We start from the raw sequence: 128,614 nt of genomic DNA on the forward strand, positions 1-128,614 counted from the left end.
CAGGAGCCCCATTACTGTACTTCTTTCTTTCCCTTGAAAGGCAGCAAGCACAATACACATTATAAAACGCCAATGCTTTTTATATTAGCCAGCAGAGAGCCCGTCTGGCAAGTCAATGATTGGCAGCATGCAACTGTTCCTCTCTTACATAATTTCATAACTGTATACCTTACATAAAGGAAAAAGGTATTGAAGAAGTGAAGATTAAGAAAACATATAAGTGCCAGTGGGGGGAGTTTGAGATAGCATGGGCATTCTTCCCCAAGTATTGGTTAGCGAAAGACTTGGAGGAAAGATTGTTTCTTTTCTTTTTATGCATGTGTGTTATGTCCCTTGGCTCACTCACTTGAACCACCTGGAAGACATTGCTTTCTTTTCTACAAAGTTTATGTGGGGCACTGTAATCTTCAATGTGTAGATTCAAGTTGTTGTTGTTGTGTGCATTTATATCCTGCCTTTCTTCCAAAATTGGGACTCAAGGTGGCTTCTAATTTCAAAACAATACAGCTAAAAGCATCAGAAACAGTGAACATTAAAATGGAATTAAACTATTGGCAGTATTGAAATGATTTTCAGTGACACTTGAAAAGATACAGTACCATCGAAAGATACAAAGCAATTAAAAGGAGTTCTGTTTAAAACAGTCCAGTGCCCTCACCCCATCTGTAGCAACATTCTGTTTCAGATGTCTATTGGAATAAAAAGGAAAAGCAGTAGTGAGATGGTTATTCTGTCTCTCCAGGAAGACAGTTCAAGATTCTTGGTCAGGTTAACATAGACTCATAGAAACATAGAGTTGGAAGAGACCATCCAGTCCAACCCCCGTTAAGAAGCAGGAAAATCGCATTAAAAGCACCCCCGACAGATGGCCATCCATCCTCTGTTTAAAAGCCTCTGAAGAAGGATCCTCCACCACACTCCAGGGCAGAGAGTTCCACCGCTGAACAGCTCTCATAACTTAGGAAGTTCTTCCTCATATTCAGCTGGAATCTCCTTTCTTGTAATTTGAAGCCATTGTTCCACGTCCTAGTTTCTAGGGGAGCAGAAAACAAGCTTACTCCCTCCTCCCTATGACTTTCCCTCACATACTTATACATGGCCTCATCATGTCTCCTCTCAGCCTTCTCTTCTGCAGGCTAAACATGCACAGCTCTTTAAGCCACTCGTCATAGGGTTTGTTGTCAAGAGCCTTGATCATTTTCGTTGCCCTTCTCTGGACATCTTCCAGCTTGTCAACATCTCCCTTCAATTGCAGTGCCCAGAATTGGGCACAGTATTCTAGATATGGTCTTAGCAAGGCAGAATAGAGGGATAGCATGACTTCCCTGGATCTAGACACTATCCTCCTATTTATGCAGGCCAAAATCCCATTGGCATTTTTTTTTGCCTCCGCATGACATTGTTGGCTCATGTTTAACGTGCTGTCCACGAGGATTCCAAAATCTTTTTCACACTTACTACTGTCGAGTCAGGCATCCCCCATTCTGTAACTTTGTATTTCATTTTTTTTCCTGCCTCAGTGGAGCATCTTGCATTTGTCACTGTTGAACTTCATTTTGTTAATTTTGGCCCATTTCTCTAATCTGTTAAGATCATTTTGAATTCTGCTCTTGTCTTCTGGGGTATTGGCTATCCTGGCCAATTTGCAAACTTGATGATCATGCCTTCTAACCCTTCATCTAAGTCACTGATAAAGATATTGAACAGGACTGGGCCCAGGACATAACCAAGAATTTAAAATCCAGCCTATCTTTCACAGAAATAGTTCAAAAGGATAAACTCAGACCAGGTCTTGGAAGGGTAGCTGAGAAGGAACAAGACAAGATTTTAAAGTGTAAAGATATATCACTGAATGCTGAAGTTAGGACAACACATGTCATTGTATTCTTCAGTTTCAAGTATGTTTATGAAATCTGGAGAGTGAAAAAACTAACAGAAAGAAGATCAACGCTTGCCTGAAATGTGGTTCTGGAAAACAGTCTGCAGATACCATGGACAGATAAAAAGACAAATAAATAGACCCTAGGAAAAAAAATGGGTCTAAATCTCTACCTAGGAACCTAGGCTGTTGTATTTAAGACTTATCATGAGAAGAGATGATTCACTTGTAAAGACAATATGCTTGGTAAAGGGGAAGGCAGTAAGAAAAGGGGAAAACTGCATTCTGGGTAGACCAATGTTTCACAAACTTTGGTCCTCCAGTTGTTTTGGACTTCAAGTCTCAGAAATCCCAGCCAGTTTACCAGCTGCTAGGAAATGTGGGAGACGAAGTCCAAAACAGCTGGAGGACCAAAGGTCATTGTGGTAGATAGACCCAATCAAGAAAACCAAGCCACAATTGAACCTGCAAGACTGAGTGAGATTATTGAGGACAGAGTGACGTGAAGGTCTCTTATTCACAGGGTCCCCATAAGTTGATTTGAAGGCTGTTGACAACTAATGTTAAAATCTAAGCTATAAGATATCACAGCAATGGTTTGTGATTATCATTGCAGCCTACCTCCAAATCAACATGTCCTTACACTCTGCATCATTACAGCAATTTGCTCTTGCCAGATCTTCCTTGGAGGAAAGAGCCAGCTGCGAACTTGGAGGAGAGAGGAATGAGACTGGCAGGGATACACAGCTCATCTGCCCAAAAGTGTTATTTAAGCAGGACTACTGTGTTATTTAAACAGGACTGTTGTGTAACTTCTCAGAATGCAGCAAGATTAGTGTGAGCAGAGGGGAATAGCTTTGCTTTTTAATTGTTTAATGGCCATGTTCATCATGCTTCTTAACTCCATTAATCATCTCCCACAAATATTACAATCTGGCCTGTTTGCTTTGCCCTTTGAATTTTTTTGATATGTTTTGCAAAATTATACTATTCGATACATTTTTTAAATTATGCTGTTGATCATGGTCCACATGGAAAATCAGCATATAATTTACTATAAGCCCACTATTCTATAATTAACAATACCATATTTATCAACTGAGTAAATAAACAAACCTGGACACTCCATATACCGTGTTTCCATTACTTTCTGTAATGGATTACTTTGGATAGCAACATGTAACACAGCTGAAGTCTTGTTTAAATCAATAAAGTAAAAGAATTCTGAATGAGTAAAGGTTAAGTTGGCATGATATGAAAGTCCTTAATTCAGAGATGGGGAACATTAAGTCTCGGTACATCTAAGCTGCAAATTTCTTCGGATTCTCAACTCACTGTAAAGAAAAGGCAAGAAGCTATTTAAGAGCTGATAAGCTGACACACAGACTTGAGATCTGCATCGTTGCTGGGAAGTCATTCTGTGAAAGGGAGGTTTGACTCAAGAAGCTTAACTGTAGTGTGTTGGGTATAAAATAGACCTACCTACTTCACCAGATATAAACTATAGAAGGCCAGGCTAAACTTGGACAACCATGTCTGTAGGGTTTCAAAACTAGGGATCTAATTTTTGTATTATAGGAATTGTGGCAATTATTAATATATTGGGTTGCTGTGAGTTTTCTGGGTGGTGATTTTTTGGGGCTGACATATTAGACTACACAGAGAAGCCACTGAAATCTACAAGCATGTGGACAATTTCAACAGAAAGGAGGAAACCATGAAAATGAACAAAATCTGGCTGCCACTATATAAAAATACTCTAAAATCAGGACTGTAAATAAAGAGCAACACTCAGAAAACAGGGAAATTCTAGACAAGAATCAATCAAGGCCAGCTAAAAGCTCCCAACAAACGATCATCCAGGCAGCAAGCAGCCAGGCTCTGAAGCTGCAAGGCCATTAAATGCTAATCAAGATGATCAATTGCAACATTCACACATGCCTCAAACAGATAAGAGTTCTTTCTCCCACCCTGGACATTCCACAGATATATAAACTCCACTAGTTTATATATCTGTTTCCAATAGACCTCACAACCTTTGAGGATGCTTGCCACAGATGTGGATGAAACATCAGGAGAGAATGCTTCTGGAACATGACCATACAGCCAGGAAAAGTCACAGCAACCCAGCAATTCCTGCCATGAAAGCCATCGAACACATATTAATATATTATTTTGCATAGTAATTAACCAAAGTCAGCACACCAATAGTTGCATTTTTCTATTGCTATGTTCTATTCTTCATAGCATTCTTTAAAATAACCACAGTATACATACAGCCCTCTGTATCCAAGATTTCTGCACCCATAGATTCCATCATCCATGACTTGAAAGTATTCTTTCATTTAAAAAAAGCAAACCTTAATTTTGACATTTTATGTAAGGGAACTATTTTACTATGCCACTGTTTATAACAGTACATGTTTTGGTATCTATGGGGGGGGGGGGGGGGCGGGGTCCTATAGACAAACCCCAGCAGGTACCAAAGGCCCACTGTAGTATAATGTACCACTTTAGTGGAATGCTACATGCAGCACCATGGAGAGTTCTCTTGTTGCTTCCTTTCCCCCAGATCAAACCAAAGTGGAATTGATCTCTACAAGGGAAAGATTCTTTACGGACCTCTTCACATGGGGCATTTTAGCCCTGTTTTGCCATTTTGTTTCATGGCTTGGGCGGGGTCTGCCATGCGTCATCACCTTTCCCTGTATGATGGGGAAAAGGGTGGGAGGGGCAACAAATGTTGCTGCATGTTGCCATCCTTTCTCCCGTCTAATGGGAACAGGGTGCCAATGCACCCTCTTCCATCCCCACCATATGATGGGGGAAGAAGGGAGGGCACGTAGGATGCTATGAGCCACTCAATGCACTTTCCCTTTTGCTGGCAACTATCAGCAAAATGGCATGGACCAAAAAAGTCAGGTGAAGAAGTAATCTTTAATCTGAATCAAACTCTAGCCATATTTGTTAAAACTCAGCCACAGTCTTCCAGTCCACCTTTAGAGAAAGAGAAAAAACTGTTGATTTTAGTGGTGATGTTAGCTATAGTCATTTTGGGTGATTTGGTTATCTCTTTTTAGTAACTGTCTCAGGACAGTATGAAGTCTCCATTATTCAAGTAGCTGTAACCTTCATGATCATACCATTGCTGATGATTAGCTCAAATAACTTTTATTTACAACTTTTCACAAAATGATCATCATGGGGAAAGATAGATTTTAAATGCATGCACTCTAACCCCTATTGCAGTGGTTCTCAACCTGTGGGTCCCCAGGTGTTTTGGCCTACAACTCCCAGAAATCCCAGCCAGTTTACCAGCTGTTCGGTGTTCTGGGAGTTGAAGTCCAAAACATCTGAAGACCCACTGCTCTATTGGATCGTTGCAATATGAACTTATATATTCTCTATTTATACTTGCATCTTTCCTCCCTCATTCTTGCAGACCACATCTTGCCTGGGGAGAGGCAGTAAGTCTAAAGTTTCATATCCTGTCCTTCCAGGATCCACTATAATATTTACATTTTGTCCAGCAATTGCACTGTCCGGAAAAGTAGGCCCATGTACCTGGTCTCAACAGTCCTGCAATTTAAGTTTTGCAGTTAAAGGTTTGACTATGTAACCCCTTTGGCTTATACCCAGTTCTAATAATGACATTGCACATTGTTGTGCTCCATTCTACTTCCTGGTTATATAACCAATTTAGGTGAAGTCAGTGTTTCCATGATTCATTGTTCAAATATATTTCTATTCTGGACTATTCTGCATCCAAACTGAGGATGCATAGCTGTTGGTTGAGGAAACTGTTTCTTTTTCTTAGTTTATGTGGTGAGGCCAAGACAAATTTTCTGCCATTTTGGAAAGAAAGAGGTTTAGAAAGGTACATAAACAATCCATTGTCTTCAAACCAAATATGCATCTGGATGATCTATCTGTGGGAGCAGTACCTGTCAAGTGTGCCTTTATCTTGATCCCATTAATTCTTTGTGAGGTTTTTTTTACAATCTGTATAAGATCAAGGGTGATTATGTCATGTGATTGCAGGCTTTTGAAATCCACAATAAAGAGCAGCAGAAAAACAGCTTATGAAACTTCCAATGTGGATACAGCTGCACACAAGAAATGTAGGTATAATAATGTATTTGCTTTGCCTTGGGAGTTATAATGGAGCATTATATAACATCGAAGCTACTTGATAGTCACCAAAGCTAGTTCCCAGTTGGAGAGGATGCATTCTTCTAGGCCAGACCCATATGTCTTCTTGTGCAAGGCTAAGCTATGTTACAGGTTTCTGCTTCTGTAAATCCAATACAGCTATACCATGCCAAAGACTGACAATGCCCTTTGTGAGTAGCAAAGCACAAGGGCAGATGTCTTCACTGTGTCTGGTTGTGATCCCCAGGCTGTGCCAGTCAGCTTTCACACGATAGTATTTCTAGCACATAGTTTTCACTTGATATTCAAGCAGTTCATCTTATAAGTTAGAGCATGGTCCAGCGTGACGCCAAGGTATTTTGGTGTGTTGCAGTGCTCCAGGGGGCATAAGAGAAGCCTCCCTATAGGATCATAACACATACCAGTGTCCCCTGGGCAATGTTTTTGTAGACAGATGATTCTCTCACACCAGCAGCGACTTGCAGCATGCAACCAACCAACCAAACAAGCCAACGGGCCTTTTCAGGACCAGCCAAGACAATAATCTCTTACAGAGAGAGGTCAACCCTCCTATTCAAGGAGCTCCACTGGCTGCCATTTATTTTCCGAGCCCAATTCAAGGTGCAGGTGCTTACCTACAAAGCCCTGAACAGTTTGGGACCAGCCTACCTGCGTGATCACATTTCCATCTACAAACCCATGCGTTCTCTTCGGTCATCTGGAGAGGCCCTGCTCGTGATCCCACCGGCGTCGCAAGTGCGCTTGGTGGGGACGCAGGACAGGGCCTTTTCCGTGGTGGCCCCCGACTCTGGAACACCCTCCCCAAAGACCTTAGACAGGCCCCTACATTGGCTGTCTTCAGAAAGAACTTGAAGACCTGGCTTTTCCGATGCGCCTTCCCAGATTAGGAAATCTCCACTACCAAGTCCCATAAGCACTTTATCAGAACCAATGATTGCTGCACATCGCACATCGCACTTGCCCTGGAAGCCCTATATACACCTCCTGTCACATCAGCACTTTTAATCTTGTACCCATTGCTCTGGCCCGGCCCAGTTTTATTGTGTTTAGTGTATTGTGCCTGTTGTTTATTTTGCTTTATTCTGTTTTTAATTGTTTGATTTGCTTAGATTGTATTGTTGTGTTGTTTGTTGAGGCCTCGGCCTGTGTAAGCCGCATTGAATCCTTCGGGAGATGCTAGCAGGGTACAAATAAAGAATAATAATAATAATAATAATAATAATAATAATAATAATCTCAATCAACATCGAAGGCATGTCAGCTGTCAAAGAACAATTAAAGTGGTATGGGATTAATACATCTACAATATGCAGCTATACTTTGAATCTCTTGTTATGCCACTTCTGCACCCTACTGATATTGTCTTACCTTCATAAATCAACAGCACTCCCACTTATACATTAAAAACCAAGGGAATATGCACTTAAAGTGCTCTGATACCAATTGAACTTCTTTGATGATTCCGATGCGTGTAGTTTTTTAATAGTCTCTGCCGCAAAGCTCTAACATTGTAGTTTAAATGGAGTATAATAGAGGATTCAAAGTACCTCTCTAAGCTACAGGACACACAATTCCATAAAATTATGCTATAGCAATTAATGTTGTATTGGTGCCATGAATGTATATATGGATATGATGGCAAATTCATGTACTGATAACAATACCTACATCTTAACAAGAGAGGTGAAATAATATATTATATCCTTCTAACATTTCACAGATGGAAAATGGCATTCAGGTTGCCACACAGCATTAGAATCCAGTCAAGATGGCAAAAGCTATTCATGAGGATGCACATACAAAGAGACTTCAGCAATTTGCTTTTGCATCAATATTTCTGTGATTGCATAGATGACGATGAATGATGGACAACGAATTCACTATGACAACTGACCATTGTTATTATGTGATTGCATTTTGCTGTTATAACGTTTTAATTGAATATGTTATATTATGTTTTTAATTATTGTTTTGTGATTTTATTGTTGGAAACCGGCCCGAGTCCCCCGATAGAGGGGAGAGGACCGGTATACAAAATTGCTAAATAAATAAATAAATAAATTTGTCTGAATCGACAGGGAAAGGAACAATTCTGGCCCCACCTCTCCTCCCTGCTAAGTTGATTGTGTCACTTTTGCACTTTCAACTCAGTTTGTAATATTTAATGTAAGCTAATCATAATAACAACATAAAAACTGACAGTTTTGGAGCACAATACTCCTGATCTCACAATCATGTTAAAAAATCAAGTATGGATCATTGATGTTGCAATCCCAGGTGACAGCAGGATTGAAGAGAAACAATTGGAAAAGCTGACATGATACAAGGATTTAAAGATCTTACTACAAAGACTCTGGCACAAGCCAGTAAAGGTGGTCCTAGTGGTAATTAGCACACTGGGTGCAGTGCCTAAAGACCTTGGCCTGCACTTAAACACGATCGGTGCTGAAAAAAATTACCATCTGTCAGCTGCAAGAGGCCACTGTACTGGGATCTGCACACATTATTCGCCGATACATCACACAGTCCTAGACACGTGGGAAGTGTCCGACGTGTGATCCAATACAACAGCCAGCATAGTGATTTTGTTTGCTGTGGACTCATCTTTTTGTGTTTCATATAATAATAACAACACTTCATTTATAACCCATCCAAGGGGACTAATGGCCATTGGAGAAGAGGAAAGAAACTATGACATTTTAAAGCAGCCGAAAAAGTAAGATGGCAAAGAATACAAAGTGATAAGTCCCTGCCAGATCAGGACATGACATGTCCAGATGAGAGGATTAAATTTTGTAAAAAGTCCCCAATATAAAACTCTGTATAGAAAAAAAATACATAAGAATACTGTCGCTCCATTTAAATCTCTGTACACTCGGTAATCGTTTAGAGAGAAGTGGGAAAAATAAAATTTAGTTTGAGTGCAAAATATCCTAGTTGTAGATATGTCTGGCTGAAAACAAGCCTACAAACACAAACACTTTCTTTAGAAGTTCTGCTTTATAATTTCATGATTTCTCAACTAGCTGCCCATCCTGAAGTGTTAGAGAAGAAGGTTTGTTGCCCTCCAAGGAGCCATCATCCTGAATCTGCTGCATGGAAAGAGTAATAGAGAGAGAGAGTCTAGCAGTCATAAATTGCCATTTACACTTTGCTCTTCCAGTCTGTAATGGAGATTCTCTCCTAAAAGTGCCAGAAACAGATGGAAGAAGGCAACTTAAAGGCTGCAAAGGGACTTGAGCAATGGTGGAAACAACAAGGGAATAAAATGTAACAAAATCAAAATGAGGTGGGATGGCATTTTTAAAAGGTGTTTTGAAAATTGATTAGCCTGGCGGTATTCAGTACCAATCACTGCTGAAGCTGGCTGTATTAACAGCATTTTAGCCATGAGATAGAAAAATAAGCAGTAATAAATGATGGATGCACACACTGGAAATAACAAATGAGCAATTAATGCAAGTGCAAGCTCTTATTGCTTCTTACATAATTTATAGAGTCCATCCATTTTTTTAAAAGCAGGCCAACTCTATAACTCTTTAGTAAAGCTGAAATATCCGCTCTGCAGTATCCTCCCACAAAGCTGAGCCCTGAAACGAACAGGAAGGCAAACAGGCAATAAATAATAACTTTGGCCAAAGTTATTTAGCCTCGGTAGTACTTTCAGTTCAATCTACTCATTTATTTATTTATTATTTCCTGTTCTTATACCCTGCCCTTCTCACCCCCGACGGGTGACCCAGGGCAGCTTACAAACTATGGCAATAATTCAATGCCAGATTCAAACAATAACAATATCAGTAAAACATAATATTATAAAACTGTAAAAAACATATAAATATCAATTGGAATAGTATTTCAAACGATTAAAACATATCAAACATATCGAAAGTCTAGCACCAGAGGCGAACCTAGGCAATTTTCAACGGTAAGCAAACAGTATTTTGGTGCCCCCCCCCCCCAAACCAATCACTGATATATATTTTCTGTTTGTTGTGGGAGTTCTGTGTGCCATATTTGGTTCAATTCCATCATTGGTGGAGTTCAGAATGCTCTTTGATTGTAGGTGAACTATACATCCCAGTAACTACAACTCGCGTATGTCAATGTCTATTTTCCCCCATGAGTGCCTCAAGAGCGCCCCTGGGCAAAATCAACTACACTGCAAATGCTTACTTTGCATAATGGGTTGAGCTGCCCCTGTCTAGCACCAACTGAGCTTTGTAAACATTGAACCAATGGCTTTGCCTTTCTTTATAATGGATATTGATGAAAACAAGAGGCAAATCTGCATTTGCACAAAAAGTTACATAACTAAACACACATGAACTTTAAAAAAGGACAATAAACATTTTTGAAAACTGAGTCAATTTTGCACACCTTGAAAACAGTAAGGAGAGAGCCATGTATAAATATGTGAGAGGAAGCCACAGGGAGGAGGGAGCAAGCTTGTTTTCTGCTTCCTTGGAGACTAGGACGAAGAACTTCCTGACTGTGAGAGCCATTCAGCAGTGGAACTCTCTGCCCCAGAGTGTGGTGGAGGCTCCTTCTTTGGAAGCTTTTAAACAGAGGCTGGATGGTCATCTGTCAAGGGTGATTTGAATGCAATATTCCTGCTTTTTGGCAGGGGGTTGGACTGGATGGCCCATGAGGTCTCTTCCAACTCTTTGATTCTATGATTCTTTGGTGAGCCAAGAGATTGACTAAATTGGAGGAAGTAGTTGGTGATAGATTCCACATAGCACTGGGTGAGACAGATAACGTGTCAGTATTTTCTAGAACAAAACTATGCAGATAAGGATAAAGTGCACTCAATTTTATATACATGTGCATAGAAATCCTTATCCAGCCAGTTTATTGTTTATGGGGATATTCTCAGATTCTCGCACTGTGTGTATCCGTAACTTCTGTTTGTTGGTCCTGGACACATAATATTGCAGTTACAGCTTTTCTAGCAGTGTACAAATAGCACAGCTCAGCAAACAATATAGGCCAAAATGTCAGCTATTGTTAAAATGGAGTTGTTCATGCTCACTAAAATAGATGAGCATACAGAATCTCTCTTATTTTTGCCAAAATAACTAGGGTAGAATCTACACAACAGCATATCCTTAAGCTTCAGTTCAGTCTTGATCTAGGTTAGCCCTTAGTATCCCATGCTAGCATTATTTTCCAATTCTCAACTAGTTTTGCAAGGCACATTGCAAGCATAAAACCGGAACAAGGAGGCTTGCCAGCACTCTGCTTATGGTTCTCTCATTAGCATGAAATCCAGTATTCCCTCAGCCGCAGAGCTCTGAATGAACTGCTGCCCTTGGGAATTCAGTTAAAACACACACACACACATACACCCATGGGTGTACATGTGTGCTTTTCAAAGAGGTATTTGTATTTATACTTACAGATGTACAGATACCTCCCAAATATCCTAACTGCACTAGATCCTACCTGCTTTGGGAAGTAAACCCGGGTCAGCTCTGGTTATTGTTTGGATGGGAGAACATCAACAAAGTCTAGGTGCTGTGGGCTATATTTCAGAGGAAGGAACTGGCAAAATCATCTGTGAGTTGTTGTGAGTTTTCGGGGCTGTATGGCCATGTTCCAGAATACACAGTGATTCCGGCCATGAAAGCCTTCGACAATACATTGACCACCTCTGTCCTTGCCTAAGAAAACCCTATGATGAAGCTGCTATAAATCAACAGGCAAGAGTAAATATAGTCTTTTAAATCCTTACTTCAATCCTAAATGAGGTGAAATGGGAAGAAACTTGTCTTCTTTGGCCTTGTGCTTGTTTGCCTGTCATGTTAGTTTCTTTTTTTAAGAGCTAAATATTCTGAAGGTTACTGGCATTTAAAGAAAGTAATGAAAAATTGCCACAGTAAATGACACGACCTTTCAATAATCAGTTTTCAGAATTTCACCTCTATGGCTTCATACTTCAGTGAGACATTTTGAGTATTTCCTTGAAGGATTATGTCTGGATAGTAGATTTCAATGGGAGATGATGTCTGACCTTATAAAATATTGCAGATATTTGCTAAATACCTTTCTTTATACATGCATATGTTGAAGGAGGAAGAGATTTAAATACAGATATATCCATATTCAAGAAGATTCGGTACTAAGAAGAGATGCTTAAAGATTTATTTAAAGGTTATAGAGTAGTTTTGAATTCATACAGGATCAAGGCAGTCTTTAAATGTAATCAAGTGCCTCAAACGGTCAAATTCTGATATTGAGTTAAGTAACATTTTTGGGAAAAGTTATGTTTTGGGACTATAAGATCCCAAAATCCATCAATCAACTTGGGGGGTGGGAATTGTAGTCTCCAAAGTAACTTTTCAAAGTTCTTCAGGTGTGTTGAGATCCAGGTTTTCCTCATATAGCATCAGAACTTGGAATCTGAAATGTAATGCACAATTTGAAAGTTGAAAAGCAAGAGTAAAAAAGCAAGACTGGTCTATCCATGAGCATGAATCATGGTCATAGAACCTCCATTTTCAGAAGCAGCAGATTCTGAAAACAAGATATCGAGGGCCAACCCCCTACAGAGGTATAATGTCCCATCCCCCCAGTAATCAAAGAAGTACAGAGATTAGTGCAAGCTAGGCCATGTTAACTCAGGATGGTGGGAGTTGTACTCTATTACATCAGGAGGTCACCAAATTGAGGAAGGCCAGTTTACAATTTCCTAAATTGGTTAATTAAGCCTATTACATACTCCTTTATATACTGTTGTGCTTTGTTCTCTGATTATAGAGAAATTTTACTACTATTTTATTTTATTATAGATTTTATTATAGATTTTTAGCATGTGTCTCCGCTTCCATCTATTTTAGTTAATGAATACTACCTTTGTACTAATGGTGTAGGACATAAAGTTTCTGAAGGGTGTTTGTATCATGTTGTCTTCCTTGACCCCATTTCATAAAATCAGCAATGTTATTTGCTACTTTAAAGACCAAGGGGTTTTGTTAAGTCCTATTGAGTTGTGTGAACCTTAGTCCTTAGTACATGTGTTTAAAACCGGCACCTTCGAGACTGGAATGAATCTCTCTTTTTCTCCCTCTCTATGATCACCAAATTGCAAGGTAGATCTTGGTCTATACATTTATACTTGGCATTACTAAACGTTTCCTCAACAATTCATACATACATTTAATATTGTGCTGTACCAATGCATATGTATGAAAAAGTGTACAATTTCTATATATCTAAGCCCTAATGGCATTTTTAGAGCCCCCAAGGACCGCCAGCTCCCTCCATAGAAAAATCCTCCCCACGCTGAAAAAGAAACAAATCAGGGTTGGGTACAATGTGATTAGCACAGTCTTCTAAGATCCCCTGAAGGTTAATGTAGTACCCCAACTTATAAGAATTGTCCTCCACTGACCTAGAGAATCCCCAATTGTCCTAGCATCTCTGGAGACTGAAATGTGGAGACAGAGTTCTTCAGCCCCAAGTGATTAAGGCTTTTATAGGTCATCATTGGAACACAGAACTGTGTCTGAAAATGGACAGATAACAAATGAAGCTATCTTCACAAGGTATTTGGATATACAGTTGTCTCTCCCCATTTGGAGGATTGACCTTTGAAGATTTTATTATTCATGGATTTGATTGAAATGTTCTCACCAGGAATCTCTATGTACACCAATGTATTTCTAGGTCTTCCAGTGTGACTCTGCCAAATTTATTTATTTATCGTGTCATCAGCAACCATTGTATTACAATTCCAACAGAGCAAAACAAACATAGAGATTAAAAAGAAAAAGAAGAAAAAAAGAAAGAAAAAAAAACCACACAGATTTTGTAAATTTGGTATTTGGTTAAATGTCCTTTGACCAGTATCTGGCCACTTGGAGTGCCTCTGGGGTTGCCGCAAGAAGGTCCTCCATCGTGCATGTGGCAGGGCTCAGGGTGCATTGCAGCAGGTGGTCAGTGGTTTGTTCTTCTCCGCACTCGCATGCCGAGGATTCCACCCTGTAGCCCCATTTCTTAAGATTGGCTCTGCATCTCGTGGTGCCAGAGCGCAATCTGTTCAGCGCCTTCCAAGTCGCCCAGTCTTCTGAGTGCCCAGGGGGGAGTCTCTCATCTGGTATCACCCATGAATTGAGGTGCTGGGTTTGGGCCTGCCACTTTTGGACTCTCTCTTGCTGGGGTGTTCCAGCGAGTGTCTCTGTAGTTCTAAGAAAACTATGTCTTGATTTAAGTCGTTGACGTGCTGGCTGATACCCAAACAGGGGATGAGCTGGAGATGTCTCTGCCTTGGTCCTTTCACTATTGGCTGCTACTTCCCGGCGGATGTCAGGTGGTGCAATACCGGCTAAGCAGTGTAATTTCTCCAGTGGTGTGGGTCGCAGACACCCCGTGATAATGCGGCATGTCTCATTAAGAGCCACATCCACTGTTTTAGTGTGATGAGATGTGTTCCACACTGGGCATGCGTACTCAGCAGCAGAGTAGCATAGCGCAAGGGCAGATGTCTTCACTGTGTCTGGTTGTGATCCCCAGGTTGTGCCAGTCAGCTTTCGTATGATGTTGTTTCTAGCGCCCACTTTTTGTTTGATGTTCAGGCAGTGCTTCTTGTAGGTCAGAGCACGGTCCAAAGTGACTCCCAGGTATTTGGGTGCGCTGCAATGCTCCAGTGGGATTCCTTCCCAGGTAATCCTCAGAGCTCGGGACGCTTGTCTGTTCTTAAGGTGAAAGGCGCATGTCTGTGTTTTAGATGGATTAGGGATCAGGTGGTTTTCCCTGTAATAGGCAGTAAGAGCACCTAGAGCTTCGGAGAGCTTCTGTTCTACCATCTCAAAGCTCCCTGCTTGAGCAGTAATGGCACGATCGTCAGCATAGATGAAACTCTCTGTCCCTTCTGGCAGTGGCTGGTCATTTGTGTAGATGTTGAACATGGATGGAGCAAGCACGCTCCCCTGAGGCAGGCCGTTCTTCTGTTTCCGCCATCTGCTTCTCTGGCCCTGGAACTCAACAAAAAAGCTCCTGTTTTGTAGCAGGTTTCCTATGAGGCGGGTGAGGTGGTAGTCCTTTGTGATATTATACATTTTTCTCAGGAGGAGGCGGTGGTTCACAGTATCATAGGCTGCTGACAGGTCTATGAAGACAGCTCCTGTGATCTGCTGCCTTTCAAAGCCATCTTCTATGTGCTGGGTCAGGTTCAGCACTTGCGATGTGCAGCTTTTGCCTTTTCTGAAGCCAGCTTGCTGTGGGATCAGACAGGGGTCTATATTTTCCATAATTCTATGCAGAATAAGTCTCTCCAGAACTTTGTAGAGGTGGCACAACAGGGAGATTGGTCTGTAGCTTTTTGGGTCATTACGGTCTTTGCCTGGCTTCAAGATGGCGATGACTCTTGCTTTCCTCCAGATTTTGGGGATCTGACAGGATGCAGTGCAGTTGTTCATCAGCTCCAGCAGCCAGCGCCTTGCTTTTGGGCCAAAGTTCTTGATTTGTTCCATCCGTAGATCATCCAAGCCAGCTGCTTTGCCATTCTTGCATTTGTTGAGAGCCATGTCCAATTCAGTAGATGTAAAGGGTTCATGGAGGTTGTTGTTCTCAATCTCTGGTTGTCTGGCTATTGGTTTCTTTCCTACTTTGGTGGCAAGGTTGGGTTTCCCATTCTTCAAGAGTTGGTGTGCTATCTGATCTGCCTTTATGTTGGCATGGGTATTAGTTTGTGAGGGATCGTTGCTCAGCCGTCTCAGCAGCCTCCACGCCTTCTGGCTGCTCCTGCCCATGTCGACCTCTGTGATCAACTTGATCCACTGTTCTTTCTTGGCTTCAGAGATGGAGGACACAATGCTCTGCGCTGCCTGAAGAGTCTGCTCACTGAAACACACAGGGATGAACGACAGAAACGACCCAAAGTTCCAGGAATGATCCTAGTAGCGGAAAGACCACATGCGCAGTATGGAAGTGCTGTCTTTGTCAAACCAGGCCTCCAAGTCAGCAGTGCCCACAACACTGAAGAAAACAATATCGAGGTTATAACAGTAGAGCTTAATAACATCACCATCACCTCTGTGTACAAGCCCCCAAATGAAGATTTCTGCTTCTCCTCCCCCGAGAACTTTGACAGGCACCAAAGGGCGGTAGTAATTGGTGACTTCAACAGCCATAGCCATGTATGGGGCTATGCCCAAGAGGACAGAAATGGAGAGGCTGTCCTGTCCTGGTCTGAACTGCACAAACTATCACTCATCCATGATAGCAAGCTCCCACCATCCTACAACAGCGGGAGATGGCACCGAGGTTATAACCCAGACCTCTTATTTGTGAGCGACAGCATCGTACAGCAATGCACCAAATCAGTGGGACCACCAATCCCAAACACACAGCACCGACCAATAATATGCCAACTGTTCCCAACAATAAGGCCTCAGGAAGTTCGATTTAAACGAAGATACAACTTCAGAAAGGCAGATTGGACTAAATTCTCAGACATGTTAGACGACATGATCACATCGGTTGCGCCAGTCCCTGAGGAATACTCTGCCAAATGTTGACCATCAACTCATGCTGGAGGACCTAGATATTCCCAAAAAGAACAGCATTCTAAGAACCTCTATGTTCTCCAGCGCAATTCTTCCAGATGTTTTTTTAGAAGCATTTTTTTTAATTTATGGCATTTCACTTCCATGGTTTTTTTTTTTTTTGGTTTTTTTTGTGTTCCTAACCCCAGACATGTGCTTTTCACCTTAAGAACAGACAAGCATCCTGAGCTCTGAGGATTCCCTGGGAAGGAATCCCACTGGAGCATTGCAGCACACCCAAATACCTGGGAGTCACTCGGGACCGTTCTCTGACCTACAAGAAGCACTGCCTGAACATCAAGCAAAAAGTGGGTGCTAGAAACAATATCATACGAAAGCTGGCTGGCACAACCTGGGGATCACAACCAGACACAGTGAAGACATCTGCCCTTGCGCTATGCTACTCTGCTGCTGAGTATGCATGCCCAATGGGGAACACATCTCACCATGCTAAAACAGTGAATGTGGCTCTTAATGAGACATGCCACATTATCACGGGGTGTCTGCGCCCTACACCACTGGAAAAATTACACTGCTTAGCCAGTATTGCAGCACCCGACATCCGTCGGGAAGTAGCAACCAATAGTGAAAGGACCAAGGCAGTGACATCTCCAGCTCATCCCCTGTTTGGGTATCAGCCAGCACGTCAATGACTTAAATCAATAAATAGTTTTCTAAGATCTACAGAGACACTCACTGGAACACCCCAGCAAGCGAGAGTCCAAAAGTGGCAGGCTCAAATCCAGAACCTCAATCAATGGCTGATACCAAAAGAGTGACTCCCCCCTGGGCACTAGGGCTGGGCGGTTTCGTTTCGTAATTTCGTAATCCGTTAAAAATTCGTTATTTTTTTTATAACGAAGCGATAACGAACCATTCAGGAGCAACTAAAAAACGAAACGAATTTTTAAATTCGTTTCGTAATTGTTTCAAATTCGTTTTGTATTCGTTTCGTTATCGTTTTGAAATCATTTCGTTATTATTTCCGCATGTCTGGGGCAAGTTTTATAGTTGTTGTTTGTTTAATCAGTGAAAAAAATTATAAATATCACACCAACAGTCAACAACAGAGGGAGAGGGAAGTTTCAGAAGTTCCCCCTGTCCCATTTGGAGGTTTTTTAGCGTATTGCGCGGTCGCGTCCACCATTAACGAATCGATTCGTAATTGTTTCGTATTGTTTTGTCATTTACAAAATTTCGTAAATATCGAACTTTTTAAAAGAAAAAATTCGGAATTCTTTTAAAAATCGAAACGCAAAACCCCCCAAAAAACGAATCGATTTTAGAAACAAATTTTTCCGTGGTTGCCCAGCCCTACTGGGCAAACAGAAGACTGGGCAACTTGGAAGGCGCTGAACAGACTGTGCTCTGGCACCATGAGATGCAGAGCCAACCTTAAGAAATGGGGCTACAAAGTGGAATCCACGACATGCGAGTGCAGAGAGGAGCAAACCACTGACCACCTGCTGCAGTGCACAATGGAGGACCTCCTTGTGGCAACACCAGAGGCACTCCAAGTGGCCAGATACTGGTCAAAGGACATTTAATCAACTACCAAGCTTGCAAACTTTGTGTTTTATCTGTTTGTTTGTTTGTTTGTTTGTTTTTGTTAAAAATGTAATACAAATGTCTGGTTGCTCCTGACACGATAAATAAAATAAATAAATACCCCAGCAAATGTGAAGGAATGACTACTGGGTAAAACATACACACACACGTGAGTTTTACCAGTCCAGACTAACAAATCTGCCAGTAGAACCAACAATTCAATTAGACTGGAGCATTTTCCACAGAAAACACACACACACCCTTGTCATCCCCATATGACAAAAAGAATGACTAAAGCTAGCATCAAGCTTAGATGGCTTGGTCTTTAGATGGGCCATCAGGACAAGGCCCCTCTCTGAAGAGCTTCCCCTTCTCCAAAACCTTCTGGAGGAGATAAATGGACTACATTTCAGAAGGCTGTTCAGTTATTAGCATAATAGCAGATTATGTTGACTAATGCCTGGCTTTCGAGGAAGATAGCCTACTACAGAGTACTATGACCTAATTCTACTTCATTTAATCTATCAGTTCAGAGAAACTGGGAGATCATTCTGTTATATACATATTTGTGAGCAAAAACTGTTGGCTTCCAGAATTTATTTATTTATTTATTTGTTTGTTTGTTTATTATCTCTCCTTTATTCCAGCAGATTTCTTTCTTCCATAGGCTACATAGCTTCCATATTTAGTGAAACATGGATTTTGCCTGTACGGTTTCCACCAAACTGTAGAAAAATCCAAAACACACACCTTCATTTTGCCAATTTATGTAAGGATTACTATTTTACTATGCCACTGTATATAATGGGACTTGAGCATCCACAGATTTTAGGGTCCATGAAGGCTCCTGGAAGTAAAATCCAGCAGATGCTGGTGCAGGATCAAAAGCCCAACTGGACAAAGCAAGGGCAGTTGCATTCCACACAAGTCATAGGTCTCTTTAATGCATACCAGGTAATTCCTTTTATCCACAATCAAATTGTGGGTGGTATATTATTAGTATTCGTATTTTACTGACACAAAAACACTATATGTCAGAGTAAACGAGATATATATGCTGGATCTCATATCACACAATTACAAGTTGAACACTTCCCAAGCATTTAGGACTGTGTGATGTATTTTCGAATGATGTAAGGTGACCTTTTACAGTTGACAGATCATGATTTTGTCAATGTTTATTATTTCCAAATGCCAGCTGAGATCTTTTGACACAGCACTCAGTGTGCCGATTACCACTGGGATCACCTGTACTGGTTTATGCCAGAGCATTTGCAGTTCAATTTTGAAATCCTGATAATGTCTGAGGTTTTCCTGTTGTCGCCCTGGTATGGCAGCATCAATAATCCAAACTTTTTTCTTTTCCACAGTCGTGAAATATTATTGTTGTTGTTGTGAGCAAAACTAGTTGTTGTTGTAAGCAAAACTGACAGGCCAGCAAGTGGACTGATACAGCAACCAGAATCTTGAAGAATAGTGCAGGATTGAAACACAGGACTTGTTTCAACAATCTTTTTCTTTTTCTGATATCTAGTGTGTGCAGCCTCCAATTCCGTGCCTCCTTCCATTTGATATTATACTAATAACACATACTATTCTGCCTTCTCTCCTGGATTCACCAAAGCACACATACAAGCAGCACAGCAACACACTTATAAAAAACAGCAGCAAAGTGTCAGTGCAGCAGGTCAACAGATATGAGATCTGTCTTGACAACACAATGTCTTTCTTCCAATAACAAATAAGATGATTGCACACAAGCTTTTTGCCACCTAACAGTGCCACTGTCACCTCAGATTGTCCCGTTTACATTTTGCTACTGATTGGTGTGTCAGTTTGCATTTTATGCAAACTGGGTGCTTTGAATGCAATGTTCCTGCTTCTTGGCAGGGGGTTGGACTGGATGGCCCATGAGGTCTCTTCCAACTCTATGATTCTATATTCTCTGTGTTTTTCCCCCCAAGGACAACCCAAAATATTCTAGTGCATGAGGCAAAGAAAGTATGGCATCCCACCATACTAATGAAATACTTGAGGGCTGCAGAAAAAGCTTGTTGAATATTTGAGCATGCCCTCTAAGAAAAGGTAAGACCCATGAAGTCTTTCCAACATCTGCTGTCTGAGGTGAATGCCCCACTTCGTTTAACAGTAGTGTTTTTGCTTTTGGATCACAATGTGCGGATTGAGTTGGATGATGTTTTTAACTTGGCGATTTTTAAAATATGTATTTTTAACTTATATGCATTTTTAACTTATTATATTATGTATGTTGTTTTAAATTGTTATTTAATGTCTAGCATTGAATTTTTGCTGTTAGCCATTCTGAGTCCCTCCACGGAGATAGAGAAGAATGGGATAGTTCTAAATAAATAAATAAATTTATAAAGGAACTAGCCAAATCGTTATGCCTTTGTGAATTGGAGCCAACAGTAAATCTGTTTGTCTTTAAGGTTCTACCAGCCCTTTAGTCATTAATACTGCTACTAATATTTTAACTTTTCTCTGGTTCTAACTATTACCTTGGTTCTAGTATCATATTTTATATACTTCACAGTCTATTACAATGCATCGGTTTGAATGGCTGCTATTATGTTGCTTTGAGCAACATTCTATTTAGAGGCTTATATTTGCAGAATTGGATTCTGAGTGGAAAAAATACCCAGAATAGCAGTTTATCTCTGGAAATTTAATTAGTTGTACTGTAATCCAATTAGACACAGTGAAAAGAAAACAGGCTACTTAACTTAACAAGTGTTTATCAGTATAATTAAGTTGGACATATCCACGTTGTTAAGGCTACATTTCTGTCCAGAGACTTCTTTTGGAGTAGATGACACTATATGTAGTAGAACTTTGCATATAGGTTTGAGTGAGATTTATTATTTTATGTCTGTGTATTAAAAATACCTGATCTCGGCTTTCCAGGAAATACTGTTTATCATGGATATCACTCATCACTTTTGCTAGTAGAACCTCATCTGTCAGTTTCAAACAAGTGGACTCCTAATGTAATTGTCACAAAATTAGATTCAAGGATGAGGCAATTGTTAATGTGATTATTCTGATTACAGCTTGCAATATGATTAGAAAGTGTCCTGAATGCCTGCTGGTTACTTCCAAAGTTAGTTTGTAAGCATGTAGTACTTAAATCCCACTTTTCAAGAATATCAGTGTTGTCATTTTAAAACAGTCAAAGCCCTGTTCATCTTTGCCTTGTGTGAAGGCAAACCTGTGTTTTTCATCTTAAGAACAGACAAGCATCTCGAGGTCCAAGGATCACCTGGGAAGGAATCGCACCAAAGCATTGCAGCACACCAAAATACCTGGGAGTCACTCAGGACCGCACTCTGACTTACAATAAGCATTGCTTGACTATCAAGCAAAAAGTGGGTGCTAGAAATAATATTATGAAAGCTGACTGGCACAACCTGGGGAATCACAACCAGATACAGTAAAGACATCTGCCCTTGTACTTTGCTACTCTGCTGCTGAGTACGTATGTCCAGTGTGGAATACATCTCACCAAGTTAAAACAATGGATGTGGCTCTTAATGAGACATGCTGCATATCACAGGATGTCTGCCCCCCACACCGCTGGAGAAATTACACTGTTCAGCTGGTATTGCACCACCTGACATTCACCGAGAAATAGCAGCCAACAATGAAAGGACCAAGGCACTGATATCTCTGGCCCATCCCTTGTTTGGATATCAGCCAGCATGCCAATGACTTAAATCAACAGCTTCCTAAGATCTAAAGAGATGCAAGAACATCTCAGCAAGTGAGAGTCCAAAAATGGCAGGCTAAAACTCAGAACCTCAATCAGTGGCTGATACTGGGTAAGAAACTCGCTCCTGGGCACACAGAAAACTGGATGACTTGGAAGACATTGAACAAACTGCACTTTGGCACCACGAGATGCAGAGCCAATATTAAGAAATGGGGCTACAAAATGGAGCCTGCGACATGCAAGTGCGGAGAAGAGCAAACCATAGACCAGTTACTAAAATGCAGTCTGAGCCCTGCCACATGCACAAGGCAGGACCTGCTTACAGCGACACCAGAGGCACTCCAAGTGGCCAGTTACTGGTCAAAGGAGACTTAGCATAATGCCAAGTTTTTAACTTTGTGGGGTTTTTTATAAAAGTAAAGGTTTCCCCTTGATATTAAGTCTAGTCATGTCTGACTCTGGAGGGTGGTGCTCATCTTCATTTCTAAGCTAAAGAGCCAGTGTTGTCCATAGACACCTCCAAGGTCATGTGGCTGGCATGACTGCATGGAGCGCCATTACTTTCCCTCTGAAGTGGTACCTATTGATCTACTCATGTTTGCATGTTTTTGAACTGCTAGGTTGGCAGAAGCAGGGGCTAACTTCGGGTGCTTACTCCGCTCTCCGGATTTAAACCGCTGACCTTTCAGTCATCATGTTCAGCAGCTCAGCAGTTTAACCCGCTGTTCCACAAACTTTGTGGTTTTTTAACATAGATGATAACTATTTGCTTCTGACATGATAAATAAATACCTTTGCTTTCGGTTTTACAAAATGTGTATCTAAATCACTGCATTAAAGGTATTCTTGTACTATGGACTTTTTCTTGTAATATGAAGTATGAATTTGGGTATTTTTACAAGAACTTTTCTAATATTGTGCTGTCCCTGGCATTTCTTCTAATTGTTGTCTATCTTCAAGTAATTTTTGACTTTAGATGACCCTAAAGTGAACCTATCATGGGGCTTTCTTGGTAGATTGTTCAAAGAGGATTTTGCCTTCCTCTGAAACTGAGAGTATGACATGCCCAAAGTCACCAAGTGGATTTCCAAGCCTAGCAGGGATTCGAACCCTAGTGTCTCCTAGTGTCCTGCTTCTTAAACTGTATGTCCCCAACCCCAACTCTTTAGCTCAATGTTGGGGTCATGAAAAAATTGGCAACAGTAAATGTTTTCTGAAAATTACATCACGGCTGTTTTAGAAATGTACCCAAATCTATTGTGTAGTTTTTTTTAGTGGATTCTACAGAAGATACTTCATCTCTACTTCATCAAAAGGAAAATAAGCCTGTTTGGCAAACTTTGCAAATGCTGATTTGTTGTCAGTTAATGTTTGATTTTATACTTCTTGATATACCTATATACCTGGGGTCATGTAAAGGTTTCTTGTGCCAAAAAGAGTTCAGAGTGGACAGGTTTCAGAAGCCCTATCCTAAACCAGCACTCAAACCATGACACCATGTATCACTGAACTTCTCAAGATCTTTACAGAAACAGGATATGAGCACTGCTGCTGTAAATTGCCTGTATTTACTCCCAAAAGTTGCCATAAGATATCTGGAGTTTTCCATATATTCTAAGTCCTCCCGAAATCCTGTTCTCATTTGCTTAACTTTCCTGCAGTGCCACCTCTGACCAATTGAGTGACTAATAGGATTTTCAGATTCGAAACTGGAGACAATTCCTGTACCTTTAATGGGTGTGTAGGAAAAGAGATTTCATCAGGTGTTGCTGGTCCCGCAGCCAGGTAACAAATGACACCAGCAGAAATATCTTCTTCTATGCAACTCTGAAAAATATAGGAGCCTTCTCATTTTCACCTTGACAATCTGAGACTTGCAACCTGTGGCAAACACTTCCAATCCTGGCTGAGTTCACTTAATCCCTTTTTGTGAGGAAAAGTGCCCGTGTCCTCTTCTGCCTTTGCCATTCCTTTTATTTCTGGCAGGTTGAGGAGGGAAAAAAGAATTGATAACTTCCTTGACTGTAACAAGTCAAGCTGTGAGAGAAATGAATTATTTATGGCTGTGAGGATAAGGAGACACTAATTTAATTTCACAAGACCTTTTGAGCATTAGTCAGAGAACTCTATCCTGTTACGAATGCAAATGCCCTGGGTTTCATTTGGGTCTTAATTGTATCCACTCCTTTTTCTAGAGAGGAAAATGTAGTTTACCACTTGGCTAATATGAAGAGTCCAAACTGAGAGTATCTTGTGCACAGCTATAATCTATCATTTCCACAGAGCCAGGGGAAACATCTGTTGCTCTTATTGAGAGAAAATTAAGCCTTTCCATCAAGCATCTTGATCATGACCATCTGAATGGCTGAGGGCATGTAAGGTCTTCCTGGGTTCTAGATGAAGAACAGACAGTGCATTGTAGCTAGCTAGAAAAAGAGATGTTTTAGGAAGTATTGGGATAATTAGGTCTTCTTACAATGTTCCTAAATTGGATAGTGATGTTTTTTGTGGCCACAACACCAGATGCCCCTTCCACACAGCTGAATAAAATCCCAGATTATTTGCTTTGAACAGAGATATATGGTAGCATGGACTCAGATAACCCAGGCCCCTTTCACACAGCCCTATATCCCAGAATATCAAGACAGAAAATCCCACAATATCTGCTTTGAACTGGGTTATCTGAGCCCACCCTCAGATAATGTGGGATTTTCTGCCTTGATATTCTGGGACATAGGCCTGTGTGGAAGGGCCCTCAGATAACCCAGTTCAAAGCAGATATTGTGAGATATTATGCCTCAATATTCTGGGTTATATGGCTGTGGGGAAGGATCATCCATTCTACAAGAACCTGTTCAGCTGTGGGTGCATCTACACTATAGAATTAATGCAGGTTGACACCATTTTAACTGTCCTGTGGAACTATGGAGGTTGTAGTTTTTCAAGGTTTTTTGCCTTCTCCGGCAAAGAGTGCTGGTTCCTTAACAAACTGCACATCCCAAAATGTCATAGCATTGAATCATGGCAATTAGCGTGGTGTCAAACTGCATTAATTCTATAGTGTAGCTGCACCCTGAGATTTTTCAGGCCTGAGGCTTATTCCAAGTAACACTGTTTTCAGATTTAGGCAAGTGGATATCAGGGATGGCCCCATATTCTACATTGTAGATGTCCGCTTAGCCTCATTCATATTTACCTTCAATCTGCTCCTTGTTCTTAGGATCCTTAGGGGTTTTAATTTTCAAAAGCTTTATCCTCTTCTTAAGCCAAGATGATTAGAGTAGCTGATAAGACTGACTGTTTGAAATTCCTTTGTGTAGAAAAGAGAGCTGAAAAATATGTACACATCAAGAATCTCCATCTCCACGTCTTCCTCAGAGAGAAAAAACCCACCAGGATCATACAAAAACATTGAATATGCTCTCAAACGATACTGAAATGCTGTTTGATATGCTGTTCTTTGTAGAGACCATCTCCTTTAAATCCCTTGGACATTTTCATTATGAACATAGTGAGGAAAGGTTTTTTTCCCCATAAATCTGCATAATGAATGTGGAAGAACACTTGTGTTGATCCAACCGTTGTTTCTACAGCTGCCTTTGTAAAAAAAAATGAATCTGGTTATCAACTGATCTGGAAGCAGAACTTGACATTTCATCTCACTGTTTGTCTCATTAGAAGAAAATAAAATGAAGCTCTCCAAATATCTAGACCTCTTTAATTTCTAATGTGAAGTTTCATGGCATTTGGAATTCAAAGCTCATTTATGTGGTTATCCCCCCCCCCCCCCAGCAGCCCATATCCTTCCTTTCCTATGTTTACATACTTTATTACTACCACTTGCTATTTGCAGTCACTTGCAAATGTGTTGCACACAATCCATCCTGTGTACCTTCTCACCAAGATCTTTCACTGATGAATCTATGCTGGAGATGAACAACGAAGGTACCAGATCAGATGCAGTGAGCTCTCCTGTTTAACCTATGCAAATCCCTGAAACCATTTCCATTCTCATTAAAATGTCTTCCCCAAATGATCTAAAGCAGCTCTCCTTCATAACTTTCACTTCTCATTTGAAAGCAAAACTCTAAACTCCAGTAAAAATACATATTTCTGCTCTTTTAAACTTTTAATGTAAGAATTGGGAGTGGTAACCTAGAACAGAATCCAAATTCTGTCAGAGAGAAGGGGTACATCTTACTCCAAGGCTAGTCTGGAGCAGCAATACTCCAGATCATGCTATTAATCCATATGAAGTGAGTCAACAGCTATGTACTCCAACTGGTATAGTGTTACACTCCAGGTCTGGAAACACCTATGACCACCACACAAAAGTCTCCACAACTTTCCCACGTAATCTCTCTGAATGAAGCAATCTATTTTCTGCTCTGATTTGTAAATGAAGATCATTGTTGATCTCTGTAACTACAGGTGGTTTCTCCCAAGAGCGCTCATTATCACTTAGCTCTTCACTCGATTCCTTATGTATTGTTGCTACTTTTAACTCCCCTGAATGCCCTTCAGGCTCTGAACTTTCCAAGCCAGTTTTCTCACAGAGAAAACCACCAGTTCCCAGATGTGAATTTCCATAACTTTGTGCCACAGGAAATCTCACAATCCTCTCTAAATCATCAGTTAAACCATCAGCCTCTGGCTGATCTACAACATATAGTCATTGGCATACTTCACATCAAAAAATCTTATATATTTAGAATCCAGCTTTTGTGGTTCATAGTTCAGCAAAAAAAGTGGAGCTATTGACCAGGTCCTGTTTCATTGGTTGGGAGTCCAATGATCTGATGAACCACATTTGAATCTAGATTGTCTAAGAATATTGGAAATAATAATTGGTTGGTTATGTTTCATATTTTTAAGATGTACCTAAACAAGATCTATGGATCTTGATTTATTTGTAAATCAAACATCCTCTACTCAAAAAATAAAATGATCATTTAAAAATAGTATCATTTTAGGAACTTAGCTTTAAAGTCCTAACAAAACCCTGTATCTATGGACAAAATGGGAATAACCTTTCTTAAAATGTGTTGTTCTATAATGCCCTGCTATCTGTGTCTGATGGAAATTGTAGCCCAACACAACAATTGGAGAGTGCCCAAATCAGGAATGGGTGCTTTAGATTTTAGTATTATAATCAAGCAGTGTTTCTCAACCTGGGGGTCAGGACCACTGTGGGGGTTGTGAGGAGGTTTCAGAGGGGTCACCAAAGACCATCAGAAAACACCTATTTCTGATAGTCTTAGGAAACCCTTTGGCAGACAAGGCTGAAGATCTCTCCGCCTGTCCTTCTCTTTCTTTTTGGAAACAGACAGCGAACCCTCCCACCAAAAGCCCTTCTCCGCTGTGATTGGCTGACCTCTCAGCCAAAGGGAGGACTGTTTCTGAGACTCCAAGCAGGGAGGGGAGAGCAGGCATGCTTGGCATATGGCAGTGTGGTGTGCATGTGCAGGTGAGGGAGAGTGTGCAAGGCTGGAGGGAGGCTTGCACCAGTGAGTCCCTTCAAGACTTGGTGGATCTGTGTGGGAAGTTTGGCCCAATTCTATCACTGGTGGCGTTCAGAATGTTATTTGATTGTAGGTGAAATATAAATCCCAGCAACTACACCTTCCAAATATCAAGGGCTATTTTCCCCCAAACTCCAACAGTGTTCACATTTGGACATATTGAATATTCGTTCCAAGTTTAATCTAGATCTATCATTGTTTGAGTCCACAATGCCCTCTGGATGTAGGTGAACTACCAACTCCAAAATTCAAGGTCAATGCTCACCAAACCCTTGCAGTATTTTCTGTTGGACATAGGAGTTATGTGTGCCAAGTTTGGTTCAATTCAATCATTGGTGGAGTTCAGAATACTCTTTGATTGTAAGTGAACTATAAAACCCAGCAACTACAGCTCCCAAATAACAAAATCAGCTCCTCCCCCCAGCCCACCAGTATTCAAATTTGGGCTTATTGGATATTTGTGCCAAATTTGGTCCAGTGAATGAAAATATTTCCTGCTTCTCAGATATTTACATTACAATTAATAACAATAGCAAAATTACAGTTAGAAGTTGCAATGAAAATAATTTAATGATTGGGGGTCACCACAACATAAGGAACTCTATTAAGGGGTCACAGCATTAGGAAGGTTGAGAAACACTGTAATAAAGTATCTGTATTACATTCCCTTTCTTCAGAGAATCCATTTTGGTCTAGATGTACACATTTAAAAATAAACTATAATTCATTGTACAACAAACAAGAATTGTAAGGAATGTTTCACCATCCGCATTGAGCCATGATTTTGTCCAGTGTGAATCAATTTGTGGCAAGTTTCAATGAGTTATCATTAAAAGATTGTGTGGGTATGTGTTCTTGCCTCTGCCAAAGCAAATTGGAAATGTTCAGTGTGGGTATTATCATCCACATTTGGGACTACTAAATCGCAACCATTGTCGATGGTGCTACACAAGAGAGAAGATAGTTCCAGGAACAGCTTTCCAAAATTGTATTAGTTGTTAGTGAAGGATGAGAGAATCTAATAGAACCGAAAGAGATTTAACACTATGGAGTCCAGATGGTCCTAACAGGAAATGGGTCAAATGTGGCTGACAGTGTTAAAACAATGCCAATAACTGAAACAGAATTATTTTTTGAAACCTCAAAAACGATTGCATTGATTGGCAGTAGATAAAAATGTTCCAGTTGCAAGATGGTCAGTAGCAGAACAAATATGGCACTGGAGGATTTCAGTTAAGTCAACAGTTAAGTCACAGATAGCAAATGTTACAAACCTGAGGAATAAACCAGGGGACAGAAAAAGAAAGAAACAGAAACAGTTTTTTGAAACAGAAGCCAAAGAATGTGGGAAGGCAGCACTACATTACCCAAGTGTCCATAGACAAAACGAACACCACAGGGGTGTTAACCCTTCCCTATGCTATATAAAACGCTCTCTCGCTCTCTCTCTCTCTCTCTCTTACACACACACACACACGAACCTATTCTGACCTACATACAAATTCAGCTTAAGAACAAACCAACAGAACCTATTTTGTTAGTAACTTGGGCACATGCACACACATACACATACACAGAGCTGATATTTGTACTCTGGCTTAAATTCATCATCCCATCTACAAACATCTCATCTCTCTCTCCCTCCCTCCCTCCCTCCCCCCCTCTCTATCTATCTATCTATCTATCTATCTATAGCTTTGGATAACATAGGGAAGCGTTAACACCCCTGTGGTGTTTGTTTTGCTGTCTATGCCCCTGTCTAAAACATTTCACCTTACTTTCTGTTCCTGTGATAATCTGATTTTTAAAAATTTGGCTTGTATATATATGGCTGGAGTTACACTTCAAAATGTACCAGCTCTGGCTTTCACACATATTCAACTTAAGAACAAACCTACAGAATCTATCTTGTTTGTAACGCGGGGACTGCCTGTATAGGGTTTTGCTACATTGCTACCGTGTGCCTCCCAACCATGCTTACATAGTTCATATTTACATGCATCTCTGGGTGTTCCTCTTCTTGTGAGTTTTCTCCATTTGGCCTATATGGGCTGTGCAAGCAATCCTATTCATATGTGCCCCACACTGTATACTGTGTACATCTTGCAATGTAAAAGAGTGATCTAGGCATACTCAATTTTGTGTATTTATTTTGCAAATATGTTATCCAATAGGGTGGCTGTATAATACTAACACAGTGTAACTCTAAAGGCAGATACATACACTGTGCTTAGAGGTTATAGGATCTTAATTATAGTTTCCTCACCTGACAGCTTATTAAGAGTAAAACAAAAAAAAGTAGTAAGAAAATATAGCAGGGCTATAGATTAAAATCAATGACATCTGAATTTCATTTTAAAATTCTCTTTTTGAGGTAGGGCTATGACACGATAAAAGTTGTTTTTTTACTGAAAGCACACCTATTAGCTCAATCCCTTTATTATGGTGGCAAGTATATAATGGATTGTTGAAGGCTTTCATGGCTGGAATCACTGGGTTGCTGTGGGTTTTCTGGGCTGAATGGCCATGTTCTGCATGCATTCTCTCCTGACGTTTCTCCCACATCTATGGCAGGCATCCTCAGAGGTTGTGAGGTCTGTTGGAAACTAGGCAAGTGAGGTTTATATATCTGTGGAATGCCCAGGGTGGGAGAAAGAACTCTTGTCTGTTTGAGGCAGGTATAAAGAAAGAGATACACTCAAACAATAGGGTAATTCCTGACACGAAACAATCAGGGCTAGCTAACACCTCCCAACAAAGGATTCGCCCTTGCGGAACCAGCCAGGCTTTGAAGCTGCAAGACTATTCAATGCTAATAAAGCTGGCCAACTGCAATATTCACACTTATTCCAAACAGACATGTTCTTTTTCCACTCTGGGTATTCCACAGATGTATAAACCTCACTTGCCTAGTTTCCAACAGACCTCACAACCTCTGAAGATGCCTGCCATAGATGTGGGCGAAATGTCAGAAGAGAATGCTTCTGGAACATAGACATGCATCCTGGAAAATTCACAGCAACTCAAGTATATAGTATTGTCAAATGTCCATAATAACCGCTGTTTCCCAGATTAGCCACAAGGTGTCGCTGTGGTTCCTTTTCTGTGAAAACATTTATAAGCAAAGAGTTTGTTACTTGGTTCTTGTGGGTTTTTTCGGGCTATATGGCCATGTTCTAGAGGCATTTCTCCTGACGTTTCGCCTGCATCTATGGCAAGCATCCTTAGAGGTGAGGTCTGCTGGAACTGGGAAAAAGGGGGTTTATATATCTGTGGCATGACCAGGGTGAGACAAAGGGCTTTTGTAAGTTGGGCTAGGTGTGAATCTTTCAACTGACTACCTTGATTAGCATACAATGGGCTGACTGTGCCTGGAGCAAACTCTTCTTGAAAGGTGATTAGATGTCCAGATGATCTAATCACCTTTCAATAAGAGTTTGCTCCAGGCACACCTAGCCCAACTTACAAAAGCCCTTTGTCTCACCCTGGTCATTCCACAGATATATAAACCCCCTTTTTCCCAGTTCCAGCAGACCTCACCTCTGAGGATGCTTGCCATAGATGCAGGCAAAACGTCAGGAGAAATGCCACTAAAACATGGCCATATAGCCCGAAAAAACCCACAAGAACTGAGTGATTCCAGCCATGAAAGCCTTCGACAATACAGTTTGTTACTTGGTCAGTAGTTAGGACCTCTGGCATCTAAGCCTCACAAGGAGTGCATGTGGACCTATGCATCCCAATGTACAATCGATGGAGGCGCTGCAACATTGTGAACATGCCATACATTTCTTCAAATTGCTTATCGGTAAGACCCAGCCCAGTCTTCTCCTTTTATATATATAAAAGTTAAAAGATGTATGTTTACTTACATGTAGATTTGAATAAAATCTCAAATATGGATTTGGACCAAACCTGACACACATACCCTTCCTGGCCCAATGTAAAACACTAGCAGGGTTGAAGGGGATGATAATGGTGGGAGTTGTAGTCCACCCACTTTCAGATGGTCCGGATGATGGATCTCGACCATATTCAGATCACATATCCATCATAACCAACCTAAAATATTGGCAGAGCTTGGGGAAACTGACAGAGGATGGTGGGAGTCGTCATTCATCCACATCACTATATTAATCCCACCCAACATGGAACTGGAACAAAGCTGGGACACATCATGACCAATTTAACAACCTGCAGAGTTTGGAAAAAGAAGAAAAGGATGGTGGGAGGTATAGTCCAGCCACATCCAGAGAGTCGTAATAATCCCACCGATTATGGATCTGCACCAAATTTGGCACACAAAGCTATCTTGACCATCTTAAAATACTAGCTGGGTTTGTGGGCAATGGCAGAAGGTGATGGGAGCTGATCAGAGAACCATATTAATCCTCCAAACCAGTCAGATAGCTCAGCCTACTTGCCAGAATGCATCTCCCAACATCGTTAGCCCTTCGCTAGGTATACTAGGATTGATGGAAGTTGCAGCCAAAGAAGAAAGCCAATCTGTCAGAGAGGAAGTACTGCTTTGTGCTTCAACATGGTGCATAATTGTGTGCCTGAGGAGCAGGGTGAGCTCCCATTTGTCAATTCCAGCTTCTCATGCGGGGACACAAGAGCAGCCTCCCACAGGATGGTAAAACATCCAGGTGTCCCCTGGGCAACGTCCTTGCAGACAGCCAATTCTTTCACACCAGAAGCAACATGCAGTTTCTCAAGTCATTCCTGACACTCAAACAAGCCAAAACAAAAAAAAGTTGCAAAACACAGGATTCCATAGCATTGAACCACAGCACTTAGAGTGGTGTCAAACTGCAAGTCTACAGTATAGATGCACCCTTGGAAGACAAAGCTCTGCTTACGCAGCACCAGCACTAACACACACAGTTTACCCTGCCTTCCTATCCCAAGTTTTTCCTACTTTATTCAAATGAAGTAAGGGCTACTCCCTCATCAAATAAGCTCAAAATCCTTTAAAATCCTAAATGAGAAAACATTTTTGCTATTCCTGAAATTTCTTTAGGCTGTTCCCTCAAACACAGTTGGAGTCATATTACACTTTGAATATGGTCGGTTTCTAAAAGTGAAATTTTGTCCACTGTGTCAGGCAGCTAAGGCTCCATCGCCATATTCAGATTGGAAGTGCATTACGGGTATAGTGAAGGTAAAGGTTTCCCCTGACATTAAGTCTAGTCGTGTCCGACTCTGGGGGTTGGTGCTCATCTCCATTTCTAAGCCAAAGAGCCGGTGTTGTCCATAGACACTTCCAAGATCATGTGGCCTGCATGACTCCATAGAACGCTGTTACCTTCCCTTAGGAGTGGTACCTATTGATCTACTCACATTTGCATGTTTTCGAAATGCTAGGTTGGCAGAAGCTGGGGCGAAGAGCAGGCGCTCAACCCGCTCCACAGATTCAAACCACCAACAGGTATATGGCAGTGTAAATGGGACTAAATGTTGAAAAATGTCTGCGCCCATTTTTTTTTCTCATGTCAGGGCAGCCAGTCAATTATATTACATTTCTAATAGAACAAATGTCAAAGCTGGATATACAGCTGTTCAACCATTATTCCTTTCTGGGAACCAGACACACTGCAGCAGCAGAATGGAAAAAAGATCCTTATAGACAGTTCGGGAAATACAGAGATACCTAAGTGGTGAGAGCATCTAATGTGGAAAAAATGCCAAGTATGCCACTTTTATGTGGGGCCATAAAGGTGTGTAGTTTGCATTAACCTGAGATCTACACTGGTACCAGTATCATCCTATTGAATTCAAATTACATAATGGTATCTGTTCTCCACAGTGGCTCATAATTTTTTCAGTATGGTCTCTCTTTGGAGCAATGTCTTTGCCCTGAGGCAGTTTTCAGTTATGCAATGGTGGCACCTCCCTTCGTTTATACAGTCAGCAAGAAGCAATTTAGTGACCCAAGACTGGTTTTGAAGAGAGAGGCAAATGCAATATCTCTTCAGGTTTTATGTGGGTTAGAGCTGAAAGAGCACAAGGACCATCCAGTCCAACCTCCTTCATTTTCCTTTTATTAAATATTTTTCAGAGATTGATTTGTGTCATTTTCTCCACTCCCACCACCTTGTTTTTTTAAGTTGTTTTGGTCCAAGGAATATATACAGATACACCAGGAAACTTTTCCAGAATTTGTAGTTTATTGTCCTACACTCCCTGCATTCCCAAGTAGTGAGAAGGAACAAAAGAACTCCAGGGTTTTGTTTCATTTGGATACGACAGAGTTGGAGACATGGGGTCTCTTCATAATATTTATAATACAATTCAAGCATATTGGGAGCAAACAGACACTCCTGTGGCCAGCAATTACCCTTCATCTTGGAAGAAAGTGCCCATCTATCAAAATGCTTTATTGTCCAGTAATAACAGCAAATGCAAGAAGATTTAAGACAATGAATTGACCTGGACTGGACTCTGAATTCTGATTCTAACAGATGTGTTTTAATTAACTGTTTAATTACTTTTTAAATATTTAAATGTATTGCTGATTGTTTTTATGACGCCGGCATCCGATGATGCTTTTGTGAAGCCACCCTGAGTCCCCTTCAGGGGTGAGAAGGGTGGGGTAAAAGTATAGGAAACAAATAAATAAATAAATTGACAGCCAACTCAGCTTTCTCTCAGGACTCAAGTTGTATATTTGATTTCAAATGGTTTCCTCTGATCTTCCATGTAGCCTTGAGGCATGTCATCTTCTCAAAGCTGGGTTCCATACCTGAGAACATGCATTAATTAATTCTTTACAGTTTTTGTACTTCACTCAATAACCAAAGACTGTGTGGAAGTTTAGATTAAAAATTAAAATCCATTTTTTTTAAGTAAACCATGAATGTGCCATGATATGAGCAATGGATTATGACTCTGGAGAGCAGGGTTCAAATCCATGCTCAGGTTTGGAAATTCAGTGGGCAATCTTGGATGACTCACACATTCTCAGCCCCAGAAAATCGCATCATAGTTTCACCTTAGGATCACCTTATGTCAGAATTTTGTGTGTCTGTGTGTCGTGTCAGGAGCGACTTGAGAAACTGCAAGTCGCTTCTAGTGTGAGAGAATTGGCCCTCTGCAAGGACATTGCCCAGGGGATGTCCGGATGTTTTGATGTTTACTTTCTCTCCTATCCCCACATGAGGAGCTGGAGCTGATAGAGGTCCACACTCTCCCCAGATTTGAATCTGCGACGTGTCAGTCTTCAGTCCTGCCGGCACAGGGGTTTAACCCACTGCACCACTGGGGATTCCATGTCAGAAATGACTTGAAGAAACACAATACAAATAGTGTTGAATTACAGGTCCACGAGACAGGAGTTCAAATAGTAACTTGGTCATGGAAGTCCATTGGGTGACCTTGAGCAAGTCAATTCTCAGGGTGTTTCTACACAGTAGAACAAATACAGTCTGGCACCAATTTAACTGCAATGGCTCAATACTATGAAATCCTGGGATTTGTAATTTGGTGAAGCACCAGCACTCTTTGGCAGATCCACCCTCAGCCTCAAAGCAAGGGAAAGGCAAAAACTCCCACTAAACCAATCTTATCGACAGCAATACGTGTGAAAAAGATCTTGGGAGTCCTCGTGAACAACAAGTTAAACATGAGCCAACAATATCATGCGGTGACAAAAAAGCCAATGGGATTTTGGCCTGCATAAATAGGAGTCTAGTGTCTAGATCCAGAAAAGTCATGGTACCCCTCTATTTTGGCTTGGTCAGACCACACCTGGAATACTGTGTCCAATTCTGGGCACTGCAATTGAAGGGAGATATTAACAAGCTGGAATTTGTCCAGGGGATATTGACTCAAATGATCAAGGGTCTGAAGAACAAGTCCTATGAGGAGTAGCTTAAAGAGCTGGGCATGTTTAGCCTGAAGAAGAGAAGGCTGAGAGAAAACATGATGGCCATGTATCAATATGTGAGGGGAAGTCATAGGGAGGAGGGAACAGGCTTGTTTTCTGCTGCCCTGGAGACTAGGGCACAATGGAACAATGGCTTTAAGCTACAGCAAAGGAGATTTCACCTGAACATTAGGAAGAACCAACCTTAGATATGCGGATGATACCACTTTGATGGCCAAAAGCGAGGAGGAGCTGAGGAGCCTTCTAACCAAGGTGAAAGAAGAAAGTACAAAAGCTGGGTCGCAGTTAAACATAAAAAAATCAAGAATATGGCAACCAGACTGATTGATAACTGGCAAATAGAGGGAGAAAACGTGGAGGCAATGACACACTTTGTATTTCTAGGTGCAAAGATTACTGCAGATGCAGACTGTTAGCCAGGAAATCAGAAGACATTTACTTCTTGGGAGGAGAGCAATGACCAATGTTGATAAAACAGTGAAGAGTAGAGACATCACACTGGCAACAAAGATTCCCAGAGTTAAAGCAATGGTATTCCCCGTAGTAACCTATGGATGTGAGAGCTGGACCTTAGGGAAGGCTGAGCGAAGGAAGGCAGATGCTTTTGAACTGTAGTGTTGGAGGAAAATTCTGAGAATGCCTTGGACCGCAAGAAGATCCAACCAGTCCATATTCCAGGGAATAAAGCCCAACTACTCATTGGAGGGAAGCATATTAGATAAAGAGACAAAGATGAAGTACTTGGGCCACATCATAAGAAGACAGGAAAGACAATGATGCTGGAGAAAATGGAAGGGAAAGGGAAGAGGGGCCAACAAAGGGCAAGATGGATGGATGGTATCCCTGAAGTGACTGGCTTGACCCTGAAGGAGCTGGGGGTGATGACATCCAACAGGGAGCTCTGGCGTGGGCTGGTCCATGAGGTCATGAAGAGTCGGAAGTGACTCAATGATTCTATGATTCTAAGAATCATTCTAGGAAACTCTGAAAGGTTTGCCTTACAGTCACCATGAAGGCACACTATGACAACAATAGAAGCAACAAATAAAAGTGTGAGTTATAACCCAGAAAAACAGCTGTCTAGTGTCAGCTGTTGGTAGAAAAATGGAGCATAAATTGAAAAATAAAATAGATAATTAACATATAGACACCCATAAAATTAAAATAAAACATTCCCTCACCATTATTAAGGACCAGTCTAATGATATTTTGCTCACATTCCACAATACCATAATAAGCTCCCTCCCAATGAAGCAATGGATTCAAACTACGGAAAAAGAAATTCCACTTAAATATTAGAAATAACTTGCTGATGGCAAGAGCTCTTCAGTGTTGGAACATTCTGCCTTGGAATGTGACAGTGTCTCCTTTGTTTTTAAACAGAAGATGGATGGCACTGCTTTGAATGTACAGGATGGATGGCACTCCCAAGTTAAGAACATGGGGGTTCTGTGTGGGAAGTTTGGCCCAATTCTATCATTGATGGAGTTCAGAATGCTCTTTGATTGCAGGCGAACTATAAATCCCAGCAACTACAACTCCTAAATGTCAAAGTCTATTTTCCCCAAACCCCACCAGTGTTCACATTTGGGCATATTGAGTTTTCGTGCCAAGTTTGGTCCAGATCCATCATTGTTTGAGTCCACAATACTCTCTGGGTGTAGGAGAACTACAACTCCAAAACTCAAGGTCAATGCCCAGCAAACCCTTCCAGTATTTTCTTCTGCTCATGGGAGTTCTGTGTGGCATGTTTGGTTCAATTCCATTGTTGGTGGAGTTCAGAATGCTCTTTGATTGGAGATGAACTATAAATCCCAGCAATTTCAACTCCCAAATGACAAAATCAATCCCCCCAACCCCACCAGCATTCAAATTTGAGCATATCAGGTATTTGTGCCAAATTTGGTCGAGTGAATAAAAATATATCCAACATATCAAATAATTACATGACGATTCCTAACAGTAGCAAAATGCCAGTTATGAAGTAGCAATGTAAATAATTTTATGGTTGGGGGTCACCACAACATGAGGAACTGTATTAAGGGGTCATGGCATTAGGAAGGTTGTTGACCATTGTACTAGATGATCCTTGTGGTCTCTTCCAACTCTGTGATTCTATGATTCAGGGAATGATTTGGTTTGTAGGACAGTGAATAGAATATGGGAGCAAGCATTCCTAGAATACTCGCTAGGAAGGCAAAGCAGGCTAGCCTCCGGTGAGTCAACACACATTCCTTCTTGGGTGGGGAAGGGGGAGAAGCAAACTTTGGAGACTTCCAAACATGGGTTTGGTTTTTACCTGGAACTTCCCTGAGTCACAAACCATGAACAGGTTGCTAGAGTGTAAAGCACTGTATCACTCAACATGGCTGAAAATACTACCAGAAGTAGGGGTGTTCATTTGTCATCCAGGTGTAACCTTCTGTGCTAGCAGTACATCACTGTTACTTTAGAACAGGTCTCAGCAAACTTTGGCGCTCCAGGTGTTTTGGACTCCAACTCCCACAGTTCCTAACAGCCTGGGGACCCTTCCTTTTCCCCCTCAGCTGCTACATTACAGGATTATCTGCTATGGCTCAATGCAAAGGAATAATGGGTGTTGTAGTTTCACAAAGGGTTTTGCCCTCTCTGCCAACGAGTGCTAATGCCTCACTAATTGACAAACTCCATAGCATTGAAGGATGGCAGTTAAAGTAGTGCCAAACTACATTAATTCTGAAGTGTAGATGCTCCCTAGGTCCTCATTCAGAGGAAAACAAAACACAACTCAGGACAGATGGTCCAATGGAAGAAGTGCCTAGATCCAGGGAAGTCATGCCACCCCTCTGCAGAAGAGAAGGCTGAGAGGAGACATGATGAAGGTCATGTATAAATATATGAGGGGAAGTCATAGGGAGGAGGGAGCAAGCTTGTTTTCTGCTTCCCTCGAGACTAGGACATGGAACAATGGCTTCAAACTACAAGAAAGGAGATTCCATCTGAACATGAGGAAGAACTTCCTGTCTGTGAGAGCTGTTCAGCAGTGGAACCCTCTGCCCTGGAGTGTGGTGGAGGCTCCTTCTTTGGAGGCTTTTAAGCAGAGGCTGGATGGACATCTGTCGGGGGTGCTTTGAATGAGATTTTCCTTCTTCTTGGCAGGGGGTTGGACTGGATGGCCCATGAGGTCTCTTCCAATTCTTTGATTCTATGAGAAGCAGCCACAGAAACGGAATATAAAAGGGGAGAATAAAATCCAAACCAAGTGCTTCTGAACAAGGACAAAGTCAATTTTCCAAACTAAAAATATACAGATGTTGTGCTGGTACGTCTGTACCAGGAGCTCCAACTTCCTTTTCTTTCTTTGAGTATTTGCATGTATTCCAAAATTCCATGCATTTTGCAATAAGGTGGCTTCCCTTGGTTTGCAATTATATGGCTAATGAACCATTAATCATTGTTAAGTTTTGGTTCTGCCCCTTTCCCCAGGGTTCTGGTAGGAGAGGGATCCATTTTAGGTCAGTCTTGCATTGGAAAGCTTAGCTACAGGATGTGGATTAGCTCCACCTGTAGAGAAGGTTCGTTTCTCACAGCATCCAGGGGAAACAGCATCCGGGGGAAATTCCGAGGGAAAACAGTTCCAAAGTACTCCAGCTGGAGAATCTACAAAGCCTTGACTGGTAGGTCTACTCGGGACCCAAGAAGCAGTTTGGAGCCAGGAGTAGAGCCCATACCGGCAAAGTTTAGAAAGTAGATTGCCCAAGGAGGGGTTAAAAAGGGTTTTCCTCTTAAAGAAAAGAAACAGTTCACGAAGCCAGTTGCCCGTCCCTTGTGGACAAGATTAAGAAAGCCACCAGTTGATTCAAAGCCTTGAAATAGTTGTTTGCCCCGTTGAAGATCTGAGAAGTATTTGATTGTTTTGTTGAAGACCTAAGCAATAATAAAGGACTTTGTTAAACTTTTTGAGCTTTTAAAGACTCTGAATAGCAAAATCCTTAGGGCCTCTCACTCAAGGCACCATGACTTCCCTCTGGGCACATAGAGCACGTCCTGTTCAAAAGCCAATTGCTATAGGCCCAGCGTGTGACAGCACAGATGTTTATATCGGTTTATAAGTGTGATAATTGGGACTTAAATCAGTTAATAAATACTCATGACCTGCTGCTACCCCTTTGCTTCAGATGGTTCCGGAGTGGGATGCGGCCAGACAGAGAAGCCCAGCAAAATGTGGGAGACTTTCAGGCGCTAGCAGACTTCTTGGGTTGAATGTTTTGTCAAAGGCTTTCATGGCCAGAATCACTGGGTTGTTGTAGGTTTTTGGGCTGTATGGCCATGTTCTAGAAGCATTCTGTCCTGACGTTTCACCTGTATTTATGGCAGGCATCCTCAGAGGTTGTGAGGTTTGTTGGAAACTAGGAAAATTGGGTTTATATATCTGTGGAAGGTCCAGGGTGGGAGAAAGAACTCTTGCCTGCTTGAGGCAAGTGTGAATGTTGCAATTGGCCACCTTGATTAGATTTTATAATTTTATAATATACTAGCCATGCCCTGCCATGTGTTGCTGTGGCCCAGTCTAGTGATTCCTATGTTATCCTCTATTACAGTTTCTCAACCTGGCGGTCAGGACCCCTGGGGGGTCATGAGGGGATGTCAGAAGGGTTACTAAAGACAACAGTATTTTCTGTTGGTCATGGGGGTTCTGTGTGTATTAAGGACCTAATTGCATCATTGCTGGGGTTCAAAATGCTCTTTGATTGCAGGTGAACTATAAATCCCAGTAACTACAACTCCCAAATGTCAAGGTCTATTTCCCCCCAACTTCATCTGTGGTTATATTTTAGCATATGGAACATTTGTGCCAAGTTTGGTCTAGATCTTTCATTGTTTGAGTCCACAGTGTTCTCTGGATTTTTGTGAACTACAACTCCAAAACTCAAGGTCAACGCCCACCAAACCCTTTCAGTATTTTCTGTTGGTTATGGGAGTTCTGTGTACCAAGTTTGTTTTAATTCCATTGTTGGTGGAGTTCAGAATGCTCTTTGATTATAGGTGAACTATAAATCCCAGCAACTACAACTCCCAAATGACAAAATCATAATGTTTTTAGTGATGGTCCCTCCTTGTGTTGTGAGATGTTTTGTTGCCAAATTTGGTGTGATTTCGTTCATTAGTTCTTTTGTTTTTAAGGTACTCATTATGCACAGAACATTTATATATATATAGATAAGTCTTTATAATGTTGGAGACCGCTTTGAGTTCCCTTAGGGGGAGAAAAGCAGTATATAAATGTAGTAAATAAATCAATAAATTTGATGGCCTGGCAGCCTGGGAAAATTCTTTGTTGAGAGGTGATTAGTTGTTCCTGATTGCTTCTTGTCTGGAGTTCCCCTGTGTTTGAGTTTCGTTTTTCTGTTTTTTATTTACTGTTATAATTTTAGAGTTTTCTTAGTTGTTCATTTGCATGGTTTCTTCCTTTCTGTTGACATTGTCCACATGCTTGTGGATTTCAAGGGCTTCTCTGTGTAGCCTTCTGGGGTTGGTTTTGCCGCAAAAGACTTAACCCCTGGACTCTGCAGAATGGATGTACTTCACCTGCCATGCCCTGATGTTATGGAATCAGGGAAGTTGTAGTTCGACAAGGTTTTTAGAGACTTTTGTACCCGGGAGAGCTGGTGGAAGGCGAGATTACAACTCCTATGATTGCCTAGCATTAAGTCTTGGAAGTTAAGCGGTGTCAAGCTGCCTTCCTTGCTCGGTGCAGATGCGCCCGGGGAGGGGCCATCCCTGGGAAGGAAGGAAGGAGGGAGGGAGGGGCGGCTGCAGGGCGCGGCCTGTCCGGCAGGGGGCGTGGGCGAGGTGCGCGCCCCTGAGTCCGCCTCCCGCCCCGCAGGCAGCCGGACGCTTCCTCGCCGCCTCTCCGTCCCTCTCCGTCCCCTCGGGTGGCTCTCGGTCCCCGGCATGGCAGCGCCCGCCGACTCCGGCTACATCCGCACCGTCCTCGGGCAGCAGATCCTGGGCGAGCTGGACAGCTCCACCTTGGCGCTGCCCTCCAGGCTCTCGGGCGGCCGAGCCGAGGCTCAGAAGTCGCTCCGCATCCAGCGGCAGGTCCAGCAGACCCTGGCCAGGAAGAGCCGCGGCTCCTTGGTCAACGGTGAGTCCCAGGCACACCTCTCCAACTCTTGTGGGAACTTCTTCCTCTTCTTTTCCCCCCTCCCCCTCTTCTTCTTTTTCTTCCTCTTCTTCTTCTTTTTCTTCCTCTCCCCCTTTTCCTCCTCTTTCATTTACTCATCCTCTTCTTCTTCTGCCTCCTCTCCTTCTTTTTCTTCCTCTCCTCCTTCTCCTCCTCTTCCACTTCTTCCTCCTCCTCTTCTTCTTCCTCTTCCTCCTTCTCAATCTTTGCTAGCTGTTCAGCAGTGGAACTCTCTGCCCCGGAGTGTGGTGGAGGTTCCTTCTTTGGAGGCTTTTAAGCAGAGGCTGGATGGCCATCTGTCAGGGGTGCTTTGAATGCTATTTTCCTGCTTCTTGGCTAGGAGACTTCTGGAGACTAGGACGCGGAACAATGGCTCCAAACTACAAGAAAGGAGATTCCATCTGAACATGAGGAAGAACTTCCTGACTGTGAGAGCCGTTCAGCAGTGGAACTCCCTGCCCCGGAGTGTGGTGGAGGCTCCTTCTTTGGAAGCTTTTAAACAGAGGCTGGATGGCCATCTGTCAGGGGTGATTTGAATGCAATAGTCCTGCTTCTTGGCAGAATGGGGTTGGACTGGATGGCCCATGAGGTCTCTTCCAACTCTTTGATTCTATGATTCTATGATTCTAGGGGTTGGGCTAGATGGCCCACGAGGTCTCTTCCAACTCTATGATTCTCCTCCTCTCCCCTCCTCTCTTCCTTCTTCTCCTCTTCCGCTTCTTCCTGTTCTTCCATCTTTTCTTCTTCCCCCTTCTTCTTCTCCCATTCTCTTGTCCTCATCCACTTCTTCTCCCTCTTCTTTTTCTTCCTTTTCTTCTTCCTCCTCCTCCCCTTCCTCTCCTTCTCCTCTTTCACTCCTTTGTCTTCTTATTCCTCCTTCTCCTCCCCTTCCTCTCCTCCTTCTCCTCTTTTACTTCTTCCTCTTCTTCCTTCTTTTCTTCTTCCCCCTTCTTTTCTTTCTCCTCCTCCTCCCCTTTCTCTTGTCCTCATCCACTTCTTCTTCCTCCTCTTCTTCTTTTTTCTTCCTCCTCCTCCCCTTCCTCTCCTTCTCCTCCCCTTTCACTTCTTCCTCTTATGCTTCTTCCTCCCTCTTTTTCTCGTACTCCTCCCCCTTCCTCTCCTCCTTCTCCACTTCTTCTTCCTCCTCTTCCTCCCCTTCTTCTCCTTCCCTTCCACTTCTTCTTCTTCCTCCTCTTCTTCCAAGACCTTCTACTGCTCCCCTTCCTCTCCTCTTTCTCTTCTTCCACTTCTTCTTCCCCCTCTTCTTCTTGGAGGTGCCCCCTTTAAATAAAAGGAAATAGGCAGCATATAGAGCCCTATCCTGGAATCTTCAGACTCTAGGTTTTGTGTGTTGTGTCAGGAGTGACTTGAGAAAATGCAAGTCGCTTCTGGTGTGAGAGAATTAACCGTCTGCAATGACGTTGCCCAGGGCACGCCCGAATGCTTTTTGTATGTTGTTACCATCCTTGTGGGAGGCTTCTCTCATGTCCCTGCACGGGGAGCTGGAGCTGACAGAGGGAGCTCATATGCACTCTTTCCGGATTCAAACCTCTGACCTGTCAGTCTTCAGTCCTGTGGCACAAGGGTTTAACCCATTGCACCACTGGGGGCTCCTTCTAGACTCTAGCTGCACCTGTAGAATTAATGCAATTTGACACTGCTTTAACTGCGCCCCCTTTCACACAACTGTATAAAATCCACATGGAACTGGATTATAAGGCAATGTGGACTCAGATAATCTAGTTCATAACAGGTATTTTGTATGATCTGCTTTGACATTCTGGGTTATGTGGCTGTGTGGAAGAGCCTTGCCATGGTTCAATACTGTAGGATCCTGGAAGTTGTAGGTTGATCCTAGAAGTTGTAAGTTTTTGTGGCAGAGAAGGCTAAAGGCCTTGCAAACCGGCAGCTCTTCTGATTGCATACCATTGAGACCCAGTTCTAGTATCTTCAGATTTTGATTCCTTCTGGTCAGGAAAAATCAATGGTGAGTCCAAATGAAAAGGGAGGCAGCAAAATACTACTTGGTTCTGGTATCTTCACACTCTGATCCCACTTGTAGTAAAAGAAATCTGGATTTTGCCCCTGGCATCTCCCCTGCTAACTTTTCCCTTTAAAAGGAGAGGACCTGCTGCATTCAAAGCTAGAGGCTTTCAATGGCTTAAAAACAACTTCAGGTGATATTGAAACCTCTCCCTTTGAAATCAGCAAATCGCATGACTTGAAACTGCTTCAGGCATGAAGTGGACTCGGCCACACAGTCTTGTGTAGTTGATTCAGTGGGGTTTGCTCCCAAAGACCTATGAGTGGGATTTTCAGGTCTAAATATGTAGACTGAAATGTGTACCTAAACCTTAGAATTAATGCAGTTTGACACCACGTTTACTGTCTTGGGTTTTTGTGTGTCTGTCAGGAGCAACTTGAGAAACTGCAAGTTGCTTCTGGTGTGAGAGAATTGGCCATCTGCAAGGACATTGCCAAGAGGATGCCTGGATGTTTGATGTTTTACTCCCCTTATGGAAGGCATCTTTCATGTCCCCGCATGGGGAGCTGGAGCTGACAGAGGGAGCTCAACCCACTCTCCCCAGATTCAAACCACTGACCTTTTAGTCAGTAGTCCTGCTGGTACAAGGCTTACATGGCACCACCAGGGCTCCAACTGTCTTGGGTCAATGCTATGGAATCCTGAGTTTTGTCATTTAGTAATGCTACAGCCCTTTTCAGTGGAAAAAAAAGGTTAAAGAGCTTGTAAAACTACAACTCTCAGGCTTTCATAGCATTTAGGCATGGCAGTTAAAGTGGTGTACTTGTACTAATTAATTGTATTAATTCTACTGTGTGGAATAGAGGCACCTGAAGTCTGTCCTGTAATTTGTTGGGTCTTATGGGGCTTTCTTTTGCCTACACATGTCTTGAGTTGCAGCAGAGCTGGTGTTTTCAATGTATTATAGTTGTGTCAGGGTGACTTCATTTCCCTGTGTTCTTACCTGTGTTTTTTTCCATCTACTTCTTTGTTTGTTTTTTCAACTTCCAGCTCCTATTTTTCCAGTGCTCAGACCTCTACATCAGGGGTGACTCTTTATTATGGACTAGCTGTCCCCGGCACACGTTGCCGTGGCCAACCTTCCCTCCTTTTTTCTCTTCTTTCTTTCTCTCCTTCCTTCCTTCTCTTCTTCTTCCCTTCCATCCCCCCACCTTTTCTTTCCTTTCTCTTTCTCCCCTTTCTTCCTTCTCTACTTATTCTTGGACTGCAGCTCCCAGCTGTCCTCCTGATCCATCTGTCTATCTACCTACCTATCTATCTCTATCTAATCTATCTATCTGGAGGATTGCTGGGAGTTGGAGTCCAGGAATAGAAAATTGGAAATATGCAGGGCCCAAAAACCTACAACAACCCAGAACATTACATTTTTTTTGTATAGATTACAGACCTCTTTCTTATCAGAAACATGAAAGCAGGGGAGGGCAATCTGTGCTTATTTTGACTGTAGGAAACATCAGAGGGCAGCATTAGGACTTCTTTGAGGTCAGTCTAGATGCAGTAAGGATTTTGTCAAAGACTGTTGTGGTCATATGCACAGGGTTTAATGCAGTGGTTCCCAGCCTATGGGTCCCCAGATGTTTTGGCCTTCAGCTCCCAGAAATCCTTTTTTAATTTTTTTTGGTCATGTCAGGAGTGACTTGAGAAACTGCAAGTCACTTCTGGTGTGAGAGAATTGGTCATCTGCAAGGATGTTGCTCAGGGGACGCCCGGATGAATTGATTTTTTTAATCATCCTTGTGGGAGTTTTCTCTCATGTCCCCGCATGAGGTGGTGGAGCTGATAGAGGGAGCTCATCCGCCTCTCCCCAGATTCGAACCTGCGACCTGTTTATCCCACTGCGCCACCAGGGGCTGCCCCAGAAATCCTAACAGCTGGTAAACTGGCTGGGATTTCTGGAAGTTTTAGGCCAAAACACCTGGTGATCCACAGGTTAAGAACCACTGGTTTAATGTCACTAAAATTCAGTGGTCATAATTCAGTGTGGAGCACAAGTAATCATCCGGCCTTATTTTTTTCCACTTCTAGCCCCTATGTTTCCAGAACAATTAAACACATAAACATTGCAAAAATGCCACAAATACACACATCAAAATGTATTTCTATGAAAGATACATATTAAAAACATATTTCTATAAAATACTTATTAAAATACACAAAACAGATTAAACAAAGGACACGCTGCTCGAGAGTCACATTCATATTGTACCCCTCCATCCTCAACTTGGCTGATCAGAAATCCACTGAAGTAGAGGCAATCTGTGTTCTTTCATGTGGCAGACAAGTTCAGGGCCAGGTTGTAAACCTATGCTTTTCATTTTAGAACTCCTTCTCTATGCAGCTGCTTTGTGCAAATACATCACGATATCGAATATTCCCTCTGAAACTGGTGACACCCAGCCAAACCTTTTCATTCACGTAGAATAACCCAGCCCAAAGCTTGACTCATCTAAACAGACTTTCTTGTTGTACTCCTTGCCCTCAAGGCACCTTCCTGTATTCCTCAATTACTCTGCTTCTTTTCTCCAGACTGCTCACCAGCACACACCTTAATTATTTCTAATTTGCATATCCTTTAGATAGACTACTTAAGATTTGGAGATGATGTGGTTTCTCTTCCATGCGCACACTCAAATGTTGCAATGATTGGGTGGCTTTGGTGTGCGTCTGGCCCATTACGGATGCTTCTTAGCCTCCATCCTGTATCTCTGAAATGAAATAATCTTCCCCTCTAATGGCTACGTATAACAAACATTGGAATTGCAGTCTGTGGAATTGCAAGGGTTTGAACAGGATTGGCAAAATCCAGGTTCAAACATTGTAAAGTTGACTTAACCTGTGCCACAGAGTTCATTGAGGATTAAATGGGGAGGACACGAGAGAGGAAAGAAACCAGTTTACATTCCGTATACAGTAGCACTCAACCTTTGCAGGGATTAGGGACACGGGACCCTCATAAAAATGTTCTGCACCATAGCCAAGGAATGATGGGAACTAGCACAAATTGTCCATCTGTGGGAGTCTTGTGTTGCAATGGATATATTTAGAGGTGCAGGTGTATTTGACAAGCATACTTCTAGTTGTCAGCCCTGGCAGCACTCTGTGTTACATGTAGTTGATCTGAGATTGAGGTTTTTTTGTTTTTGTTTTTTTGTTTACAGCCTTTTAGATGTCTTTTGAGCTCCTGGGAAGCAAAATCAAGATTGTAAATCAGTCATAAGAATAGATAATAAGTATCTGCAGGCTCCTCAGAACTTTTTTTTTTTTTAAGGAAAGTCTCAATACTGACAGATGGTTACTAGTTTCACCTCCTGGTCGGGGAAGTGCAAATGGACCCGACTATGGCATAGCTAGTTAGTAGCCAGCTGCATTAAATCACTACTGACTGAGAGGCCAGCCCAGGTCAGAGTAAGCTCCCAACCATTAATAGTCTAGCTTGCTGTTGACCTGTGCAGCCCGAAAGACAGTTGCATCTGTCAAGTAGGAAATTTAAGTACCCCTTTATGCGGGGAGGCTAATTTAACTAATTTACGACACCATAAAACCTTCCAGCAGTGTGTGCAAGAATGAGGAAGTACTCCATCAAGGACTCGGTGTCACAAGTGAACAGTGAATCAATAGCTCCCGCTGTGGCCGGAATCAAGCATACCCTCATGAAGCCAGAAAGCTGGAATGTTAAATTGCCTCTGTGTCTGTCTATATATGTTGTATGTCTATGGCATTGAATGTTTGCCATGTATATGTGCATTATAATCCACCCTGAGTCCCCTCCAGGATGATAAGGGCAGAATATAAATACTGTAAATAAATACTTAAACATAAAACTCTTACCAATATAGTGTGTGTTTAGAAGTGCCCTCCACATGTTCAGTGTAGCTTAATTCCAAGAAAGTGTGCATTAGACATATTACATGTTTGATGTTGTGAACTTTTAAGGGCAACCCTGGCAAACTATCAAGGGGTTTTCTTGAGCTGAGACTATGTGACTTTGCATATAAGTTTCCATGGTCAGGCAGGGAATTGATTTCAGGTCTCAAGACTTGAAATCCAATTCTCAAACAACTACATCATGCCGGCACTCCTTTATTATTTCTTTATTATTTATCAGAGAATAGCGGTCATAAAATTTCTTAGTATTTGTATACACTTGATTGATAATTTCTGAGGAGCTCCACCTATATAACTCTCTTGGTAGTACTATTTTGCCAGTCATGTTCCCAGGTCTGTGAACATTTATCTCAATGGAAAATGCCTAACACCTGGTGAAATAGGCTGATGTAAAAAAGGTGGGGAAGTCTTCTAGCTGCTGCATGAATCCTATCTTCACTATAATAGAATAACTATTTGATGGTACCAATAGTAATTCAGTACTAGTAAACTGCATGATTAGAGGCCCTTCCACACAGCTCTATATCCCAGAATATCAAGGCAGAAAATCCCACATTATCTGAGTGTGTACTGTGATAACCCAGTTCAAAGCAGATATTGTGGGATTTTCTGGCTTGATATTCTGGGATATAGGGCTGTGTGGAAGGGCCCATTGACTGGCTTATTAGGAAGCCACAGTCAACTCCCTTGAACTACAGCAAATAAATATTAAGGCCCTTCCACGCAGCTATATAACCCAAAATATCAAGGCAGAAAATCCTACATTATCTGGTTTCAACTGGGTTATCTGAGTTCATACTTCCATATATTCCAGTTCAAAGCAGAAAATATGGGATTTTATTCAGCTGTGTGGAAGGGGCTTTAATACTGCAACAAACTACAAAACCAAGGACTTCATAAGATGTATCCATGGCAGTTACAGTGATTTGAAACTTTCATCACTATGTTCTAACTATACAACCTAAGCATAGGTGGGATCTATATGCTTGCAAGAGAGTAAGAGTTTTGAGAGAAACAAGCTGTCAGAGGGACCTTCCACACAGCCCTATATCCCAGAATATCAAGCCAGAAAATCCCACAATATCTGCTTTGAACTGGGTTATCTGAGTCTACAGACAGATAATGTGGGATTTTCTGCCTTGATATTCTGGGATATAGTGCTGTGTGAAAGGGCCCAGAGATAGATGTTTCATGACATATTCTTTGCCTTCTTATTCTGGTGTTGGAAGGGGAATTACACTAGGTAAGATACACATTTTACAGATCTACATGAGAGGCAGTGTGGTGTAGTGGTTTAAGCATCAGACTGAAATTCTGAAAACCTTGAGTGAATCACAGGCTCTCTGCCCAAGAAAGCCTTACAATAGAGGGTCCTTCCACACAACCCTATATCCCAGAATATCAAAGCAGAAAGTCCCACAATATCTGCTTTGAACTGAGTTATCTGAGTCCACACTTAGATAATGTGGGAATTTCTGCCATGATATTCTGAGATGTAAGACTGTGTGGAAGGGGCCAGAGTCACATTATGGCTTCTATAAGTCAGAAACTGTTTGAAGACACACAATAACAGCAAGATATATACATAAAACTTACTGCACTTGGAAAACTCTTAAAGATATTTTCAGTGTTGTCTGTATTCTAGTGCTGTTGAATGTAGTGCTGACTGCATAGACTAGAGACATTTGGTAGTAAATTCCTCTTGTGTCATACCAGATCTGGAATTGTCAGCTATTAAAAAGAACAGAACAGTGAAAACCTTCTGGATATTGTCAGAAAATATCTCAGGTTTTGTTGTAAATGCCACCCGGTTGTTTACTGACAGCGTAGCAAAGATCGCTGCGGAAGCTTTCTTTATCTGAAACGGTCCAATGGGAAGGTATGGCAAGTTGGAATAATGCCTATGCATACACACCTACTAAACTACACCTACAAAGGTGAACACTCCAGAGGCATTCAGTCTTCCTGCACAGAATTTGTAACTGAGTGGCATTGTTCTGTTACATATAGTTTTTGTCTTGCCATATTTTGGCTGACTATTTTTCCAGTATGTGGGCATTCAAAGCATCTTGAATTTTAGACATGCCAGGAATTTCGAAGATATAATGTTCATAAACAAAAACATGGGATTAAATAGTAAAGAGCTGTATTTGAAGCATGGGACTAGGGATGATGCAAGCATTTTAATGCCTGCCTGAGGTTGAACAATACCTCCCCCTCCCATGCAAATAAAGGTATGTAGCTCTCAAAGCCAGCCAGGTTATTTTGGCACCCGAGGCAGACAATCCCGCAAGTTCCTGCTTTACAACTCACAGTAAAAAATAAAATAATAAATTAATTAACTTTACCATTTACTGCTCTTTCATGACACAACCGGATTTATTGTCAAATGGCAGGTCAAACTTTGACTAGGAGACACCTGTGGGTAGAATTTTGTGTCTCCAAATGTGGGCAGTTCACAAGTGTGTGTATGTGTGTTTCATAGCAAACATGTTGGAAAGTTAAGAAGTTTAGATACTTGTGTATAACTCAACAAACAAGTATGTGCATATTTATCAGACACGACAATAAACATGCCAGTTTTTCAAGAATTTCCCTACATGAAAATATATTATGCTCCTTTCCAAGCAAATAAGGACTTTGTACATGAAAAGTTCCTTCGTGCCAACAAGTTTTTTGCATACCTTCCAGCATCCATAAAAGGAGCAGAGTATATTAAATCTCTGAATTTTATTGTTTTTTACAGTATGCATTCATCAGTCTGTAGGACTAATCAGGTGAAGTCAGAAACACAGAGTTGGAAGGATCTTACCAACTCCAGCCACCTGCCCAATGTAGGATTTAACAGCTGTGCTTTTGGGAGATCCACTGATCTCCCAAAAGATTCCTTAAAGTATTTTTTGCTTCTTAAAATAGTTTGATGTGGGATTTTTAAAATGAGGAATGAATACTCTTGTACTCAATCTTTGCATAAAACACTAATTTTGGAAGGGATAATGTGCAGATAATTGCTGAGGAGGGAGGCTGGAGTTCTTGGTATACAATCTTTTAATACCACCAAGGTTTAGAATTGCTTTTTGGGACAGCTGTTTATTATCCCTGAAATGGACCCTACATGCGTTGGGAAGAGACATCCATCAATTACTGTAATTTTGCCATATCAAACTGAAAAAAAGATATTATTTTAATTTTTAAAAGTGACTTTAGGAAATTTCATCATAAGAAAATAAATCTATATTGTAATGCCTTTCTTTAGGCAACCCTCTCCCATCCCCAAAAGCCACAAGATTGGGTACAATTTGGTAGAATTCACATTGCTTCTCCAAGAAGGCAATTACAAAATTAGGATCCTGAGGTTATAAAAATAAAAGGGGGGGGGGGGCAGAAATATTCCCTATTTCTGGGAATTTATAGGGTAAAAAATATACCATAATAGTGAAGAAGACACAGATATCTCAAGTTGAGAACTTGATAAGGACATTTAAGTAAAGAAAGTGGAAAAGATTTGAAAAGGAAGGTTTGTGAATATGTCTCTGATGTATTTATAGTGATTGATACCAGCATGTGCTGCATCTTACTGGGGAGAGCGCAGATGAGCCCCCTCTGTTAGCTCCAGCTCCCCATGCGGGGACATGAGAGAAGCCTCCCACAAGGATGGTAAAACATCCTGGCATCCACAGGGCAACATCCTTGCAGATGGTCAATTCTCTCACACCAGAAGCGACTTGCAGTTTCTCAAGTTGGTCCTAACACGAAAAAAAAAATCTTATTGTGCAACTATTATCATCAACTTTTTGTTGTGTGGACATCAAAGGCAGGCCTGCTAACCATTCAGGTATGAAGGTGAGAAATCTCATTGTGAGGCTGATAAAGTCCTCCTCCTTCTTCCTTTGATATCTAATCTCCTCCACTTTGCCTTCCTTCTCCATAATTGTACCTCCTTTGAGCAAACATGGGAAAGAATCTCCTGGCACAATAAAAGCTAACCAATTTATGCTGGCACAAGATTTCCAGGGATGAGAACACACTCCATCTGGAGGGAGTGAACTCTTTCATGTAGCACAAAAGGGCACCTGTAAAATTTGGAAGCCTACCGTATTTGGCATCTTTGTGGATTTATGTAGTTTGATTCTGAAGACCACAATATCCTGATTCTCTTGTGTGTGCTTGTGCTATCAAGTCACCTGTCAAGTTATAGCAACTCCATGGCATTCATAGGATTTATTTAGGTATGGAATACTTAGAGGTGGTTTTGCCAATTCCTTCCTCTGAAATATAGCCTACAGCACCTGGCATTTGTTGAGGCCTTCCCATCCAAGTACTAACCAGGGCTGATCCTGCTTAGCTTTCAAGAGAAGATCTAGTGCCTTTAGTGCAGTGGTTCTCAACCTGTGAGTCCCCAGATATTTTGGCCTTCAACTCCCAAAAGTCCTATCATCTGTTAAACTGTCTGGGATTTCTGGAAGTTGTGGGGCAAAACACCTGGGGACCCACAAGTTGAGAACCACTGCTTTAGTGTATTTAGGCCTCCACAATTATCTTACCTTTGTATATTTAGTCTTTCCAAGGTGAGCTGTTCAGCAAGATTTGGCATTAACTAAGGAAAATGAATTAAAATGGGACATTATCTAGAATTCCTGTTGTTGCCTGCTATTTATACTTCATTTATGTTTTGCATGTGTTCTTTTTTGTTGTTGCCTACAATGTAGCAGTTTCCTGTTCTTTGCTTATCGGCTTCATTTAATCAACATAATTTAACATTAATGTGTTATATTTTTGTTTATTGCTCATTTAGTATAGTCAGTCGTGATTTTATGTGTGATACTGTTGACATTCCCACCCCATGTAGTTGTTTTGTTCACAATGGTTTCTTTTATAACATTTGTATGATGTGTATGTGTTGTATAGAGCAAGATGGATTTTTGAGTGTTCTATAAGTGTACATGCTACTTTGATTTTATTTCTACATGTATGGAAATCATATGATTTTTTTGGTCCTGACTTGGTAGTGGATTATCTTCCCCCAAATTAAATATATATATATATATATTATGCTTCATGTAACAGATTAATGTGAGTCATATTACTCTGGACTTGGTCGGCCTTCAAATCATCTATCAATTGATTGTAACCCCATAAATTTAATAGGTTTTTAGTAGGAAATAAACGCTCAGCCTTCTAGAAAACCTCAGAGATGATGTTATTGGCAAATAAAGGGAGTTATCCAAGAGCTCAGTTGGCCAGATGGAAAGGAGAGCAGGGCGTGCAGAGCATAATAAACTTTGTGTAAACCCAGCTGCTAGATCAGATCAGAGCATTTATAACCGCTCAACTAATTTGGAAATGAATTAAGATAACCTTTGCTAAACCCGAACAGCGCGATCTGCATCTAGACAGACAAATTCTCAATGTATTTGCCCTCAAGCCCATCTGGAGATTCCAAGATTAGAACAAGATTAGATTTTGTTGCAGTGTTGGAAATTTTACAGTTGTGAGGACTTGGCTTCATGTATCCACCTGTTTATTCTTAATACAAGGTGAATATACAGCATCCTGTTACTATTTAAAACCATTTCAGTTTTAAAAAATACTTTCTGCCCATGGTGTGTCTAGTAAGCCCAGCATAGCCATTTTTTAGGTTACACTGTATGGCAGTGGAGTGTTGGCAGGTGATTCCTGTATATCAGTAGTTCCCAACCTTTGATCCTCCCTGTGTTTTGGACTTCAATGCCCAGAAATCCCAGCCAACTTACTAGCTGCTAGGAATTGTGGGGGCTGAAGTCCAAAACACTGGGGCCAGCTGTCCAAGGAATTGCCTATCCAAAAGCACAATGGAACATCCACGTCTTTAGGTTCTTGTGGAAAGTGGATAGAGATAGTGCTAGCCTGATCTCATTGGGGAGGGAGTTCCAGAGCCAAGGGGCCATGACTGAAAAGGCCCTCTCTCTCGTCCCCACTTCCAAATGGAGATAGAAGCGAGAGAAGACCCTCCCCAGAAGATCTTAAAGAGCATCTAGGTTCGTAGGGGAAGATGCAGTTGTAAAGATAAGCAGGTCTCGAACCATTTAGAGCTTTATAGGTGATACCAAAATGCCTATCTCTAAAGAAATGTTGTGTAGTGTTTCAATGTGGGTTTTGTTTTGTTTTATAGAACGATCCCTATTGTTATTTATAATTGCAAGGCATATTTCATAAGCCCAGTTTGCCTGGACTGTATACTTACAAGGCTGAAACTTTAGGTTGATTTACTTTTAACCTTCTCATGTGCTTGCACTCCAGTCAGAGCTGACATAATTATGCTTCAAACCATGAGATTTTGTCTGCAAATGCACTCCAAGAATGCACTATTGTTTTCATAGGTTTTTTTTAAAAAAATTGTTTTTTTTCAAATTTTCTGATATTTTAGCAAAAATATTGTACTCTGGTCTGGTCTGGTCTAGGAGGAGGTGTGTGAAAGTAACACCATGAGGAACTGGACTGGGTGACACTAATCAAAGGGATATCACTAAATGGGAAAGGGGCAATACTTCTGTTAATATCATGCCTCTCTGAGCATACAAGTAGCTCTGTTGCCTGAATTTGCTATTTGGATGGAGGGATGGGTGGATACTGGATACTACATTTCCTCTGTGAAACTCAACAAAATTTTGCCCTTGTATCATTCCTCAAAAAAGGGCTAAGTTTGAGAAATGTTGTCTTACCTAGAACTACTCTTTGAATTTACTGAATCCTCCTGTTTCGGCTATGCCACATTTCCAGGAGCAGGTGCTGGTTTCTGTGTTGGTGGAGTGGTGAATCAGAGCCATGTTTTAGTGTGTGCTATCCATGGTCCTGAATGCTACTAAACCCATTCTACTAGCTTTGGTGCCATTAAATCTCTCCACTAAAGTTTGGACTAAATCTCACAGTGGAGTCATACTCCTCTGAAAGGGGATTCCCCACTGAGTAACTCAACAGGCCTGACTTTTTGAAGGTCTTTTAGATGCAGTTGTTTCCAGCTCACCATGCCTAAGCAACGGGAGGTGAATGATTTTTTTAATAAAAGTTTTGGGGAGGATGTATACTGGCATGTATGTTTTTATTTTGGTGTATGCAAATATACAAGCCAGGCTTGCATTACAGGAGCATAGAAGCAAAGAAACCAGGTAGGTCAAATGAGTCTCATTCAACAAAGTCTTTGCTCTGCCCACACTTCTGAAACTTTTTACAACCCCAAACCAAATGGAGGCTGCTCCTGTTCTGCTCTTCTCTTGCGCGTATGCTCTTCCAGGTGGCACCTTGGGCAACCAGTTCCTCCAGTTGCATTCCAAAGCAGATCAGACAACAGGAACCTAAACCATCCCTGTCCTGAATGCCCTTTCAGCCAAGTGATTAAAATGTCTCACAGAAGCACATGGCACTCAGTATTTCCAGCATGTACAAATGGAATCTCCCACCAAACTTTCCTGCTTATGAAGCCAAATACAATGCAGCAGGCAGGGAGATTTCTGATATTTGTTCTTTGTAGTGTCTTCCAGTCTGCCTCTGGGTGCAATTCAAAGAGATGCCTATTATCTATTAGAGCTCAAATGGCTTGGGGCTCTTGCCTGAGGGATCATCTCTGGTCTTGAAAACTTGCTTACACACTGGGTTATTGCTTGCCTTAATTTCCACACTTTTTGGTGGAGCTGTCTGTGGATATGAGAATTGGTCTTTTCTGTAGTTTTTCTTAGTGGAATTTTCTTCCCAGTTGAGTTTTAGAAGATCCCAATAGAATTTTGTTTGAATATTCCTTTGTTCTTTATTAACCCCAGCACTGGTGATGTTTTTAAAGATTGGCTGGGTGGTCAACAGCAAACTGAACCAGCTTGACCCCATTTGATTTGTTGCTGTTGTCTTGATTGCCTTCAAGTTGTTTCTGTGTAATGTCAACCCTAAAGTGAATCTGACAAGGGATCATATTGGCAAGATTTGCTGTGTAGGGATTGCCTTTCTCTTCCTCTAAGGCATGTAACTTTGCCCACTTCTCCAAACCCCACTCATGAATTGTACACCATTACTTAAACCGCAACACCACACTGACTCCATTTGATGCTGTTGACCAGCTAGCCTTGCTAGAATAGACAGTAGTGCAGCAGCAGCACCAATAGATCTTAACTATCAACAAAACAAACATTTTGGGACTTCCTTTTTGGAAGGGAAGGAGGTCTTCTGCCTTGCAGACTGGCAGGGCCTTTTGATGTGGGAGGGCATTCTGGCACGCTTCTGCATGTGGAGTGTGGGAAATGCAGCATGCTGTAATTGATTCCAGTTTCCCACTATCACTTATTTTCATGACTTACATTGTTTTAATGTTTCTGATCAATTGTGTATTTCGCTACATATGTTGGGAGTTGTAGTCCACCCACATTCAGAGAGCTGTGTGAATTCCATCGGTGATGGACTTGAACCAAACTTGGTGCACATGCTCTTCATGACCCACCTTAAAATATTGGTGGTCTTAGGGGACATAGTAAAGGATTATGGTGTCCACCCACATTTAGATAGCCGCATGATTCTCACCAGAAATGGAGGGTGTGGCTCTTCTCCAAATTAGTCTGACAGCTCAGCCCTACTTGCCAGAATGTTTCTCCCAACATCTTAGCCTGTTTGCTAGGCAGGCTGTGGATGATGAGAATTGCAACCCAAGAAGAAGCCTGAGCCCCTGACCAGTTAGGAGGATAGCTGTGAATTGTAGCTAGCCAGATCTGGAGTTGGTGGGAGTTGAAACCCAAGCAAATTGGAGCTGGTGGGAGTTGCAGCCAGCCAGATATGGGCTCAATGAGCATTCCAGTAGGCTAGAACCCAATGCAAGAGGGCAGTAGAGCCACTAGAGAGTTGTCATGGAGACTTGTATCCTCAGTACCTGAGGGACAGAGAAACTACTGCTTTGTGTTTTATTATAGTAAATGATTTTGCTTATTTAATCAAGTCAGGTGACTGTGGAATCCCTTTTTTAAAAAAACGTATGGAACAAGTCACTCCAAAATCAAACACAGTACAATTACTGCAAACATGTGAAATAGCCTAGGAACTTGATTGACAGATTAGAAATTAACGGGAAAGAGGTGCCTAGGCGGTTGCATTGGGGATCTATATCTTCCAGGTGTGGTCACTCCCTGAGGGACAAAGAAAGTCCTGCTTTGTGTTTCAGTTTGGGGAATAGAACCATCCTTACAACTGCAAAACTAACAATACCAATACAAAATGGGAACCAGGGTAATGCTGGGTACATATGTTAGTACAGGAAGTTCAGCACTGACCATTGATATACTGCCATCCTTGGATAAAAATGAAGACTTTTAAAAGTAAATGTGTCTTTGCTTGCTGATTAAAAGGAGTCAAAGAGTGAGCCAGAGTAGCTTTCCATGGGAGAGGATTCCACAGTTGGAAGCAGCCACTGAGCAGTTGTGTCCATAAGAAACAAGCTCAATTTCAGTGTTTTTTGTGGAGTTGCTTTACAGCACTATCTATCCTTCACTTCTCAGGGTGCAGCCTAGATTTGCAGTAAGAGAGATAAAACACCAGTTGATTCATCTCCCCGATTAAGATGATGAATTCCTTAAGCTTTAATCTGTATAAATTTAAATGGAAATCCCAGTTAACGACTGATCATCTGCAAAACCAGTCTTCAGGATTATCACTTTCTAATCAGATGCTGGAAGTTCCACAAATGCCATCACAACAAGATCTTTGTTATTTTTGGACAGAGGTCTTCCATTTGGCAATCATTGTGAGAAAGAAAAATTGCCACAGTTAACAAAAAAAAAGGCAAGGTATGCAATGACTTCATTACCAGTATGAAACTGTTAACCCTTTCAGTTATATCTCACCTTCCTACATTTTTTCCCAGTCCCTTTTCATTATTTTCTTCAGATAGTAGCAGCAAAGACTCTGATATCAGTCATTAAGCGAATAATCTCTGAATTGTACAGATAGCCTTTCACATTCTCTGGAATTAGGGGTATAGGACACCCCACAAAAATGAAAAACAAAGAATAAGAAAGGCTATCTGAGCTACCCCTTTCTCCAAAATAGGCTTAGTACTCTAATAACTTTGATATTTACTGCCCCACTATTTGGAAGGGAGGCAACCAAGGAAGCAAGGCTTATGTGTTATGCAATACAATACTAGTTCATATAAGTACTCTACAAAACTATATTTATAATTTGCCTGGGACTTCCCAAAGGGCAAAATAGCATAAATTACATTTTTACATAAAGAATTAAATGGAATAGCAGATACATCTTGCTTAATCATTGGCAATGGGCATTAATTTCCATTCCCCCTAAAGGTAGCAAAACTAGTTAGGAGAATACAAGACAGTTTGTGACAAACATAGCTCCATCTTTCTGTAGAGAAGAATGACCTGAGACTCTGGACAGATACCTGGGGAGGATAATTACTGCCTGAGGTGGTTGGCTCAGTCTCAGTAATAGTAAGACTGGCCCATTTACTTGATTGTTGCTGATGCAACATAAAAGATACGGAGGCATTGGCAAATCCAATTTGCAGAAATAAGAAGTACTGTGATGATAATGCTTTTTTGCTCTCCCCATTGCATCAGTTCATTTTTGCAACTACAGCTTCACAGTTAACTATTGTTAACTATAAAACATAAGCAAAAGAGATTCATATACAACTTACCATAAAATAGTTAGTTGGCATGGCAATTTCCAATTTACATACAGTATGATTCCCATATCCATACAGGAATAGGTTCTTGAACTTATAGTGAAAACAGGAAACCATGTAATAGCAAATGAGTGAAATCTGTCAGAAGTTACCATAGAACCATCATAGATGACAGAACATTCTAATGAGATTTCATCTCTAAGAATTTGATACAGCAACTAGGGCAACGTTATGGTATCACCAGTGGCATAGAATCACCTAGAGGATTTAGAAATTTCCCAGAGATTAAGTTTCTTTTTACATATGGGTAGTGAATCTGCAGGTACTGGTCCTGTTGCACTAAACTAGGAGTTTAGGAGTTGCACTAAACTAGATATATTGATATTCTTTTATTGCCTTAACACTGGACCAGTGACATCTGTATACACTGCCTATTATAGGACTCAGCATCAATGCCCATGACTGGCTGGACCTACAGTACAATAAATGGTCCTCCTTTGTTGTCTTTTCATCAGGGATTGACATAATAGTTTTGTAAAGCAGCTAGTTACCAGGCTCAACCTGACCATCAAACAACAAGTCATTGTGTATTACTGTTCCTTCAGTCCAAGAAGGTCACACATTCAACTATTAGTTACTAAGCAATTAGTGTGACATGAGGCACCTATCCCTTGGATCTTGCCTTCACCTTAGAATCAAAGAGTTGGAAGAGATCTCATGGGCCATCCAGTCCAACCCCCTGCTAAGAAACAGGAATATTGCATTCAAATCACCCCTGACAGATGGCCATCCAGCCTCTGTTTAAAAGCTTCCAAAGAAGGAGCCTCCACCACATTCTAGGGCAGAGAGTTCCACTGCTGAACGGCTCTCACAGTCAGGAAGTTCTTCCTCATGTTCAGGTGGAATCTCCTTTCTTGTAGTTTGAAGCCATTGTTTCGTCTCCTAGTCTCCAGGGAAGCAGAAAACAAGCTTGCTCCCTCCTCCCTTTAGCTTCCTCTTACATATTTATACATGGCTATCATATCTCCTCTCAGCCTTTTCTTCTTCAGGCTAAACATGCCCAGCTCCTTAAGCCTCTCCTCATCGGGCTTGTTCTCCAGACCCTTGATCATTTTAGTCGCCCTCCTCTGGATACATTCCAGCTTGTCAATATCTCTCTTGAATTTTGGTGCCCAGAATTGGACACAATATTCCAGGTGTGGTCTAACCAAAGCAGAATGGAGGGGTAGGATTACTTCCTTAGATCTAGACATTATGCTCCTATTGATGCAGGCCAAAATCCCATTGGCTTTTTTGCCACCACATCACATTGTTGGCTCATGTTTAACTTGTTGTCCACGAGGACTCCAAGATCTTTTTCACATGTACTGCTCTCGAGCCAGACATTGTCCCCCATTCTGTATCTTTGCATTTCATTTTTCCTGCCAAAGTGGAGTATCTTGCATTTGTCCCTGTTGAACTTCATTTTGTTAGTTTTGGCCCATCTCTCTAATCTGTCAAGATCGTTTTGAATTCTGCTCCTGTCCTTCTCCATGTATTTAGACAGAGGCCAAGATATATCCTGCGAGGATATGCAAACAACCTATTCCCATTCACTGAAGGGATTAACAAAATTTACAGGCAAAACAGAAATAAAACTCAGTTCCAACTCACTCCTCCAAAAGACTATTACTTATCCAAGTCACTAATTAGAAAGTGAAAGTGAGTTGATTCCTTTCTCTGCTTTTCATGGCATTTATATCTGCTGCCTGAGGCTGTTGCTTCACTTGGCCTTTACATGGTCCATCTGCAGCAGCTATATGATGATGCTAATGGTAAATTCAGCATGCATCCCCCCCCCCATGCAGTTTTTGTTTTTAGCCATGCCATTTTTGTATGCTTTTAGCCTTGTATGTGGGGTGAGTGCGTGTAAGTTTCTCTATTGTAAGCCACCTTGTGTCTCAGCTTGGCAATTATATACAGTTGGATTATTTCTACAACCTTATTGGTTAGTTCTTTTGTTGAATAGTCCTTCCCACTGTTACTTTAAATTTAACCAGTAATCAGATTGTGACCAAGGTGGTAAAACAACAGCTCCGATAACTTGACCTTCTAGCAATCTTGCAGATAAAATGTGTCTTCTGACTCTTGAATTTTCTGCAGGATTACTTAGCCTGTCAGGTATGGATGAGGAAATTCATTAACTTCCCAGTTCTGACTCACTACCGTCTGCCATATGTCTCATCTAATCTGCAAAATTGACTGGTAACCTTTAAAGCAGATTGTGTGCCTCATTCAGTGGGAATTAAGGAGGTGCTATTTGCTCTGGTTTGTAATGCAAAGATTCCAAGGCAAAGGAAAGGAAGGAAGAATCAACTGTGTGGAGGTGATAGAAATTCACTGAGTGGCATCACTAGGAGGGTCAGAGGGTCAAAACTGCACCAGGTGACACAATCAGAGGGGTGACACCAAAATGACTGTCTGTAAAAATATTGTGCATTGTTTCAGCATCAATGTATTAATATTATTTATAAAAGTATATTTGTGGTTAGATAAAACTACAAAACATTTTCATAAACCTAGCTTACACGTACTGTTTCAATAGACCTATTGATTTGCCCCAAAGAAATGGGATATCAGTGTTTCCATTTGATGTTGGGTGTTTTGTCTTATGCTTGTTATAACAGGCTGTGTTTGTTATTTAATTTTAGTTTTTTAAGTTATAATTTGTATTTATATGTTGGGTTGTATAAATCTTGTCAGCACTGATGTATTATTGTTGTATTTGGGCATTGAATGTTTGCCTTTTATGTTTGGAATCCACCCTGAGTCCCTTTGGGGTGATAGAGCAGAATATAAATTTAAAAAAATTATTATTATTAGATACGGACGGAAGTCCATGGGAGTGACCCCGCAGAGATTATTAATACAGGAAAAACCAGGCTCCAACAGCAAGCAATTCAAGATCGAATCATTTTATTAGCCACTTACTCAATTTAAAAAGATCACTTGGGGCAAATTTATTTTTTTTAACCTGTTCCACCTTTCTAGAGGAATTTCTAGACTCTTTAAGAAGGATAGCTTTTTAATATCTTGGTTTTTCAGCAGTGTTTTTGAGCATGTCTCCTTTTGGGGTCGTAATACTCCCATTTTGCCAGTATGAGCATCATCACTTAGCATCTCAGTTTTCTTAGATTAGTAAAAAGAATTAGCTATAAACCTGTTTCTGATATTTTTTTCACAGGAAGTCTGCATCGGGCCACCAGTGTTCCAGAATATGTGTATAAACTAGACACAGTTGAAACTGATTTTCCTTCAAGGCCTTCTTTTGGAACATCATATTATCAATCTCATCAGGTGAGAAATACTAAAAGAGCACATATTCATGCGCATGTGCACACACAGAGAGTGAGCAACCTTTTCCAACTGGCGCCATCCAGATATGATGGGTGATAAGAAACATAATCTCAGTGCCAGAGTTAGGATTATGAGAGTTGTAATTCAGTACACCTTTGCTGGAATAAATACGTACATTTAATAAGGAAAGAAAGAATATTGACTTGAAACAATACACTCTGGAAATATTTTAAAGAGTCTGGGTTTTGTTTTTTGCTTGTACAAACTAATTGGAAGCTGAAATAGAAACATTTAAAAGAGCGAACTGCTCTCATGTACAACATCTGTACCAGGAAGAAATCTAATCCTTGTTGCAGACACCAGAGCTTTTGATTGTACAGGAGCCAAAAGGAATTCTGTCTTTGTTTATATCTGTTAGGCATGCTATGGACCTTGTAGACTGTAGCTATCTTGTTAGGATTAAACTAAGTCCACACTAGCATTTAATTACAGTGTCTGTATTTATGTAATTACTTACTTTGCCTTTTCCCTTTCTTCATTATCAATAGCCCTGCTTTGCACCTGTCCTGCAGATTTCTCAAAGACTATTTCAGTTAGTTTTGATGTTAGATTACAACATTTGCGAATCTGAAAAGGACTGGGAAAGTAACACAAGTTTATGAAGAAATGCCAAGGCAAATATATTTAAAGCTCTTCAGATACTTTGGAAATAGAATCCCTGTTTGTTAACCCAACCACATGAGAACAACCTTCACAAATAATCGCATCCCACCTATTGGCTGGATGTTTGACAGAAACCAGCCTTTGCAAGAGTGGTGAATAAATATCCAAGTTTTAGAAAGGAAGGGATAGATCATGGGCTGGGCATCATAATTTAATGTGTAGAGGATTAGACTTCAATTCCCCACTCACCTCTGAGATTTGGTAGTAATTTTGGACAACCCAATGTGTTCCTTTTCTAGCTAAACTCACATGTTCATTGAAATTTTAAAAAATATGGAGGGAAAACTATTTGTGATGCCTTCAACTCCCTCTTGGAGGAAGTGCATCATACAAATGTAAGAAATATGGAGATCTTGCGAATGGATGAGAATATGAAGAGCAAAAATGTTGCTAGATATGTTCTTTAGACACATATATGAACTCACATATGGTCTGACTACACATATCTCTAAGGTATCTTCTGACCATGACAATAGTAAATCTTAGTACAATAAACAACCTGCATTCACACTGAGCTATTTAAAAGGGAAACATATTGAACACACACAGACCAAACCATACATAAATAATAATCACACTTGGAAAGAGGAAATATGATGGTAGAACATCATAAAAAGCAAACAGAGAGAATTACACAAATAAATAGCTAATGCAACACAATTGCCTGCAAATGTGGAAGTGTTACTTCTAATAAACAAACTCACGAAGCCTAAGGGATTTTGAGGCCCGAGCTATTACTGGGGATGTTTCAAAGCACTGGATTCAGATTGCATGAGGGGGTAAACAACATGGGATTTAGAATGTGCTTAGAGAAAGAAGAAATAGAGAGAGGGGTTCAATGGGGGGAATAATCTTTTCTCTAAGCCACACACATTGTTTGTTTGTTTGTTTGTATGCCACTTTATCCCACCCAAAGGAGACTCACAGCAGAAGGCGAGGAGGTAATTCATCTGTTCCAGATATTCCCACTCTTGTTAGATTTTTCCAAGGTAGAGCTATGAAGTGTTGTATTTCTAGCTGGGCAGGTGGAGAGGAAAATAACTTAATAAAAGTCCTTTCTGTGCAAGAATCAGAAGTTCAAGGGGATAAATGCTAACAGGATTCTCTGGCTAAACTTCTGAATTAAGAGAGGTCTGTATAAAAGAGTATTTTCAGTTTATATAAGCAGGTAGGCATAGCCTAGCCAGCTGTTTCAACAAGATCAGGAGGCAGAAAGCTGCTTCTGGGAATCCAAGCTCAGAAATCAGCCAGTGGTTTCCTCCTTCAGAATAAAGTAAGCTGGAAACTGGCATGTTAAGCATGGTTTTGAGGGTGGGGAGTGGACCTTTTAGGTTTTGCCCACCCTTCCCAAGCTTGTGTATTTCACTCTTGATTTTTACATCATGTTGACTGAGACTCACCAGATATTTGACTTTCCGTGTGTGAGAGAGACTATGGTTGTATTTTGACAAAACAAAAGAGGAAAATGTGCTGTGCTGATCATGTTTCCTCAAAAGTGGCCTTTCCCTATCAGTGGCATTTCCTTGACCATAAGATATTTGGCCAAGGACTCTTAATCTGTGAGTATTCACTCATGTTCCATAATTTCATCAGTACAGGCAGTTCCCGAGTTATAACGTTCGACTTACATACAACTCCTAGTTACAAATGGGATGAGGCAACAGAAATGAGAGAAATCTACCCCTAGGAAGGGAAATTCAGTTATAATGGAGGAAAATGTGTATATCCACTGAAGCTTTCTCGCCAGTCCTTGTTCCAACCACAACCAAAAATTTTCAAACTTCAATTCTCACAGCAACAAAAAGTGAGGTGAAATCTTCTGAACAGGGGCACAGAAAGCAAAACAAATGTTACAGGGGTGGGTTGTTGTAGGTTTTTTCAGGCTATATGACCATGGTCTAGAGGCATTCTCTCCTGACGTTTCGCCTGCATCTATGGCAAGCATCCTCACCTCACTACCTCTGAAGATGCTTGCCATAGATGCAGGTGAAACGTCAGGAGGGAATGCCTCTAGACCATGGCCATATAGCCCGAAAAAACCTACAGCAACTCAGTGTTTCGGGCCATGAAAGCCTTTGACGTTACAGGGGTGTCTGCCTTTCCCTACGCTATCCAAAACTTTAAAAAATGGCTGGAGTGACACTTTAAAAATCTGTTCTGACTTACATACAAATTCAACTTAAGAACAAACCTACAGAATCTTATGTTGTTTGTAACTTGGAGACTGCTTGTTTTTCTCTCTTCTCTTATGATTATAGCTAGCCTAGCCCTCATCTTTTGGTAGGATCTCCAGCACTTTATTTTCATCCCTGTCCTGCCCTATTAGTCTCAAATCTGCACATGCCAACTTTTCTTGGCCATTGGTTGCTGGCTGTCTTGTTATGTTTAATGATGTCTTAGGTTTTATTGTTTTGTTACTGTTTATTTTGACTATACATTGCTTTTGAAGGCATCTAATAGTTGCCTAAGTATAAGCCACCTTTAGTCCCCTCCATGGTGGAGAAAGGTGGGGTAGAAATGTAGTAAATAAATAAATAAACTTTTATTATATTGGACTTGGTCCCATGTAAGCCACCCCGAGTCCCTTCAGGGAGATTGAGGCAGGATATAAGAATAAAATTGTTGTTGTTGTTGTTGTTATAGCTAAACAGATCACATTCCTCATTTCTTTTCTACATAAGATCTACCTCATGGATTTGACCAGAGAGGTCTTGTCCTAGACCAGACAAACTGAAGTAGTTCCAGTAAAAACTCACACATATAAACACATGCCTTGCCTTTGTAACTACAGGAATTGTGAGAATAGAAGGTGAATGAAATATGATACAAATACCAAGAAATAATATAAAAAGCGATAATTTTGAAATGGGAACTAGGATGAAGGAAAGGCACTGGTATTAACTCCCATTCAGGCTATTCACCTCCCGTGCCTGGAAGAACATGCAGAGACACAAAAACTATCCTGTCCTCTACAGGGCTGTCCTTGAAATGATCCAAGGTGTTTCCTGCCCTGAGGAGATGGGAACATGTTCAACCAGTATTGTGTCAACTGAGCTTCCAGGCTCAAATCAAGACTTCTGTCTCTTCCTGTCTCCATATCTTTGTTTAAAGTTTGACACTTTGCTCATTAAAAAAAGATAAACAGGAGAGTACAATCCCATTGCCCATGGGATTTGTACCTGCAGTTTCATTTGTCCTCACTAGGTATTTTTCTGGTTCTCTGGCACAATTTTATGGTATTCTTGATCCAGATTGCCTTCATTTCAATCGAGTTTGCTATTATCCACACTTCTGCAAATCCCCCAGGTAAAAGATTTCCAGATGTTTTTTCACCCCAAACTAGCACAAAGCATCCAAACCCAGCTGCCGATGTGTTGTTTTACTTCTCCCACTGGTAAAGGCCTCAAATTGGCCTCAATGGCAGCTGGAAGTGACTTTGCATCCTTTCCAGTATGTCAGGACACAACAGTGCAGCACACAGGGTGGTTGGAGATGGGGGTCAAGTAGGCATGGACTCCACCCTCAAAGTTGCCCAACTTTGTTCCAAACTTTAGCCACTCTGAGTCCCTCTATAAGGGAGAGAGGGCGGGATATAAAAACAAAGTAAATAAAATCTTTTAAGACATAACAACAGTATAGCATATACTTTATACATGCATTTATATCCCAAGAGAGGGAATGAAAATATTGCTGACAGTAAATATACTAAGTTGAGGGTGTTTGAAATGTTGAAAATATAGATATAGATCATTCATCCAGGAAAGGTTAATTACACCCAATTTATATTCATCCTATTCAGACTGCTAATTTTGATTTGTATCTGTTCATTATGTTAGTGATTAATTTTATAAAATATTTCATTTCTAAAAAAATGTAATAATGTGCATGCATGGAAACTGTTCTGAAATATATATTCCATATACATCCATGGCTATCTTATTCTGATGTTCTTCTCAATTGCTATATCACTCCTATCTGTTTTGTTCTTGATTGTTTTTCTAACAGGTAGGTTCCCAAAGTAGTTATGAAAATGGTTGGGGACCTAGAATCCTTCCATATATTTCATACAGAACAACAGAAGACAAGTCTCAAAGGCAACCCTTGAAGAGATTAGAGGTTTCCCCTAATGGCAGTCCTGACAAGCCAGTTTTCTTCCAGAATGACTACCAGTACAACAGGGGGCTAACCATAAGGCATGGAGAAAGCAAGAGGTCCAGTGTCATGCCTCCAAGATATGCTCGGTCTGAGATCGTTGGCTATGCAACTCATAATGGTGGGAACAGAGGGTATAGTACTCAAAGACACTTCTACATTGGGCCTCCAAATGAAACTGTGGTTGACAGTGCCCCTAACAGCCCAAGAGCTCCAATTTATCAGCGAATTGGGAACAGTCGGAGCATGAACAACCTTTTGGAGAAAGAGAGCTACCTGACATCTGGTTCTGCCGTGGGACAAGTCCGAAACCCTGTTGCTTCCCAAATTGGATCTCAGCAAAAGCAGTCTATCAGATCCAGCTGGCACCAGAGTACCTTCAGATCTCAGAACACAAAGGAGGCTTCTCAACCAACTTCACCCACCAGCGGCACTACAGAGACAAGATTTGCAATGACCGCAGCTGAGGCAGCTGCAAGACGAAATGGTTTCATAGAGCACGAGAGGGGAGTTGGCACTGGAACCCAGCCTGGGTGAGTTTTAGCTACATACCTTCCAGGCATATGGATCACTTTCAGTTTGTTATATACCTTTTTAATATAATCAAACTGAAAGCAGGAGAGCAAGAGAGGGAGGGAGATATGTACATACACACACATAGTACAACCCCTGTATCCATGAGGGATATATTTCTGGACTTTGCATGGATACACAACACTGCTGACATTAGCAAAGTGTATTGAAATGAAGGGCCTCTCACCCAATAATATCATGGAGAAGCTATAAAATGTATTGTTGAAGGCTTTCGTGGCTGGAATCACTGGGTTGTTGTAGGGTTTTCGGGCTATATGGCCATGTTCTAGAAGCATCCTCTCCTGACATTTCACCTGTATCTATGGCAAGCATCCTCAGAGGTTGTGAGTACCGAAAAACCTACAATGACCTATAAAATCCCTAGAAAAGACATGGATAAATGAAACCTCTTTTCCCATGGATCTGTGAGTTGCACTGTGTGTGTGATAACTTTTATTGTTCTACCTATCTTGCATTTATTTTCAACTGTCCCTCCAAATTCTATTGAGGGATGCATGCCAGCAACAGACAGGTCTTATTTCTCAGCTGCATGGAATTATATCCTTCCAAAAGTACTTTCATTGCTACAGGATTAATTTTTTGCCACTGAATGTATTGTCTTCTCAGTGATTTTTTGGGTAGCCCGTTGCTGGAATTTCTCCTCCATTCCACTGAGTTTAGCTGCATGATTTGGCATACTCAGGGATTTAAGTTTGCAGCTGTTAAGGTATACAGTGTCAGGGGGACAGAAGAGGGTTATTCACAATATCAGGCCAGAACACGTCCTGTAAAAAGAGTTATGTTTGGTGAGGACTGAACAAAACAGCTGAATTCTTCAGGTGACTGAGCAGTTTGCTGAATGAGAATATTTCCAGGAGGCTCAGTACAGATAGGAGTTGTTTTTACAGTTTCTCAACAAGTATAGGAAAAAGCAATAAGACAGAACCAAAAAGACTTTTCCCTTGTTTATAACATTTTTGTATACCTTTCAAGGACTGGTTTCTTCATTGTGCAAAATATCACAAGACTCTCAGGTCACAAATTCTGGGAGGTGGCAACAAAGAAGGTTTTTTTTTTCGTGTTAGGTGCGACTTGAGAAACTGCAAGCTGCTTCTGGTGTGAGAGAATTGGCCGTCTGCAAAGACGTTGCCCAGGGGATACCTGGATGTTTTACCATCCTGTGGGAGGCTGCTCTTGTGTCCCCGCATGAGAAGCTGGAGCTGACAGAGGGAGCTCACCCTGCTCTCCCCAGATTTGAACCGCTGACCAACTGTGCTGCTGGCACAAAGGTTTAACCCATTGTGCAGCGGGGGGCTCCAAAGGAATCATAGGATCATAGAGTTGGAAGAGACCTCATGGGCCATCTAGTCCAACCCCCTGCCAAGAACCAGGAAAATTGCATTCAAATCACCCCTGACAGATGGCCATCCAGCCTCTCTTTAAAAGTTTCCAAAGATGGAGCCTCTATCACACTCCGGAGCATAGAGTTCCACTGCTGAACAGCTCTCACAGTCAGAAAGTTCTTCCTAATGTAAAGGAGAAGATAATGTGGCATATAACCTCCCCTAAGTTGATTTTGCTACCTCCATGTGTAGTAAAAGATGTTCTTTTATCATCAGTTTCCAAAATTCAGCTAACATATTATCATTTAGTGCAGTGCATGGTTTATCTTCTTCATCCTGGTTGGTTATAAACAAGGCAGGCTTAGGACATCATACAACCGGAGGTGACTTTCTATGTGCAGAGAGTGACAGAGTGGTAGCTTATAACTTGTTTTATACAGAAGATGTTGCTCTGAGGATTGAGTTCTCTACTACAACTATGGGCCAAAATCCTGCTTGGAGCACATGGGACAAGGTACATGAGCCACACTGACAGATTTATCAACACAAGAGAAACCAGAGCTTTCAGAAGAAATATATACAGCTGATGCCCCACACTGGCACATCTCACACTACCTAATGGTAGAGCCAGCAAAATGCTAAGTAATGATAATAGAGCAAGAACCTCTTCATTTATAAGAATTACTCATCATGAGAGCTTCCTGGTATTGTTAGCAGAAACCATTTGTAGGATACTAATGTGATTTCCCTGCTTCTTGGCAGAGGGTTGGACTTCATGGCCCACGAGGTCTTTTCCCACTCAATGATTCTATGATTCTATGATCCTGTCACTCTAATGTACCAGGGGTCTGGTTATGTTATATATTAGGTCAATCTCTAATCTTATTATTAAGGTCTTTATTGCTCTTTGATCTCCCTAGTAATGAATGTACAGTTTTATCATTAGTCCATATAGTTCTCTATATCATCCTTTCAGTGAAATTAATGGTGAAATATTCTGCTACTTTTGACCTAATCTTGTCCATGACATGATTATCTTTTAATACGTTAGTGTTGAGTCTCTGACTTATAATTGGATTGCTGGTCATCAGCCGCTTAATAAACTGGAGCGTGAACAAAAACAGGATGATACTACTATCTAACATTTTCAGCACTAGAAGTGCAAGAATGAAGAATATATCAGTTCTACAATAAAGAATTATCTTCTGTGCTCTCATGTACTTTCCTATATCTTCCAAATGAGGAGTGCCTCATCAGAAAAGAAGGTTCTGCTTTCGGCAAGCTTCTGTTTTTAACTGGGGTAGTTGAAAGTTATTCACATTCTGAAAAAAACAGACATTGGTTCCAATGGTTTTCTTTATCATAATACATTTTCATGTGTTCATGTTTAATCATCTAGGAATAAAGAAGGAGACATGACTCTGGAGCGGGCAGTCAATATACTGCAAACAGAAAATGCCTTGTCTCCCCGAGTTCTCGCAGCAATTGTTTACATACAGCATGAGAGCTTCCAAAGAGCAGAGGCCAGAAGGACAGTAAGTAACCAGTTTCTTGACATACTTTTTTTTTACTTTCATGGTCTTGCAGAGGATCCTCTTGTATCTGAGGCATGGCATCTGGAATGAAATGCATCTATCAGACATCAAGGATGGAAAGATATTCCGCACCACTTTTCTCTGTGGATATAATTAAAATAAACTGAGATCAAGCCATATTTCTATCTTCTAACTTTACTCAAGCCAAACATACCTGTGGTGATGAGAAGGAACCAGACAGGCAGGTGGATAGGCTATCTCTTCCTCCTACAAGGCCTGAACCAAACATGTATGAAGCCAGCTCTTGGTAGAGGAAATGGATTATTGGTGTATTAAAAAGTAATAAGTATTGCTAAAACTGATCCTCTAACTGGCTTCATGATGCAATGTTTCATTGCAAGACCAGTGTAATACATTTTCTGCTTGGAGCAAAGGATAGCATACAACCAGCCTCCCATTACTCTCCCCTCCCATCAAGCATTCCCCCAGCCCACCTCCATGCACACAAAATTCCAATTCAGACATTAACTATGTTCGCTGAAAATTCTTGACATGACACCAGTAGTAGGATAGAGACTTACTTAACATGAGGCCAGTCTTGTTGAACATTGAGAAAACCAAAGTGTGCTTCCATCAGTCACCAGCCAATCTCTCTGCAATTCCAGAAATACAGCTTAATGGTGTAACATTAGAAAATGTTGACCATTTCCACTACCTTGGCAGCCACCTCTCCACAAAAGTCAACATTGACACTAAAATACAACACTGCCTGAGCTCTGTGAGGGCAGTTTTTCTGAATGAAGCAGAGTGTGTTTGTGGTTTGGGACATCCATAGGGAAAACAAGGGTCTATTGTCCTCCCAACCATGCTATATACCTGCAAAATGTGGACTGTCAACAGAAGTCACACTCAAGTCCTAGAATGATTCCATCAGCATTGCCTCTGAAAAATCCTGCAAATCTCTTGGGAAGACAGAAGGACAAATGTCAGCATCTGGAAGAAGCAAAGATCACCAGCATTGAAGCGATGCTCCTACGCCATCAACTCCACCGGACTGGCCATGTTGTCCGAATGCCCAATCACCACCTTTCAAAGCAGTTACTATACTCCCAACTCAAGAATGGGAAACAATGTTGGTGGACAGGAAAAGAGATTTAAAGATGGGCTTAAAGCCAACCTTTAAAACGGTGACATATACACTGAGAACTGGAAGGCCCTGGCCCTTGAGCGCTCTAACTGGAGATCAGCTCTGACCAACAGTGTTACAGAATTTGAAGAGGCACGAAGGGGGGGTGAAAGGGAGAAACGTGCCAAGAAAAAGGCATGTCAAGCCAACCCTGACTTGGACCACCTTCCAACTGTAAACCGATGGAGAACATGCGGATCAATGTCTTACAGAGAAAGGTCAACCCTTCTGTTCAAGGAGCTCCACTGGCTGCCATTTATTTTCCGAGCCCAATTTAAGGTGCAGGTGCTTACCTACAAAGCCCTGAATGGTTTGGGACCATCTTACCTACGTGACCGCATCTCCGTCTATGAACCCACATGTTCACTTCGGTCATCTGGCCCTGCTCGTGATCCCGCCTGCATCGCAAGCGCGTTTGGTGGGGACACGAGACAGGGCCTTTTCTGTGGTGGCCCCCCGACTCTGGAACGCCCTCCCCAAAGATCTTAGACAGGCCCCTACATTGGCAGTCTTCAGAAAGAACTTGAAGACCTGGCTATTCCGATGTGCCTTCCCAGATTAGGAAATCTCCAATACCAAGTCCCATAAGCACTTTATTAGAACTAAGATTGCTGCACATCGCACTCTGCACTTGCCCTATAAGCCTTATATACCACCTGTCACACCAGCACTTTTAATCCTGTACCCATTACTCTGGCCCAGCCCAGTTTTATTGTGTCCTAGTGTATTGTTTATTGCTTGTTGTTTATATTGCTTTAATTGTTCTTAATTTGCCTTATGTTTTGTATTGTTGTATTGTGTGTTGAGGCCTTGGCCGTTGTAAGCTGCATCGAGTCCTTCGGGAGATGCTAGCGGGGTACAAATAAAGTTTAATAATAATTAAAAATAATAATAATCAAGAATAGGGCTCCACAGCCACCTATGGACCCACTGCCAAGACACTACACTTGGAGGACCATCATCATCAGGCTACAAGGGATCGCCTAAGGAAGGAGGGATGGTTTAGGCCAAACCACATATCACACAAAACTGTACCAGTAAACAGAAGTGAACGGTGAAAGAGAGTAGCATCTTCAATCTGAGTAACTTCCACATTCTGACTATAATAATAAGGCCAGTTCGGTTTGTTTGCCAAATAACACGTCCTCACTGTAGAGACTTATACTGGAAAACCTTTTGAAACACTTCACACAGCTCTATGTCTGCTGTTCACTTCTATATTTAGTATATTACAAGGTGTCAAAATGTTATTATAAACCTGTTTACATGAAGACTTGAAAAGATTTTAGACAGTACTTCCAAATATCTATGGTACCAGCATGGACCACCTCGGTATCTCAGCAACTGATTACACTGTTGACCAAGTCATGGAAACCCTGGACATAATAAACTGTTGAGCAATCCAAGCACAAGCTCTCAGAAACAAATTCTTGACCCTGTAATTTTTGCAAGGAACATGCTTTGCTTAATCAGAAAACGGTTGTCCACAGACCATATGCCATAGCTACTTCAAAGTCTAGTTTTCTCAACATGTACTTCCATGTACACAAGAGTTCACTGTATTTATACAATAGTTTCATAATTAACAACATTAAAACAACAAAACCAAAATACCTATTGTGTGACTCCCCCAAGATCACCCAGTGGTTTCCATGGCCAAGCAGGGAATTAAACCTGAACCTTCAGAGTCATAGTCCAGTGCTCAAACCTTACACCATTCTGGCCATTGATTGCAATACAGAGCAATGGTGCCATTTTTACTTTTATTTCCAATCATCTGTATTAGTTCCTTTTCACGCGTACATTCATTTTCTTTCAGTCTCGCTGTCATATTATTTTCCTTTCCATCTAAATCTCTCAGTTTACATCTCTTTTAAAAAAAACTTCCACACTTTCAAAAATATAAAAATTAAGAAGGATATAATGGCCAGTAGCTACTGCAATTCATTTGAGTTTGGGACATAATTCCATAGTCATCTGTAACAACTGGTTAAAGAGCAGTGTTGCAGATCAAGATGTGGTGATGAATGTACAGGATAATTCTCTGAGTATTGTTGGACCACAACTCCTATCGGTCCCAGACAGAATAATTGAGGGTCAGGGATGATGGGAATTGCGGCCCAACAGCGCCTGGAAGGCTACACAGATAGCAATTCATTTTGGTGTGCTCACAAAGGCTTTCATGGCTGGAATCACTGCATTGCTGTGAGTTTTCCAGGCTGCATGGCCATGTTCCAGAAGCATTCTCTCCTGACATTTCGCCCTCATCTATTTCAGGCATGCTCAGAGGTTGTGAGGTTTGTTAGAAACTAGGCAAGTGAGATTTATATGTCTTTGGAATGTCCAGGGTGGGAGAAAGAACTCTTGCCTGCTTGAGGCAAGTGTGAATGTTGCAGTTGGCCACCTTGATTAGCATTTAATGGCCTTGAAGCTTCAAAGCCTGGCTGATTGCTGCCTAGGGAATCCTTTGTTGAAAGGTGTTAACTGGCCCTGATTGATTCGTATCTGGAATTCTCCTGGTTTTTTTTTTTTTTTGGGGAGGGGGGGGTTGAGTATTGCTCTTTATTTACTGTCCTGATTTTAGAGTTTCCAGACAAGAATCAATCAGGGCCAGTGAACACCTCCCAACAAAGGACCCCCCAGACAGCAGGCAGCCACACTTTGAAGCTACAATGTCATTAAATACTAATCAAGATGGCCAATTACAACATTCACACTGTCACTTGCCTAGTTTCCAATAGACCTCACAATCCCTGAGGATGCCTACCATAGATGTGGGCAAAACGTCAGGAGAGAATGTTTCTGGAACATGGCCATACAACTCAGAAAACTCACAGCATCCCAATTCATTTTGGTCTTGAGAAAAACAGGGAGAGAATTTAGCACCTACTGTTTTGTGAACTAGGCCAGAAATAACAGGAAAGCCAGTGGTAAGTTTCATATGTGCATTTCTGACGATGAAAAAAAGTAATTCGTTCAACCGAGAGCTGATTGCGTTATGTAAACCTGAGCTAAAGTGTCTTTTTTTGTGTTGTATACCTGCTTATTGAAAAAGCTGCTTGTAAAGTTAAGTGAACTTTTAAACAAAACTGTGTAGTTTCTAAGACAAATTGTTTAGGTTTTCTGGCGGGATCAATGTCACTTTTCTACTGTTTGATAGACCTTTTAGACACAGCCCAGTGCTGTTATGCATGGGACAATCCAAGAAATACACTAATGTGCCATAATGTGACATGAATTTATTTTTACAGTATATTAGTATTGCTGGCACATCTATTTCTTCAAAGGTTTGGGAAGCAAACATAAAGAAAGGGAATTTCCAACAACCTCCCTATATTATGTTCCTGTTCGTTTGAAACTTGCCAGTCACCAGAATTCAACCAATTCAGTGCATGTAGCCTTCACAGATTGAGTTCTTTAAAGGTTTTATTGGATGATTTTGCAGCCCTTTTCTCACTAGCTTCCCCCCAGCAGCATCAAAGGCCCTTCCTGAAGATAAGATCACACTAAGGGGTCAACCAGGCTAACTTATTTTCCCCAGCCAAATAGCTCTGGAAGCTGATAAGTATACCCTGTTGGTGATGCCCTTTTCCTGACCTTTTTGTATAATCTCAGATTTCAGTGGCCTGGTTTTATCTCTGAAATATGGAAGTTTCATGTATTGTCGAAGACTTTCATGGCCGGAATCGAAATGAAACTTCCATAGGGTTGTTGTAGGTTTTTCGGGCTCTATGGCCATGTTCTAGAGGCATTCTCTCCTGAGACTTCACTACCTCTGAGGATGTTTGCCATAGATGCAGGCGAAACGTCAGGAGAGAATGCCTCTAGAACATGGCCATATAGCCCGAAAAAACCTACAACAACCCTATGGAAGTTTCATTTCGATATCCTAATTAATCATGTTGTAGCTAATAGATCTAATGTAAATGGGATTTGAGAGATCCAGGTTCTAGTCTACGGAGCCATCAACCACATGAGCCAATCTTCTTCTTACTCTTGTTTTTCTCAGCTTGACCCTGTTATAAGGATAAAAGAGGAGGCGGACAATAGTGTAGGCTTCCTTGATTCTGCAGAAGGATACTAATGTCCTCCAAATGCCTTTTTAAAAAACTCAAAGCATGTATGGTTGGGATAAAATTTCATCGGAAAAATTACCATACCAATTTTACTTTTAAAAAAAAGTTAAAATTTTGTATTTTTGCATATAGTTTTCCCTAATATATAACTATTGTAAGGATTGTTCCTAATGTATATATTTTTAATGAACAACTAGCTAAACCCGACCATGCTTCGCTGTAGCTCAGTCTGATATGAAATGAATGTGATAGTAGATAAAAGTATTGATAGATTTACTGATAAAACATATCATTCCATTCACACTCATTTTGCTGACATCCATATTTCCTATCTATTAAGAAATAATCATAGTGTAAACATATGCTGCTTCTTTTTAACTTGTCAGGTTTATTCACTTGGTGGTATTCCCAAACTGGTGGAACTTCTGAATGTACAGAATGAGGATGTGCAGAGAGCAGCATGTGGAGCTTTGAGGAATCTGGTGTATGAAGACAATGATAACAAACTGGAAGTGTCAGAACAAAAGGGGATCTCTGTCCTGCTAAGGCTGTTACGGCAAACTCAAGATGTGGAGACTAAAAAGCAAATCACAGGTAAGTAAGATGTTGAGTGTTGGACTATGACTCTGGCAAACAGGGTTTGAATCCCCACTTGGCTACAGAAACCCACTAGGTCGTACTCACTCAGCCTCAGAGGATGGCAAAGGTGAACCCAGTTTGAACTAATCCTGTGCAGAAAATCCCTTAAGGTCACCATAAGTTAGAAACAACAGTAGAGTACTGCAGTCTTTGTGCACAGACTTTCTGTAACTGGTATCCTTGTTGATTAGATGACCAAAGTCTACATGTACTTTTGTTGCTAGTTGGAGGGAAATTTGGCTAGAAGGATGGTTCCTGAATGTTTTTCTATATTTTAAGAAGCAGCATCCCATACCATGTGCATCTTATATTGTCTGACCAACCACTGGCTAGAGCAAATTATCACACCCTCACAACCACCAAGCATAGCCAAAAGAGAACCAGCTAGTTCTGCTCAGTTGATGCATCTGTTTCCCATGAAGTTCAACTTAACAGCACCAAACTTAGCAATCACAAACATTTAAAAGTCATAACAAAGTGTGTGTATGTGTGTGTGTGCATGTGGTGTGGCTGCTCAGCAAGCATTCAGCTGCAAACTGAGAAAAAAAGGGAAAATGCTGGCATCTTAGATATCCAGCACCAGTGATGTTTGAGGTCAAGGAAAACAAGTCAAGTTTTTTTTCTCCCTGCTGCTAAACTACCTGGTCATTCTGCATTTTTCCCTGGCCATTAAATGGCTTTCCCAAATCATCCCCTGGCCACTGGATGTGTGTACTAATACTGTGAAGTTGCTTTGCTTTACACAATATGAAAGGCCTGAATACCTCTTTGCACAACATCCTTGGAAACATATACATGTTTGTCTCTTGCTCACTCTCTACTGATAATAGCACCTACTGGTTTATTTATTTTATTTCCAACATTTTTACCCCATCCTTCTCAACCCCCAAAAGGAGACTCAGGGCAGCTTACATCGACAACAATTTGATGCCAACACATACAGAATACATACACAATATATCACAACATTACACATTAAATAAAAACATTAAGTTAAAATCCTTTTTAAAACATTATTAACAACGAGGTAGCCAAATTCAATCCAATTCAGCATCCAAAGACTTTGTCAGGTCACATAAACGTTGCAATAACTATCAAACCTGCTCACCAAATGCCTGGTCCCAGAACCATGATTTAAGCTTCTTCCTTAAGGAGAGGAGGGATGGAGCTGACCTACATGAGAGCTATAAAGGATCAACAGGGTCCCCATACATTCTTTCACAATACTTTACAAGTAGGGGACCATGTCTATGATCTACTCTACAGAGAAGACATCCCCTTTTTGAAAAGTTGCCCAGGCCACATCTGCTCTAAAGAAGAAAGAAAATGTATTTGGATGAGTAATTTTGGAGACTCATAGACTATCCACTTCCTACTGTGTTGAGATGTATTATGGCACATTTAAATTACAGGATTACAGGATTTTTTCTTAATGCGCATCTATACGTATGAGTTCACATGCGCACATCGACAATCTGTTTCATGGATTTGATGAGGGATTTCATCGTTGGTGATGTTTGAATAACCAGCTAAGTTCCAATAAAGTATATCTTCTTTGAGCAAGCAGAATGGTTGCCAATGTGTGCTCTAATATTCTTAAACCAGTAAAATGTCCTTGTGTTATAATGATGGTGAAATGTAAGGATAACAAGCAGAGAAAGTGGCTGAATTCCAATGCTCCGGCCAGAATCCCCCACACCCTGGAATGATGACAACCCTTCTCCTGAGTAATCACCACAAATTAGGCAGTTGTTGGGAGGGGGTCAGTAGATAGAGATTGCTAATGTTAACCTATGATAAGACCGCTGCAGAATGTAGTAAATATGTCAGAGCTAAGGAATTTTGGAGGCTGATAGCACCTGATAGGATTCCTGTAAGAAGCTTCTACTTAGTACCCTGGATATTTAAAGTTTCTTTTTTTGTTGATCGTGTTGAAATTTCCAGTTGGAGCTGGTGGGAGGAAATTAGTACCTTTGTTGATTCTTTAAGAAACTCTATATTCTAGGCTTGGTTTATTTATTTTTTATAGTACATTGAAAATGTTGCCAAATACCTTGCAGATGTCACCAAATGTGAGAACTAGCTATTCCCAGTTTGTGAAATATGCCTAGTTTTCAGAACTAAATTTCTTTTTAAGAGTGGGGGAGGATTCCTTTAGATGCATTTCCCCACCCTTAGATTGCATGACTTTGGGTCATCACAGGACTGAGAACTCTGCCCACCAGAAAGAAACCTTTCTCATTTTTTTTCCTGTCCTAATCACGTATCTTAAGTAATAAAAGATAAAGCACAGTGCGACATCAGATGATAAGCTTATCTAGCTTGCCTTTTGTCACCAGCCAAACACTTCTTGGGAAACCTACAAGAAAGTTGTGAAGGCCTCATCTTGTGTTCCTCAGGACCTGGAATTCAAAGGCACATAATCTATCATTGCCAGTAGCCGATGATACAGTGATTGTCCATGAATTTAAAGCAATCTAAACTCATGGCCATCAGGGGCTATTGACGTTATCGGGAATTCTTTCCTCATATGAGCCTCAGTTGCACCAACAGACCTTGGGGAAATGAAGGTGAAAATCCTTTCACGCCTAACAAGCATTGTCTTTTGCCTCTATTCTTCTGCAGCATAGTAGGTCCTTTTTTCTGCTTGGTTGTCCACCGAATGGGGAAAAGGTGCATAAACATGGTTGTTAGCAATGGAATAGAACGGGATCGCCTCCCTAAAATGTGAGATTTTCAGTGGCTTTAATTCCATAACATGCAAAAGTTTCAGTTATGAAACCCAAAGTAATATATACTGAATTCTTTGGGAATGATTTAAACATGTCACAGATTCGAGTGCGTTTCTTGAAAATAAAACACATTTTGATTATTATTGCTTTTGAAACAATATTTTTTTACAGAAATGTGGTTGAACTCATCCAAGGTAAATGTTTTCAGATACAGAGCAAGGTTGCTTTCTCTTTGATGTCTGAATGATGGAACTATTTCAGCTCTTTTTAAAAGGTCATATAGAAAGTCATAAACTGTAGCTGTTTTTCTAAGAATGGGCCTAATTTCCCATTCTATAGTAAATGCTTTATAAAAATTGAAAAGCCCTGGGAAAGAGATGAGGAGAGATTGTGTGCCAAAGCTGATAGGAACTAAAGCTTTATTTATTATGGAGTCGGCTTGGTAGCAACAGAAGACAGCAAAGCTAAAGGCAGCCAAAACTAGCTTATGAAGGTGAGCCAGCCAAATCCTTCAGGGAGTGCCTAATGTTTTGATCTTGTCTCATACAACATACATCTAAGAAATGGAGGAACATTCCTTCTGTAGGAAGGATTATAGAACAGGCAGACAGGCAGATCTGTCCTGAAACAGAGGATAAATAGGAAAAGAGAGCGCACCTATCTGCCCTGGGCAGTTACAGTGACAGCCATCTGTTACTGTGAAGGTGGTAAGTGTATAATGCAGCTATATCTAAAGACTAGTTTTTTCAGGCATCTCATGGTGTGAGCTTTCTTTTAATTCATGTGTCCATTGACCATTTATTCTCTGTGAAAAGTTATTTGGAGACACAGGAGCCCTGATCCCCCCAAAAATCAAATAAACTCATGACACCCCATTTCTGTTTGGGATACATTCCAAGAGCCCCCATAGATATCTGCAACTCAGACAATAGTTAAGGTAAAGATATCCCCTGATATTAAGTCTAGTTCTGTCCGACTCTGGGGATTGGTGTTCATCTACATGTCTAAGCCAAAGAGTTGGCTTTGTCCATAGACACCTCCAACGTCATATGGCCAGCATGACTGCATGGAGCACCATTACCTTCCTGCCAGAGTAGTACCTATTGATCTACTCACATTAGCATATTTTCATGCACAATGGAGGACCTTCTTGTGGCAACACCAGAGGCACTCCAAATGGCCAGATACTGGTCAAAGGACATTTAATAAACTACCAAACTTGCAAATTTTGCGTTTTGTCTGTTCGTTTGTTTTGTTCTATTAAAAATGTAATACAATTGTCTGGATGCCCCTGACACGATAAATAAATAGCATATTTTCAAACTGCTAGGTTGGCAGAAGCTGGGGCTAATAGCCAGAGCTCACTCCGCTCCCTGGATTCAAACCACTGACCTTCCAGTCAGTAAGTTCAGCAGCTCAGCGGTTTAACCTGCTGCACCACTGGGGGCACCAAATAGTGAACCCATATACAGTGTTAGTCAAAATGCATAGGCCAATAAGCCATTCAATTGAATGGCTTATTGGCCTATGCATTTTGACTAACCCTGTATTTTGACTATACATGGGTTGGAAGTATTCCATAGAATTGCATTTCATGTCCTAGAGAGACCCACAAATACTTGCGGTTGGAGGAGGCATATATTTTTGAGCATGTGTAAGTAGACCCATGGATAAATCGAATCCATAGATAAGAGAGTCATGCTGTTTTGGCAAATGCAACTTACATGTTATCTTTCTTCTGGAAATCTATGTCCTCATTGTGAAAGACCATGTGGATCCAAAACAGTCACTACAGTCACTATAATGGACCCATCGCCAAGATTCTACCCTTGGAAGACAATCATACACTGCCACAAGTGATTGCCTGTGATGATGAGTCTAATAAATAGTTATTTTTCCAGGGTCAACAACTGAAAATCAAATTATCTCAGTATTCTATATACTACCTCTACAGTATATAAAATACATTTATTTCCTTGTTTCGCAGTAAGTGGTCATAAACAGGTGTGGCAGTCATGTCAACATCATAAATACTGCTTTTCCCCTACCCTTCTAACATGACAATGCCACTACTGTTTTTGACTATTACAAAAGAATGATTATCCATGAGCCAAGGATGAGAAGGGGTTTGGTGCCGAGATTTAAATACCATCTGCACTGAAGTAAGATTTAAAAGATGTGTTTTGGAATTCAGAGCAGTTAGCTGAAACAACAATAGTTCTCTTTGTAGAGCAGAACCAATGTTCATATGATATATTGCCAGATGATACTTAACAAAATCTCATTCCAAAATATAGGGGGCGGGGAAATGGAAAAATACTTCTGGTAAATTCCTCTGGTCAGGTTTTTAAAATACACAGATCTCCAAATGAGATCCAGCTTTCCTGCGTCCCAGACACATTTTAATCAACACAATTACAGTGCTGTGCCATTTCCCCCCTTTAAAGTTTTGAGGAACAAGTAGATCTGTGACCAGAGTATCAATAACATGAGATCTAAGCTTGGTTTTATCACAGAACTAACAAAATACAAGAGTGTCTTGGCATCCATTGAGCTTTGGTTCCAGGACGCTCTGTGGATACCAAAATCCATGGATGCCCAATAGCATAGTAAAAGGGTGCCTCTTGTATAAAATGGCAAAATAAAGGCTTTCTTTTTGAACATGGGTGGCTGAATCCAGGAAAACAAATCCTTGGATTCAGAGGGCCAACTGTACTACTGAGTACTGCAATGTGACCTACGTGGGGTTGCCCTAGAAGACTGTTTGGAAGCTCCAAATGGTCCAATGGGCAAAAGCCAGATGGTTCACCGAGCGGCGTACAGAGAGCATACAACACCCCTGCTACATCAGCTCCACTGGCTGCCAGTCTTCTATTGAGCTTAGTTCAAAGTGCTGGCTTTAGCCTATAAAGTCCTAAACAGTTCTGGCCCAGCTTACTTGTCCAAACAGATCTCTCCCTATAAAACATCCCAGAGCTTAAGATCATCTGGGGAGGCCCTGCTCACCATCCCTCCTCCTTCACAGGTGCAACTGGCAGGGATGAGAGACAGGGCCTTCTCAGTGGTGGCCCTTCGGCTGTGGAACTCTCTCCCCAGGGATATTAGATCAGCCCCCTCCCTCCTGAGCTTCCGTAAGAAAGTGAAAACATGGTTTTTTGATCAAGCCTTTGGAGAGCTTGTACAATAGATAAATATGGAATTATGTGCAATGTCTACTGGAGCAACCCAGACTATGACTTTGGACAATGTGGTTAACACTGAAGGTATTGTTTTATATGTTTTAAAGGTTGTAATGTATTTTATAATTCTATTTTAAATGCTTATTTTAATTCTACATTGTTTTTGAAAGCATCGAATAGTTGCCTAAGTGTAAAGCCGCCTTGAGACCCCTCTGGGGTGGAGAAAACTGGGGTGGAAATGTCACAAATAAATAAATAAATAAATAAATAAATATTACCATTATAACTGGTAAATGGAGAACCTAAATGTGCCACTGACTTGGTCAATCAGAGAAAGCTCAGCTAGCAATACAGGAGAACAATTTAAGTGGAGGGCAAGGTAGAGTTTTTTTTTTTAATTCTATATTGGGAGTTTGGGTGGTGGCTTGGAGAACCCAAAAATAGCCCTGATGCGATCTGTGACTTTCTTAAACACCAGTTGTAAGGTGAATGCCTTGGTGGGGTGTTGTTAAGAGTGTTTGGAAATAAGTAGCTAAGATAGACAACCTTTGTGTGGTCACACTCTTGTGCAACTGAAAGCAGTTTAGCAGCTTTGCTAAGTTTTTTTTAAAGACAGCTGTGTAATTCAGCTACTTTGGAACAAATTATCTGTGATTTTTGTCAAGGCTTTGCAAAATAAACTTCAAATTCTGCATGTAGTGGAACATTCAAAAGACGGAGTACTCTTTTTCTAAGTCCCTTTACGAACCACCACAAAGACTAAGATCTTCTGGGGAGGCCCTGCTGTCAGTCCCACCACCGTCACAGGTGCATTTGGTGGGGACAAGGGTCAGGGCCTTCTCAGTGATTGCTCCCTGGCTAGGGAACTCCCTTTCTGGCAACATTAGATCAGCCTCCTCCCTCCTATCCTTCAGAAGGATGGTGAAGACCTGGCTGTGGGACTAAGTCTTTGGGGCAGTGCAATGAAGCAATAATAGAAAGGTGTCCTGAGATGTTTTTTAAGCAACAGATTTTAAAGTGGATATAAGTGATTTTAAAGTTTGCGTATATTTTTGGTTTTATGTTCCGGCATTGAATGTTTGCTGTATACATGTTGTGCTCCACGCTAAGTCCCCTGAGGGATGAGATGAGCGGAATATAAATGTTTCAAATAAATAAATAAGTGTATACTTACAGTTCATTTTAGATTTTGTGGAGTTTTGCTAACATGGTTTAATGGCAGGGCTTGAAGAATGGGTATGGCAGGCAAAAACTCAACACACAAAGCGTGTAGAAAATAGTATTGGTAGAAACTATAATCGTGGACTTTCTGGTAGCCTTCCAGTTGATGTCTCAGCCAGTGGGCTCTTGGGACCCAGACTGGACTTTCCTCACTCTCATCATCCTTCAACAGATGCTATACTGACTGGGATTGATGGGCATGGTAGCACTAGAACATAGAGAAGGGCTACACTTCCCTGCTCCTAAAACAGTGCAAACTCTATTCCCATTGGGTTGTTGTAGGGTTTTTTGGGCTATATAGCCATGTTCTAGAAGCATTCTCTTCTGACGTTTCACCTGCATCTATGACCAGCATCCTCGGAGGTTGTGAGGTCTCTATTCCCATTTTTGTTTTCCTTTCCCACACCATGAGAGTATGAGAGTGTCAAAGAAAGGAGTATGAGATAGAAAGAAAAAGAACAGGGAGACTTCTAGAACATGGCCATATAGCCCAAAAAACCTACAACAACCCAGTGATTCCAGCCATGAAAGCCGTCGACAATACATTGAACAGGGAGACTTGTTTGCAGCCAAAACTGAAGAGTTCAGTTAAAAGGGGAATTTGGAGTTCAATTTGGCTTACTCACACTTCACCACTACCAAAATAGCAGGTTTAGAAAAGAGGCCTGTCAGGCAACAGTCCTGCATAATTTCTTCCTTCACAGAGTCCTCACTTTGAAGGTCTGTCCACTTCATTTGCCTGGAATGGAATGTGAGTGCCACAGATTTATTTTAATTCCCCATCCTCAGCCCAGTTTATGGAGGAGCTACTAGATGCAGCCAAGGTTGAACACATCAAAAGTTTATGAAAAGGAACCAATTCCAAACTTACATACAACAACACTGCACCTTGGGAGCTAGGAGCTCCCTCTTTCTGCCATTCACGTTCTGGAGCCATCTAATAAACTACTCATGTGCATAACACCATTGCTTCCAATATCAAAAGCAGTGCGGTTCTCAATACAGCCACTTAAGAATATTGCTGGTTGGCCACTGTGGAGACAAGATGCTATGTTATATTATTTGAACATGTTATACTCAGCTCTGTTCACAATTCTCACTGGCTAATAGTGTAAGCTATATGAGGGAAGAAGTGCTGTTATGATCCTGTTTTCTATACCTTCTTTAGGTTTATTATGGAATCTCTCCTCCAATGACCAGCTGAAGCATTTACTGATTCGAGAGGCCTTGAAACCACTAACAGAAACCGTCCTCATCCCTTACTCAGGATGGCCAGATAGAGATTATACAAAGTCAAGCATCTTACCAGATCCCGATATCTTCTACAATGCTACTGGATGCCTGAGGTATGCTGTGCCCTGGTGACATTAACCAGCATGGTTTTAAACATCTTATTGCCTAAGCAATTGGTCTTTCAGTTAGTGTACAAGTGATACGAATGTGGTTGGCCTTTATAGGGGGCCCTTGCTCAGCAATAGCCTGGAAATATGAAAATCAAAGAAATAGATCTGAAAGATTTCTTTACATGTTGAAGGTCTGCTATGAAACACCTGGTATCTATCTAGCACACTGTTGTTTACTCTGCCTAGCAAACTAGATCTCTGAAATTTTTGTAAGTGGATGCATACAATGTATACTTCTGCACAATTGTATAAGCTTTCCTATTGAATAACCATCTCTGCCATAAAAGCATCTCAAGAGCTGTACCAGTGTGTCACAGGAAAAGTGGCTTCTGAGGAAGCATTTGGAGAAATAAAACCATAAGTGATTGAGACATTAAGGAAGAAGGAGAAGAGCTGTCTAGGAAAGGGGTTCTTCAGACACCTGAGATGGTGCCTTGTAGGTTATTCTTGAAATGACATAACTAAGTCCAGTTTATTAAAACAAGACAAGAATTTGTATCTTTATTAAGCATTTCTGGGGCTATCGTTATGGGGCCGTTAACTAGATAAGGTGGAAAGAACCAGACAGGAAGTATTAACTGGACAACAGTTCATGGGAGGGTAGATGTTCCTCCTTAAGGGTTGTCACCTTGTCCTTTTGCAAATGGCAGACTAGTCCGTGAGAAACAGTACAACCAATACTGTCATTGTGATTAATGTTATGATGGATCGTACTCCCTCACAGAATCCTCATCACTGCATTCTTTATTGAGAAGTATGAAAATGCAACACAAGCGTTTCACAGGACTGGTCGTACTGTTAATCTGAATGAGACAGCTGGCTCAGATACCAGGAATCCTGAAAGACTACTAATTAGGGAATGGAATTATTATTGTACATATCAATATATAAGTCTGCCTCATATGTAAGTTTAGGATAGGTGTTGGAGCCAAAATTATGGATTTTGATATGACCCGTGGATAAGTCGCAGGTCATTCCACAAAGAGGGGAAAGCGGCAATGCTGCCTCAAACTCTCCAGCTCTGGCTGCCATTCTTGTTTTTCTGTCTAGGAATTCAAAAAAGCCAGAAGCGGAGCTACAAGAGAGAAAGTAGAGGCATTCAATGCTTCTTTTAGATTCTCCTAACTATTCTCTTTCCTTTCACCACTCTACTCAGAGAAAGGAATGTTCTCCTTTTTGATAAGAGTTAAGATGATTTTTTTTTTAATAAATGTACTATATAAGGTATTCTTGGAGACCCAGTGGCGCAGTGGTTTAAACCACTGAGCTGGTGAGCTTGTTGACTGAAAGGTCGCAGGTTCAAATTCGGGGAGCGGAGTGACCTCCCACTGTTAGCCCCGGCTTCTGCCAACTTAGCAGTTCAAAAACATGCAAATGTGAGTAGATCAATTGGTACCGCTCTGGAAGGTAACAGTGCTCCATGCACTCATGCCAGCCACATGACCTTGGAGGTGTCTATAGACAACGCCAGCTCTTCAGCTAGGAAATGGAGATGAGCACTACACCCCAGAGTCGGACATGACTGGACTTAATGTCAAGGGAAGATCTTTACCTTTACTTACTATAAGGTATTCTGCTTTTACTGCCAAAAAGGAGGAGCAATTTTCTGCCCTCTATGTCATAATAATTTGGGCATGAACATAATATTGTAGTGGGTCCCAAACTTTGGTTCTCCAGATGTTGCATACTTCAGTTCTCACAATTCCTGACTGTTGGCCAAGCTAGCTGGGACTCCTGCCAATTGAAATCCAAAACACTTTGGGCCCAAAGTTTAGGAACCACTATAATACGGGGTGGGTAGGTATTTGCTACTCCACCTCTAGTAACAGAATGAGTTGATTATCCTTTGTTTAGTTCTGCTTATTTAAAGTAGAGAAGATACAAATTCACATGTGATGTATAGAGGGACTTGGACTGGATGGCCCTTGTGATCTCTTCCAACTCTGTAATTCTTTTATTCTTTTCTGGAAACTCAGATATCTCCTGTTCAATGAAAGACTGTTCCATGGAGGATATTAGCTAGTACATGCTGGTACATGTGCTCAATAATAGCTACTGCTCAGACAAACAAAGCAGCTACCGGGTGGGAATAATTCAGATAAATAAACTGGCAGGCAGGAAGCAGCTCGTGATCACTCTTCTATTGATAATTCTTCCATGCTTCTGTCTCAAACTTATGTTAAAGATCCCCCATTCAGAGAATCTTTGATTTCATTTGATGTCTAGGATTTCAATTGATGTCTTGGATGTCTAAGGGTTTGAGAGGTTTTAATATTAACTATAGACAGGGCTGTGAATGCAGGAAATGTGGTTACGTATCCTTCCAATAATAATAAAGAGAGTAAAATAATGTAAATGTAATAATTAAAATAATAATAGAGTAAAATAATAAATGTAATAATAATAAATAGAGTAAAATAATAAATGTAATAATATAAATAAATAGAATGAAATAACAAATGTAATAATAACAATAATAAATAGAGAAAAATAATAAAGATAATAAAAATAATAGAGTAAAATAGGGTAAAGGTAAAGGTTTTCCCCTGATAATAAGTCCAGTTGACTCTGACTCTGGAGGCTGGTGCTCATCTCCATTTCTAAGCCAAAGAGCTGGCGTTGTCCATAAACACCTCCAAGGTCATGTGGCTGGCATGACTGCATGAAGTGCTGTTAGAGTAAAATAATAAATGTAATAATAATAATAATAATAATAACAACAACAACAACAGAGTAAAATAATAAATAACCTTGACTTGAGTATAAGCAGAGGGGGGCTTTTTCAGCCTAAAAAGAGGGCTGAAAAACGTGGCTTATTCTCGAGTATATACGATATACTGAAAATATATGGAAATAGGCTGATTGATTGTTCCAAATGTTTTGGCCAATGGTAATTTATATTGCAATTTGGCATATGAGGAATGCAATACTTGTAGCACTACTGAACTGTGTATAATTTGGGCCTCTAAATGTTCAAAATGCCAGCATGCAATGTGGACTCCAGTGTTCTGTCCCATAGCAAATCAACAACTCTATCATTTCTTGCAAAGAGGAGTTTTCAGATGCATGAATTTTGACTAGCAAAGGTGTGGGATGATAGGAGATTCTGGCAAAGATTCTTCTACTCAAGGGTAGAAGTTCGGCCTGAAGTTTGTTGTTGTCATTTTAGGTATTTGATGCTTGTTTATACCAGAATGCAGACACAGTAACAGGGGTAGCTCTTTGTACCCACTTAGGTTTGTTTACTTGCAAAAGTGCTAGAAGGCCACCAACGTCATTCTTTCAGGAATCATTAACTAGTACAAAATGAAAGCATGTGCACTTGGCATTGATCAACATAAGTAAAACAGAGGAAATCTTTGTTTTCTGATAATGAACCTAATGCCTAAGTTTTGTATTATACTGAATTAAAAAGCAAACTTGACACCTTTGAACTTTGTCTACATGAAGAAGTATTCTTCTACCTTAATTTGCTATTGGATACTTGTTTATTAGATTTCCTAGTAAAAATTCTAGCTGCTTTTAAAAGGTTCCAGTTTCTCTCGCCTCTTATTTTCTCCCTTTGTCCTCAGCTTAATGCAATTGGTGTAAATGGGGCTTCACCCTCACCTAGCTTGTATGCTTCTCCTCTTTAATGACTTTTGCCATTTTGAGCATACTTTGAGGTTCCTCAGCTACACATATCCCCATTTTCATCTGTGATGTTTTGGAAGATCTTCCTCTTTGCTGAAATGTTTCCATCCTGCATCCCTAGAAAACTGATAGTTATAGTCTGTGGGCATGCCTAATGATGCTCTTCCTGTACAAACTTTGCTGGTGTCTACCTATTCATGTGTACTAAAGAGAGAATGATATCTAGAGATCCAGCTGACACCACACATGAAAGAAATGTGCTGACAAATAATTTTCTTAACAGCTTGTTCATCTGCCAGATTGCAAATGCCTAATTAGTTCTTTCTTTTGTAATAGCTGGCATCCTCCTTGCTTGGGTTTTTGAAGTCTATAGCCTGCAGCCTTTATTGCAGAAAACAAGCTATGTTGTATGTCACGCTGAATGTACCTGAGTTGCCCTTCATAATGTTATCACATTTGCAGAAACAATATGTCAGAGCAGAGGTAGATTATATCTGCCCTACTGTTTTTGGCACTCTGGAGGTAGAGGCCAGGGGGAAAATGATGGCTGCTCTCAGTGAGAAAAATAAAGCAAAGGACAGGCATAATACTATATCAATATTACTTCAGATGTTTTGTAAACATCTTTTGTGAACAAATCAGAAGAGCTATTTGTGAGTTTAAATTTCATGGATTAATTTATATCTTTGATGTCCATCTTAAACTGTTCAGTTAGACTTAATTGCTGGGAAGAAATCAAAAAGTTGGGGAGACTGGAACTGGCCCCGCTTGCATCCCCTTGCTTGGATGGGCAGGTAGGCAGGGAGGAAAGAATGGGATGGAAGAGGGAAGTACATAGAAGAAGAGTACCCACTCTTGTTTGCATTGGGCAGATGGGGGCAGCTGGATGGGAAAGGGAGAAGGAAAGGGCCAGGGCAGGAAAGTGGGTGGCTGTGGTGGGAGGAGGCTTCAGCAACTGCACTTATGATGGTGGCACTACCTCCACCCATCCTAGGGACCTATCCACCACCCATCTGCCTTCTTCTTCCATTCCATCCCCTTTCCTCCAACCTTTCTGCCAGTAGAAGTACTTTTGCTTGGATGTTAATATGGTCTGGGAAGTCAAATTATATTGATGATTTTTCCACTTTTGTAAGATTCCTACATTCCTAAATCTTGCAAAAATTCAAGATCAACTGCATTGTTCTTCTCATTGGCAGCATTATCATTATCAAAAACAATACAAAGTGCTTTCTCTCAAATATTCTGACTGAAATGACTTCTTCATATGAAACCAGACCCTTTTGGTGGCCTAGAGATCTAGAGGCATGGTTCACTGGTAGAGCACATGCTATGTATACTGAAGATCCCACATTCAGAAAGCTTCTCTGAGTTCAGAACAGCCTTTGAGGCTCAGTTTGCTATTGTTAATATAAGCACTGTTTAGCTGCTATTGCACTACCTGAGATCTGTTGGGAAGTAATAAATAAAGCTAGTAATGAAAGGACCAAGACATTGACATCTCCAGCCCATCCTCTGTTCAGATAACAGCCAACATGCTAGTATCTTAAATCAAGAAATAGCTTCCTAAGATCTACAGAGATACTCGCAGGAACACCTCAGCAAGCCAGAGTCCAAAAGTGGCAGGTTAAAACGCAGAACCTCAATCAATGACTGATAACAGATGAGAAATTCCCTCCTTGGCACACAGAAGGCTAGGTGACTTGGAAGGTGCTGAACAGACTCCAATCTGGCATCATGAGATGCAGAGCCAATCTTAAGAAATGGGGCTACAAAATGGAGTCCACAACATGCGAGTGCAGAGAAGAGCAAACCACAGACCACCTACTACAATGCAGTCTGAGCTTCCACATGCACAATGGAGGACCTTTTCACAGTGACACCAGAGACACTCCGAGTGACCAGCTTGTGGTCAAAGAACATTTAGCATAATGCCAAGTTTTTAACATTGTTCATGTTTTTAAATACATATTAACTGTACCCTTAACTGATTTCTGACATGATAAATAAAATCTAAGCAGAATATACATTGTACTATTCTGACTTGTGTGAGGCTTCATTTCATATATGCATAAATACACAATGTTTATGGCCGGAAGGTTTTACATGAACTGGAGACGAGCTTATTAAATGGTAAAGGCCAATCCCATCAGGTTGTTAGGACAACAAGCATGTCCCTTTGTTTTACCTCTCCATGCCAACTCAAGGCACGCAGCCAAGTTCTCTTCTCCTTTAGCTGTAAACAAAGCTTCTGGTTCAGGACTCAATACCTGACAGTTGCTGGAACAAGACTTTGGGTACACAATGCTCATTTCCTAGCACTGACACGGACATGAAGTTTGTCAGCGATGAGGGAGGGGCTATTTTAAATTAATTACAAAGTTCTCCACCCTTCAAGGAACACAAATACTTCTGAACTCTGGAATCAGTCCTTGTAGACCTGCTTGTAATGAGTGAGCAGGAATTCCCCTTCAGAGTGCTTTTGCAACTGTTTCACAATCCTTAAACTGGGATAAACAATCCAGTGTATTCCAGATACTTGGGCCCATAATTCCCATGATCTTTGCCCATTGGCTGGAGCACATTGTGGTTGTAGTCCCAATCATCTCAATGGCATAATGTTGTCTACTCTTGCTTTAGATTGTGGTCTAATTTTTTTGTCTACGCAACTAATTTCTACTGTAATGATTTCTCTTGAATTCAACAGATGGCAATTCTGAATGAAAAATACAGAATACCAATTTTAATGGAGTGAGCTTATGATTCATGCAAGATAGTAGTAGACTTTAAAGTTTTTGTTTTTCACTGGCTTCTGTCATTGTTTAAAATCAACAAGCCATTTACTATCTTTCGCCCCATGAAATGCCCAAGTGGGAAAATGTCTTATGACACAGTGTTGCTTTTTCTTTTGGGTGCTAAAGCCCAGTGCTAGAGTTGAAGTAAGTTTTCACTCTCAGTCCTGCAGATTTTTGTGCATGAGATCTTGTTCCCTGAGACATTTTAAGACCAGTAGTTGAGTAGCATCCTATCTTTGAACATTTACAGCATAGTTTTCATGTTCTCCAATACATGGCTCACTGTTATACCAAGAATATAAAAAGTCAGATCTTTCCTTAGCATTTATTATCTATTTAGTGGGGATCATCGGTCCTTTCATTCTGAAAATATTCTTGTCCTAGCTATGAAACAAGAACATTGATCCAAAATATTCCACTTTCTTCCGATATCAGATCATAATCTCTACTTCCTATAGCCAATAATCAGTCTTAGAAAGACAGAAAATTACATAACTGAATTGTAGTTCCTTCTGCTAAATTGGATAGCAGGTATAAGGTATTATAATTCATCATATAAGATTAGCATGAGCACAGTTTTACAGTACAAATACTTTTGCAGATCTGAGTCTTACCCATGTATAAATTGCCAAGTGGATTGTCTTTCTTTAAACATTCAGTGTATGGCAATTAGATATTTATTTCAGCAACTAACAAATAGCTCTGAAAAATAGTATATAATAAGCAAAACATTTCAGCTTCTGCTTTCTTCGGATGCTAAAGATGAAACTGAAGAGCAAACAAGAGATGTGTTCATATCCAAGTTTTGAAACATTATTCATCTGCTTATTTCCCAGATACATCTAAAAATTGTCATTATTTGCAAAATTAAAAAGTATATTGCCATACTACATTAAATGCATGGTATGGATACACCATTATTTCTTCTTCTTGGGCTTCAGAATTTTTTTGAAAAACAGCATAACCTCTGGGAGAAAAACCAAGCTATTGTCATAAATGTGTTTTTTTTTAATCAAGTAGCATAAGGTAACTGGAACCCCATGTCTCAGTGGTGCCCAGGGGAGCTTTTGCATAGTTAAAACATGTGTGCCAGCTGTGCCCATATCTTAGGAGGTCTGACTTGGCCACGGTGGTCCACGCTCTGGTTACATCCCGAATAGACTACTGCAACACACTCTATGTGGAGTTGCCTCTGAAGATTGCACAGAAGCTTCTATTGGTCCAGCGGCAGCCAGGTTGCTCACGGGAGCAGGGTATGAGGACCGTACACCTCCCTTGCTACACCAGCTCCATGGGCTGCCTATTAGCTCCCAAGTGCTGGTTCTAATCTATAAAGCCCTAAACGGTTTCGATCCAGTTTACCTGTCCGAACGTATCTCCCTCTACAAACCATCAAGGACCATAAGATCATCTAGGAAAGCCTTGCTCTTGGTCTCCCCGCCATCACAGTTCATTAGGTGGGGATGAGAGACAGGGTCTTCTTCTTGGTGGCCCCTCGGCTGTGGAACTCCCTCCCTAGTGAGGTTAGATCTACCCTCTCCCTCCTGACCTTTCGGAAGAAATTTAAATCCTGGTTATGGGATAAAGCGTTAGCAGAATTGACTGTTTTAGTGGTGAAGATAAGATTTTATTGGACTGCATTCGGACTGATTTGGATGACAATTTTAACCGGGTGAACTGTTTTATTGTATATTTATAATTATTTGAATGTATATGGCTATATTTTATTATTTGTTTGATATTGTGTTGATATTTAATTGTTGCAGGCTTGGAAGCCGTCCTAAGTCCCTCCTTGGAGGTCAAGAAGGACGGGATATAAATGTACTAAATAAATAAATAATAAATATTACATTGTAACCTGATGGATAAAAATGTATTTTGTTTCAACAAATGAAGAGGAGGATGAGTTAAGTGGATTTGTAGGTGATGTGTGTGCGCCTTCAAGTATACATCCTAAATCTGAAGAAAAGATTGGTTTTTAAAAAAATTCAAAAAGCAAAAGAAATAAAAAGAAATAAAAATAAAAATTGAGTTACCGGTGTATGAAACAGAGCAAGGGAATGCAGGCATTTAGAATTAACACAGATGAAACTAAAGTGCCATTCTGAATTTTGTGTTTTGTTTAGGATGCAGAAGTATTTAGGGAGTAAATCAGTAGACACAGAAGATCTCAATCTCCCCCTGTCTCCCAACTTGCCTTCCAAATGAGTTTCCTACTAATTTGTTTTCCCCCAGCAAGGATTGGGAGGAGGCTTGCTATGGGGAAAACAGTTTCAGGGCCTTTAGAGGCATGAAATAGTGCAAGGGATTAAATACCTTTTGCACCCTACCCCATGCATTCTCTTTCTCCTCTTTATTTAACTTCCTTTTTCTTCAGCTTATTTACTCTCTCTTTAATCTAATACGCTTTCTTGCATGCTGATTCCTCTGCCTTTGTGGCACTGGCAACTGTTTGTTTGAGAACATGGATTTGCCAAGATAATATGTCATTTCATTCTAGGAAAAACTTGTAAAGAACACGAAATAAAAGATGACATTAACATGTAAGACTGACATAGATCTGCAACTGTGTTTTTATACAACAAAAACTGTTGTTTCAATTATATTAGTCACCACAACTCTTTGTGATAGAAGACTTTTGCAAAATGAGCCAATTGCTGGAGTTGTAATATGGCTGATGCTTCTCTAATCCTTATGTTTTGGAAATGCCTCATAGTTGCTCCATTTTGGGTGGAAGTAATTACACAAATAAACTTGGCACTAAAAAAAATGATATTTAATTATGTACATTATTTTAAGCTATGTGTGTCTGGAACGTAACACATGGTCAGTGGAAATAGATCTTTCATATCGTCTTAACTGCCAAAAGTGAAGGATAACATTGACCGCCTGTGCTACAGTGCCTAGAAGATTTAATAATGCCTGTAGCATTCAAAAGTTTGGTGTATCATCACAATCTATAAATGGACTTACATTGAAATATATGAATATATCTGATATTATTGAAATTTATGAATAATTTATATTTATATTTTCCTCTTTGATAAAATATCCCAATTTGTAATTGAGAACCTTATCATATATATTTTACTTTGCATAATTTCTGTTTTAAAAAGTAACAAAAAAAAGTCAAGAGTAACAGGAAAGAAAATGCATGTAGCCAGAATCCTCATTCACGTATCTTCATTCAGTGCATAAGGAATTCTCTAAAAAGAAGTGAGAAAATGCATTATTTCCTGAAAACCTTGAAAGAGGAATCATAGTTTGGTTTTTCAGTTTGTTTCTCTTACTTGTTCCTGGATCAGAAGACAAAACAGTCCATGGTTAGGAAAGATTGCAAAACAACCATCCAGGATTGTTTGCACAACATCTAACACTCCTCATTTGCAGCAACTTACACATTCAGTTTTGAACCCCATCTTCCCCCTTCTGAATCAAGCAGTGGTATTAAAAATTCCACCCTTATCACTCTTGTTTTCTTAGCTCTGGCATTCCCATGAAACTATTTCTACGTGCAGACGGAAGGCTGTCACAAACATGCTACTGTCAACAGAGCTTACAAACTGATCGAAAGGGTGAAAGTGTTCTTTCAAGTGCAGGGATATCTCAGCAAAACCAGAACACAGTCATTTTTAAAATATGAGCAAACTGTCTGGAAGCTCTTGGTGAGAAGAGGACAAAAAGTCTCATGCTGTGTTAGGGAGGAGCTGACCTAGGGCTGACCATTGAGGTGGGTCAGAAATAGAACAGTCTGACTAGATGTTATGTTGAAAAGTTGCTAGCAGGGGGTTCTTTAAATCAGAAATGGGCAAAGTGTAGACCACAAAGCAGAGTTGCCCCCCCCCCAAATTAAAAAAATAAATTGAAAATAAATTTGGCCCCAGAATGCCCAAAACACCCTCCCGTGGGCAATTTCACCATGCTTTGGGGGACCCTGTTCCATATTAGACCCCAGAGAAGTTGTAAAACTAGGGAGTAAACAAAAACAGTGAAAATGTCATCCTAGGGGGCATTTGTGGGCAGAATAACATTATCCTTATCTTGGCTTATTTACAGTGTTACATGTTCATGGTGCAGCCTTCCAAGTGTCCTGGGAGCTAATGTGTTCCCCAAAATACACATAATTTTCCATTCCTGATTTTAATCAATGACTGTTTAAGCAAAGGGACTGCATTGCACATAGAGGAGAGGTAATACTGTCTCTTTATTGAGTCTGTGGGGGAACATGCCCATCTCTACTTATATAGTAAGTGGGGGGGGGGGGCAGTGGACACATTCAGGCAGACAGACAGGCTTCAACACAGAGAAAAAGTAACTTTGGCCTGTCCCCAAAACCGGGCTTCTCTGTCCAGAGAGGTGTTAGGGAATGATGGGAGACGTAGGACTGCAATTATGCTCAAATGCCCATCTCTACTTATATAGTAAGGGGGGGATTCCATAGGAGCTTTTCTCTGTCATTATTTGCAAAATTATGAGAATGTGCATGTTGGGGTCACTGCAATAGAAGTAAACATAATTTTCCTTGCCAGTGGAAATGGAGTTTCAATGAAATCTGGTTGAGATATTGGAATTAGTTTGAACAGGAACCATAACATCACTGAAACAATGACATTTTAATCCTATGGTTAATGTGTGGCTAAGCCCAGAGGTCTGTCTTTTGACTCAGACAAGAAGATCAGAGCATGTTATTGTGGGGTAGTCGTCATCTTTATCAGTTATTATGTGTTTCCCAGCTCCATTCACAATTACGTTACAGACCTAGACAATCTGGAGCCAATTCCTCTTGAACTGCATTTACTCCATGATCGCCATATTAACAAACTTTCAAAAAGATGGCACCTAGTACTGGTAGACTAATTGAGCCTTCATTCTATGTATAGGTTTTGTTTTTAATCTTTTTAAACAGTGAGATAACCTCTGATACAGTTTCTTGTATGTAAACTGCTGTTAAATAAAGCACCTAAAATGTTCTTATTTTCATTTATTTACTTACTTACTTACTATATTTATATCCCACCCTTCTCGACCCCGAAGGGGACTCAAGACGGCTTACATCAAGGCAGCTTGATCTCATTATATGGAGAGACAAAGATTACATAGGCTCGTAACCAACTTGTCATGATATTCAGGGGAAATGGAGTAAGGGGGAAAGATGATGATGATGATTATTATTATTATTATTATTATTATTATTATTATTAATTATTAACTTTATTTGTACCCCGCTAACATCTCCCGAAGGACTCGATGCGGCTTACACAGGCCAAGGCCTCAATAAAACAGCAATATAACAAATACACATAAATCAAAAGCAAATCAAAACATTAAGCAATAACAGTAAAAACAGTACACCATAACACAATACAAAACTAGGCCGGGCCAAATGTGATGAGTACAGATTAAAAACTGCTGGGTATGCTGAGTGAGATATAAGGATTTTTGGATAAGTTGCAATGTGCGGACAATTTTAATCACTAATAAAGATAACACATTTAGGTTGTGATCTTGTTAACAGCAGCAGGAGTCAAATGGCTTCAGGTCCTCTAGTGTTTTACAGATGAATGTGGTATGGGATATCATGTCTTTGAATAGTTTATAAGCTGGAAGGACAGCTTTGTTAAGTGGTGAATGTAGATTTCTTTCCTATTCTCTCACCACAGTGCAAACATTCCAGTTTGTTCCTTATGGAGTATTGCATTGACATAACTCACCAACAGGATCCTAGCCTTGGTAATCTTCTGTCATATCCTTTAAGGTCTTTATCTGAGCTTTCCTCCAAGTGCTCCAGTAAATGAGGCGAGTATGTGGCTATAAGTGAAAGGGTCTTTTCAGTGATAGCATCCCATCTGTGGGAACATTTTCTCCAGAAAGCCTCGCCTGGCACCTGTCCCATGCTCTTTTTGACAACAGATGTAGACATTTTTATTCTCTTGGACTGGCTTTTGGTGTTCTAGATCTTGACACACTTCTATTTCACTGATGTTTTTATGTCAGGCAGTGTCTTCGACAACAACAAATTATTACTTGGTTTTCTTGTTTCTTCTTTTTATTCATTGGCTGCATTCTTGTTTTGAAGACTAAATCCAAGTCTGATGTCGACTAGAGTACACTGTACTCATTGAATCAATGGGATTTTCATGAGTGTTGACTTCAATTTTGATAGTTGATTCAGTAGATTTATTTTAGCTAGGACTGGCCATGTGTTTATATATTACATTTTGTATGTTGTGTTGAGATCTCTAGTTCTATGTTTATGATAATTGGTTATAATTAATTGCTATTGTTTTAACTCTGTATGTATTTATTGTTTTATACTGTGTTATTGATTGTGGCATCGAATTGCTGCCTTTGTTAGCCGCTCTGAGTCCCCCCGTCATCGTCCCCCCCCCCCCCGGGAGTTGAGAAGGGCAGGGTAAAAATGCTGTAAATAAATACATAAATAACAGTACTAAGTTTGTTAAAAGACACAGGCATTACTGAAGTGAATCAGAGTCAGCAGCTTGATTTCAATGAAGGCTAGTGTATCTAATTCTGCATAGAATCAGGCTACCTGTTGAGGACACACAATTCTCACTCTTATTGATTGTGCCATCAATATTGACCAAACTTGTTGTTGTTGTTGTTGTTGTTGTTGTTGTTATGAGATACATAACAAGATTAGTACACAGCAAACAAGATCACTATGCTGGCTTTTGTATTTATTTATTTTTGTTATTATTGTTGTTGTTACAAAGTCTGGATGGCTATCTGTTGAGGCTTCTTTGATCTTGCTTTTCCTGCATGGTAGAAAGAGGTTGGACTAGATGGCCCCTGGGATCTTCCAACAAAATACAGTTAATTTATGTTGATTAAAATTGTTCTTAATTTTAAATATTGTATTGTTCTTTCTTTCCTCTTTGGTTTTTTTTTGGGCGGGGGCACTACAAACATGATATGTGCAGTGTGTATAAGAATTTGTTCATTGTTTTTCAGTTAGTTCACACAAACACTCCGTATCCATCTGCCACTGGTCCAGCCCATCTGTTGGCCCAGCCTGTCTGTTTTAAAACACCATGTTTGATATATATATATATACACACACACACACACACACACACACACACATACACACACACACACACACATATACTTATACATACACACACATACATACACACACACACTAAACATTTCTTGGGGCTCCACAAGAGACTTCTGTTTCAAAAAGGCTCCATGGCTGAGAACCCCTAATTTACAGGATAAATGGAGCCTTGAGTAAGGGAAATAAAGACCAGGGAGATTGTATCATGCAATCTTTCCTTCTGTAAACAAGCAGGCTACAGATCCAACCAATAGTGGTCTGTAATCCTTTACTCATGGCAAAGCCCACAGAATATTGGCTGCCTTACTTTTGAGTAAATATGCATGGTATGTTAGTGAATGAAGCTGTGAGAAGGTCTGCCATGTTGTTAGATATGAATAAATTCTCAAAGGGACAGATGTTTATCTGGACTCCATCAAGAGGGTGAAAGTTTACAGTAATAGAGAGAGGGGATATATTTTATTAGTCCAGATTATCTTTCTGCAGTTGGCTGTGTTGTAGGGAAATGACTGAATGGCCCTTAAAACTGCGCTGGGGAACTCCTAGAAGAAAGTTGTTTGCTTAGTCTAGTTGAAACTGCTTCTGTCATTGCTTTGATACTCCTGGCTGCAAAACCACATGAAAATGAAAGCTGAGGAGAAAGGGCACTTAATTTTATAAAAGTTTGTGTTCCTGGGATGACTTCCTAATTTCCCATGTATTTTAATCAAATATTTGTTTTATCCAAATGGGTCTCATATGCAGTGTATATAATAATGTTGTGCTGAGTTTAAAGTCGGGTTCTGTATGCTTTGCTGTATCCTAAAGCATAAAAATAAAAATCCCTATCCCACATTTAAAATGGATTATCTGTATGAATACATATTTGGGCTATTTCTCCCCCTCCCCCCCCCCCCCCATGACTGTTATGCATACTTTAAATAAGCTTTGTGAAGTACCATAGATTAGTGCTAGAGCATATGTTTTCCATGTGGAAAGTCCCAGGTTCAGGTAGCATTTCAGATTAGCAATGTTCCTTCTTTGAACTATGATTCTCAAAATCCTCTTACCAGCATAGTCAGTGGGGATTTTTTGAACTGTAGCTTTAAAAAGTAACTTTTCAAGCCTCTAAGTAGGGCAAGAAAGTATTCTTGCATGAAACCTGGAAGAATAACTTTTACTTGTTATTCTGTCCTTTCAAAACAACTTTTCTTTATGGTGAGCCCTCCAAGGGAGACACTGCTCAGGTGTTGCAAATTCAAGGATGCGGTTGTATTGTTGTTGCCTAAAATCCTTACAAGCAGAGAGTCTGAATTATGTGCTGGGCATCAGGCAATGATCCTTGAGAATCCCTGTGTCCAGCTGTTTCTTTTTAATATATGTTCAATCAAACAGAGAGCCAAGAACAGCCAAGAGACATAGACTTTAAAGAAACAGTTCACATTTCCAAGAAACTGAGATACCATGTTTATGTAACCAATTCCAATTTATTTTTAACAGAAACATGAGCTCTGCTGGCCCCGAGGGGAGGAAAAAGATGAGAGAATGTGATGGATTGATTGAATCACTCGTGTATTACATCCAAGGAACCACAGCAGACCACCAGCCAGATGATAAGGTAGGTTGATGAAATTAAATGTATTTTCTGAATCTAGATATGGGGACCATTGATACTTTAGCTGGAATTCTTTGGGCGCCATACTAGCATAAATATAATCTGTACAAATTGCTGCATTTTCTCATAGTTTGTGTAAGCCAAAACCTCATGCGGCCCATGGCTTTGCAAGCATGAGGACATCCCTTTCTCTTGCATTTAACTTGGTGGATGGGGAAATAATCCTCTATTGTATATTGAATGAGCTCAAGAACCTGGCATCCATTCTACAGTCAGCTACTCAGCTGTGAAATCCAACAAAACAACACTGGCACATATTCATTTGTAGGAATGTGGTTCATAACACTATGTAAGAAAATTTGAAAAATGTTATGTTCCTGATTTGAAAGTGTTATTTCATGTTTAATTGTGTGGTACTTACTTTGAAAGTAGTTGTTATACTCAAAAAACTTTGTTTTTGTAGCTGCCATGAACTATGTTGAATTGGTTGAGACTCGATGAGATATTGATTGAAAAGCTATAGCAAAATGTGCTGCAGAATGTTCTGCAAAAACAAAAAAATGCAGTTTAATAAACATTTTCCATGTTTTTATGATACAACCAATTTGGAAATGACATTTATAACCCAGGAACAAAAATTGTATTACATAGTGTAATCCCGAAAAGACTACTCCAACACACGCTACATGTGATTGCCTTCCAAGACTGTTCAGAAGCTTCGAATGGTCCAATGGTTGGCAGCCAGGTTCCTCACTGGAGGGGTGTACAGGGAGCATACAACCCCCCTGTTATGTCAGCTCCAGTGGCTGCCAGTTTGCTACCGAGCACAATTCAAATACTGGCTTTAACCTGTAAAGCCCTAAACTATTCTGGCCCAGCTTACCTGTCCAAACGTATCTCCCTCTATGAACCATTGCTGAGATCAAGATCTTCTGGGGAGACTCTGCTCTTGGCCCCATCTCCTTCGCAGGTACGGTTGGTGGGGACGAGAGACAGGGCCTTCTCAGTGGTGGCCCCTCAGCTATCGAACTCCCTCCTTGGTGATATTAGATCAGCCCCCTCCCTCCTGGCCTTCAGGGGGAAAAAGTGAAAATGTGGCTTTGTGACCAAGCCTTCAGATAATAATTGTAGTGCAATAAATGGATACAGAATATGCGCAATGACTACTGGAATGTCCCCAGATTACGATTGTGGATGGCATGGTTTTAATAGTTGATTTAATGTTTGAAATATTTTAATTTGTTGTTTAAATTTAAATGTGTATTTTAATTGTATGTTGTTTTTATGCATTGAATAGTTGCCTGTGGTTAAAGCTGCCTTGAGTTCCCTTCGAGGTTGAGAAGGGTGGGGTATCAATATGGTAAATAAAATAAATAAATACATAAAATTTTACTTCCGTTTATTATTATTAACTATATTTTATTATTGTTCATATACCAATGAATACTAAATGTATTCAAATTTGGACCTAAAGGCCCATACACCCCCTTCCAGCTCTGTGATTCTATGGTATCAATATGATATTATGTTATTAAACTAAAAAAGAGCAAAAGTGGTTATGATGTTGACTACCTTATTAATTGTGTAAAAACATTATTCTATTTGCTCAAGATTCTTGAGTTCTATATGAAACAGGAAGCATTTGGGGGTACTTTTCACCTTACTAGAAAATATCTAGTGAGCAGTACAATAATCCACAGTCTATCAAGGCCTTAAAAATTCCAGACATGCAAGTGCCTGTAACCAAGGTCTCTACTTCTTTCTTCCTGTTGTTTACACAATCGAATAATGCAAATTTATTTATTCTTTCAGGCCACTGAGAACTGTGTGTGCATCCTTCATAACCTCTCCTATCAATTAGAGTCTGAGCTTCCTAGTAGTTATACCCACAATATCTATATGCAAAAAAGAGATGTTCCTTCCAATAACAACAGCATTGGATGTTTTGGAACCAAGAGCAGGAAAGCAAAGCAGGTAATGTTTGGTTGAGGAAGCAGCAGTAACTCAGTATAAAGCTACTCTTATTCAGAATGCTTGGGACCAAACGTATTTTCGATTTTGAATTTTTTTCCAGATTTTGGAATTCATGTATTACCATATATGTATATAATGAGATATCTTGGAGATAGGACCCAAGTCTAAACACGAAATTGGTTTATATTTCATGTACATCTTACACACACAGCGATAGGACATTTTATACAATATTTTAAATAATGTTGTGCATGAGACAAAGTTTACGTACATTGAACAATCAGAAAGCAAAGATATCACTCTCATAGTCACCCCTGTGGACAGTTTTGGATTTGGGGAAATTTTGGAAATCCAGATCAGGGATGTTCAATCTGTAGCAGAATTTATGCATCACAGGCTGAAGGGTTCCAGATTCAACCATTGACATCTTCATGAAAGATGGGGAAAATGTATTTCTGTAACACTAGTGCCGGGGTGGGAATCATGCAGCCCTCTGAATATTGTTGGACTGCAACTCCCACGATTCTTCACCAATGGCAGTACTGGCTCTGTCTGATGAAATGTTGGTCTAGCAACATCTGTCAGAATACATTTTTGCGCCTAAAGAACTGCTACTACTCACCTTAGTTTGGGGATCTCTGGACTAGAAGAATGATTTCAGCAGGTCTCTTCTGACCCAGTGACTGTCAGTAGCATGTACTTTAAATGCATGTATTATGTGCATCTGAACATGTTTTGTTTATATGTGGAGAAGTAAGACAGTATGGTAAAAAGTGAATGCCAACATGGTGTGCTGATTTGAGCATTGAATTATGACTCTTTGAACCATGGTGTGAATCCCCACTCAGCCATGGAAAGCCAGTGGTGAGCTTGGGCAAGCTACACTCTCTTAGCCTCAGACAAAGGCAAAGGGACCCCCCCCCCCCCACACACACACACACTACCAACACCAAACAAATCTTGCCAAGAAAACCTTAAGGCCACCATAACTAATAAACAAGTTGAAGACACACAAGAACAAAAAAATGGTGAGTTGCTGGCTGGAAGAGAGCTATAATCCCCGAAACATTTCCAAACTGTTCAACATGGCTATAGTAGGGGTCACCAGGAGGTAAGGCTTTACAGACATGCATCATATACATGACTGATAGACATTGATTACTGGCTTATTCTTCTAATCTTAGCTGGTCACTGATCAGTCTGTTTCAAAGAGGCTAGTCTCTTGTTCCTAAATTGCTTTGTTCCTTTGTGTGTTTAGAAGCAGCAGGACCTGCCACTCCCTGAAGAAAAGAGTGTCCCCAGTGGCGTTGAAACACTCTGGCATTCCACACTGATAAGAATATACCTGTCTTTAATAGCCAAAAGCACAAGGAACTACACCCGGGAAGCCTCACTGGGAGCTCTGCAGAACCTCACAGCAGGCAGTGGCCCAGTAAGTAAGAAGATAGGGTTATTGCCTTTCTTCAGTGGTAGCCTGGTGATATTTGGAGTACGGGGGCTTACCATTGTTCACATACTAATTTTGACTCCCAGTTTACAAGGAGCAATGGTTGTCCACAAGTTCTGCTACTGCAGTGGTTTTCAACCTCTAGTCATCCAAGTGTTGGACATCAAGTCCCATAAGTGCAGATCATAACAGCTAGTGGTAAAGAATTTGGGAGTTAAAGTCTAAAACATCTGGATATTTAAAGACTGAAAACCACTGTGCTAACAGAAACTTATTACTGGACTGAGTATGTGCTCAGAGGTGTTATTATTGTTGTTGTTGTTGTTATTTATACCCTGCTTTATCTCACCTTCAGGAGACTCAAAGCGACTTAACATAAAAACATTAGCATTAGCATATATGAATATGTACGGATCTTTCCAACTCTGATGCAACACCAGTCTAGGGTCATATAACACATTTATGCTGATTTAAGACCAATTTAACTGGCATGGGTTCCCACCCCTAAAAATGTAATTTGATAAAGGTGATTAAAATCCATACCCATGTTATAGAACTACAATCACCCAGGAAATAAAAAAAATTACAAAGTAATTTATGTTTTTTTTATATATTGGCATGCTTTAACAAGTCTTCAGTCAATCATTGACAATCAGTAGCAACATTTTCCACTTAAAATTAAAAGGATGCTTTGCACTGCTGTTGAATGTACCGGTTCTGAAAGCTGTATGTGTTTTCTGACAGATGCCATTTGGGATAGCCTATATTATTGTCAAGAAGGCCAATGGACTCCCAAGTATTCGAAACATGCTACACGTGAGCAGCGCAAGTGTCCGAAAAACTGCCGTTTCTCTTCTCAGGAACTTGACTCGTAACACCTCTCTGCAGAATGAGATAGGTAAATATATAAGGGTTAAATCCAAATCAGCTGAGTGTTTCATGAATGTTGATTATATGGCAATATATCAACCATTTTAGCCAGATAAATGCCTTTCAGCAAGGCTAAAGCTTTACCTCAATAGCGTGTCACAGTGTGAGTGTGTCAACTGCATATTTTCCTCCTGTTTTCTCTCTGAGATTATATAAACATAATTTCTTTGGTGATCACTCCCTGTGACCTATTCTGTGTCTGTTGGTCCTACTTGATGTACTGGATGTATATGCTGTTCATGAATTTATATGTGAGGAGTCTGACAAACATAGACTTAATCCATGTAATCTACATGAAATCTAAATCAAATTGATATTCTCAACTGCTATATACACAATGAATGAATTGCTGAATGATATCACTATTTGTAGATGGGATGATGACTTTAAGCCAATTGCAAATATCAGTTCTATGTGTTTGTGCATGTGTGTGTGTGTACACACACACACACACAGTCCCCAAGTTACAAAAAAAATAGGTTCTGTTGAAACCAACATACAAATTGAATTTGTATGGAAGTCAGAACAGGTACATTTTAAAGTATGTGTGTGTATGTGTGAGTGTTTAGCGAGAGAGAAAGGGGCTTTGTAGTCTTTGTTTTGCTGTCTTGTGTCCCTGTTTAGATTATTTCACCTCACTTTCTGTCTCTTTTGAATAATTTTGCATGTTGTGGAAACAAGGATTGGTGAGAAAGCTTCAGTTGAGACACCCTTTTTCTGTGATAACTCTTTCAGGAATGACTTCCCCATCTTAAGGGTAGATTTCTTTCACTTCCTGTTGCCTCACCTTGTTCTTAACTATGAGTTATTTGTAAGTCAGATAACTCATAGTAACTTGGGGACTGCCTGTGTAGATAGATGGATGGACACACACACACACACACACACACACACACCATATATTTATAACCACCTGCACAGGCATTGAGTTTTAATGCACACAACATAAACCAATGGAAAGAGATGTGTTGTACTAACCTGAGGTGTGTTTGACACCACCTAACTACCATAGATCAGTGCTGTGGAAACATTGGAATTCACAAAGTCTTTCGCCTTCTCTGCCAAAGAATCTGGTGCCTCACAAAACTACAATATCCACAATTCTATAGGATTGAGCCATTACATTTAAACTACATTAAGTCTTTTATATGCACCCTCGGTCTTCATTTCTGAATTGTACATTGTATAAGCCTCCAGATTTTAGTAATTACTTTCTCATGCAACTGTGGAGTAATAAGCACACATATATACACTTGTCCGAGCACTCTGCTCCTCTGAGAGAAGTCATCACCACATACTCATTCTTTTAATACTAAAGAATGTGGCCTTGAACAGTTTATTATTGTTTTCTGAATGGTTATCAAGGGCAATTAGTTTTAAGCTGCAGGATGGTATGAATTCATTACATTTCTGTTGGGCTTTAGCAAAGGGCTCTTTTCTTGGAGGGATGGAAACCTCAGACTCCATCCCAATAGCAAGATATAAGTCGTAAAATGTTTGTTTATGAACAGCATTTAATGGGTAATACTTTAATCAGTTAGCTGGTAAGCTTTGTCCTTAAGGACCAGACCAAGGCCATGTTATGTTTGTCTTCTAGCCAGAGAAGTCTTGCCTGATTTGGTTGCCATTCTTCCGGATTCTGTGCCGACAACTGATGTGGCCAATGAGACTACTGCTTCTGCCTGTTATGCATTATACAACCTGACTCAGAACAACTCCCAGAATGCTCGCCTCCTCCTGAACTCTGATGGGATCTCAAAGATTATGAACATCAGCACAAGTGAAAGGTGCGCCATTTTCATATGTGTCCCTAAAAGGCACAAAACGAACAGGAATCCCAGCATGTTTTCTAACTAACCAAAGGGGTAAAGTGGAAAACAGTTGAGCTTAAGGATGACAATATGTTCTCTTTGCCTGTGCAGTTCCATTTAGGGTACATCTGCACCGTGGAATGAATGCAGATTGATCCCACTTTAGCTGCCATGGCTCAATTCTAGTGGAATCAAAATACTTGTGGGGCATTTTGACTTCAGCAGTTTCTAGTGGCTGGGACAAGAAAGTTCCCCCAATGACAGATCAGTAAATTTCCTGGGATATTTTATGCTACTTTCTTAGAGAATTTATGTTATTTTTATTTATTGTGTCAGAAACAAATTGAGGGTACAGTTACAATGTATTTTTAAAAAACACAAAGTTAAAACGTTGCATTATTGTAGGTTTTTTAAGCTTGCCACTTGAAGTGCCTCTGGTGTGGCTGTGAGAAGGTCCTCTATTGTGCATGTGGCAGGACTCAGGTTGCATTGTAGTAAGTGACCTGTTGTTTGCTTAGAGAAGGAAAGCTGCAACAGATAGGCAGCTGAAAATTTGGCACCTTGTATAATATTGCATTAGCAAGTATACATTCAGCCCTCCACATTCTCTGTAGGATCCCTGTGAAAGTGAAAAACTATCAATAAAATATTATATATATATATTTAATCAGAGGAATCTCTAGGTTTTCCAGGTTCTCAGGTATGACTTTCTACTCAACTTCCATTGGAAGCTGACTATATATAGAGTTGTGCTAGATGACTTAGAAATCGCTGGGGACCTGGGGGGCTAAACATATCCTCAAAAGTTGAACACACAAATGTAAAGGTCTAATTATACAGGGAGATCTGTGTTGTACTTCTAATTATGAGTGATTTCTGCATGGAAATGTACATTTGTGATGTAGTCCCAACCTGATAAGAAAATGTCTAGATGGGAGTCAGAAAATATACAATTTCGTCCATGCTTTGAATTCCCCCCTCCCCATTCTTTCCATGCTTCTAGTGTATTCCTTTCTCCTATTATATTGTAAGCCTGTGGGCAGAGTTTGTTCTCCTTAACTTTATTATTGTTGATATGCCAAACCTTTGGGGAAGCTTTATAAATAATGGATTGTGGAATAATCATTGTTACTGTTCTTTTCAGCAAAGCTGGTAGAGCTGCTTCAGTCCTGTTGTATTCTCTGTGGTCTCACACCGATCTTCACAGTGCCTACAAAAAGGTAAGCAAGCAGAATAGCCAGGAGATGCTTTGTTAAAATGCCTACAAAGTTGAATAGCAAATGAATAGATAATCTCAATGCAGTGGTCCATGAGTTCTTGGCTGCTAGACTATAGGAAAGAAAGAAACAGTGGTAATCAGCAGACATAAATGTGGTGCTAGTCCCAAAAACATAGGGAGACAATCCTGCCAGTCATTCACACCAGATAGCTCAAGAAACACTTATTTATCTTATTTCTTTTAGACATCAGGTTAAAAGATTTTTTCGGTTTCAAACTCTTTAAGTTTGAAACACCCAATAAATAATTTTGTTTCTGCTTCTTTATTCCCAAGTGTTCATTATATCTGACACATTTCTACAGTTTTTGCTAATGCATGTATTTAATGGCAAATACATGGCAAAGCTGGCCCTGTACAGATTTAGATTTGAAAAAGGACATGATAGAAAGGATTAGCATGTCTACTTTGTCCCTAAACATCTTTGTTTTTTGAAACAATCAGCAATTTCCCCAAAATAAATATGATAATTAACCAAAGTACTTCCAACTTAACTGAAAATTTCCCAATTAGTTTACTAAAATGGTGTCTCTTTAAAGTTATTTGGCACCTTCTGCCCAGCTATTTTGAAGACTCCAAGGGTCCCTCGGCTTCAATTCCCTTTTTTGATAAAATGTTATTATTTTAAAACAAAAAAAATGCCTCTATCATCCTCTAAAGAACATGAGGTCAGCTTCACATGCTTTTCTCAGCTGTGGGCTTTGCACTGGAGGGCATTTTTGTACTAGGAAATAAAAACCAGAAGAGTTTGTTTTACTCCCCTGCAGACAGGAACCTTTCGAGTTTAAAAATATTTGCAAAAAAGAAAAAAATGTGAGGGTGTCAGTACAGTGTGGGTGGAGTCCTCTCAGATCCTACAAACAGGAGTTAGTGCAGCCCCTCCACCCCTGACAACTGCCCAGCCCTGCTTTAGATCATAATAGTTCAGCTTGTTGATTCCGATTCAGAATTTAAGCCAGATCTATTTATAGATGACATCTGTTTTGACTGACAAAATAGGGATAGGCTCACAATTGTTTAGTTAGCCAGTTTCATCTTAGTAGGTTTGGGAATCATGCAATCTGTGGATCACATACCATCTGTGGAGGAGTCCTATGCCAGGCCGGGCTCTCCGTTCCCCTCCAACCCCATGAAATCAACTTTATTTAGGGGAAGAGAGTATAATTTTCAGCCAAAATAATACCAGAGAATGCAGTTTAGCCTTTTAACATTATTCCAGGGATGCCTTCCTCAAACCTAACAGAATCACTTAGAGGTTTGTTTTTAAAAAAATAACACAAAGGTAGTCAGCAGCTCTCCAAATCCATAGGTTCTGCATCCACAGAGAAAAAATACAAAAAGCAAGGCATGGTTTTCCACTTTCAAAGAATTACACTGATGTATAGACTTTTGGATCTTTAGCAGCTGGCTCTTCTTGATCTGCAGCAGACCATATAGAGCAGGCATGGGCAAACTTGGGCCTTCCAGGTGTTTTGGACTTCAACTTCCACAATTCCTAACAGCCTCAGGCCCCTTATGTCAGGAGGACAGTCCAAGGAAGGCATGTAGTGGCTGAGAGCCCTCCAGAGCATTCTCAGTTGCTGCCGCCGTCTGTATCACCTTCCTCCTGGCATAATGCCAATAGGACAGCCCAAAGATTGGGAAGGAGGATCAGGGCGGTCGCTGTGTATCCCTCCTTCCTTTCCGCATAAGGATGGGGCAAGCAACCCTGTCCTTATGCTTGGAGGACAACCTGAGGATAACGTGGGCCCTGCCCAGCCCCCCCCCCCCCGGCCCCGTCCTCCCCTGGACGCTGCCCCTTGCGTGCAAACGGCCCTCCTCCCTCCCAGCCCAGCCCTCCACAATGTGACCCCAAAGCAAAAACGGTTGCCCATGCCTTATCTAGAAACTGCTTGGTTATAACTCAATTTACTTGTTTCTCTGGTAGATAATCTGGCTTACATGTCAATATTAGAAAAGCTGGATGTATACTCAATAATATCTTTTCTAATAATCGGTCTGTTTCAGTAAGATGGAAATTTGATCCTCAGTGTATGCCTAAAAGCATATAGAGATATAATATATACTGTATTTTCAGAACACAGAATTCAGAACTGTTCTTGATTATTATGTAATCTTTTTTTAATTTTATGTGAAAGGTTAACTTCAAGAAGACGGACTTCATCAATAACCGGACATTAAGAGCCTATAATTCACTAAAAGACTGAAAAGCAAACTACAAGGACCTTAGAGACTGATGAGATTATACAGAACCATTAAAGCCCTATTCTTGGCACTAATTCACCAGCAAGAACTGCACAGCATCCTACAAGGAAGACCACTTTTATATTTTCAAAGGATAAAATATTCTCTGCCTTATTACATTGTTTCTTACTGCTTTTGAACTCAATACATGATTTGTAAATCTCAATGCAAGTCTAGTTTCAGTCTAGCCAATAATTTTAGTTTGACAGACTGACAGCAATTATATTGGTCCAGTTTTGGCCACGCCAATTTCCTTGTTTTGTTTTGTATTATGGAAAATTAATAACGAAATAATATGGGTTTTGAAACTTCCTTTTACTTTCCCACCTGCTAAAACTGACTATTAATAATACAAAATTGTCTGTGTAGACCTTTAGAAAAAGCAGGCAAATTCTCATAAAACGTTCTTTGGTTATGACATTTTCTCAGGTTGTAATTTTTCAGCAGAATTACTTTGCTTTGTGCATGCGTGTTTGCTAAAACCTCATTTGCTAACAGTATGGAATTGAATTCTGTATTGGAAGAGTTATTTTTAAAATACCTACAAAATTAGAATTATGTTTCTGTGGTTTTTATTTAAAGACACTATGAGATCATCAGGTTTATTTTAGACTAGCTTATGTACATGGCATTGCCTAGACTAGGTATTTTGTAATGCTATTTATTAGAAATAGTCACTGATTGGTTTTGAATTTTATGACTGGCTCTATTATAAAGTGAATAACCATATAATGGGACTATATAGCAAATTGTACAGCTAGGGTGCAACTCCCATCAGCCCAAGACCTGGTCAGGCTGTAACTCTCATCAGGTTTAAATCTGGCCAGCTGTAACACCCATTTCCCCAGATCTGGTGGAGTGCAATTCCCATCAGCCTCACATCTGTCCAGTATTGAACTCCCATGAACCCTAGATATGGGTGGCTGGAAGTCGAGAGTCTCACGCTGCTCCAAGGTCTCTGTCAGTCTTTCCCACTCATTTTCAAGTCATTGTTTACATTGTTTGCTTGTCTTACATGCCTGCAGTAATTTCATTTTCTTTACTTTTGGAGGGAGTTGTCTCATGAAGTGCAATTTTAAAAGAATTCTGCACCCGCTTCACTTGATAAAAGAGGCACCATTATTCACCACAATGAAGCACAAAGCAGGATTTTCTCCCTTCCTCAGGGACTGACCACACCTGATGAATTAAGGTCTCCACGGAAAAACTTTGAGTGGTCTCTTGGGGTTGCAGCTGGCTCTTTCCCACTCATTTTTCATCACATTGTTTGCTTCTCTCACCCGCTCACAGTATTGTTGCACTTAGTTTGCTTTTGGAGGGACCTGTTCCTTGGAACTTTTTAGGCATTCTGCAGCCACCTCACTTGATAAAAGAGGCACCTTTATGCGCTACACTGAAACACAAAGCAGTTCTTTCTTTCTCCCTCAGACAGACATCTCATGCCTCATATTGGGCTGAAACTCCCATCATCCTCAGCAGGGGCGGCTCAACTCATTACGCAAAGTAAACATTTGCAGCATAGTTGATTTTGCCCAGCGGCACTCTTGAGGCGCTCTTGGGGGAAAATGGACCATGACATATGCGAGTTGTAGTTACTGGGATGTATAGTTCACCTACAAACAAAGAGCATTCTGAACTCCACCAATGATGGAATTGAACCAAATATGGCACAGAGAACTCCCACAACAAACAGAAAATATATATCAGTGATTGGTTGGTTGGGTGGATGGGGGGGGGGGGCAAAATACTGTTTGCTTACCGTTGAAAATTACCTAGGGCCGCCTCTGATCCTCAGTGTGCCTAGTGTTTTGGCATTTTTTTTTACTCATGGTGGTTTGCTAATGTGTGCCACACCAGTACTTGATCATGATGGCTATGTGTGCCAAGTTTGTTCCAGACCCACTGTGAGTGGGATTCATACAGCTCTCTGGAAGTGGATGGACTAGAACCCCCATCATCCTCTGTCATTCCACCCAACCCCACCAGTATTTAAAGTTGGACCATGAAGGGTTTGTGTGCCAAATTTGGTCCAGATCCATCAAGCCATGTAGAATCCTTTGTGGTTCAAATATATACATAAATGAATAAGCATACATATTTTAACTTTTATGTATAGATAGATTGAGGAGGCAACCAATGCAAAATTGCTTCCATTGATTATTTGCCTTTTTATACTATTAGCACCTGTTCATTGCATCCATCTCTGTAATCCTATGACCAAAATCTACAGCACTCATTTGACACCTGATTTCTGTAAGGTTTTCTTTTACTTATTTGCATGGTAATTTATGTATAATGTTTACTACTAGCACTGTTTTATACATGTCTAGTTAAAAGTAAGATCTATTGTGTTCAATGGATTTTAGCTCCATACATGTTTTTATAAGATTGGAGCCTAGATAATTTACCCTGGAGAGGTAAAAAGAAACAAGATATGAATCAGATAGAAATCAAAGATCAACACAAATATGGTGTGCCAAATCTGACATGGAATAAAATTGTGTGAAGAATTTAAAACCATTAGAAGAGTTGGCTAGAATTTAGCCCTTTCCCACAAGTTCATTTACACTCAAATAAGTCTTAAAGGTTAGTAAGATGGGATTTAACCTTTCCAGAAGCCATGTTGATCCTTCTTCATTAGGGCTTATAGTTCTATATAATTGAAAGTTTTATCTGTATCTTTATATATTTAGCCTTCTTTCTGTCACTTTACCTGAAACAAACATTGCCTGTAATATCCTGGATTCCTTTTAAAAACTGATGTGACATCAACCATTCTCTAATCTGATAAAGAAAGTGTTCTTAGGGACTATACACCCACACACACGTGTACTTGTACGTGTGTGTGTGTGTGTATGTGTAAGGTAAAGGTTTTCCCCTGACATTAAGTCTAGGCATGTCCAACTCTGGGGGTTGGTGATCATCTCCAGCTCTAAGCCAAAGAGACAGCATTGTCCATAGACACCTCCAAGGTCATGTGGCTGGCATGACTGCATGGAGCGCCATTACCTTCCTGTTGGAGCAGTACCTATTTATCTACTCACATTTGCATGTTTTCAAACTGCTAAGTGGACAGAAGCTGAGGCTAACAACTGGAGCTCACACTGCTCCCCAGATTCGGACCTGCAACCTTTTGGTTAGCAAAATCAGTAGCTCAACGGTTTAACCCACTGCGTCACTGGGGGCTCTTTTAACAACTTTCAGATAGACATCTTGTTGAGTATTTTTATTTCTGACATCTCCATAAATCTTGCTTGCTGTGGGTGGGTGGCGAGGAGTGGGATGGTCAATATCTCCCCTTAAAGTTGGTTGATTTCAAGCTTTTCAAGCTCTTTCTGGTTGCTGTTTTTAGTACATGCAAAAGAAATATTTATTAAGCCTTCCCACACCCATCTCAAGAATGCATCCTTTCGAGGAGGTGCTGGGAGAGTCACCAAAGGATATGATCTCTGAAATTCTCTTTATTTTTATAATGGTAAACATTTTGCCTGCATGAGCCAAAGAAGTGTGTGAAATAGTTTTAAAATGTTTGCAGACCCCTTTATATCTGTCCATGCTTCTGAATCATACAGCAAGTTAAGTTAAAAGCCATAGACCAGGTAACTGTTTTTAGACATGTCTAGAAAAAGAAACTCCACCACATCTATTCTGACATCATTTTTATATCTAACATCTGCATTTACATGTTTGGAATACATGTAAATGAATTTTAATATCTACCAAGATAGTAGTTACACAAGCTTACTTCCCGCAAAATATTGCACACTGCAAAAGGCTGTATTGGCCATCTTCTAAAAAATGGTATCCCTCAGATGTTTTGAAACCGAACTCTTAACTATTCCTGGTCATGGGTCATACAGGCTGAAGCTGCTAGTGACTGTAGGCCCTTCCACATAGCCCTATATCCCAGAATATCAAGGCAGAAAATCCCACATTATCTGAGTATAGACAGAGATAACCCAGTTCAAAGCAGATATTGTAGGATTGTCTCTCTTGATATTCTGGGATATAGGGCTGTGTGGAAGGTCCCCCAATTCCAAAGCGTTGGCGGGTGACATGAATGTGACTTTAGTGTCCCATTAAGGAAAGAACAGCTTGTTTTATTATAGGAGGAAAGCCTTTCTACTCGTGCTTATAATACTATTCTGTTCCATTGTGAATCACAGAGAAAGACCAACTGGTTTTACCTGTCCTGGAACAACGGCAATGTCCTTTGTCTGTCCACACCCAGTAATAATATATATTCGATGGCTCTTTTTTCGAATTGCCAAATGCTCTTTGGACCCAAGTCAGATTTAATTTTAACCTGATGTACTGTGGTTCCAAAGAAGTTGGGGAGTAGAATTTACTTATATTCAAATACAATCTTTTTTGTTATATGGAACAATAAACTCAAGCCTAATTTTAAGAAACAAACAGGAAGTTGGCAATATGAACTCTTGCGAGCCAAAGGTATCGGACTAACAGAAATGTAGTGCCCGAGCCAAGAGATTTGCTACATTGTGAAAATGGGAGGTGTTTTGTTTGTATTACTCGGGAGCTACAACTTATGTTTGCAGAAAAGCCCAGGTTTAGTCTATTCCATCTCCCACTAAAATAATCAAGGTGAGAATGATTTGTGTACATGCGCCTTTAAGTTTCCTGTCAATTTATGGCAATTCCATTAATTTTGTAAGCTATTCTTTGATAAAGGATTTTTTTTTCATGTAAGGAGTGACTTGAGAAACTGCAAGTCGCTTCTGGTGTGAGAGAATTGGCTGTCTGCAAGGACATTGCCCAATTCTCTTTCCTTTCTCATGGATATTTTGATGGTTTACCATCCTTGTGGGAGGCTTTTCTTATGTCCCCGCATGGGGAGCTGGAGCTGACAGAGGAAGCTCATCTGTGCTCTCCTCGGATTTGAACCTCTGACCTGTCAGTCTTCAGTCCTGCCGGCACGAGGGTTTAACTCATTGCACCACCGGGGGTTCCTGATAAAGATATATTCAAAGGTAGTTTTGATAGTTCATTCCTCTGCATGATAACTTAAAGCACCTGTGGTCTCCCATTCTGATACATACCAAGGCTGACCCTGCTTGGCTTCCAAGATCAGTCAGGATCTGGCACTTTGGGAAGGAAATCTAATTTTGCCTCCCATAACTTCCTTTCTCATGGATTCCACATGCAAGTTTTAAACTGGGACTGGAGGGATGCAGAGGGAGTGGGAATGCTTTTTGTTTTGTTTTGTTTTGTTTTTGCAACAGCAAGCCAAGGCTTGTATGTGCCAAGGTGCAGAAAGCATTATTTGCTATTTAAACGTTCTTTGATGTCTGTCCTCTGAGGGTAAACTCTCCCGAGGCTTGAGGGTGCACAGTTTGGTCTCAGAAGCTGTACTTTGCCCACCTCCACACTGGTTTGAGTATTGGATTAGGACTGTGGGAGGTAAGACTGTCTTGGGCAATAGCAGGTCCCAATTGAACAAACCTTGCCAAGAAACCCATGATAGTTACCTTTATGCTTACTGAGATTACAATTATCATTGCTGATCTACATGATACTGTAATTTAAATGTGAGCATATGCCAACCAGATCGTTGACGTAGCTAAAATGTACAATTCAGAGGAAATGTAAATACACGGAAGGCACTAGCTTTTGTCTGATTTTAGAAGCTAAACAGAATCAGGCCTGGTTGAGTCCCCTTGTGGAGATAGGGCGGGATATAAATAAAGTTGTTGTTGTTGTTGTTGTTGTTGTTGTTGTTGTTATTACTAGTCATCCCCTGCCACACGTTGCTGTGGCCCAATCTGTGTATATGTGCTTTGGTTGTGTATATATGTGTGCTTGTGTGTGTGTGTGTGTATAGGTGTATATATGTGTGTGTATATATGTGTGTGTGTATATATTTGTGTATTTGTGTGTTTATATGTGTACATGCATATTGTGTAAATGCATGTGCTTGTCTATATGCATATTCGTGTGTACATATGTATGTATGTGGATATGTATGTGTGTATCTATATGTATGTGTGTATATGTGTATATTTGTGTGTGTTTGTGTATGTATGTGTGTGTGTATATATATATACATACATACACACACACACATGTATGTGTGTATGAATGTGTGCATTATATGAGTGTATGTGTATATGTATATATGGTGTATTTGGGGGGGTTTTAAGTCTGCTCCGCTGGGGTTTTGTGTGTATGTGTATGTGTGTGTTTAGGAGTGATGGACACTCATTGGTCTGATAGGTGTACTGTGTCCAAATTTGGTGTCAACTCGTACAGTAGTTTTTGAGTTATTTTAAACCCACAAATGAACATTGCATTTTTATTTATATAGATTTGGATGGGAAGCTGCCAAACAATACCAGATACTGTAGGTCATATTTCAGAGGAAGGAACTGTCAAAATCACCTCTTGAGTATTCATGGCCCAAAACCCCTATAAAATTTAGTGGGGTCATCATAAATCAATAGGTAACTTAAAGTCACACAAATATGATGTGTACTTCATAAAGATTTAAGAAACCTGATAAAATCGTAGCACATACCTTTCTCTCCTTGTTTTCCAGGATGACCACCAGAGGTGCTAAACAGGTTTGGGGGTGGAAGGAGAGGGGAAGAGAAGGGTGAAATTTGTCTTAACAGATACTAATCACTCCCTTGAATGTGACAAAATAATACATGGAAAATAAGGATTTCCCTGCATGTTCTTTCTGAAATAAACTTACATTCATTTAAATAAATGCAAGTTAAAAGGTAATCAGTTATTAAACCATCCAGTTTCTAAAACAGGAATGGAGATACTGTGATCTTCCAGGGACTGATTATTCCCAGCATCATGCTATTCATTAATTATGATAGACAATACTGAAGGATACTAATTCAAATTCATGGCTGTGTCAGTCTGTATTAGCATGCAAAGGGAACCTGCTGCACCTTAACTGGAAAATATTTGTAGCATAAGATTTTCTAGATTCCATCTTATGATTAAACCACTCCATGATATCTTATACTACAAATTTCTCTGCACACTAGTTAAGGGAGGTGAGGGCTCCAGAGAAACCCAGTATGTTACAGGTTCCCCATTCCTGTTCAAATATGTTCACAAGCCCTGATATAAAGGAGATGTATGTCTTCCTCTTTGTGAGAATTAATCCAGAAGTCTTATCTGTTGAAACTTGACTGTGGAATGTGGGATCTGTATCATTGTTTGCAACTGATCATACATTAGGAGGGAGTTTTAGCCGTCTCTGGCAACAGGCCTTCTTGTAAGCCCCCCAAAAATGAATGAGGGAGAGGCTGAAGCATTGGTTGTACTTAATGGGACACTGAATACTTTGTTCTTTGTGCCTGAATATAACACACCCAGCACAGAGTAAATCCATTTAACCATCTCTGTTCAGCAGTGCAAAAAAGGTAGTTAAAAAATAATGTGAAGACTTGCATTTAAATCTGAAAACAGGCTGGTTGTAAATAAACAAGAAATAATGACTATCGCCTGGTGGTTCAATTTAACACTTGTGATCTATGCAGTTGGGACATGTTTGTTGTTGTTCATTCGTTCATTCATTTCCGACTCTTCGTGACCTCATGGACCAGTCCACGCCAGAGCTCCCTGTCGGTCTTCACCACTCTCAGCTCCTTCAAGGTCAAGCCAGTCACTTCAAGGATACCATCCATCCATCTTGCCCTTGGTCGGCCACTCTTCCTTTTTCCTTCCATTTTCCCCAGCAAGCTTTCTAAGCTTTCCTTTCATCTCATGATGTGGCCAAAGTACTTCATCTTGGCCTCTACTATCCTTCGTTCCAATGAGCAGTCGGGTTTTATTTCATGAAGTATGGACTGGTTGAATCTTCTGGCCGCCCAAGGCACTCTCAGAACTTTCCTCCAACACCACAGTTCAAAAGCATCTATCTTCCTTCGCTCGTTGGGACATAAGTTAATACATGTTCATTTAGGCTTCCCATACTGAGCCAGTGGAACACAGAGCAAAGACACACACATCCTGACTGAACTCAGTAGAACTATGATTGACTGTCATAGCATTATACTTTTAAGGTTAGGTAAAGGTTTTCCCCTGACATTTAGTTCAGTCGTGTCTGACTCTCAGGGGTGGTGCTCATCTCCATTTCTAAGCCGATAAACCAGCATTGTCCATAGGTCCAAGGCCATGTGGCCGGCATGACTGCCATTACCCTCCTGCCGGAGCGGTACCTATCGATCTGCTTACATTTGCATGTTTACGAACTGCTAGGTTGGCAGAACCTGGGGCTAACAGTGGGAGCTCACCCCGCTCCCGGATTTGAACCAGTAACCTTTCGGTCAGCAAGTTCAGTAGCTCAGCAGTTTAACCCACTGTGCCATTGGGGGCTTTTAAAGCCAGTTAATTGATTTTATTTCAGGGTCTAATTGCACTAAAGAGTAGTGTTGAGCAAACAATTGTACTCATGTCCTTGGAGTTGGCAAACCTGGCTCTGTTGGGTGCTTTTAGGATATCATTATTGCAAAACAGTTCCTATTATGTACTCTGCAAATTAAAGACTGGGCTAGCTCCCAGTCTTGCTCTTCTTTTAATATACAGCAGATTGCCTGCCTTAAAAAAAAGATCTGTGTGTATCCTTGAAATCTCTCTCCTCTACTACCCTAAAAAAGAAAATTGAACTAAAAGGAGCTCGATAGCTAGTTGGATAATAAGGTATGTTTAATGATATCACATACTCATAATGCAACATATATAGCTTTCCTCAGCACATAAAGTGTTATATTTTGCTTCCAAGTCTAGATCCAGGCAATGTGGAAATGCCTTAATTTTTTTTCCTGACAGCAATTCAGACTATCCCACAATGCACATTAAATATTATATCTTTCTTCGTTCTTGTTAGGACAAATCAGAAGTTCTGTTGTCTGCGTTTTTGCTCTTTGAGCTCATTGTTATATTTTACATTTGGAGACAGCTTTCCTGGGTCAGCAGCTTTGCACCGGGAAGTACAATTGTAAAGAACAATTCATCTGTGTTTGATGGATAATAGCTGATTCCTCTTGTGTGGGAACCTTTATATGAGGGATTTTGTTGTGCTGGCTGGCGGATTTCCACATAAGGAGAGCCGCACCCAGTACAGGCCACCTTGAATCTGAACCCAGCTGTATTGCATTGGGTTCCATTGAAATGTTTGTAGAGTTTATTGTTGCCATTATTTACTCTTTGGAGCAATAGAAAGTGGAAATGACCTGCTAAGGTGGCAAAGAGCTGATACTCCTTCATTCAGAGGAAAAATATGTACAGACATGCACTCATGTGTTAAGCTACCCATATTTCTAAACAGCAGTAAAGAACAGTTGAAATTCATGATAACAGTGAGGAAGTAGCTATTAGTACTTGGATAGGAGACTGCCAATGAATACCAATTGCAGAAGGCTATATTTCAGAATAAGGAACTAGCAAAACCATATCTGGGTATTCCTTGCCTAAGAAAGTCCTAAAATTATTGGTTTCCATAAGTCAACAGGCAACTTGAAGGTACACACACACACACACATACACAGGTATAGAATTACTTTACAGATTAAAATTAGGGAAATCCCCATAACTAAATTCAACATGAAATTACAATATAGTAAGATCCCCATAACTGTGGCACTTGAATCCATGATTTCACCCATGCCCATGTGGTATGCATTGCTTGGAGGACCAAGCAAATTCTTAAAGTAGATACTTCTCTAGGAATCTCTAGATTCTCTAATGTAATTCTATATTATGCTGGAACCAGAAGTCAAGTAATTTAATGGTGTTCGGTTCAGTCAGTTTCAGGTAACCTAATTCTAGCAAGGAACATATGGACTGTAGATGCAGTGAGGGTCTTGCTGTACATAATGTAAACAACCTAAAGTAGAAGTATTATGTAAGAAGGGTTTTTACTGTCAAATAGCAGTAAAAATCAGTCACCATTCAATTAAAAGCTAGAATTCATAAATACATTTTGAAAAGTTAGCAACATTTGTTGAGCATGCATGGCAGCTCATAGGACAAAAGCAAGCAGTAGGTTGTGAGTTTTCCGAGCTGTATGGTCATCTTCCAGAAGCATTCTCTCCTGATGTTTCACCTGCATCTATGGCAGGCATCCTCAGGCGTTGTGAGGACCTTACAACTTCTGAGCATGCCTGCCATAGATGCAGGCGAAACGTCAGAAGAGAATGCTTCTGGAACATGGCCATACAGCCAGGAAAACTCACAACAACCTAGTGATCCTGGCCATGAAAGCCTTCAATAATACAAAAACAAACAGTGTTTTGTACAGGTGATTGTTTAACACTACCTTTTATGGAGTGTGACACCTACTGGCGATTAAACAGAAATCTTGTTGATGCAAAATAATGTAATGTAATAAAAAATAAATGGTATTGGCCAATGTATTATGTAACAGCACTTTGAAAAGAAAAAACAGTCTAAAGACCAGTTTCTAAATCTAATCTGGATTTAGTGGTATAGCAACCAAGGCTGTGCTGAAGGAGTCATGGATTTGTACTATTTTGATACCAGATAGAAACTCCAACTATATTCCTTAAAGTATTTCTGCAACTCTCCCAGAAGTGGGTGCCTAATGGTCAACTGAAGTGGATGAGAAACTCATTTGATGCACATTCTGATAAGAACATTTCCAAAATTTGTGGTTTTCCTCCATAACAGATTTTAAAAAATAAATCATTCTCTTTGAAAACTCATAATTGGCAGTGATGACCTTTCTTGGGACATCACTGCCAATGTATTGGATTCCTTTATGTTTTATTTGTCAATGTCTTGCATTATCCATTATATAGAGTATCTCACATCCCCATGAACTTTAACAAACCCGAGCAGGTCTGCAAGGACAGCAACTGTGCAAACATGGAATTATTCGGAATAGTCTCTTATCTGATCGAGACAGAACAGGCTATCCACAGGTTCAATGTGTCGTTTTTCTATGCTCTTTTCACATACTTGCTTTTATTTCACTAACATGCCTTCTCACAGTTTTGTGTAGATACTTTTGTAGATTTGTTTTCAGAAGTTTCTGTGGATTCTACTCCACCTCTTTGGCTACATGAAGTAGCGGACAAGAAGCAGCAAATGCTTACATGTGAGGCGGGATGTCAGGCATTGTTCTAGGTACATGTTTTTACATCATATTTTACATGTATTAGTCTTTCCCTCAAATGAGATATGATAATTGTCCTGCCCTTCGGTTTTGGCACAAAACACAGACATGTGATCCATGTGACTTTATATGGAAACCTACTGATCAAAGCAATCCTATTGTTTTTATTATTAGAGTTGTATCTTATGATCTGTTGTGTGTAGTATCAGATCTGTACTGGTGTACATACAGTTAATGCAGCCAAATCCAATATGCTAAAAAAAACCACCCCTATTTTCACACTTGGGCTCAGACTGTCAGCTGTGGAACTGATGTTCCCCGTTTCAAATCTCATTGTTATTGTTCTTATGTAGCTTTACATTAGCCCCAGCACATGGTGGCTCTATTGTAAGAGGTCCTTGCCAAGACTGACTTATTCAGAAGAAGCTTGCCATTGCTGTCTTCTAAATCTGAGAGAGTGCAACTTGTCAAAGGTTGCCCAGTAGGTTTCTATGACCTTCCATGACAAGCTGGAAGGTGCCCAAAGGAGGGCGACTAAAAACAAAGGTTTGGAGACCATTCCCTATGAGGAGCATCTTAAACAGCTGGGTATGTTTAGCCTGCTGAAGAGATGGTTGAGAGGAGAGATGATAGCCATGTATAAATATGTAAAAAGATGTCATGAAGAAAAGAGAGCAGGCTTTTTTCTGCTATCCTGGAAACTAGGAGCAATTGGTCCAAGTTATAGAAAAGGAAATTCCACCTGAACATTAGGAAGGGTCTCTTGACTGTAAGAGCTGTTCAGCAGTGGGACTCTCTGTCTCAGAATGTAGTGGAAGCTCCTTCCTTGGAGACTTATAAACAGAGGCTGAGTGGGTATGTCAGAGGTACTTTAATTGTGCTTTTCTTGCATGGCAGGGGATTGGACTGGATGGCCCATGTGGTCTCTTCCAACTCTATGATTCTATGACCTAGCAGGGATTAAAATGCTCATGTCCTTGGCCACAGCTACACTGACCAGATATCCCAAAGGATGGGTGAATCAGCTCTGTGATGGATGATTTGGGTTAATGCAGGCCACTTAATGTAGCCTTGAACTACATTAACCAAAGTTGTGAGTTGCTCCAAGAACCCAAAGCAAACCATTACTTTGAGCCCATGTATGGAATTGGTTCTGGTTCTCAGACAGAACTGGCCACAACTGTTTACATAGCCACCCCATATTCCCAGGCGCGGGCAGTCCGGAGATGTGGGATGGTACTTACCATTCCCTATTTCAAGAATTCTCAACTTTTGTTGAGTGAAGGCAGAAATAATGAGTAATAGGAAGTTGCTGAGACAGTCAGCATTAATGACTTTCTGAAAAGTGGAGTTCAGGTTGTGTCAACCTGTCAACATGTTGAACTGTTCTGTACCTGGTTCAATGAAGAGCCAAATATTCTCACACACATTTCAAACATCGGCACAGAAAAGGCAAAACATGTCAGAACAACCATAGGACCAGTTCGACATATCCCAGGTTCAGCACAAGTTCATTATGTTACAATGAACCTATCAATCCCTCCTAAGGCAGTTTTGTCCTGCTTTAAGCTGTAATGAAGACCTTGATAATGTGTGGAGATTTCTTATTGATCCCTTCTTTTCATCCAGTTTTCAAATAATTCCCACTATATTTGAAATATCCGTTAGCACTCCCTCTAATGTGAACAATACATTTAGGCTTGATAATGAATAGTATCTTGGACTAATATTTTGGCACTCCGAAGTTACACCCAAATGTAAACAACTTCCCATGCAACTAGCCTTAATCTGTCACTGTGAAGTCTAGATATGGGAAGGCCTTGGTACTAAAATATTTTTTTAGTACATAAAATATTTTTTTAGTTCTTTTACTTTGTTATCTCCATGACATGACCTTGGAGTACCTAACTTTATCGACATTGCTTTTCTTCAGTACAAACCCTACTCTGCTTAAACTTCTCATGTCTATGTTGAATTTGAATCGAGATGTTAATGCTGATTCAGAAGGGAGTCTTTTCGTCCTTAAAATAATGAGGGCATCAACTTGTGATACTGCATTCCAAGATAGTGCTGTGCCCTTTCGGGATTGGAGTGGGCAGAAGACTACAATTGGCACAACAAGAAAGTAATGAAATGCAATTGGTAAAGAGGAGGTATGTATTCATGTGAGGTGAGGAAAGAATGGCATAACTATTCTTTGAAAACATGGGAGCAAAGTTCCCAGAAGTATGGTTGAAGGTGAATTTGTACATTCAATTTTCATTGATTTATATGTTGCCCTTCTCCCAACATGAGACCCTACCCTACTTTGAGCAGGTTAGGAAATTTATCTGGCTAAGGATGCATATGCACTGTAGATTTAATGGTGTTTGGCTACACTTTTGTAGTTTGGTGAGGCACCAGCCCTCTTTGACAGGGAAGACTTTGTTTATTTATTTTATCAGAAGCAAACCAAGGATACAGTTGTAATGTATTTAAAAAAACACAAAGTTTAAAAACTTGGCATTACAGTATATTAAATGTCCTTTGACCAGTAGCTAGCCACTTGGAGTGCTTCTGATGTTGATATAAGGAGGTCCTCCATTGTGCAAGTGGCAGGACTCAGACTGCATTGTAAAAGTGTCCCTATTTCTTAATGGTTGCTCTGCATCTCATGGTGCCAGATCGCAGTCTGTTGAGTGCCTTCCAAGTCGCCCAGTCTTCTGGGTGCCCAGGGGGAAGTCTCTAATTTTGCATCAGCCACTGATTGAGGTTTCGGGTTTTTGCCTGCCACTTTTGGACTCTTGCTTGCTGAGGTGTTCCTGCGAGTATCTCTGTAGATCTTAGAAAACTATTTCTTGATTTAAGGCATTGGCATGCTGGCTGATATCCAAACAGAGGATAGGTCAAAGATGTCACTGATTTGTTCTTTTCATTATTGATTGCTACTTCCCGGTGGATGTTAGGTGGTGCAATACCAGCTAAACAGTGTAATTTCTCCAGAGGTGTAGGGCGTAGGCATCCTGTGATAATGTGGCATGTGTCATTAAGAGCCACATCCACTGTTTTAATGTGGTGAGATGTGTTCCACACTGGGCATGTGTACTCAGCAGCAGAGTAGCAAAGTGCAAGGGCAGATGTTTTCACTGTGTCTGGTTGTAATCCCCAGGTTATGTCAGTCAGCTTTCCTATGATATTGTTCCTAGCACCCACTTAAGATGGAAAGCACACGTCTGTATTTTAGATGGATTAGGAATCAGCAGGGAGGCTAATGACCTTATAAAATTACATATCCCATGATGCCATAGCACTGGACCATGGCAGTTAAAGTAATGTCGAACTTGCTTAATTCGACAGTGTAGATGCACTCTTCGTTAGGTATACCTTCTCATTAAGTAGACTAGGGCAAATATTTCATAGGATGAACCATGTAAAGATATTCTCTTCCTACCATTATAGGTGAGTCCAGTTTCTGTGCAGTTCTTTCCCCAATGTACTGCATTGCATTCTCTTTCTGGCATGTACAAGCAGAAACTCATCACATAAATACACTAATCAGGCCTTCTCTTACGCTTAACTTCGATAATCTGCCACAAATTCAGAATGAGTTGCCATGACTGTTCAGAGCTGATATCACACATTTAAAAGATGAGGAATTCAGTGTTCGTGGATAGAAGAAGGGCAATTTCTCTGCAGGGAGACCTGTCATCAGTTTTGTCATCTCTCGTAAACAAAGTATATAAATCACCTAAACAAGCATGTGGTGTATTTACCAGGATGTTAACAGCCTTGGCCTCTTTAACTCCCCAATGGGATGGCAACAGAGATTAGCTCATTCCACAAATTCCAGAAGCCTGATCCATTCATGCAGTTTAAGTCTGTTACTAAACAGAAACATGGAATGTGCAAAAACAGATTGTGGTCATTTTTATTGGTAAGTAAAAAGGTAATCCTAAAATTTAGCACTCCTTCACTCCCATTCAGGTTGCATTTGATTTAATTCCAGATGAATACATTTAAAACTGTAGCCTTTATTTCATGCTCTTCTATATTCTTACTATCTGCTTGCATACCACAGGGCAAAAAACCAGCTTGAGAAGGGAAGTAGTGCTAAGGAAAGCATTCGATCTCACTCCTCGTACCATAGCCTTGGAAATACAGCCATACATTTCTTGCCATTGTCTGTAGTTTGATTCTTATTGTAATAATGTAAAAGGGGAACTGGACTTTTTAAAAAATCAACCGAAATATGCAATCAAAGCAAAATAGTACCATGTAAAAAGGGAAAATTGAAAATTGGATCATATTTTGGAGTATGGTTTGAAACAAGCAACCTCTGGTTCTCTCACATGTCAATAGAACTTGGTAAGATTATATAGGTTTGCTGAAGTTAATAAATGGGAGCAAATGAAGACTGAACTCTCCCTAGACTAAACTGGGACTGTTGTACTTTGGGTACATCATGAAAGGGCATGGCTCACTAGAAAAGACAATAATGGTTAGGGCGGTATAAAACTCGGAGACTGCATTCCAGGTGGATAGACTAAATCAAGGAAGCTTTAGCTGTAAACCTATAACATCTGTGCAGGACTGTTGATGAAAGGGTGGATGACTTGGAGGTCTCTGCTCGGGATTCATCAGTTTTCTGTAAGTTGTAGTCAGTTTGACTGCAGTTATCCTACATATTTATTGAAAGCAGTATGGTCAATAACTACTCGATAGACAAGGAAACAGGAGTTTGATTCATCCTCAGTGTCCCTAAGGAGGCCTAGGTAAAGGTAAAGTTTGCCCCCTGACATTAAGTCCAGTCATGTCTGACTCTGGGGTGTGGTGCTCATCTCCATTTCTAAGTCAAAGAGTCAGCGTTGTCCATAGACACCTCCAAGGTCATGTGGCCGTCATGACAACATGGAGAGCCGTTACCTTCCCGTCAGAGCAGTACCTATTAATCTACTCACATTTGCATGTTTTCAAACTGCTAGGTTGGTAGAAGCTAGGGCTGACAGCGGAAGCTCATACTGCTCCCCGGAATCGAACCTGTGACCTTTCGGTCAACAAACTCAGCAGCTCAGCGCTTTAACCCACTGTGCCAACTGGGGGCTCCAAGGATGCATACTTAAGCTTATTTTATGGTAAGTCTTCAGGAGCCCCCGGTGGCGCAGTGGGTTAAAGCGCTGAGCTGTTGAATTTGCTGAGTGAAAGGTTACAGGTTTGAATCTGGGAAGTGGCATGAGCTCCCGCTGTTAGCCCTAGCTTCTGCCAACCTAGCAGTTCGAAAACATGCAAATGTGAGTAGATCAATAGGTATCACTCTGGCGGGAAGGTAATGGCGCTCCATGCAGTCATGACAGCCAAGTTACCTTGGTGTCTATGGAAATGCCGGCTCTTCGGCTTAGAAATGGAGATGAGCACCAATCCCCAGAGTCTGACACTACTGGACTTAATGTCAGGGGAAAACCTTTACCTTTACCCTTCAGGAAGTAAGTTTAGGTTGACTTGAAAGCAGTTAGCAATTGTGAATAATGGTATTGTGATAGTTTAAGTGCAACACCGCCATCTTGTGGAAAATTAAAACATCTCAGCATAATCAATGCTCAGATATGTCAATTTGAACTGTTTGTCCAAATTGGAAAAGAATAATTAATCAGTCATATCAGTATTGATTTACTATTTTAAAGTTGATTGAACGAGTCTGCTCTAATTGGGGCTAATAATATAACTCTGGCCAATGCAAACACATATTGCAAGAATCCTGGGAAATAGACATAAATTGAAATCTCCCATCAGGCAGTGACTGACCAAACCCAGACCCATTTTGTTTTGGCATAGTTGCTGTTAGGAAATGGAAAATGACCAGCACCGAAAGAAAGAACAAGCCCTATGAGGAGCGGCTTAAAGAGCTGGGCATGTTTAGCCTGAAGAAGTGAAGGCTAAGAGGAGACATGATAGCAATATATAAATATGTGAGAAGAAGTCAAGAGAGGAGGGAGCAAGCTTGTTTTCTGCTTGTTTTCTGCTGCCCTGTAGAGTTGGATGCAGAACAATGGCTTCAAACTACAAGAAAGGAGATTCCATCTGAAAATTGGAAAGAACTTCCTGACTGTGGAAACCGTTAAGCAGTGGAACTCTCTGCCCTGGAGTGTGGTGAAGGCTCCTTCTTTGGAAGGTTTTAAACAGAGGCTGGATGGCCATCTGTCGGGGGTGCTTTCAATGCAATTTTCCTGCTTCTTGGCAGGGGGTTGGACTGGATGGCCCATGAGGTCTCTTCCAACTCTAGGATTCTATGATATGAATGTATTCATTTATACCTTATATATTTAACATTTTGGATTAAACATTCCTTGATTTAGGGAGGAAACCCAATACATGTTGAATATTGTTTATGTGAAATGCTTGGGATTTTGGGATAATGAGATATCTTTGAGATAAAAAAAATCCTGTATGTTTCATATACACACAGCCTGTAGGTATTTTGCATACAATTAGTACATGTACCGGTTTGCATTTTGTAATGGTAATTATTAGTAAAAGTGTTAGTTTTATGGATGAAGCGGGAATGGGCAAACTTTGGCCCTCCAGGTGTTTTGGATTTCAATTCCTAATAGTGTCAAACTCTTTCCTTTTCGAAATTAGCCTGAGGCTTTTAGGAATTGTGGGAGTTGAAGTCCAAAACACCTGGAAGTCTAAAGTTTGTCCATGCCTGAGCTAAAGCCATACAATCATTCCTTAGTCTGAAACACAAAGCAGGACTTTCTTTGTCCCTCGGGGAGTGACGTTACCTGGCTGATACACGTCTCCATGGCAATCCTTTAGTGCCCTCTTGGGGTTGCAGCTGGGCCTTTCCCATTAATTTCTGATGATCATGTTGTTCTCTTGTCTTCAGGTGTACAGTAATTATACTTTGACCTGTCCCAAAGGTTTTTTTTTAAAAGGCATTCCAGTCACCTCACTTGACTAAATAAGCAAACACATTTACCACATTGAAACACAAAGTAGTAGTTCCTCTGTCCCTCAGGTACTGACCAGACCCTGGGGATACAGGTCTCCATGGCAACCTTCTAGTGCAGTGGTTCTCAACCTGGGGTCCCCAGATATTTTTGGCCTACAATTCCCAGAAATCCCAGCCAGTTTAGCAGCTGTTAAGATTTCTGGGCGTTGAAGGCCAAAAACATCTGGGGACCCCAGGTTGAGAACCACTGTTCTAGTGGTTCTACTGCTCTCTTGCATTGGTTTCTGCCTGCCTTCAACTCCAATCAAGCCCATATCCGACCAATTAAAACTCCCATCACTCCCGGATCTGGATTGGCTGCAACTCAAGGATGTTTTAACTTGTCAGACTGCTCAGCCTTCTTCTTGGGCTGCAACTTTCATCATCCTCATACTGCCTTGCAAAGGGCAAGGATGTTGTGAAATGCATTGTGAACAATAACAACACATTTTATTTATTACCCTTCTCTCCTGATAGCTGTAGGCAGGCTAAAAAAAAAATCTCTAGAAGCAACAGTTTTCATTTATTTACAGCATTTATATTCTGCCCTTCTCACCCCAAAGAGGACATAACACACACATACACGGCAAACATTCAATGCTGTTTTAGACATACAGAACAGACAAACAAATAGAGGTATATCAGCATTTTCCAGCCATGGCACCTGGAAGTTATGCTCAATTCCAGCCACAAGGTTATACTGTCGCTCTATCCACTATGATCCTTGTTCTCTGATCGCTGGCATTTTATGGTGCCGTAAAACACCTCCCCGCTTAAGCGGTGCCTAATTTCTGTACTCACAGCTAACTGTTTTCGAACTATGTATTGTCGAAGGCTTTCATGGCCGGAATCACTGGGTTGTTGTAGGTTTTTTTCGGGCTGTATGGCCATGGTCTACAGGCATTCTCTCCTGACGTTTCGCCTGCATCTATGGCAAGCATCCTCAGAGGTAGTGAGGTCTGTTGGAACTAGGAAAAAGACTACACAGAGAAGCCATTGAAATACATAAGCATGTGGACAATTTCAACAGAAAGGAAGAAACCATGAAAATGAACAAAATCTGGCTACCAGTATTAAAAAACTCTAAAATTACAACAGCACAACAACAAAGAGGAAGCAGGCAGGGACATCTAATTACCTCTCAACAAAAGTTTGCTCCAGGCACAGTAAGCCCATTGTATGCTAATCGAGGTGGTCAGTTGAAACATTCAAACCTAGCTCCAGCAGACAAGAGTCCTTTGTCTCACCCTGGTCATTCCACAGATATATAAACCCCTTTTCCTAGTTCCAACAGACCTCACTGCCTCTGAGGATGCTTGCCATAGATGCAGGCGAAACATCAGGAGAGAATGCCTCTAGACCATGGCCATACAGCCCCAAAAAACCTACAACAACCCACTGTTTTCAAACTGCTTAGGTGGACAGTAAGCTGGGCTGATAGTCGGGTGCTCACCCCAACTTGGGCTTTGAACTGCCAACCTTCCAGTGGGCAATGATCTATTGCTGCTGCTGATTAACCAGCTGTGCTAAAGCCAGGCCCTGGAATTTGAACAGTACAGGAATTTGGCTCTCAATAGGGTTAAAGTAAATGTTTTAAATATGTGTT

General features: G+C 40.6%; 1 protein-coding gene across 1 annotated transcript; it reads left to right on the plus strand.

Moving 5' to 3' along the window:
- The first annotated feature begins 41,125 nt into the window (after positions 1-41,125).
- On the plus strand, positions 41,126-109,477 carry PKP2 (plakophilin 2). Its single transcript, XM_060776433.2, has 13 exons — positions 41,126-41,417; positions 61,263-61,375; positions 66,104-66,783; positions 69,566-69,701; positions 75,350-75,557; positions 83,903-84,080; positions 99,126-99,243; positions 101,053-101,214; positions 102,473-102,646; positions 103,406-103,559; positions 105,189-105,378; positions 106,547-106,622; positions 108,817-109,477. The coding sequence occupies exons 1-13, from the start codon at positions 41,225-41,227 to the stop codon at positions 108,883-108,885; spliced, it is 2,451 nt and encodes an 816-aa protein (XP_060632416.2). The 5' UTR covers positions 41,126-41,224; the 3' UTR covers positions 108,886-109,477.
- The last annotated feature ends 19,137 nt before the right edge of the window (positions 109,478-128,614 follow it).

The sequence above is a fragment of the Anolis sagrei genome, chromosome 5 (genome assembly GCF_037176765.1).
Source record: "Anolis sagrei isolate rAnoSag1 chromosome 5, rAnoSag1.mat, whole genome shotgun sequence".
NCBI classification, from domain to species: domain Eukaryota; kingdom Metazoa; phylum Chordata; class Lepidosauria; order Squamata; family Dactyloidae; genus Anolis; species Anolis sagrei.

What these genes read in the sequence shown, in the direction of transcription:
- PKP2 (XM_060776433.2), top strand. Translation starts at nt 41,225, where the DNA reads ATGGCAGCGCCCGCCGACTCCGGCTACATCCGCACCGTCCTCGGGCAG. An exon ending in CCGCGGCTCCTTGGTCAACG is followed by an intron (nt 41,418 to 61,262) that starts GTGAGTCCCAGG and finishes TTTTTTTCACAG; the next exon opens with GAAGTCTGCATCGGGCCACC. An exon ending in AATGCTACTGGATGCCTGAG is followed by an intron (nt 84,081 to 99,125) that starts GTATGCTGTGCC and finishes TATTTTTAACAG; the next exon opens with AAACATGAGCTCTGCTGGCC.